This window comes from Beta vulgaris, chromosome 4 (genome assembly GCF_026745355.1).
Source record: "Beta vulgaris subsp. vulgaris cultivar EL10 chromosome 4, EL10.2, whole genome shotgun sequence".
NCBI classification, from domain to species: domain Eukaryota; kingdom Viridiplantae; phylum Streptophyta; class Magnoliopsida; order Caryophyllales; family Amaranthaceae; genus Beta; species Beta vulgaris.
In genome coordinates this window covers 2,604,981-2,741,790 of record NC_079205.1, presented here as the reverse complement: position 1 = coordinate 2,741,790, position 136,810 = coordinate 2,604,981, and the positions used below count along the sequence as shown (strand labels likewise).

At 37.1% G+C, this 136,810-nt stretch overlaps 10 protein-coding genes across 17 annotated transcripts in view; 7 read left to right on the top strand and 3 right to left on the bottom strand.

Moving 5' to 3' along the window:
• Positions 1 to 19,518: 19,518 nt before the first annotated feature.
• Positions 19,519 to 36,504, top strand: LOC104891718 (uncharacterized). 2 transcript variants are annotated; one of them, XM_048642536.2, is made up of 6 exons: positions 19,519 to 20,568; positions 31,917 to 32,519; positions 32,784 to 33,380; positions 33,560 to 34,086; positions 34,269 to 34,463; positions 35,316 to 36,504. In XM_048642536.2, exons 1-6 carry the CDS (start codon positions 19,866 to 19,868, stop codon positions 35,364 to 35,366), a joined length of 2,676 nt encoding a protein of 891 aa, XP_048498493.1. In that variant the 5' UTR covers positions 19,519 to 19,865; the 3' UTR covers positions 35,367 to 36,504. The 2 variants fall into 2 exon arrangements, with proteins under 2 accessions (XP_048498493.1, XP_010675755.2); XM_010677453.4 differs by having other exon boundaries at positions 19,543 to 20,568; positions 34,269 to 34,808.
• Positions 36,505 to 40,923: 4,419 nt separating this feature from the next.
• LOC104891725 (uncharacterized) lies at positions 40,924 to 45,717 on the top strand. The gene is made up of 16 exons (XM_010677464.4): positions 40,924 to 41,071; positions 41,172 to 41,302; positions 41,849 to 41,957; positions 42,089 to 42,153; positions 42,332 to 42,370; positions 42,801 to 42,897; positions 42,996 to 43,080; positions 43,168 to 43,231; positions 43,306 to 43,382; positions 43,476 to 43,557; positions 43,733 to 43,812; positions 43,898 to 43,982; positions 44,077 to 44,145; positions 44,241 to 44,308; positions 44,406 to 44,454; positions 44,979 to 45,717. Exons 1-16 carry the CDS (start codon positions 41,005 to 41,007, stop codon positions 45,330 to 45,332), a joined length of 1,521 nt encoding a protein of 506 aa, XP_010675766.1. The 5' UTR covers positions 40,924 to 41,004; the 3' UTR covers positions 45,333 to 45,717.
• Positions 45,718 to 46,068: 351 nt separating this feature from the next.
• On the bottom strand, positions 46,069 to 52,538 carry LOC104891726 (mitogen-activated protein kinase kinase 3). The gene is made up of 10 exons (XM_010677465.4): positions 52,342 to 52,538; positions 50,991 to 51,190; positions 50,654 to 50,908; positions 49,833 to 50,051; positions 49,576 to 49,713; positions 49,261 to 49,428; positions 48,784 to 48,897; positions 47,788 to 47,895; positions 47,296 to 47,390; positions 46,069 to 46,649 (listed from the first exon to the last, which is right to left on the bottom strand). The coding sequence occupies exons 2-10, from the start codon at positions 51,090 to 51,092 to the stop codon at positions 46,280 to 46,282; spliced, it is 1,569 nt and encodes a 522-aa protein (XP_010675767.1). The 5' UTR covers positions 51,093 to 51,190; positions 52,342 to 52,538; the 3' UTR covers positions 46,069 to 46,279.
• Positions 52,539 to 56,856: 4,318 nt separating this feature from the next.
• On the top strand, positions 56,857 to 70,863 carry LOC104891727 (peptidyl-prolyl cis-trans isomerase PASTICCINO1). 4 transcript variants are annotated; one of them, XM_010677467.3, is made up of 20 exons: positions 56,857 to 57,210; positions 57,320 to 57,404; positions 57,506 to 57,575; positions 60,608 to 60,705; positions 61,636 to 61,758; positions 62,113 to 62,145; positions 63,400 to 63,458; positions 64,058 to 64,142; positions 64,263 to 64,421; positions 65,152 to 65,209; positions 66,360 to 66,508; positions 67,664 to 67,761; positions 67,937 to 68,006; positions 68,458 to 68,517; positions 68,989 to 69,045; positions 69,325 to 69,393; positions 69,522 to 69,599; positions 70,015 to 70,116; positions 70,198 to 70,269; positions 70,343 to 70,863. In XM_010677467.3, the coding sequence occupies exons 1-20, from the start codon at positions 57,134 to 57,136 to the stop codon at positions 70,682 to 70,684; spliced, it is 1,944 nt and encodes a 647-aa protein (XP_010675769.1). In that variant the 5' UTR covers positions 56,857 to 57,133; the 3' UTR covers positions 70,685 to 70,863. The 4 variants fall into 4 exon arrangements, with proteins under 4 accessions (XP_010675769.1, XP_048498492.1, XP_057249823.1 ...); XM_048642535.2 differs by lacking the exons at positions 56,857 to 57,210; positions 60,608 to 60,705 and having other exon boundaries at positions 57,390 to 57,404; XM_057393840.1 differs by lacking the exons at positions 56,857 to 57,210; positions 57,320 to 57,404; positions 60,608 to 60,705 and having other exon boundaries at positions 57,555 to 57,575; positions 61,636 to 61,777.
• Positions 70,864 to 83,314: 12,451 nt separating this feature from the next.
• LOC104891728 (glucan endo-1,3-beta-glucosidase 13) lies at positions 83,315 to 86,060 on the top strand. Its single transcript, XM_010677470.4, has 4 exons — positions 83,315 to 83,485; positions 83,760 to 84,491; positions 85,158 to 85,718; positions 85,811 to 86,060. Exons 1-4 carry the CDS (start codon positions 83,422 to 83,424, stop codon positions 85,843 to 85,845), a joined length of 1,392 nt encoding a protein of 463 aa, XP_010675772.1. The 5' UTR covers positions 83,315 to 83,421; the 3' UTR covers positions 85,846 to 86,060.
• Positions 86,061 to 86,932: 872 nt separating this feature from the next.
• Positions 86,933 to 90,718, bottom strand: LOC104891937 (uncharacterized). The gene has a single exon (XM_010677725.2). The coding sequence runs from the start codon at positions 90,716 to 90,718 to the stop codon at positions 86,933 to 86,935; it is 3,786 nt and encodes a 1,261-aa protein (XP_010676027.1).
• A 3,669-nt stretch (positions 90,719 to 94,387) lies between these two features.
• LOC104891729 (uncharacterized) lies at positions 94,388 to 100,535 on the top strand. 4 transcript variants are annotated; one of them, XM_057393838.1, is made up of 7 exons: positions 94,388 to 94,643; positions 94,746 to 94,784; positions 94,857 to 94,874; positions 95,807 to 95,911; positions 96,838 to 96,910; positions 97,322 to 97,360; positions 100,197 to 100,535. In XM_057393838.1, the coding sequence occupies exons 4-7, from the start codon at positions 95,827 to 95,829 to the stop codon at positions 100,216 to 100,218; spliced, it is 219 nt and encodes a 72-aa protein (XP_057249821.1). In that variant the 5' UTR covers positions 94,388 to 94,643; positions 94,746 to 94,784; positions 94,857 to 94,874; positions 95,807 to 95,826; the 3' UTR covers positions 100,219 to 100,535. The 4 variants fall into 4 exon arrangements, with proteins under 4 accessions (XP_057249821.1, XP_010675776.1, XP_010675773.1 ...); XM_010677471.4 differs by having other exon boundaries at positions 94,396 to 94,643; positions 94,768 to 94,874; XM_010677473.4 differs by having other exon boundaries at positions 94,396 to 94,643; positions 94,746 to 94,874.
• Positions 100,536 to 109,557: 9,022 nt separating this feature from the next.
• On the top strand, positions 109,558 to 111,442 carry LOC104891730 (ethylene-responsive transcription factor 3). Its single transcript, XM_010677475.4, has one exon. It carries the CDS (start codon positions 110,065 to 110,067, stop codon positions 110,791 to 110,793), a length of 729 nt encoding a protein of 242 aa, XP_010675777.1. The 5' UTR covers positions 109,558 to 110,064; the 3' UTR covers positions 110,794 to 111,442.
• Positions 111,443 to 119,668: 8,226 nt separating this feature from the next.
• Positions 119,669 to 121,210, top strand: LOC125496826 (uncharacterized). Its single transcript, XM_057393746.1, has 3 exons — positions 119,669 to 119,722; positions 120,531 to 120,818; positions 120,899 to 121,210. The coding sequence occupies exons 1-3, from the start codon at positions 119,669 to 119,671 to the stop codon at positions 121,208 to 121,210; spliced, it is 654 nt and encodes a 217-aa protein (XP_057249729.1).
• A 15,153-nt stretch (positions 121,211 to 136,363) lies between these two features.
• Positions 136,364 to 136,810, bottom strand: part of LOC125496261 (uncharacterized) — an 810-nt gene continuing 363 nt past the window's right edge. Inside the window, exon 2 of the mRNA XM_057393745.1 lies at positions 136,364 to 136,810. This exon is cut by the window's right edge and continues 153 nt beyond it. Coding sequence (XP_057249728.1) covers positions 136,364 to 136,810 — 447 coding nt within the window.

Here is a 136,810-nt window from a genome sequence, read left to right as displayed (position 1 = left end):
AACACTTTCCATTTCACTACTCTTCTCCGTCTCATGTTCCATTCACCCCTATTTTCCTTCCTACAGAAACATCTGCATCTCCTCTTGCTTATGATGACATTCCATATGTTTTTCATTCTTCTCTACCACCACAAAATGATCCTTCCTTATCTCTCATCACTTCTCCCTCATCATCTGTACATGACATCTCACCCCTATTTCACCATCTTCTATTTCTCCATCCACAGATGACTCTCTTTATGTTCCTTCTACTGTCATTTCTTACCCACATTCCTCTTCATCCACTGCTCCACCTCCTATACATCCTCCTTCTCCTTAAAGATCTACTAGACCCACTAAACTCCCATCTCATCTTCAAAATTACACTTTTTCCATGCCCCATATACATCTTCTTCTACCAACTTATCATTTCATTGGTGTAATCTAGTACAATATTATTCTCTCCCTAATTCTCATTATGCCTTTATATCTCGATTTTCATCTATAATTGAACCAAGTTCTTATATTGAAGCTGCCAAAGATCCTAACTGGGTTCAAGCCATGGATAAGGAAATTACTGCTCTTGCTACTAATAAAACATGGGATGTTGTACCTCTACCTACTCGGAAAAAGCCAATTGGCTGCAAGTGGGTATATAAAATTAAATTAAAAGCAGATGGCACCCTAGAAAGATATAATGCCAGGTTGGTTGCCAAAGGCTACACATAGCAGTATGGAGCTAATTTTCAGGAGACTTTTTCACCTATTGTAAAGATGGCTACAGTCAGGCCTTTAATTGCCTTAGCAGCTTCAAAGCATTGGACTCTATGGCAGTTAGATGTTAACAATGCGTTCTTACATGGAAACCTTCATGAAGAAATCAGCATGAAAATGCCTGAAGGTATTCCTAATCCTAGTAATCATGTTTGTCTCCTTAGGAAATCTCTTTATGGATTAAAACAGGCTAGTAGTCAATGGTTTGCAAAGCTGGTGAGTGAGCTTCAATTACAAGGCTTTACTCAATCCAAGAACGATTATTCATTGTTTCTCAAGAAGCATCACTCTCATCTCACAGTAGCTGCTATCTAGGTGGATGATGTTATACTTACTGGCACAGACTCTTCGTCTATTGATGCTCTCAAACATCATTTTGACAAGGCGTTTAGCATCAAAGACTTGGGTAAAGTAAGTTATTTTCTTGGAATGGAAATAAGTTATTCTTCTCATGGAATCACTCTTACCCAACATAAATTCACCAAGGAATTACTAGCTGCAGCTGGTATTACATTTCCTAAACAAGTAGCTACTCCTCTTCCACTACACCTCAAACTTAATTCTACAGAAGGTGAATCTTTATCTGATGCTGCTCTCTACAGGTGCCTAGTTGGTAAACTGAATTTTCTTACCAATACTAGACCTGACCTCAATTACATAGTTCAGACCTTGAGTCAATATATGCATGCCCCTACTGTACTCCACTACGAAGCCTTAATGCATGATCTTAACTATGTTGGTTGCACTGCTGGCCAAGGCATTCTTCTCCAAGCTTCTGCCTCTCTTAGTCTACAAGCTTTTTCAGACAGTGACTGGGGTGCTTGCTCAAATACTAGAAAATCTATCTCAGGCTACCTACTTCTCTTTGGCCAATCTTCCATTAGTTGGAAGAGTAAAAAGCATAGTATTGTCTCTAGATCATCATATGAGGCAGAGTACATGGCTCTTGCATCTGCAGCATCAGAAGTCACATGGATGGTTAGGCTTCTTGAGGAACTAGGTGTTGTTGATCTACAATCCATCACACTTTATTGTGACAATCAAAGTGCATTACACATAGCTAGGAATCCTGTATTTCATGAAAGGACAAAACATATTGACATTGATTGACATTTCACAAGAGATAAGGTGCTAAAGGGTCTCATTCAGCTGGTTATTGTCCTACGGGTGATCAATTAGCTGATGTCTTCACCAAGATACTTCCCTCCTCTCAGTTTCAGACTTTATTGTCCAAGCTTGGCATGCTCAAATCGTCACTGCCTAGCTTGAGGGGGGGGGGGTAATGGTAATAATGATGAAATAAGCCGAGGTCTTAAGCTTTCAAATATTCTGTTGTAAATTAGTTATTCTGTTATAACAGAATAACTAATCTCTCTCTTACAACACGTGGATTTTATCCTACTATTACTACAGCTATAAATACTAATCAGCTGATTGTATTTCATATTCATTCAAAAATAATAAAGTGAAGCATACTGCTCATTCTCTACTTTATCTATTCTATGAGTTGTTTACTTTCTTCAGTTTCAAACTGAAAGTGTTAACATTTCACTTTAACTTGCTTCACTCAAAGCTTCTCTTATACATGATCTCACTCAAAATTCATTACCTCAAAACCAAAATTATTACAATAAACATTATACTTAGTGGAATAGAGTAACAAGGCAAAGGAATAAATGGCTTACAAGAGAATGAAGGTACTAACACTTTAATCAGTTAAAACTAACTTAATTACTTGGTCAGAAATAAATTGAAACTTAATTACCTTGTATATTTATAACAATCATCATGGGAAACATGGGATTAAATATTAGTGGTTTAACCATTTTTCCATGAAGTTCCTTAACTTGAGGAACATGTTCCATATCTTTCCACAAATATCATGTTCAATTAGAACGTGTGTAAATCAGTAAATGACTCCCTATATTTCAGGAGTTACTTGTGCATTATATTCTCAATTTTGGTTTTTCTTTAAAGGCTATTTTAGTTAATAAAACTAAAATAAATCCTTTTAACAAATAATATTAAAAAAATTCCTTTTAAATAAAATAAAAAGGCTTTTATTTTAGAATAAAGATATAAGTCTTTTCCTCAAAATCATAATTTTAAAAATAAAAACGTTAACTAGTTGATCTTTCCTTAATTTTAGCCTTTATAATCTCAACTGACACCTTTTAACCGTTGCCCAATACGGAGTATATTACATGACAAGTTCCGTTCATTGTACCCTAGTTCCTTTTAACTCAGATTTAATTATACCAGCATGTATGTTCCTTACAAGGATACAGATAGATATTATTTGTTACTAAAAAACCATTGTTCCTTATCAAAACTTACTCGTTCCTTACACAAGAACTCAAAGATTAGATTGAATGTAATCTCAGTCCCCGAGCTTGTTTGTTAGGGATGAGCTTTCTTGATGCATGAACCTGTTGGTCTTGCTAGACTTTAGAAGTGTTCAACGAGCTGGGCCCCATTTTCAGCCCTCATCCAGCCCGTTTATAAAAGGGTTGGTTTCAAAATGGGCCGGGTGAGAAATGGTTATATTAAAAATGAAAAAGGTTGGGTTTTAAATGGGTTCTAATAAAAATAAAAGGGTTGGGTTTAATCTTTCTATCTCCTCGTTCTCCTTTGATTACCGTTTTATATCCTGTGTTTTTTCTCCCAAACTAAACCCTAAAAACTTTTCCTCCTAAATTTCCCCAAATCGTAAATCCTAAAATTCTCTCTCCTCTCTACTAATGTTCTGTTATATCTACATCTATATCTGTTTTAATCATTTTTCTCTCTCCTGGTACGATCAAAGTTGAGCGGCAATCAGTGTTGATTTTAACATTTTTCTTTCATAAGTGAACATTGATTGATTTACTTATGGGCCTCCTTTTCTTCCCTCTATTGCTGCTAAATTTTTGCTGCTGGAATAGCAAAGAATTTATTTTGGGAATATGCGGTTTTTTTGTTAGTTTTCTTACATCATCTTTTTCTGCCTACGTAGTGTTTTTTTTTGTTGTGCAATTTTAATTTATGTTCTATATGTTTTTGTAATTAATTGAATGCTCGAGAAATTGCACAAGAACAATAACAAGGGAGGGGGTTATGACTTATGGTACAATGGTACTTATTTTACTATACTAAATTATAGAAGGAAGATGATGGAAGCAAAAAATTGAAAAGAATTTTATAATACTTCCTCCGTTTTTTTTAGATGTTACACTTTCAAAAATTGTGGATCCCTAGGCAAAAATTGGAGTAATTAGGAGAGGATTAACATGGGGTTTAAGGGAAGGGATGAGAGAGAAAAGAGGACCCCAACTTGGTTCCCCACCACCACCCCAGCAGCCTAGAGAACTCCCACAACCACCCCACCCCAGCCACCCGAAAATCCCAGCCACCCAAAACCCCACCCCACTCGCCGAAATCCCCACCCACCCACCCGAAAACCCCACCCAGCCACCGAAAAGCCCACCCCACCCGGCGAAATCCCTACCCACCCACCCGAAAACCTGATATGTCACATTTATATATAGTTTTTAGATGCATTTTCATTGATCATTTAGGTGCATAATGGCATGAATTACGTAAATTGTGCTCTACTACTCCCCGTTTGCGTGTTTCGATGATTTTCAGGTTATTTTGATGCAAATTGATTATGATTATCTAAGATCGAGCCTATTAATCATTGAAGATGAAGATATCTTGCACAAGGATCACAATGCATCCATTCGGGACAATTTCGAGTTAGAATGAAGCGAAGAGTTAATAAAAGAAGTGCCAAAACTGACACCTGTTCACTATTTTGATCATAACTTTTGATATAAAATTGATAATCAAGAAATTCCAGTTGGGTTGGAAACTAGACTTCAAGGGATTTCCAATGATAGGTCACACGCCCCAATCCAACATCTAGTTTGAGAGATACAGCCTTCACAAGTTGACGCAAAATTACTATTTCTCCGCCCGGTCGACCGGGCGGTTTTGCCCGACCGGGCGAAATTATTTTTTCACCAAAATGCAAGGAATTTTAGCCCGGTCAACCGGGCGATCAAATGGGAAAATTCGCTTACGCGCCCGGCCGGGCGGACTCGCCCGATTGACCGGGCGGATTTGCTTTTTTGTCGCAAGTTGTGAATCACCATCGCCCGACCGGGCGGATTCTCAGGACACGGCTTTTCGGTTTTTTTAGCCGGTTTTGTAAGAAGTATAAATTGGTTTTTAATATTTTCGAGGAGACCATCTGATTTTCTACGTTTTTAGAGCAAAATACTTAGTTTATTCTCTCTAGTTTTGTTGAACTTTTACATTGGAAGATTATATAGATCGTCGATTTCCTTTTTCATTGTTCTTCAATCATTCGGTATTCTTCTTTACTTTCTTTAATTTAATGAATTCTTTTACTTTGATCATGTTTATTGAGTTCTTTATTATAATGAGTGAGTAGTCTATTTCTAGGGTTTAGAGAGGGAAGCCATGTTTATACCTTTTTTATTATAGTTTGATGTTCTTCAATAATTGGATTGAACTAGAATAATTCCTGTTGATTTGTTATACTTTTTTGATTCATGTAATTGCGCAATATCATGAGTTATGTTTAGCTAATAAGAATTAGAATCGAAAGATCATATTTATTAGAGGCTTATTACAATAGGTAGATTTGATTATGTTGAGCGACCGTACTGGCGTATGTTAATCTAGGAGTTGTTAATGCCTGACCAAGGATTAACGAAATACTTCATTTATTCGAACCTCAATCGAAGTGTTGTTGAACTATATTATATTGATTAAACTGGTATAAGCATGGTGGACCCATCGATTGCCCTAGGCTTTTAATTATTTGATAAATTTCCATTTTTCTGCGTTCTAGTTTACTCTAGCTTAGTTATAAATTCCTCAATTATTTTCCTCTCTGGAAGTAGTTAGATAATTGAACATAAATCTGTAGAACTCCTCTCCCTGTGGATCAACCCGTATTTGCCAGTTTCTGCTAAACAGACATCGTGCACTTGCGGTATATTTTAAAACCCATCAAAACCCCACCGCACTGCCGAATTCCCCACCCATCCACCCGAAAACCCCAACCACGCGCCGAAAACCCACCCCAGCCTCGCGAAACCCCACCTCTACCGCCGAAAATGGAGGACATGTGGTTTTGCGCGAAGAAATTGTGTGGTTTTCGGTGGGTGGGGATGGTGGGGAAGGTTTTCGTGGGTGGGGGTCGGATTTTCGGGTGGGTGGGTGGGGTTTTGGGTGGCTGTGTGGGATTTTCGGGTGTGTGGGTGGTGATTTCGGGAGGGTGGTGGGATTTTCGGGTGGGTGGGTGGCGATTTCGGGTGGGTGGTGAGGTGGTGGTGGGAGTTCGCTGGGCTTCTGTGGTGGTGGGTAAGGAGGCTGCGAGGTGGGGGAAGGGATGGGGCAGCTTAGGTGGTGGGGGAGGGGTGGTGGAAGAGAAGGGAGGAGGTTTAATTAATCTACATTAGTATATAATAAAGTTAAATTAAGTTAGTTTAATTTTGATTAATCCTTATAAGTAAGGGTAAGTGAGTAATTTTACAGCATAAAACTTTCCAATTTAGGAAATAAAAAAAGTGTAACATCTATTTAGAAACATGCAATTTAAGGAAAGTGTAACATCTAAAAAAACGGAGGAAGTATCAAGATTATAATGGGCCGGGCCGAGCTGGGCTTAAAGGACCTTGATCCAGCCCGACATGTTTATTTTATGCAATGAGCCTGACCGAGCCCGGCCCAGCCCAAGTAAGTGAGGCCCGGCTCGGCCCGAACCCGGCCCGTTGAGCACCTCTACTAGACTTGTATGATATCTTGTTACTCTCTTTGGCCCTGAGCCCTAATAAAATCGAGCCAGAAACCACTAACTTCTCTCTAAAAAATAGAGAGCCTCTCTCTCTAGAATAGAGAGCTGATAGAAACCTTCACAATCCCTTACCTTTCAGTTTTAACCATAAAATCTTTCTAAACAAACACTACAAAACAATGAACCCACACTACACGCAAAACATCAACTTCCATATGCCTCCAGCAAGGGAAGATCGTAGCCTAAGAAGGGTGGGAATCCAGATAGAAACTCAAGAACAAGACACCTCTCAGGAAGACTATATTCTTTACAACACAGTTCTAGGAAAGGTAAAAGACCTAAGGGACTTCACAGAGGCTCAAGTGGGCAACTGGGTGACCAACCATTGGACTACCCACGACATCATTCAGATTAGCAAAGTAGGAAAAATCTTTTTCTTCCAATGCTCTGATGTTAGGGATAGATCAAACCTTTTGAACCTAGGGTCAGCAAACTTTCAAGGAGCCTTAGTTCTTTTTTCAAAATGCTCACCTCAAAACTCTTTTAGATCACATAACTTTTCCAGAATCCTGATTTGGATAAAAGTTGAAGGACTACCTATGCTGTACAACAAAGCTAATATTGCTAGAAGAGCCTTGGACAGAATAGGAGATGTTCTACACTTTGATAATGCTTCTACCAACCCTGGTTTCAAAGACTTCCTTAGGGCGAAAGTTATGATACCAATAAACAACCCACTAGTCCCAGGTTTTTACCTCAATAGACAAGAAGGACCAAGATAATGGGTCGACTTTAGGTATGAAGGTGTTTTCGTTTTTTGTACGAAGTGTGGTAGAATTAGCCATAGACACCCTAGGTGTAGACTTCCCATGGCAATTGCCCAACGCCATTTCGAAATGGTTTTGGAAGACATAGGACAAAGGGTAGATGTTCCAATAGTCTCCCAGGTTTTCATACCACTCTTCACGAATAAACTAATAGGTCTGAAAAGGGTGGAGAGAAATAGAACTTCCAATGTCAACCTCCTAGACTATTCATGGGACAGGGATCTAGAGGGTGATGGTCTCTCAGAGCAAACTCTCCCAGATGATGAAGGAGACGAAGGTAGTTCCGATTCAAGCGAGTCTTCAGATTCGGATAATAACCATGACCCAGACCCAAACACTCACTCTACCCCCAGGAACCACAACCTAACAGATAAACAAAACCCCCTTCACAGGAACGAAAGTACACCCTCAAACAACAATCATGTTCAGCCACATAGGAAAAGGAGAAGTAACCACTCTGGTAGTTCTGCATGCAACAAAAGGAACAGATCAGTTAACATTTGTCCCGAAGAAAACTACTTAGTTTGTCCATTAGGATTAAACTACATCTGCCATTATACTTCAGTTGCTAACCCACAAAAAATGTTCAACATACCTCGATCAAAAATCTCCTCCAAAGATAAGCACACCCTCAAACACAAAAAAATCCCCTTCAACAAACGGTCAATAGCACTGTACAAAACAAGGAATAATTGTCCCAAGCCTCATTCATTGCCGCTCAACCACCCCTACCATAATTATCTCCCTAAACCTACCAAAAGGGTAAATGAAGCATTAATGTCTAAGAAGCTGAAAAGGAAAAAGAAACAAGGAGTTAAGAGAGGTTCGCGATTTCCTTGTCAAACCAAAGCCACTCAAGACACGAGTTCAGGAGAGTTAATTCCCATTTCAACTTTGCCAGCCCTTATTATGGATTACAAAAATACCCCCCCTTCTCATGCAAAGGATAAAAGAGTCATTCATTATAACTCTCTCACTAGATACTCTGACTGGTACTTCAAACTGAGAAGCTTTGGGTTATACCTACTGGCATCTTTTCTAAAGAGGGAAAATCCTTCTGCAAAATCTTCCACTCCAGTGTTCACTCTCCTACTGCCACTTTTCTATTTATACCTATCCCACCTCACTTATCCACTACCACACGGCCAAATATTCCCAAAAACAAGAAAAACAACAAAAATGGCTTCTCAAAGCAAGGTCCGCCCTTTTACCTCCCCCTCCTTCACAGAACCCCCTTCGCAGGACCACAACCTCGCTTTTTTCCCTCCTTATGAAGAAGTCAACCTTGCTGATCTCTTCACACACGTGCAAATTGACGACAATGACAGAATCTACATTCCACTAACCCTCTTAATGACCACTTCATCCCTTTTGGCTCTCTAACATACTTAGAGACCAACAACATTTTCTTCTCTCCTCTGTCGGGAGAAATGCCTGTGGATGATGATGAAATCCTTTTTAAAAACCCACCAAATTCCCCAGAAGCTGACCCTTGTCCCCTTTCCACTGAAGTTTTCAACCCCCTCAACATAAAAAATTTCCAAAATCATGATACAGGGTCAACAGGCCCAGAGTTGGTGGTTAGTGGGCCAACTTTGGTGAGCCCTGTCTTTGGGCCCAAAGGGATAAACGCGCAAGAGAATGTTTCCACTGTGCAAAACTTAGAAGAGTCCGGAAGCCTAGCCCACTTGGAAATTCTGAGCCCAATAGGGGAAACACAAAGAAGGGTTACTATGGCAGCGAGTCTATCATTTTCAGATTGGGACGAATTGGGCCAAATAATGAAAAAAGACCAAGCAAAAAACCAAGCCTACACCTCAATTGGATCCTCCTCCCAATTAGGCCCTGACCCAGCTTTCACACTAAAAACCCTTGACTCCATCTTCTCTTCAACAACCTCCTCTTCAGATTCTCATTCTATTACTCAAACTCCTCCTAATACTCCAAACTCTCAAAGCTCTTTCTCCTCTGCCCTCTCTGAATTCCCCCTACAAGAGTGGGACTTTGCTATTGACTCTATAGACATAAGCCTTCAACTCCCAACGCCTGTTTATCCTAAACTGGTTAACGATCTGGATTCTACGGACCCAAAGCCCATAAAGCGAAGAAGAAAGAGGGAATGAAGATCAGCAGGTTTTCTTTCTCAGCACCTCCACGACTTTGAAAGAGATGCAATCAGAGCTACTACAACAGCTTTTGATCTAAACCTCCCCCCGAAAGAAGACCAAGCTACCCCTACTGCTACTGGAGCGAAGAGACTGAAAATTCAAAAGAACACGAAAGGCAAGGGCATTCTGAAATTTGGCCTTAGTGATGATGACACTCGCGACCTAGGAGGATCAGGAGGTGAAAGCTCTACAGCATGCAAGAAGAAAACCAAGGTAGAGAGAAACAAGACAAAGAAATACAAAGGTGCGGCAGACCAACAGCCTTCACCTAAAGGATGAGTGTCATGAACTGGAATTGCAGGGGGTTATTCAATAATAATCTCCACTCATTAGGGTTCTTCCTTAATATTATTAGCACTTTCAACTTAGATTTTGTTTTTCTTTCGGAAACTAAAGCCCATGTCTCTTTTCTAGAGCCGTTTTTCAATAGGTTGGGGCTACAAGGGTGTACGGGGATGAATTCTGTGAACAGCAAAGGGGGTTTGTTCCTTTGCTGGTCCAGAAGGGTAGCTGTTTCTATCATGGTAGTTGATGTTAACTTTATCTGTTGTAAAACATCTGATATGGCTGGGAATGAATATTTTATGTTGTTTGTTTAGGGTTCGCCTTACCTCCCCCATAGAGACTCAACATGGAATCACATAACAGACCTTATCTCCAAAAATCCAGGAAGATGGATTCTCATAGGAGATTTCAACCAAGTTAAAAACCATGATCAAAAACTGGGTGGCTCGGACATTTTAAGAGGAGCCAATAATTTCAGGGAATGGAAATTACACAACCAACTCATTGATATTCCCTTTCATGGGGTAAACTTCACATGGACAAACAATAGGAAGGAAAAAGAAGCTATTTACGAGCGTTTGGATAAGGCCTTTTGTAATCTTCAATGGCGAGACAATTTCCCACAAGCTGAAGTTTGGAATCTACCTATCTTAATCTCGGATCATAGCCCCATCATTCTCCACCCTTCAGGGGCCTCTTCTGATAAGAAGAAAAGACCGTACCGACTCGACGCATGGAGCCTCAACCATGAAGAAGTAAACAGTATCATTGAGAAATAATGGTCTTTCCAGCACCAAGGCTCCTCAGCCTTCATCCTCCAAAGGAAAATCCAAAATTCACTAAGAGAAATTAGAAAATGGTGCCTTAATTACAAGAACTCCAATAGAATAGATTGGAGAGATATCAATGACAGACTAACGAAGCATCAGTCACAAATACAGTCTCTCAATCAAGCTGACGAGGATCAAAATATGCGCCGAGAGATCACTGAAGAACTCCAAGAGAAAACAACATACTGGAGGCAAAGAGCTAAGTCCCGTTGGGATGATCATGGGGACAAGACTTCAAAATTCTTCTATAGGTGTGTCAAGGGGAAAAAGTTGAGGAATGGGATAAGAGCTATTAAAGATGATTCGGGTAACTGGATATTAGATAAATCCTCAATTCACAAGCACTTTGTAGAAAACTTTGAACAACTTTTTTGGAAGAAGCCCAACACTAGTGAGCCTATCTCCCCAAACGATCCTTTCCTCTCCTGCCTCCCGACCCTTTCTGAAGATCACATATCCTATTTAAACCTCCCCTTCTCAAACCAAGAAATTAAAGCAGCATGCTTTAGTTCCAAGTAGGGATGGCAGTGGGTAATGGACCCTACCTGGATCCGTGGATCCAGATCCGTTTTTAGCGGATCTGGATCCTCAAAATTTGGACCCGACGGATCCGGGTAGGATCTGGATCCTTGTGTTTGAAAACGGATCTGGACCGGGTTAAAAAAAATTATCCGGATCCGTTTACCCGTTTTTTTTAAAGTTAAAATAAAAATATTAAATTAAAATATAAAATATAAAACTAAACCCTAAATTTACTAAAACCGTTTCATTTTCACTCAGTCATTTCTCACGCTACTGCTGCAGTCACGTCTCACGCTCTCACACTTAATCTCACAACGCGCCACAACAGTCAAACCACCGCGCCAGAGCAGCGAGTTCGCCAGGTATGCCCTCGTTTTTGTCTAAATTTTCGTCGGAACCCTAGTTTCCTTGACATCGGCACATTGCAGTCGATGTTTTGCGAGTTCGTTTTTATGTTGTCATTCACTCCTTTCTTACTTCGTGAGTCTCGTTTGTATGCTGTTATTCCCCCCCCCCCCCTTTTTAATCTCTCTACTTTGATTATAGTATTGAAATTTTGTTGTCTTTATTAATGGGTGGTAATTTGGTAAATAGTAATTACATGTGTAAACATAGAGAAAGATAGGCTGTGATGCTCGAATTTGATGGTTTATATGTTGAATTTGATGGTTTATATGCTGAACTCTTACTTCGTGGTAATTTGATGGTAATTACATGTGTCTTAGGATATAATTTTTTTACTGGTAAAAAATCATTTAGTTTTTTGTTTATATTTGTAAATAATTTTTTACTAATTATTTGGTTGGTTATTGTGTTATTTTTTTCCTATGCTTTAGGTTGATGATGTTAGTAGTGATGAAGAATAGCCCTCTTGAAGTCTTGGATTTTTGGTAGATAGACCAATTGAAGAATGAAAGATGTAAAATTGCAAAGTACAAACTATGTTTTAATTGTTTGTAGGAATTGTAGACTTTGTAATATCATTGAAATTTGTTAAACTCTTAATGTTATTTATTTTGGATTTGAATCTTAATGTAAGTGGATGCTTGTATCGACAAATGACTTTGTTATTAAAGTTTCGTTAATCTATTTTAATGTTAGGATGAAAATTAGGTTTGTTTTAAGAAAAATAAGTTAGTATCCGTTTTGGACCCGGATCCGTAGGATCCATCGGATCTGGATCTGGATCCTCAAATTTATTACCCATCGGATCCGGGTAGGATCTGGATCCTTAGTTGAAAAACGGATCTGGATCTGGATCCTATAGGATCCGGTCCAGATCCTACCCGTTGCCATCCCTAGTTCCAAGCCACTCAAATTCCCAGGCCCAGACGGTACACCACCAATTTTCTTTCAAAAAAATTAGTGGGACCGGATGTAATCAGAAGCGTCAATGGTTTCCTTTCCTCAGATTTCTTACTGAAAGAGCAAAATAAAAACTTTATTACCCTCATACCAAAAAAAGACAGACCACAAGAATTCAAAGACTTCAGACCTATTAGCCTTTGCAATACTTCTTACAAAATCATTTCCAAGACGCTTGCCAATAGACTGAAGAATATTCTTGGAGATGTGGTCGACAAATACCAGAATGCCTTCGTGCCAGGCAGACAAATGACGGATAGTTGCCTTATTTCTCATGAAGTCATCAATTGGGTAAGGAACCGAAAGAAAGGGAAAAATTTTGCAGGGATTCTGAAGATTGATCTAAGTAAAGCATATGACAGGATAAAATGGGATTTCGTCGAAGCAATCCTTAGGAAGATGAGGTTCCCAGAAATTTGGATACAATGGATAATGCAATGTGTCACTACAGTCGCCTACTCAATCCTAATCAACGGAGAACCTTCTAAACCCTTCAAACCCACAGTGGGCCTCAGACAAGGTGACCCTCTATCACCCTACATTTTTATTTTGTGTATGGAAGTTCTTTCGAGAAATCTTACCCTAGCTCAAGAGAACAAAAGCCTAGAAGGGTTGAAGGTTGCAAGGAATGCGCCTAAGCTAACCCATCTCCTCTTCGCTGATGATGCCCTCCTCTTTTTTAAGGCCCTGCCTAAAAACTGTTGGGCCTTGAAAGAAATCCTATGGAAGTTCTATGATATCTCGGGAGAAATGGTGAATTTCGATAAGTCCCACGTTATTTTTAGCCCCAATACACCGACGAGGTTCACTAGGTTAATGAGACGCCCACTGGGAGTCGTTAGCAAGACCAAGCTGGGTGAGTACCTTGGTTGTCCCATGGAAGTTGATGGTAGAACTACTTCACACTTCAACTCAATAGTTACAAAAATAGTTGAAAGGATACTTTCTTGGAAGTTTGTCAACCTTTCCCAGGCAGGAAAACTGATTCTTATAAACACAATTTTAACTTCCCTAACCTCCCATATTATATCCATCTACCTCATCCCAAAGAAAATCACAAAAAAATAACCTCGATTCTGTTAAAGTTCTGGTGGTCTTCTAGCTTTGATAAAACCCCGATTTACTGGAGAAAGAGAGAAATTTTGGAAAAACATAAGTCGGAAGGGGGGCTTAGTTTTAGAAACATCGCTGCTACGAATAAAGCCCTCCTCTTCAATCAAGCATGGAGAATTCACAAATCAAAAGACTCCCTCATTCACCAGATTTATCGAGCGAAATACAGGAAAAACCCCCTTCAGCTAATTATGGACAACGAAAAACCAAAGAAAGCTTCCTACGCATTCAACAGCCTGTTTAAAGCTTGCATTTCTTTCAAGGATGGGATGTACAAGAAACTGGGGAATGGGAGAAGCATCAATCTGGCGCAGGACCGCTGGAGTCCAACTCATGACCTCAAACCATCAACTGCGAATAATGGTGAACAACTGGGCTTTGTCGCGGATCTTATCGATGACAAAAAAACGTGGAAGGCCAACAAAATATGGGCTAACTTTACCCCAGATAAAGCTAAACTCATATTTGCAACACACATCCCGAAGGAAGATATAGAGGACTCTATTGAATGGAACCACTCAAAGTCGGGAAGCTACTCAGTCAAAACGGGATATTAGTTACTCAACTAGGAGCATCCAATACGGGATTCTAATCCTAAATTCTGGAATCTCTTATGGAAATCTAAAATTTTTCCCGAAGTGGAAACACTTCTTATGGAAAATCATGGTGAAGGCTTTACCAACGGCGGAGAATCTCATAAAAAGGAAAATCTCTAACGTCTCATCAAACTGCGTTTTCTGCAAGACGCATAAGGAAGATATAACCCACCTCCTCAGAGACTGCCAAATCATCCAAAGAGTTTGGTCTACCACTATGGGAATTTCAATGGCAAACTCTAACCACATCCCTATTCAAGATTGGATAAAAAACTTTCTTAATTTCTTCAGGAAAAAGAAAGATGGAGGACAAGAGATGGCTATTTCCTTTATATCAACATTGTGGAGTATCCGGATCCACAGGAACGACATTATCTTCAAAAACATAAAGCCTAACCCTGGTACAATAGTGGATCTCGCCAAGGAAAACACAAGAAGAGGGAACAACAGCGTGCATAGGCAGGAAAGCAAGGACTGCAACTTGGATAATAGGGAAGAAGAAAACCAAACATCATGGTCTAAAGGCAGGCCAACTACAAGACACGCACAGGTCATAGTGGTTGACGGAGCTTGGAAGAGTGAGAAGAATAGAAATAAATGGCAAACAGCCATAGCTTGGAAGAACATCTCCCAAGTATCAGGAGAAGAGTACGCGCATAGGATTTTCGCAACCTCTCCTCTACAAACTGAAGCTTACGCACTCCTTAAAGCGACTAGAGACATGGAGTGGAAATGTTCGGACATCATATTAAAAATTGACAACCTCGAGGTAATTAGAGCTCTTCACCATAACAGAAACATTGATAAAACCATCACCACAATTGTACAGGAAATAAGGACAATAGCTAATAGAAATAACTTGGCCAATAGGGCTAGGAAAAGATATATATCCACTCCTCTTGTGTAATCTTGTTTTACCCTTTGTAAAAAAATAAAAAAAAAAATCGAGCCCAAACTTATATAAAAAAAAAGTCAGTGACAGACATGTACATCAATCATGATTTCTTAATGCTTAATTACATTTGTTTAAATTAAAATTAAATAATTAGTTTGGGTAGTCATTGGTGGGGCCGAGGGAGAGGGAACAGGTGAACGATGCTAAACGACAAGTCTACATACAAGTATTTGTAAAAAAAGTCAACGGTCCAAAAGACTAGTGGCCTAGCTAGTTGGCAATAGCGTGCACAATTATTAAGTTGTTAACTACTCCCTCCGTCCCTTAATAGAGTGCCCATTTCTTTTTTGGACACTATTCAAAGGTAAAGAAAGCTCTCAAAAAATATTTCTAATATATAAGAAAAAACATAGTCATGTGGGGTCTTGTTTGATTCGTCTCATTACGTACATTAAGAAAATCAAACTTTTATAATTTTTACTAATATGAAATTAAAGATATTAACGATACAAAACGTGCATTGGCAAATGTGCATTGGAGAAATGGGCACTCTATTTAGGGACGGAGGGAGTAGTATTTAGGTCCGGGCGATGCCCCGGATTTTCTCTGTGCTACAATTTATTAGTAGTTAAATAAGTATTCTCATACTTATTTAAAAAAGTCATCTTATTCATTATATGTATTTCAAACGTTTTCTATTCATATGTCATCATTAATTTTGATTAGAAAATCAATAATGGTATGGTAGAGTAATAGTTGGATTTCTTACTTTCATACTTGAGGTTGTGGGTTCGAATCTTTACATAAACAATTCTTCATTTTCTTTACTACTTCCTCCGTTTCTAAATAAGTGCAACACTCCTTGTTTTCACGTTTGCCAATGCATTATTTTAACCATTAATATCTTCAATTATCAATAAATAAAAATTATATAAAGTTGATATTAAAAAAATCCACATTCAGACGAATCTAAGAAGATCCCACATGACTATGTTTTTCCTAAAATGTAAATCACCAAAGCTAATTAAAGTTTAAACTGTGAATAGTAAACACTATGCAAATGTTGCACTTATTTAGAAACAGAGGAAGTATATGAGAAAGACGTGGATATAATGCTATTGGATGAGGGAGGGTGACACGTGGCACATATACGTTACGCCTTTTAATATATTAGTATAGATTTAGGCCTTGTTTGGTTGTATATGAGAAGTCATACTTTCTATAAAGTTATTTTTTCATGTATTTGAAATTTCTAGGAAGTGTGAAATTGTGTTTGGTTGATAATGGGAAGTAGAACTTCCTATGGGAAGCTCTACTTACCTAGGGGGACCTAGGTAAGTAACTTCCTCTATTTTGGAGGAAGTAGAACTTCATAGGAAGTGCGAATTCCCATGGTTTTGCCAACCAAACAACTTCATATACTTCTACTTCTTAGAAATTTGCACTTCCCATGATTTGTTTTGTCAACCAAACAAGGTCTTATTTTATAATCACGCATCAATCAATGTAATTAATGTTTAGATATTACTTAGAATTTTCTCTTTTATGTTCTTAAGTGCAACCCTTAAAATTATATTTTATCATTTTCCTTTATTTATTTTCTGTCTAATGAAAAAAATCTCAATTTGATTAGCTCAAGATTGTTCATTTGTTTGATATGGTTCCAACTTCCAAGTTCTAAGGTATCTTTATAAAGCAATTTGGAGAGAATACTACCTGATCTGGTGGAGATTTTACCTCATAACATCAAGGTTAGAGGTTTGAAGATATTGAAGATAATAATACTTTATTGATTTGGGCTCAAATGATCTTCTATTTCTGTTATGTTCGATATAAAACAACTGAACTGATTGCAACTGAATTGAACCGAACTAAATTGAATTGAGCTGAATTGAATCAAATTATAACTAATAGAAATGATAAATGAAGTTGAACTGAACTGAATTAAATTGAACTGAACTGAACTGATTGCAACTGAACTGAAAATAAATTGGGGGAAACATATCCTAAAAGTATATGTATATATGAGCGTGAAGTTTAATATATATAATTATATTATTACAAAAAAAACTGAGCAACAAGTGATGTTGTGATGACCTAGCGGTATTGACATTATATTCGATCCAAGTGGGGTTTTTTTGTTTTTAATTTTTGCCTTCCTTACCAGGGACTTCAACTTAACTAGTTAAGAAGGGAAAAAGAAAATTATTAAACAATAAATAAGTATTAATTACATTGATTTACGAATGACTGTGTCATAAATTCTTAGATTAATACTTTACTAGAAATGTATTGCTTAATAATGGAAAAAACTTGGTTAACCCACCGGTTAGACTACTCACCCCATAATATAAGGTTGTGGTAATTATGATAGTGGAATCCAACTAAACTTAAATACTAATATTTTAATTATCTATTAGGGTCTGTTCTCTTCGGCATAAAACAGCTGAACTGAACTGAACTTATTGGAACTGAACTGAACTGAACTGAACTTATTGGAGCTGAACTGAACTGAACTGAATTAAATTGAATTAAATTAAATTGAATGTAATAAATATATAAATAATATTTTAAACAATAATAATATGAATATTAAATAATAATTATAATGATAAGTAATAATAATGAACAATAATAATAATAGTATTTTGGATGTTTTTAAATGATAGTTATAAATAAATAAATAATAATAATAATAATAATAATAATAATAATTAATGATAATAATGATAATTAATAATAATTATTTTATATTATTTGTATTAATATATTAATACTTGATGATGATATATAATAACAATAATATCTAAGAAGTAAATTAATATTACTATTTTAATAATTAGATTTAATAATATAAAAATATTTAGTAATAAAAATAATGATTGGGTTGGACCGCGAAAATTACATCATAAACCGTCTTGACGCGATTTGATTGGTTTATGGGCTAAAAAAAGTGGGTTTATTTGTGATTTGACCTAAACCATGTTCATCCTAATAATAATAGTAATGATAATGAGTAAAGCTATAATAAACAAAATAATATATAGAGCAACAATAATAATAATACTTAATAGTAATGATATATATTTAAATAATAATAATAATAATGATAATAATAATGATAATAATGATAATAATAATAATAATAATAATAATAAGAGTAATTAGTAAAATAAATTATACCAACATAATAATAATATTTCACAAAATGGTTATAAAAGAATGGAGCTGAACTGAACTGAACTGATTGGGAGCTGAATTGAACTGAACTGAACTGATTGGAGCTGAACTGAACTGAAAATAAGTTGGGGAGAACAGTCCCTTAATAGGAGGTAATCTACCTGATGGGTTAACCAAGCAATGTCCATTAATAACAACGTTTAACGTTATTAGACAACTTTGAGGAGCAAAATAGGTGGTTGATTTCGTTAATTTTTGGGGTTAAGGAGTGAACTACTACAACACATTTAACAATTTATTCTCTTATCTTTGTCATAAATTAATCTTTGGTCTCGTGTAAGTATATAAATTAGAATTTATGAGGATGTCATACCATTAAAAAGGAAATTTTTCTTTGAATAATCAAAAGTGGGTTTTAACTTTTAATTATCAAAATATGTCCCAAAAAAAAAAAATTCCCTGCGCATCTTCCACGTAGGACGGCACGCGAGAATTTTTTTTTTTCAACTTAAGTAAAACCGCTACTTGAAGTAGCGGTTTACAGAAAAAAAAATTTTTTTTTTGTGTAAGCCGCTACTTCAAGTAGCGGTTTACTGAAATCTCCAACTCCAGAGTTTGATATGTGCTTGCAATATTTTGCCCAAGTAAACCGCTACTTGAGATAGCATTTTATATGTATAAACCGCTACTTAAAGTAGCGGTTTATTTTAAAATAAACCGCTATTGTGAGTAGCGGTTTTCGTGGGCAAAAACAAAAAAACCAGTTTCTCGCGTGCCGTCCTACGTTGACGGTACACAGGAAATTTTTTTTTTGGGGCGTATTTTGGGAATTAAAACCCACTTTTGCATTATTCAAGGAAAAAATTCGATTTATTTTAGCAGAATGATTTAATTACGGACAAAATTAAATTTATACCTTGATGGGTGAAGAAGTACAATGGAGTAACATTGAATAACATCCAATTGGTCTTTCTTTATATGGGTTGCATGACTTGCATCGTTATAATATGATGAGGTTGAGCCTTACCAGCAAAGAACACTAGAACAGTTGATTGTATATTTGTTAATATTTTTCTCAACTCATAGGATTATCTATACATCTGACTAAACTAATGGAATTAGTATATTAATTGAAGCTTGTCTTACATACACTATGTCTGCCGTAAGTGCAATTGTTAAGAGTTAATAGAGGTTGAGGTGGTGTAGTAGTGACATCGCTTCCCAACTCATATCCCTGAAGTCTAGAGATCAAACCTCATGAAACTCATTTGAAGATTTTCGCTAATCCCCTTGAAGTAACTGCGCTTTATCCCTGAAGTCTTCCTCATGAACAATTTCATATATATTATTACGCAATTGACTTTTTGTTTATTTTCGTACCCATCCAATTGGTCCAAAGTCCTCACCTCCTCACCATAGAACAAGCAACCGGCATAGATAAAGGTGGCCTTGAGATTCAAATCATAACTCATAAGTGAGAGTAGTATTATCATCTCTAATTATAAACTAAGACACAATAATCATGAAATCTGCAACAATAATGAGATCTTTAAAAATCAAGAAACCGGAGCAACAAATGGCTGAAGACCTCAAGGATGCAGCAGTGAGTGAAGACGTAGAGTTCTTAAAACAATGTGTTGGTTCCAACAAACCCATCCAATATTACTTGACCCTGTTTCCTATGATTCAACCTGGTGGTGATCGTCATTTTGGCAACATCTTTCACTTCGAAAACAGAGAAGATTTCGTAAAAGGAGCTATATGTAGTTTACCACTTAAGGTCTCACAACAACTTCTTCTTCAACAACGTGATGAAGACATGTTTAATCCTCTTCATAAAGCAGCAGCTATTGGTAGCCCGGAGAAGATTAAGATGTTCTTAGAACTCTTCAAGTCTGTATCATCGTCGTTGTCATCGTCGTCGTCTGGTCATCTGAAACCTTGGTTACAGAAGACTAATAAGGGACATACACCATGCCATGTGGCTCTTATAAATGGTCAAGAGGACTGTGCATTGGAAATATTGGCAATGGATATGGAGTTGCTTTGCAACATAGATAATAATATAGATGAAGACAATGATTGGGAGTGTGGTAGTCTGCTTTACGTTGCTGTAAAAGGTGGGCATAACAATTTTGCTTTGAAGATTTTGAGATCTCCTCATTCTTTTAGTTGTAGTGGCTCCAATGGCTTCAATCCTTTACATCATGTGCCAAGATGCTCAGGTATGCTTTATTTATCGTACGTGGTACACCCAAATCTATTTTAGTCAATTTGAAGTTTTTTTTACGAGTTTCCAACCCTCCCTCTCCCAAGTCCCAACTATATTTCAACAGTGGCACAACAATTGTATGGGAAATCTTCTGAAATTCGATGGTGTTTGACAATTGGCTAATTTACTTGTCTGATTTGATCGTCATAATAGTTTATATTGTTGTTTGAGTATAGGTCATTTATAGATGTGGTTTGTTAAAACTCATTGTTGGTGTCGATTTAAATGCAAAATAAAAGAAACAAGCAAAAGTCAATCTCAAAAAGCTAGTATTCTCTTTGTTTCTATTTGTTTTTCCCATTTTGATGTTTTTCTCTCTCAAAAATATTTCAAATGAGAAAAATAAATAAGAATGGTTGGAGTGGTAACAATTTTTTGATCGAAAAAGATGTTTTTTCAGCTACTCAATAAAGTGAAATTATCACTAGTACTTTTTTCTTGGCTAACGGACCCTAAAAAAATGTTCAAAGCTGATTGAAAAACTACTAAAAAGGTCCTGTTAGTTCTTGTTCATATGTTAGACTATTACACTTCGAGGAATTTAGTTGGGGTTTTTAGGGGCCTGGTCCCCTATAATTTTTTTTTACATATTAGATATAATAGATACTTTAAATCAAATTTATATATATACAAAATCTTATAGCATAATTGGAGATTTGGAACTTCACCCCATTAATTTTTTGGCCCAAAATCAGTATGTGCTCCCTTCGTTTTCACTAGAATTTTTTTGCACGCGATGCGTGCTTGAATTTTTTTCTAAACAAAAACTCGATTTTCTTCGGCATAAGAGTCAAAATTTGAACATTAGACATACAAAGTATAATTGTTTTTTGTTGCAAAATTTGATTGTTTAGTTTATGTCACTTAAGTCTCTCACCATTCTTTTTTTTTTTTACTTTTCAAAGTTAAATTTTATGAACAAAATAGAAATTTTATTGAATTTATTTATGATTTCTAATATTATAATTTTTTAGTTAATTTTCAAATTAAGTACAGTACTTCATAAATTGTAAAGAAAGTGGAAACATTGATTTCAAGTCAATTTTTTCATTGGTTGTAGTATGTAAGTAAATTTTTAAGTTTTTGTAAAGCTTCCTCATTTTAGTGATTTCATAACGCAAATTATGCAATTTTATGATTTTAGTTGACTTGTGAGTGATTGTTATAATTATATTTTTGGTATTTTTATGTGAAGCCCCCTTTGATTTGTAAGTGAATTTGTAATTTAGAATGGGAAGGGGGTAACATAGCCTCTTCATTCGGGGACACCATAGCTCCCCCCCTTCCCTTATATAATAGAGATATATTTTACTTTAATTCTTGAATGATATTTTACCTAAACCTTTTTACCTTGATAATTAATCGCTATTATATATAATAGAAAAAGATAGGTCCAAATATATGTAAAAATTTCATTATATATAGGAAGCACTATAAAAAAGTAAATATTTTTTTTCTTTGTCTAACTTCTAAATTCTGATTTTACTACAAATACACCTCTATTTTTTTATCATGACCCACGATTAATTGTGAATAGTTCTTGAGAATAGTGATTTGTAAGTAAATTTTTATATGTATTGACATTCTAGGTTATTAGTTTTAGTTTGTAGTATGTTAATTTTAAGTTTTAATAAAGTTTCCTGATTATTTGAGTGATTTGCGTGATTTCTATAACGTGAGTTTTTCAATTGTATGAGTGATTTGTAAAGTTTCTTCTTTTAAGTGATTTGTGAGTGAGTGTTGTAAATTAATTTAAGTTTTCTTTGAGTGCCGATTTTGATTTTGACATTCCTTTTGTAATTTAGAAAGGAAAGGGGGGCAATATAGAAATTTTAAAAGAGGACATCATTGCTCCCCATTCCCTTATATAATAGAGATAATGGCTAATGCACACGCTTTGCTCCTCTACATAACTAGCTTTTTATGCACACGATGCGTGCGATGATATTTAATTCTTGAATGATATTTTACATAAACTTTTTTACCTTGATAATTAGTCGCTATTATATAATAGAAAAAAATAGGTCCAAAAATATGTAGAAATTTCATTATATATAGGAAACACTATGAAAAAGTAAATAATTATCAACACCGGACGTAATATTTGGGGCAGAAGATGATAAATTTCTTCCCTTTATTTTAGTAAGGAAAATTAAAGTATTAGCCACCCACCCATTTAATATTATGGCATTTTATGCATGGCTTTCTCTCTCTCCACACTCTTCCATTTTTTTCCCTTGTGGTCTTCATCTTCAAGAGACATTTACTCTCATTTTCACCTTTGATCTTCAACATTAAGTTTCAATTCCCAAATCAACTTTTACCCATGTACACCAAATTTAAACTTTCCTTACTTATCTCTCCTAATATTCCCATAAAACCAAAAGGATGGAAAAAACCTAATCTCCTTTTCTAAATTTGAACATTAAATTCTCCTTATACAGATTTCAATTGTGTTTAATTTGCAAACAACATCAAAGAAATACATGCAACAGTAGATTTTCAAATCAACATCAAAGAACAACATAAAAAGATCAGGCATTTCAAGTCTTAAGCAGCAATAGATCTAATTGGGTCGATTTTCTAACAAAGAAAGGTAATTTCTTAAATTATAGATTTCAGTATCCATGATCCCAAAATTGTAACCGAAAAATATAAACTAACCGAAAAGTATAAACTAATTTCAGTTTTTTTTCTTGTCTAACTTCTAAATTCTGTTTTCACACATTGATATTTAAAAGTTTCATCATTTTAATTTTTGTCATTTTCTAAATTTTAACACTTTGAGCTTTAAGTATATTTGAAATGAAATTTAAAATTTTTCATACACAATTTGGTATTGGAATTTTTTTTAGAAAAACAAATCGTTACTTTTTGCAAATGAATGTAGTTTTTTTCTGAAAATGGATTTTTGCAAAAGTTGTTCGCAAAAAGTTTGATATTGTTTTGGTTTTCAAAATTTATTTCTAAACATGGATTTTTTGCAAAAGTTTTGGGCAAAAAATTTAATATTGGCATTTTTTTTAGAAAAAACTAAATTTGTTTTATATGAAAATGAATTAAATTTAAGTCTGATTGTATAAAAACCCTTCTGAACTCATTGCTATCATCTCCATTTTTTAACTACATAACAGTTGACTAAGTTGCTATTGTTTATTTCAACTAATGTGAAATAATTTTGAAGGATAAAAGAATTATGTATCTTTATGGAAGTTCGCAAATTGCCGATGGCTGAATGTGTGATATCGCCGTCAAAATCTTATGTTTTTCTCAGATTTGTGTTTATAGGTAATTTTTGTGAGTATGTAATTGTGAATGGTTCTTGAGAATAGGGATCTGTAAGTAAATTTTTGTAAATGTTTTTGTATGTATTGATGTTCTAGGTTATTAGTTTTAGTTTGGATGTTAATTTTAAGTTTTAATAAAGTTTCCTGATTATTTGAGTGATTTGCGTGATTTTTATAACGTGATTTTCTCAATTGTATGAGTGATTTATAAAGTTTCTTCTTTTAAGTGATCTATGAGTGTGAGTGTTGTAAATTAATTTTCGATAGTTTTCTTTGAGTGTCGATTTTGATTTTGACATTCTTTTTGTAATTTAGAAAGTGAAAGAGGGTAAAATAGGCATTTCAAAAGACATCATTGCTCCCCCTTCCCTTATATAATAGAGATTTACATATGCTTCTTTAATTATTGACTATGATTTTAGGTAAGAAAAGATATGATCTCGTGAAATCTGATTTAGGCCCTGTTTGACAAATATAATTTAGAGTTTACCTGTTAGAATTTAGAGTTTGTTGTTTGAATTTTAACTTTTTATTCAACATATTTGATTGCTGATTTGACAACCCTTTTTTAAAAAATGTGTTTTGTAATAATTAACTGATTGCTAAAAGTTTATTGTTATTTATTTGTGTGAAATGACATTATAGACATTTTGATACATATGTGTAGTATTAATATTAGAGGCAAAAGGTCATCAAACTTATTTTTACCTAATCCTCTAAAGAAAAAGCTCATATTATGAGCTTTTGTCATTTTGAGAGTTTTTATTCCAAAACTCTCTTTAGAACTCTATTTTACCGAACACCACTTTTAGAGTTTTTGACTAAAAGTGGTCCAAAACTTATTTTTACTCCAAAACTCTAATGGTTACCTACCCCTTAATCTGTGTCATGTTTTCATAATATGCATGAATTTTCTTTCTCTATTTACTTGCTACTTCTAAAAGTTAACTATACTAATCATTGAAGACATAAACCTTGAAATTACAACTAGTCAAACTAAATTTTGTCTTACCTAGAGGGTGTAAGTTCTATTGACTATCAATCTAGAAATAATAGCAAACAATAATAAAACAACAAATAACAAAGCAAGAAAGAACACACAAGAACTTTTACGTGGAAACCCAAGAACTGGGAGAAAAACCACGAATATATACTAGGAATCGGTGAATATTCAAGAAAGATTACAAAAGCACTCCAAGAATTCTCTCTATTGCTTTCTCTCTCTAATATGTGAATAATGAATTTTTGGATACAATAAAATACGTATTAGGGCATCTATTTATACTCCCGCGTCTAAAACGCATTTTCCAGGACCGGGCGGGATTTCACTTTTCTAAAGTTGCTTGCGTGCCCGACCTGCCCGGGCGAGAAGCAAATGAAACAGTTTCGTCAGTTGTTCGTAAAACAGTCATAACTTTCTCGTTTCTCAGCGAAATTGAGCATATGACCTATATATCGTTGGAAAGCTCTTGGAACAAGCTATCACCTCCAATTTGAATCACATCAAAACCATTTATAGATTGAGAGATATGTGCATTCAAATTCAGCCTTATGTCCCAAATGATGTTTTCCCTCTACGCAACCTCATCTCCACACCCATACACCTCCGTGAGCTCCATATGATGCCATATACCCAACAATATCCCACTTGGAGATAGGTATAAGTGAAGAAAACTTCATACCTTCATCATCCTCTCATTCATCTCAACTCCTAATCCACCATCTTCGCTAGCAATCAACGAAGACCGGCTAAGGTCCTGCACAACCTTAGTTTATCACAACTCACACTCTTACTGAGCATATCTGTTGGATTCTTATCACCCAACACTTTCTCCAAACTCAACTCATTCTCCTCCACTAAACTCCTGATGTAGTGAAAGCGCCTACGAATGTGCTTAGTCCTACAATGATACATGGGATTCTTAGCCAAATGCACTGCACTTTGACTATCACTATAAAGTATCACCTTCTCTGGTTTGATGCCCATCTCCTCAAGAAAACCGATCAACCATACCATCTCCTTACCTGCCTCCGACATAGCCACATACTCAGACTTTGTATTAGACAACGAGATGCACTTCTGTAACTTGGACATCCAACTCACTGCAGTACCCGCCACATTAGATACATATCATGACGTGCTTTTGCTTGTATCGGTATCTCCACTGAGATCAGCATCAACATAACCCTCTAGCTTTACTTCATTTTGCCAGAAACAAAGCCCCATACTTGAAGTATCCTTCAAATATCTTAGTAACCACTTTACAGCATCCCAATGTTTCTCACCTGGATTAGAAAAAAACCTACTAACAACTCCCACTGCAAATGCAATTTCTGGCCGTGTGCACACCATGGCATACATCAAACTACCAATAGCTGAAGCATAGGGAACAGTGGCCATCCGCTCCTTTTCTGCTTCTGTAGTTGGTGAATGCTCCCTTGTCAATTTGAGATCACTGGGAAGCGGTGAATTTCTGGGTTTTGCATCTCCTACATTAAACCTCTTCATCACCTTAAGAATATAATCCTCCTAAGACAACTTCAACATACCAGTAGACTTGTCCCTGAAAATCTTCATGCCCAAGATTTGTGTAGATTCACCCAAATCCTTCATCTCAAATACTTGTGACAGCTTTCCCTTCACACCATTTATCACATCCATACTTGTACCAGCAATCAGCATATCATCAACATACAGAAGTAAGTAAACATAGTCATTTCCATACCTCTGAAAGTAACAGCAATGATCACTATCAGCTCTCTTGAACCCACTGCTACACATGAATGTGTCAAACTTTATGTACCACTATATAGGAGCTTGCTTCATTCCATATAAGCTCCTCTTGAGCTTGTACACCCAGTTCTCCTTTCCTTGAACTTTAAAACCATCCGGTTGTTTCATGTAAATCTCCTCGTCCGAATCACATGTAGAAACGCAGTCTTAACATCCATCTGTTCTAAGAACAGATTTTCAGCAGCAACAATAGCCAACAAAATACGAATAGTAGTCAACTTCACAACAGGAGCAAATATTTCATTATAATCAATACCCTCCTTTTGTAGGTCCCCCTTTACTTCCAATCTCGCCTTATGCCTGACACTTCCATCAGGCTCTTTCTTCAATCTAAAGATCCACTTGTTGCTAAGTGATCTCATTCCTGCAGGCAATGCAGACAACTCCCATGTCTGATTCTTTTCCAGGGACTGCATCTCATCTTTCATGGCTAGCTCCCACTTAGATGAATCAGTCGAATTTATTGTTTCGCTGTATGATTTTGGTTCACTTGCATCAGTTAGTAACAAATAATACTTGAGAGACAATTCTCCCTATACTAGAACTGGAGCCTCTTGGTTGTATGACAATTGTACCCTCTGAATTACCAGGCTGTGAGATATCTGAGTCATCAGAATCAGACCCTGCAGGAGTGTGAGCTTCATCTCTATGTTGCTCAACTCGTTCTGGAGCAATGACATCCCTTCCGTCAATGCCACCTATCTCCACAAACTCCTTCTCCTGAACTCCCACTATCTCTGTAATCTCAGATTTATCACTAAATACATCCTTGTACAGCTTAGTCTCATCAAATGTGACATCACAGTGTCTCAAAATCTTTCTACCTTTAGATTCCCAACATCGATATCGATACTTCTCAGAACCATACCCAATAAAATAACATTTAACGGCTTTTGGGTCTAACTTGTCACGTTCCTCAGACTGAACATATGCAACACAACCAAATATTTTTAGAAAAAAAAGATTTACCTCCTTTCCACTCCAAACCTCCTCTAGCAACTTGAACTCCAATGGAACTGATGGTCCTCTATTGATCAAATAAGCTGTTGTACTAACTGAATGTCCCATAAAGTCTTAGGTAGCCCTGCATGCAACCTCATACATCTAACCCTCTCAGTCAGTGTCCTGTTCATTCTCTCTGCAACTCCATTCTATCGAAGTTTCCCTGGAACTGTCCTCTTCAGAATAATACCGTTTTCCTCACAAAGTTCTGTATACTCTGCCAACTCATACTCACCTCCATTATCAGACTTAATGCACTTAATCTTCTTTCCAGTCTGATTCTCGACCTCAGCTTTCCACTTCTTGAAGGTTTCATAAAGCTCAGATTTCTTCTTCATGAAGTAGACCCACACCTTCCTGATGTAGTCATCTATGAAAGTAACAAAATACCGTGAGCCTCCAAGGCATCTGACTGGTGAAGGAGCCCACAAGTCAGTGTGCACTAATTCTAGCTTCTCAATTTTCAACTCTTTCTTAGCTTTTGTAAAAGTCACCTTTAGTCTGCTTGCCATAAACACAACTCTCACAAAATTTCATGTCAACTGATTTCAACCCTGACAACTTGCCACTTGAAGCTAAAATTTTCATCCCCTTCTCACTCATGTGACCAAGTCTAGTATGCCATAACTTGGTCTCATCTACTGTAGCTGCACCAATCATGTTTGTACAACCTGCAATAGTGTATAAGCTTCCCATCTTAGTACCTCTAGCCAAAATCATGGAACCTTTGGAAATCTTCCACTTTCCCTCACAGAACACAGTTTTGTAGCCACATGAGTCCAGTTGACTCACAGAAATCAGATTCTTTGCTAGGCCTGGAATGTACCTAGCATCATGCAGTTTTAAAGTTCCTCCGTTCGTAATCCTGACAACCACATCTCCCTTCCCCATTATATCCAAGGTCTTATCATCAGCAAGATGGACCTTTCCTAACTTCTTTGCCTTGAAGTCTTGAAACAGCTCCCTCATGGGTGAAGAATGAAACGATGCCCTCGAATCTAGGATCCACGACTCTATGGAACTATCAACACTCTAAATCAGAGCATCCTCAACCTCATTCGATGCATAAAATATCGATGAGTTGTCACTATCCTCCTGTTTCTCACTATGGTCAGATTTTCCACCCTTCTTCTTGGGATGTGGACAATCTCTCTTTGGATGACCCTTCTCACCACAATTCCAAACAGGTAAAATTTATTCTACCCTTTGACTTACCTCGTACCCTTGACTTTGATCTCCCCTGTGAACTCTTCCCTTTTCCCTTTTGTTTTCCCCTCCCTCTACCCTCTACCCTCTACACTATATGCTCCAGATGATTCTCCACTCTCCTTCCTTCGAATTCTCTCACTCAAAATCAGATCACGGACAACATCATAAACCAATTTCTCTTTACCAAAGGAATTACTGACAGCAATTACAACAGTTTCCCAAGCAGTATGTAAAGAGGAAAACAAAATTAGGGTTTCACTTCATCCTCAAAGACAATATTTACCGAAGTTAACTGACTTATTATCGAATTAAATTCATTAATATGTTTAGCAGCAGAACTACCATAATTCATCTCTAAATCAAATAAACGACGCATCAGATATACCTTATTCATTGCCGAGGGCTTCTCATACATATCTGACAAGGCTTTGATTAATTCCGCCATTGATTTGATATCCTTGACATTGAACGCCACAGTTCGAGCCAATGTCAACCGCACCACCGCCAGTGCCTGCCTATCGAGTACCTTCCACGTAGCCTCGTCCATGTCAGCCGGCTTTGCAGATAAAGGTTGATACGGATTCTTCTGATATAACATGTCTTCTATTTGCATCTTCCAATATCCAAAAATATGTTCCATCAAACTTCTCAATTCTAACTTTTGCATCCTCCATTGTTAATTATTCTAGATCTAGACGATAAACCAACCTAGCTCTTGATACCACTTGTAAGTTCTATTGACTATCATTCTAGAAATAATAGCAAACAATAATAGAACAACAAATTACAAAGCAAGAAAGAACACACAAGAACTTTTACGCGGAAACCCAAGAACTGGGAGAAAAACCACGAATATGCACTAGGAATCGATGAATATTCAAGAAAGATTACAAAAGCACTCCAAGAACTCTCTATATTGCTTTCTCTATCTCTAATATGTGAATAATGAATTTTTGGATACAATAAAAGACGTATTAGGGCATCTATTTATACTCCCGAGTCTAAAACACATTTTTCGGACTAAACGCCGAACCGCCCGAGAAAAATCCGCCCTACCGGACGGGATTTCACTTTTCCAAAGCTGCTTGCTCACCCGACATAAAGTACCCGGGCGAAATCCGCCCGACCTGCCCGGGCGAGACGCAGACGAAACAGTTTCGTCAGTTCTTCGTAAAACATTCATAACTTTCTTGTTTCTCAGCGGAATTGAGCATATGACCTATCGTTGGAAAGCTCTTGGAACAAGCTATCACCCAATTTGAATCACATCAAAACCATTTATAGATTGAGAGATATGTGCATTCAAAGTCAGCCTTATGTCCCAAATGACGTTTTCCCTCTACGCAACCTCATCTCCACACCCATACACCTCCATGAGCTCCATATAATGCCATATACCCAACAGAGGGTATACTAGGCAATATAGCTAAATTTGTCTTATTGATAGAAGACATGTATTGTATATGAATAATATGATGTGTTTGTCCCGACTCCCGAACAGCTTTAGTTCTTGCTCGCTAGAGAGTAGAGCCTAGATCGTGCACAACTTTCTAATTAAATTAGTTGTTGGTCCAGTAATTTAAGATTTTCTAATGAGGTATTTGTTTATATCTTATTTGTAACTCCGCACATATTCGTACACTATGCATCTCAGGGACAATGTTAGAGTGAATTAGAGCGGATCATTTTGGCCCAGCCTAGCCCGATCCGTCCCGATTCAAATTTTTTTGCTTTGAGTAAGCCAAAAATGACTTTTTAGTCTATTTTTTTGCTCGGCCCAATTTTGGCTCGAAAATCCCGCTAATTTTGGCCTGAAATAGCGGGCTTTGGGCAAAAAAAATCATACGGAATTTTGGCCCCGCCCGACCCGACCAATGGGCAATTTTTTTTGCCGCGGCCTGGCTCATGATCACCTCTAGAGTGAATTATGACAATTCCCTAACAATTCGTTTGGTAATCGTCAATAAATAGTGGTAATGGAAATGAATTTTAAGTGTAATGTTACAAAGGAAGCACCCTTAAAATCTCTAAGGGGAGGCAATTTCAACTCCCAAATTTGTATTTTTTCTCTATGGAGAAGTAATCTCACTTCTAAGATTGTGTTTTCTTCCTCCATAGGGAAGCAATTTTCTTTACCACTTTAGGATAAACTGATATTGCCATGGGACTGAACAGTGATTTTCTTCACAAATTTACATACAAATTCATTCTCATTACCACCATTTATAACCAATTACCAAACGGGTCATAAAATACACGAAAGTTTTGGCATCTGTATTAGCTAGCACATTCTCACAAAAGATTTCCTAACTCCCTATGTGCATGTTTGTCTTTAAACTTGTTTACCACCTGAAACATAAACACTCCAGATTCTGGAACAACGAATATCCCATCTACTTGACCTACTCATAAAGTAAATCCATAAGAGACTAGCATTGATGTACTCCTCTAAATAGCTTCTTAACAGTACATATTTACATGACTACATGTACCCTGTTGCTTACTATAAATGACCAAATAAAATTTAGAGTTTTTTTGCGGGGATATACCAGGGTAATAGGGCATTTTGTAGGGATATACCTCACTGGTGATATACCAACCAAAATTTAAATTTTGTTAAAAGGTACCAAAAACACTATTTTCGACGAGAAAGTCAAATTTCCGGCATTTGATCTGCTTAATTACTCTTTGTATAGTGTATGATATTTAATTGATTCTATTACATTCATTTTCCTCCAACTTTCTCACTGTCACTTGGTGGCTCACTCGCGAATTCCTACCAAGTTAAAGGCCGAAAAATTGACTTTCTCGTGTTTTTGGTACTTTTTAACAAAAAATCAATTTAGGTTGGTATATCCCCACAAAAAAATTTAGTTAGATATATCCACACAAAATGCCCTATTACCCTGGTATATCCCGCAAAAAACACTAAAATTTAAACTATGTTTGTGCAAAAGGTTAATGTAAGATGTTGATCTAGCTCTCATGGAAAACGTACTTTAATTACAGAAGGAGAAGATATTTGTAGACTGCTGCTTGAAAGAGAGCCAAACCTAATCAAACAAATACCTAGAGATGGATTTTCGGTATTCCATTCTTGGGCAAAGGAAGGTAAACTATGGCCATTTGAACGTGTTTTAAAGAGCAACGATATTATCCCAAATGTAAGGAAGATTTTTGTAGACTTGATCTGTGCAACGAGTTCGTTAGAGGGTTTTAACCCTTTACATCTTCTAGCTAAAACTACTGCTAGTACTGGTTTAGATGCAGTCCAAATAGCAAAACTCTTCTTTGATGCTTACAAACACGAAGCAGTAGCTCAAGTGTTGAGCATCTCAAACGATCTATGTCCATGGTTAGCGCAAGATAAGCAAGGAGAGACACCTTTGTCCGAGGCAATAAAGAGTGGAAAAGAAAATTTGGCAATGTATATTTTGTTACAAGATAACAATGCACTTATAAAGTGTCCCGAAAATGCTCTGTTCTTAGCTATCAAGAAGGGGTGTCATGAAGTGGTGGACTTGATTATGGAGATAGTGGATAAGCAACAATGGACTCAACTTCTTACAAATCAGAAGCTCAATGCCTTGCATCTTGCACCATCATGCAAAAGTAAGTTTTGGCTAATGTCTCGATCCTACTCTTTCGAGGACTGATAAATCTATTACAGGTATCGGATAATCCTGCAAAATTTCCTCTAACATGAATAGTGATATCGCTTACTGTATTCATGTTAGAAGGTATTGGGCAGATTGTTATCGACTATTACTTCTTCCTCCTCACTTGGATAAGATATAGTTTGACAATCAAATTTCTACCCTTCACCAAAGCCTTATAGACTAATCCATTTGACAATGAAACTTTGTTTGAATGCAGAAAATTTCTTAAAATGGGTGCTTAAGAAGCATCCAGAGTTACTGCTGGAAGCAGTTCAGGAAGAGGGAACAAAGGTGTTACACAGTTGGGTTAGAATAGGTAATATATGGCCATTGGAATACATTCTAGAGAGCAAATGGAGAAGCAATTTCATCAAATTCATATCATATCCTGATTACAAAGACTGTAACAACCCTCTTCATGTTGCTGTAAGTACCACACATGAAACAGCAGACCAAGTTATTAAACTTCTTATAGAAGCTTACAAAGAAGAAATTACGAATTGGCGATCCTCTCCAGAACCGTCATTACCATGGTTCAATAAGAATAAAGCAAAAGAAGGAGTTCTGAACTTAGCCATAAAAAATCAACGTGAAGAACTTGCATTATATATATTGTCACTGTACAATTCTCATTGGAACTCACTACTTGATATTTACGAGCCAGAGCACAAAATTCTGTTTCTTGCTGTAGAGAAGGAATGTTATCAAGTAGCCAAATTGATATTGGCCAAATTAGATAAGGAAAGGTGGACCAAGTATCTTATGGATTCCTCTGATGGACGGAGTATCTTGCATCTTGCTCCAAATTGCACAGGTGAGATTACACGTACTGTTGTATTGAAGAACGGAGAATGTATATTATTGATAGAGTATAGATCTATTTATGGGACCTCAACTATCAACTTAAGCTTTTGGTTGAATTTTTGGTTGAGTTGGTCCTTTGACAGTTATATAGTTTGCTTATTAATTCCAACATATCAAATGTGAAAGCAGATAAAGAATTTGCGACATGGCTGGTTCATGAAGCATCAGAATTCATCAGCAAAAAAGACAAAAGTGGAAACACACCACTAGATGAAGCCTCTGATGCTGGTGCTGCATGGATTATACAAGCAATGCTAGAAAAGGATCCTTCAGCGTTTAGTAATGCACCGTTGGCTTGGGTTAAAGCGTGTAAGAAAGGTCACATCTCGGCTATTCGTGCCTTCATTGATAATTGTCCAGGAAAATTTGAAGATCATTGTATTAAACATAAGGATTCACCTTTGCATCATATACAAAAGAACCTCTCAAATTTAAGGGAGTCTGAAGAATTTCTTAAGATTCCACGCATGAAGGATCTAATCAATGTTGAAGATTCTCGAGGAGCAACACCTTTGCACCAAGCAATACGAACTCAAAACATATTTTTGACAGAAGCACTACTCAATATGGATAAGATAAGATATAACATCAAGGATGATGAAAATGAAACTGCCAGAGGTTTGCTGGAACAAATATGCAACGAAAAGCAGGAATGGGTATGCTTTATTTCCTTAACTTTTTCTGATTCTTTCAACTTAAACTAGCATTTAATGGTTTGTATTCGAAATTCAAAAAGGAAATAAGATCCTATATAATATTTGCAATAGCCTTAAACTCCTAATTGCTTTTACAATAAACTACAGTATTCAACTAGTCACCTGTTGGCTATTGCATACAGGACCAAATGTGCAAAAATATTGGATTTGATCCAAGGATGAAAACAACATACTTCGAACGCAAGACAAATGTGTTGGATGTGCGAAACACATTATCTGTGGTGGCGGCTTTACTAGCAACCATTACATTCACTGCTGGATTCACTCTTCCTGGTGGATTTGATCAAAACTCAGGAGAAGCAATTCTGACAAAGAAGGTAGCATTTTTAGTGTTTCTGTTATCTGATACATTGGCCATGTGTTGTTCCATGTTGGTGCTCATTTGCCTCATCTGGTCCATGGTCTACGATTCTAATAAGTCGTTGTTCTTGATTGATCGAAGCATGATGTTGCTCATGATAGCGCTTTACTCTACCTTAGTCGCGTTTATGGCTGGAGTTTACGTTGTCACAGCACCCAAGTGTTTGTGGCCGGCCATTGTTATTATTGTTATGTGCTCTCTTATTGGAATTTCAGCAAACAGGACTCTGTTGTATAAAATCCTTAAGTTAATCCCTTCTGCAAATAAGGAGTACGGAGATCCATTTCGTTTGATGGAACTGGTAAGCTCTTTAATTTATCGAATTGTATTAATCCCTCCTAGAGTCCTATGTTTGAATGAATATCTTCCATTTGCATAGCTTATAGTTATAGTAAGGTAAAAGGTTTAAAATTGATATATATGGTATACTCCATTTGCTTCTTCTAGTAGTTTTCATTTAGAACCTTATATTTATTATACTTGTCTGATACTTTTGAGATCTGAATAGTGTTATATCTCAGTTGTACATTGCCTAGTAGCCCTAGTTACCTTAACTTTGATGAGGGATTTTTGAGAGTTATTGTTGAACCCCTTGTTTGTTGTGATACCACATAATAAACTAGACGAGCTTCTCCTACTATTGCTAGTTGGTTTTAATATGGAACCTCCAATGGGCTTGTAAGTGGACCAAACTCTCCTCTTATTGGTAGTGGCACCATTAACAAATTTCGGTGATCAACCATTTCTTTCTTCAATCGAATGTATTATTGATATATGAATTTTTTTTTTACTATATTGGCAAATGCAGGGAAAAAGTTGTCTATGCATGAAGGAAAATAGTTGTCTAAAATGCAACTGAGTAAATTGACCAATTGATGCAAGTCTGGTCTGGAATCTTGAGGCATCCTGGTGAAGGTAGTGCAAGATGAATTTTGATGCAAGGGAAAAACTCCGAAATTGTGTGTAGGTTCGTGAGAAGGATAGGTTGAGTTTAAGGGAAAGTTTGATAAGATTTAAACAAGAATGCAAGAAGGATATGGATCAACAAGCGATTATGTGTATGCTCTTAATTCTTATGGACAAAAATGAAATTTGCCTAAGTTGGGCTTTTTCCATGGAACGTAACTAGTCGGTAGTTGTTGAAAGAAGTGCATGGGTCATGGGAAGCTTGTTTTACTCTGGGCTTTTTTATGGATAGATGACAAAGTAACGCATGTCGTGTGCGTAGTTGTTGTATAGTACTTCATGGGAAGCTTTATTTTGCTCTAGGTATACTTGGATTATGATGAATGAACTCTTGGTAGAAGACCGCGATGAATGAGGGGGGTCTAACCGTCTGAAGAAAGTTGTGGGTACCATCGGTTTATATGATATTGTGTTATTTTGCAAGAATTCATACATTACTCCCTTCGTCTTACATGACTACCTACACTTATTAGAGCATGTAGTTTGAGATGATAAGTTGTTTTATTGTCGATTGTTATTTAAATGAAAGGGTTGGGTAGATGTGAGAAGAGAGGTTGGGTCATACCTTATTAGGGATGACAATGAATCATGAACCCGGCCCAGATCTTAAAATTCAGGGATGTTGGATCCGAGTCGGATCGAATCCAGATTAGCCTAAGTTGATTTTCACGTTGAAGCTGCAAAAACAACTCCTCCACCTTTTGCATCATCGACACTCCCTAACCTCAAAACCCTAATTCCCTTTCTCTCTCCAGCCAGGGGCGGATCTATTAAGTAACAAGGGGTAGCACATGCTACCCCTAAAAAAAATTTAAAAAAAAAATAGGCTGGAAGAAAAAAAAGAAACGGATATATACATAATCGCTAGTAACATATCACTGATCTATTCACTTGGCGCAGTGGTAACATCACTATTTTGAGACACGGAGGTCTCAGGTTCGAATACCCACAATACTTGTGGGTAACATTTTGTTGTTTAACAACCTACTTTAGTTCATTCTCTTTTATTTCTTTTTCTTTTATTTCTTTTTCTTTTATTTCTTTTTCTTTTTTTTTTCTTTTTCTTTAATTTTCTTTATGCCCTAATCTTTTCCATCTTCCACACTTACACTTGTCAATGTGAAAAATATAATACTTCATATTACAACAAACTTTATTCTAGTTATAGTTGCTTTTCATTTTATTATAAAAAAATCACACTCTCGTAAATTTCGAATAAAAAGGTTCAACTTTTATAAATCACATATTACAAAGAGAAACTTCTTGAATTTCTTTTTTTAGAAAATACCCATGTATTTTTCCATTTTCTGTGCAATATTTTGAATATTTTTTTCTTCTCAAAATGTAGCTTTGAATTATTTTTATGGTATATTGTACCCCTATCTTACATCAACGTTAAATTTTTCATTAGTTTCTTATTTTAATTCTTCAGACTTACATTATCAGAGAGAGAAAATTCTTCGACTTTAAAAGGGACGGATATGATAAAGTAGTAGGGTACGTAGAATTTTTAAGGGAAGAACTCTCTCATAATGTAAGTCTAAAGAATATAGTATTATGAACCATATAATAATATAGTATCGTATTTTTAACAGGGTTATAAGTGTAAGTTATTGTGAATTATGTTCTAGTATTATGAACCGTTTTTTATTAGTTATATTATGCTACCCCTGATTGAAAATCCTGGCTCCGCCACTGTCTCCAGCCATCTGCTTAGTGCCACCGGCCACCGGCGCTCTCCTTTACAAACTCCGTGATCACATTATCACACAAAAATCGACAACTGCAAAAGGTGGGGTGTCGTTTTTATAATCATCTTCGTAGTTGAATTGCGTCGATCTGCTATTACGGCGGTGATTATTCGGTTTCTACCGTCTAAGTCTTCGTCAATCTTTGCCCGATCATCCTCGCCGTCGTCGACATACCCGTTACCACCAGCGTGCACAACAACAGTGTATTACTAACTCTTTCCGCACCACTAACTTCCTCGTGTAACTATTCAAATTCTAGTTTTTTTTTTTTGGGGAATTCTCCTTATTTTTGTTAGATTTTTGTTGCGATATTCTTCTGTAATCTTCCTAATTAATACGTATTTACTAGCGTTTTTATGTGAATTTATGATTTTATCGCAGAATTTGTTGAATTGAATTTGCATAATTCAATTTGTTGGTTGAAATTTGTGGTAAAGTTGTTGGACTTAGTTGTAAATATTCAATTGTAGACATATCTGTTTTGGACCTGGGATCCACCGGATCTAGATCTGGGACGGATCTAGATCCAACGTTTAAGGTCAGGTCTGGATCCAGGTTCATACGGTCCCGATTTGTTGCCATCTGTAACACCTGGTCCTCAATAACCAAGTACAAGTTCTTCCGACACATTTTGTTCTCACTCATGCGCACTCTAAGAAATTTTCCAGGAGGTCACCCATCCTGGACTTTTCCCAACCAAGCACGCTTAATTGTGGAGTAACTAAGGAAATAAGCTAATTATAAAAAAAAAAAAAAAAAACTAAGGAAATAAGCTCCCTAAAATAAGATGCATCTTGTTGGAATGAGAAGCCTGTCAAATCTCTTTGAAGCAATCATGAGGGATACTACACCATTTCTATGCCTAGTTGTTAAAAACTAGTATTTTTGGCACAGGCAATGCCTCCGTATCAGTTACAATTGTCAAATATATTATTATTCAGAAATTTTTGTACTTGATTCTATTTTCTTTTCATAATATCTTGTCTAGTGCGAAATTAGAAAAATAAACGTTATGGCATGATAAGTTATTTTAAAAAAAGCTTTTTAGGAATTGAGGATAAAAATAACAATTTCAATAGAATTTGGGTAAGAAAATATTATTACTTAATAAAAAGGATAAAGCTCAAAAAACTTGTCTATACATGTTTTTATAATTACATACAATTATAAGACTTTATTATGTTTTACTTTGAAATATTAAATATTGAAATTGTAGTATATTAGTGGTTAAACTCTCACATTTTATTTCAAAGGTCGTGTGTTTGAATGTATTAGAAGTTTGAGAAGAGTGTCATGTGACATCGTTTCTTTGTTAGGAACGCCTTCTAATATATTTCTATATAGTATATAATCATGTGAGGTCTTATTTGATCCCTCTCAATGAATAGTTTATTAATATTTAATCATTATAATTTTTACTAATACATAATGAAAGGTATTTAAAGTCAAAGATGTACATTGACAAGTTTGGAAATCAAAATAGAAAAAACAAAAGAGAACGGAGATAGTATCTCTTAATTTCATTCTTCCAAAAACTAGCTTTTATCGTAAAAGAATACCAATGTTGTTTTTCTTGTGTTAACCTACATTTTGAACATTTTTTTTTTTTGGTGAACCATACCCGGTTTCCGAAATCCATTTTGGATCCTGACTAATACGGATTCGAGCCGGGTCAGGCCCCAATTGGGGGGAAAGCTCTCCCAACACACTCTGCTGCGTTCCCAGGGCTCGAACTCGAGACCTCTGGTTAAGCTAGAACAACTCCCTTACCAGTTGATTTAAGCATGTGTTGGTACATTTTGAACATTAATTGTACACATTCATGTTATCTGTGTTTTTTTTCTTCGATTTCCACTTCTTCCTCCATCACTTTGAAGCTCCCCTGTTTGGGGTTTAATATGCGATTTAAGTCATTTAACTATCCTTTTTATTGTCCCCTTTTTTTTCTCTCTCTATCTTCATTAATTGTTGTCCTTTCTCTACTCAAATTTATAAAAGGAACAAAGGAAATAAAGATAATAAGTTTTTTTTTGTCAAATAAGACCTAATAGAAGAGTTTTTTTTTTGCGAGGAATGACTAATTTAGATTTTATTTTGGAGGAAAAACCAATTATAATATATAATAAGTTGGAAACTTAACGCCACATTATGAATTTTCGACCAAAATAGAAATTATTCGATTTCGAAGGGAAAAATGAGATGTCAACACCGAAAAGTTGATATTTTGGCCAGAAATTCATAATGCGGTGTTAAGTTTCCCAACTTATGTATTATTATTGGTATTTTCCTGTAAAAAAATTAATTGATCCTTCCATGTAGAAAACCTCTCTTATAAGGTCTTATCTGACAAAAACCCCAAGATAATAATATCTTATTACGTTTCAGATTTAGGTCCAAGTACTCAATACATCGATTACAAAAATAGGTATCCAACTTGTTCCGGTTCCGCCAAGTTGAAAACCAAAAAACGAGTTGATTAACTCGATTCCCATTATTATACATGAAGTCAAAACCGATAGAACAAGTTCGCCAGTTCCAATTCCATACCCGATTATTTCAAATTCGAAATCAGGTATCTATTTAGTTTATTCATCCCTGATGGGCCAACTCCCAACTTCCAACTCCCAACTTGGACATGGCTAAATCACCACATACATAATACATTTCGTCACTTGAATTTCCAGACTTGAGTAACAATCCCATGTTATAGACCTCACTAGGGATAAAAGTTCGTTGTGCAGTTTAAATTAGGGTCTAATCCAATTCGATCTGAACAAAATTTGGATTTCAATTTTTTCAATCCAAATTAAAACCAATTAGGGTTTGAATCTGATCCAATCCAAATGTTCATATAATCTAGATTGGATCCGATCCGAAAATCCGTTTTTTTAAACTTTAGTTTTCCGATGAAATGAATTAAGCACAACAACAGGCCATTAGATTTAGGAAATAAAAAAATTAAGTGATGTTAGTGTTTTAGGGAAAGGGGTTGAAGTGCTATGTATATTGGGCTATGCAGCAACATAATCAAAATGTTGTTTCGAAACGGTTAACCAACTATGAACACTCCTACTCCTCCCGTCCCAATTCAGTTGCTACATTTGCTTTTTCACAGTTTACGAGATGCAATTTCAAACACCAATATCTTGAGTTACATATATGAAAAAATTATGTATTTGGTAAATACAAATTGAGACGAATCAAACAAGATCCAACATGACTTTGTTTTCTCTTATGTATATGGAGTAAAAGATAGTCAAAATTATGACGTGAATAATGCCTACGGTCAAAATATAGCAACTAAATTGGGACGGAGGGATTACTATCTCTATTATATAAGGCAACACATGGGGGACATCAGAAAATAGAAAAAGGAAAAAAAAGTAAAAAGAAAGAAAGAGGATAACTAACTGTTTCATTTGAACGAAAAAAAAGGGGGAAAATAGGACACTTAAACTCAACATCAGTTTTTTTAGAAAATAAAATGTAAAGATAGTTTTTCTATCCAATTAATTATATTTTTTCTACTTTATTTGTTATCACGCGTTCGCACGCATTACGTGCATGTAAGACTATTTTCAGCACAAGTCAAGCAACAACAACTTCGCGGTGAATTGTTGAAAATTTTCAAAAACATTCCCGCTAATTTCCCCTCCAGCGGTCCCGCCACCCATTGTTTTACAAAACATACAAAAAAAAAAAAACCTTTCTCTCTCCTTTCTTCCATTATTTTACATCTCACTTCTCTCAAAAACTCAAATTCTTCCTAAATTCTCATCAATGGAGATCTACAACTCCCACTCAATCCTCCACGACATCAAATCAAGAGAGCTTCATGGGTTTAAAGGTACTACTACTACTTTCATTCTTCATTTCCCAATTTTTTTTTTCTGGGTTTTTAATAATATCTTACATATTCAAATTGCAAAATTTACCCAATTTTTCAGGAAGAAAACGACCGTTTTTCACTTGCAGTACTTCAATAGAAGATCAAAACGACGAGCTTAGCTGCAGTAGAGGTGTTTCTAGTTCACATAATGGCGTTGATACTCCTCCTTTATCTGTCTCATTTGCTAAGGTTAGTTCTAATTTTCTTTTATTTCTACATTTCTTGAATATTTAAGAACTTATTAGTTTATATTATTGAGTTTTCTTTGATTATTTGATAGTGGGTAACTTCTATTTTTTGATTTTTATGAATTGTAGTGTTACTTTTGATTTCTTTTGTAGATAATTAAGATTGTACATTTGATTTTTATAGTGGGTGTGTTTTATTTGGTTCTTTTATTAAGTTTTCATTGATTATCTTATGGTGGGTAAGTTTTATTTTTTGATTTTTAGATAATTAAGATTGCCCACATTCTGGGTTTTACGGAACTTTTTGATTTCTATAGTGGGTGTGTTATATTTGGTTCTTTTATTAAGTTTTCATTGATTATTTTATGGTGGGTAAGTTCTATTTTTTCATTTTATGAATTGTAGTGTTACTTTTGATTTGTTTTGTAGATAATTAAGATTGTTCATATTCTGGGTTTTACGGAGCATTTTGATTTCTACGGTGGGTGTGTTTTATTTGTTCTTTTATGTAATGTAATGTAATATATTCAATTTGGTATTTTTGCAGACAATTAGAACTGCGCATATTCTGGGTGTTACTGATGAAACAGGTTATGTGAATTTGATTGATACTCGATTGAAGCTCAATCATTCAGCAACCCACCAAGAAAATGCAGGTTCTTTGAAAAGAAAATGAAACACTCTTTTTTGTTTGAGTTTATTAATTGATTTTACTGTAGGATTCTTGTAATAAATTCAATTGATGAAGTGGTGAAGTTTAACCTTTATGTTCTTTTCATGAATGCAGAGAAATCGATTGTTTCGAGCTGGCTTGCCCATGATAATTCTGTTTATGACATGTGCTGGATTAAGGTGACCTGATTTTTTTTGTTGGATTTGAATAGTATTACAATAATTCATGAGTTGGCAGCTATTCATAGTTCATAGTTGGATAAGTGGGTTTGTTTGGTCAATTGGTCATATCATTAATATGTTCAAGAAGCTATGTTCATTGGACGAATTTGTAACACAATACAATTGCTCACTGCAGGAGGATACTAGTGTTGTTACGGCGTCAGCTGACCACACTGTAAGCTACTTAAACTTACAACTTCCTTAATTTTAAGATTTAGAAGTACAAGAGACAACAGAAGTGGTAAAGGAGCTAAGATTTTAGCTTACTAGGTGTTAATTTTGGGAAGTTTAAGATGAACACTTCTGTTCTTTTGTCCTTCATGGCAGCCTATTGGAGCATTGATGCATAACATTCAGGTTGCTATCATAAAGAGCTGGATCATTGATTTGTTGTTGTCAAATATCACATTTTAATGTCTGTCTATTAACAACTACTTTAATACTACACACTCCAAACTCTTGGTTTGTGAACTCGCACTACTTGAATGAACTAGAAATTGCCAATTGTTAGAAAATGCATGCAAATGTAAAGCTTGGTGAACAAGAATGAGGAATGGGATGTTATGATTAAAGTTTTCTTATGGGTATATCCTCCTTTCCAACAGATTAAGGTATGGGATGTTGAACGAAAGAAAAGTTATGGAATGTTGAGAGGTCATGCAGGCAGTGTTAAATCTCTCTCTTGCCATCCTACAAATTCCGGTAAGGAAATAACTCTTCTTCCCCTTCTGTCTCAGATGTTTGATGTGTTTAAATGGTGTACATTATCTAATTTTTCTTTGTTTTTGGCCAACAAATAGATCTTTTTGTATCTGGCTCAAGAGATGGGTCCTTTGCACTATGGGATCTGAGGTGTAACCCTCGCCAAGGGAAGGAATGGATACTGTAAGTGCATCAGCCATTAGTTTTTCCGCATCAAAATATCTACTTCAAAAGATGTCATCTGATAGGTAGTTTACTTGCTTGTCAAAGGCCATATGGACAGGTTAATGGAGCTCATATTTCAGCTAAAATGAAGCGGATCATAAAGAAAAAGGTCTGTATAATCTAGTGCAAAACATTCAGTCTTCTTAAAGTTGGATTCCACTTACCAATACATCATGCTTTCAGGGAGTTTCAATGGCTGTAACTTCAGTTCTTTATCTCAAAGACGAAGTCTCTGTTGCCACAGCAGGATCAGTAGACAGGTACTTCAGATAACCACTCAAAATTTGACCTGTCTATAACTCTTCAACATTCTATATTGATTTTGACAGTTTTTGTCATAATTTCCATTCCAGTGTTGTCAAATTCTGGGACACAAGAAATCTTCGAATTCCCATTGCTCAAGCTTGTCCTCTTCGTGAGTCTACAGGAGAGAGGGTGAGTATATTAGCAGTTTAGCACTGTGTTTCTTGGATTCAATCTTAACTCTACAAACTATGAAGATACATCACAATTTCATTCCATCTTTATCAGCAAGACTCGATATTCATCTTGTGCAGCTTCATCCAGCTTTTTCAAAGTCTCACTTTCCATGATTTTGATATGTTTACAGAAAGGGAGACAATATGGTATAACCAGCCTGTCCCAAGATTCTAATGGAGTGTTGCTTTCTGCATCTTGTACAGATAACAGGTAACTATGAGTCTATGAAGCTGAATGTCTGCTTGCACTCTCAAATTTTCCTAGATTTGATTAGTGTATTTCTGTTTTATTTCAGAATATATCTATATAACATGCTCCAACTCGAAAAGGGTCCTATCAGCTCCTTCTCAGGCTGCCGCATTGCATCATTTTTTATAAAGGTAAAGCATCGATCTACTGCATGTTCAAACACACAACCATATACTTCAATGGGGTGATTATTCTCTAATTTGATTTCGATCTGTTTGATTGCAGTCAACCATCAGCCCAGATGCATCTCACATACTGAGTGGATCTTTTGACGGAAATGCTTACATATGGCAGGTTTGAACTCAGTTAACTTAAAAGTCAAAAACTGGTTGACTGTTAAATTGCTTTTGCATAAAGTATTTTGCTAAGCAAACAATTGTTGAAACCAGGTAGACAGTCCTCATGAAGATCCCATTTCATTAGCAGGCCATGAAAAAGAATGCACAGCAGTTGATTGGTATGTCTTTAACATTTAACAGCCGATGCTACTGCTTCATAGCTAAATAGGTAAGTAACAAACAGAAATTCATCCATATCTTCATTTTATGCACCAGGTCTCTACAAGAACCAGGGAAGATTGCTACAGCATCAGATGATTACACAGTAAGCAATGACATGACACTTTATTGATTGACTGAATATGTCCTTGTTCTATATGTAGAGTTGTCTATTCAGGCAAACAAGTTGTGTTTGTGTTTGGTTTCGTTTTGCTATTGAATTCACAATACATATCAAAATGGATCACAATAAGGTTTGGTTGACATTTATCAGTGTAGTGTTAGATTTCGGTTTTGGTTTTTCTGAGAACTGTGAAGGCCACTGTTGGGTTAGAGTTAGCAATTCGGGTAAACAAGGCGTATCTCTTTCAAGTTCAAAGAATATATCAAAAAGTACAGAAAATGTGGGATAACTGAATTATATGATGGATGGATCATGATAGGGTGGGTTAATTAGTGTTAGTGTTGCGGTATTGGGCTTCAGTTTCTATTGGTAACAATGTAACATCGTGCTGTGGTGAATGCGGTTCCCAAGTAACATCGTGTGTCAGATTCAGGTCATGTTATATGGTTGATTAGCACATAGTCAGCTCTATCTGTGCGTCTTAACCCATTCTCTTTGTTTCCCAGGTTCGCTATTGGAATGTCCATGATAGATGTTGCTTATTACCAAGAACAACTAAGGTCAGGAGGAGACTGATGGCAGTTCCTGAAATCAACTCCAAAGAACTTCCCCTGCAGAGGGAAATCCCATGTACTTCAAGTCACAACGAAACAGTAATACAAGATAAAAGCTCAGCCGAGATGATGAGAACACCAGAAACAACCAACCAGTTCTCCATAAATAGGTCACTACAAGGAGTAAACTTAAATGAGGCCTTTGATAGAACTCCAGAATCTGCAGTTAGAAGTCCCTCTTCTGTTCTATCTCCACCATCTTCGATAAAGAAACGGACCATTCGAGATTATTTTGTGGCGTATTAGGCATCTGATTCTGGAAATGTACATATCTTTTCAAAATGTTTATATACTTCTGGTGATTCTTAGACCATCCACAGGCCATTAGCTCTTCTCTTTTTCTCACAATTTTTGCAGTTGAAAAGCTTGATGGTATTGTACTTGGATGGTCTTCATTCTAAAGGGCAAATAATAGGAGTGTAATCTAGTCTACATTTATACACGAGAAGACCATTTTTAAATAGTATGTGCAACAAAGATCTTCATATTAGGAGTCGATGAGCTTAGTTGCTAAGCAGTAAGCACCCCATGGTTTCCGCAAGGTCATAGGATTAAATCCCTACGACCTTAATCCAAAGATTGATACATTTTTCCAATTGATAATTAAAAAACAATATTATTTGATGAGTCATGTAGATGATTTGGTTGTTTTTTTTTTGAGGGGAGATGATTTTGTCGTTTAGTTTGAACCACAATATAAGGTCCATGTAAAATAATGGTGTACGTATAATTTATTCTGTACTCAATGGGGGTGAGATGATAGATGGATGCATGAAGGTTCCCCCAGCCACCCAAATATGGAGACCCAGTGCCCCAACATAACTATGTAAAATAGGAAAAGTTCTTCAACGTGATACTTGATTCGTATGTAAGCGAACCTTTCTCAAGTCTTAGGTTGAAGAATAAGGTCTAAAATTCAAGATTTTGATGAATGAGCATAATAAGATAGTAAACATAGCTGACATGTCAGTATTGTCCTAAATTTTGGAAGTTGAGATATAGATCTTTACTATTGAAGTGGGAAAAATCATATATTATACATGATGTTCAGTAGTTGCAAAATCAGCTGAAACATATCTACATTTTGAAAAGATAAATAATTGATACTACTATCACTGTACAAATTGGAACTACAAATACTATAACTCAGTAGAATGCACTATCCTGATACAAAAGGAAGGCATGAGGCAATTCTAACTGTTTTCTGACATAATGTAAAGCTCTTGATTAGCTATGTAGTAACATCCAATGGCATCTCCTGCTTCAATGATAAATTGCTCCTTAAATGTTCCCATTCGCTTGCTTGATATATCGATATTGAGATCTCTAAAATTTGGCAATCCCTCCACTTGCATACCATCACCACATATCAGGAACTGGTTCCCAACAATGAAAGAGCCAGATACACGGATTGCTACACCCCCTTTACCATGAGCACGACACTGCAGTTTCTCGACAACGTGGATTAGCTTCTCAGGAGGCCATTCGCCTGCTAGTTTTCTCCGCACATCTGACAATGTAGAGAAGATTTCATTTGATCCTACGTATTGCTTCCCAGAAAAACTGGAACAAAGAAAAATGATCTCATTGATCTATGTTTCGTGCTATGAACTGATATTATGGGGAAGGGTAATTTAGGTATTATCTTAATTAGGAGCTTGAGGAATAAGCTAGGTAGTTGTGTTAAGGAAATTACACTATATATAGGGATAATTAAAGAGAGAAAAATATGTTGAAAATTGTTAGGAAAATTGGGTGAGCTCTTAGTAGTTCAATGGGATAGAACAAGCCTCTCGAAAGCTTGTAATTATCCTGTTTATTGCTGTAATTTCAGTTTATTAATCAAATCTTCTATTTCTTCCTTAATCTATGCTATTAATGGTGTCCAAGCTATGTTAATTCATAGCATTTTGTTTTAAACATGAGATAGGTTTCTTCCTCTCCTTTTGGTTTCTAAACTTACAAGTAAGCCGGGTTATTGGGTGGGGTAGGGCGATAAATGGCGGCTAATAAAGGAGCAGGAAGAGAGGAGAGAAAGAAGTGAGGACATCTAACCAACCCCTATGAGATTTTCACAAAATTTTGGTTACTGTTTGGGTCCTTTATTGACCCCATTGGATAAAAGCCTTATTAACTTGATTTACCTTTATACCCACTAACCAGGCCTACTTTTTTTTTTTTTTTAATGAAAGACAATATTTTAACAAACCTGAAAGCAGATCCTTCGTTGTAGAATGACTTCATATGCTGCCACTCCCCATCATCAGGTCCATCAAAAAGCAAGTAATAGTGAATAGTAAGCATCTGCATAAACGACAATTCCTTGGAAATTAAGTGCCACACATGAACTAACTACTGATGAGTAACTACATCTTCTCAAGTAAATTGTGTCAGCTCTCAAGATTATTGTATCATGTAACATCATAATTCAGACACAAGTATAGATAGTATCATTTATCCAAAAGTCCAGGTTAGTAAACCATGGAGTCTTCATTCTTAACTACAACGGGTTGCACCAGAGTTAGTACTAGTAAGATGAGTAAGTTTTACATCTGAGAATAGCATAATGCAACAGTCGATGGATAAGTACGTGTAATTATACCATACTTAAATTCGCCAAAGTATGACTATTAAATTCCTAGAAATTTCTTCCAGTTTATAGCCATCAGATTTGTAGGGTTTAAAAGAGCTAGAAACTTACATCAGCCAGGTCCTTCAACCTTTGCACAGGATCGAAAACACTTTGGACGAAAGCTGCTAAGTCAACATGAGATTCCTCATACTTTGTAATAAATGGGTGTGCAAGAAGCTGCACAAAAGCAAAAAATTATCAGACAATAGTGATTTGTAATTTGGGTAGTTCTTTGAGAAATTAGGGATGGCGGCAAAGCGAATCTGGACCGAATCCTATTGAATTGATTAAAAAAATAGATCCACGTCCAGAACCATATGTAATTTTCGAGTGTTACTTTTTTTCAAAAAGTAAAAAAAAAAATGTTCAGAGAATTAACTTCAGACTATACATCTCTATCCTCAATCAAGAATCAAGATTCATGACATCCATCCTGAGAAATCCACCTATAAAGTCAGAGGACCAAAGTGCAGACCCAATGCCCCACACGTAGTCTTCTTCCATTGCACTGGACAAACTCCAGCACCGAACAAGGGGTTGCTCAATAGGAAAAAAGCTTGATTTCTTTGCTTTCCTTATACAGCTGGGAACCAGGTACGCGAAGCTCTAATTTGAAATATTTTTCTGACATTTGTATTAGAAATCTTTATACATTTAGGATGCATCGTAAACAGGATAAGTGAAATCATATAAAAGAGACTTAGCATAATTTATTATCACATTTTAAGGATGTTAACACACCCATGGATAGGGAGGTAGGCAGCTTAATTGTATGATGAGGATGTAAATTACACAGCATTACAGCTCACTTAGCATTCTTTCTACACTTACCAACTATCTAAATCCCAGCCTTGTCTACTAAGGCCCACTGTAGTCCCAACCTGAAGAATACAATAACTATATTCGTGTGTTATGTACCAACAAAAGGCTGTCAGCAAACATAAGGGATGTCATCCGGCACAGGTTATAAATCATCTAAAGGGAAAACCTGATCCATCCAGCATGTTTCTTAGTTATGTGGCATGAGGCCTTACTCTATTGATGTGTTGAAAACATATAGCTCACCTGCTCGGCTGTGGGCCTTGCCTCTGCATCTTTTTGTAGACAAGCATCAATAAATGAGCAAAACTCTGATGAAAATTTCTCCTTGGATGGTGAGGGAGAGGGATCATCCAAGATCTGCGAAGTTGAGTGACACAAATATTATTAGAACCATGTTTAGGTTGTACATGCTAAAATGAGCATAGAATTCGCAAAGCTAGCCCAACCCAAAAAGGAGTTTTAATTACAGTATTATGACTTGGCAGAATCCTTTTAATCCGAGCAACCCAAAATATGATAGAAGTAGATCTAAACAGAAAATCTTGGATTTGGAACGTGATTTTTCCCACTTGAAAGTTGATACTGACCTCCAGTACACAAAATCCATATGATTGAATTGTTTCAAAAGCACCCAAGTGTAAGACAAGCATATAAGCACCAAAAAAAAGAGAGAAAAGGATCGACAACACTAAAGAGAAGGAAAATACAAATTAAAGTAACCTGGAGCATAAGATTAACAGGTCCATCATTTGCAGTATATGGAAACTCTCCCGTACCACACTCAAATAGTGCAAGACCAAGGCTCCAAATATCAGCAGGATACGAATACGACTCATTACGGATTCTCTCTGGAGACATATATGTAACGGTTCCAATGAAGGTGGCACACTGAAACATAATATCCATAATTATCATTGATAAGTCACACTAATATAAATGTACAAAAATTTAAAAATTTACCAATATAACTCAAATAAGTTCAGTAATGATATGTTAAGCATCATAATTTTATGGTAGGTAGTAACAGGAACTGACCATCGCCATTGAGTTTTCCAGCCCAGCACTTATACCAAAATCTGTTATCTTTGCCTCTCCCTTCAGATTAATAAGCAAATTCGCCGGTTTTATATCTCTGTGTACTAAATGCTGAACCCCATGCAAGTAGCTCAATCCCTTCAAAAAGAGTACAAAATGTAAAAACTAATGTAATACTTCTATAACACAAGCGCACCAGATCACCATAATCATATTAGAATACAGATAAAAACAAAGAGCAAGCAATTAACATTTACATTTAGTAGCTTTCGGACGACAGCAGAAAGAACAGATTCTGGTATAGACTTCTGGATCCGTATGATGTCTGCAAGTGATCCACCATCCATGTACTCCAAAGCAATACTTATTTGTCCAGAGTCGGGAATATAAAATGCCCCATAAAATTCTACAAGACCCTCAGTACAAGGTGCCTCACAAAGTGTCCTTATCTCCGTTAGAAGCTGTTGTCTTTTCTCCTGTGCAACATAAATAAGATCTCTTAAATGAAATGATTCACACTCCAGGAGCAAATGAGACTGCATATAATATTTAGAACAGGAGTACAAAAAATTAATAATAACAATAGGGAATATTTGACATGAACCATCCTAACTATGCCCCCTCTAATTCAAACAATCCGAACTATTGACTGACTCGGAAATCGGAATAGTCCCAATATCGGGATTTGTCTTCCAAAAACAGTCCCATACGACTTATAAACTAGTTTCATTTTGAGAAAAGTTTCTTTTACAGGAATTTTGCTTGTCTCGCCTTTTGGCCACCACCATGTCTCCTTTCTACTTGTTTAACAGGTTATAAGTCATGCCAACCTGCTTTAGAGAGACACCCCAATGTTGGCAGAATATTTCCGAGTGAACCAATAGTTAAGACTGTTTAACGAAGAGGGGGGAGGGGGACAATTGGGCAGTTGGTGTCAAAATTTCCCAATAAAATTTTTTGACCATTGGGTGCTCAAGTGAGTTCAGCATAAAAATGTTTGATTTAAGAGCACACATCAACAAGCCAAAACTAATCATCTAGTAATAAAAGTATAAATTCATATGGAAAGCAAACCGACCTTTTCAAAAATATTGATCTTCTTTAAGGCAAGAATTCTATGTGTGGGTATGTGTATAGCTCTTTGAACAATACTACTTGCACCACTGCCTATAACTCCAAATACCCTCATCTCCCGGGATGCAATTCGATATGTCTTTTCACTAGGACTGTTTTCATCTACAGGAGATGAGGTGCATTTTTGCAATCCTAGCTCATTGAAGTTGTAAACTCCATATGATCTGCTCAACAAGTTAATAGTCCCTCCATCTGACAGCTGAAAAGAGACGACCAGCCAATAAATAGAACATTCTACACATGACAATTCACTCATTGACAATAGGAATAAGTAGGATTACCATGTCAGAATCACCACATTCAAGAGTGTTGCCAGAGGAGAATCCCTTCTCAGCATCGAATAGCGGGGTAAGCTTCTTCTTCAGCTCCTCCAGTGCAGCCATACCAGAATCAACTTCAAAGATCTACTAGCTTAAATTAAAGGTGATGAAGAGGATTTCCTCACAGCATCCTACTTCAGAGCATACTCTAACTCACACACCTACATAAACCAAACATTTTGTGCAATGAGCTCACTCTCAATATATATGAGAACCTTCATTGAGTTGACCAAATATAAGTTGATGAGCCATAAGAGGCAAAGTACACAAGTTAAGAAAGCAAAATAAACGTCGATTAGCAATACTGCTCGAGAGAGCCTACGTGTGCTCCCTTTATCATCCCTTCTTCCCTCCAAACCAACCAAATCAAACTTTGAAGTCATACCAGCAAAAAAAATATCCTTCCAGCAAATCCAAGTAAAGATTGACTCAAATTACTTCTAATTACAGGGATAAGAAGACCTACCTTCTTTCTCCTATAATGCAAAGTAGGTAAAAGTACCCCAAACAAAGATGGTAAATAAGCAATTACTTTACAAGCTACATATAGAACTGGTAACAAATAACTAATTAGAACATGATAAGGCTCTATACTTCTCACCTTACTTTCACATATTTCATTGAAAATTAAGTTAATTTCAAAGCTAATCTCTATTATATAAGGCAACACATGGGGGACACCAAAAAATTAAAAAAAAAAGAAATAAAAGAAGAAGAAAAGAAGATAACTAACTGTTTCATTTGAATGGAAAAGGGGGGAAGTAAGACATTTAAATTGAACATTAGTTTTTTGAGAAAGAAAAATATAAAAACAGTTTTTTACCCAATTAATTTTAATTTTACTTCATTTGTTATCACACATGATTGCACGCATTGCGTGCATGTAAGACTAGTAACTTCATAAGTTAAGTTTAAGGGCCAATAAATTGAGATAAATTAAGTTTAGGGGCATCATTACAGGTTACTCAAGCTCAATTCACAACAACAAATAACTTAACAATTTCTAATAAGTGAAAATCAGGTGATCAAAACGCACCCAAAAGAGACATTCTTTAATGTTATTTTTTTTTATACAATTTCACAACTTCACATATGAAGCACTTCTAAATTAGCACAAAATCATGTGTAACCAAAATACTATAAAGAATCATCCCAATTCACAAATCGAATTACAAATAGTCAGAAATAGAAGTACTAAATATTTACACAATCTAGCAACCAAATAACACAAATCAAACCGGTTAAAAAAACATGCCAAATCATTAAAAAAAAAGATTAGGGAAAAAGGTTGAGAATTGGAAGATGAAAAAACCTGTGATTTTTAGATGAATAAAGGAAGATTGTTGGGTGGGTTTTCAGGGATTGTACAAATTCATCTTGGGTTTCCGCCATTTTCTCTCAATCTACTTTACATCTACAGTTTTCCCACGTTGGAGTTGAGGTTTTGGTGTTCTTTTGCAAGTTACGAGTTTCCTACTGAACTAGGAAACGTTATGCATTCTTAAATGAGGTAGAAAATGAAATTAATTGTGTATAAAAACTGTTTTTATACTTTCTTAGTTTTATAATTCGGTTTTTTCACCGTGTACCCCTGAGATTTCATAAAATTCACCATATACCCCTATGTTTTCAAAAATTCACCAGGTACCCCTATCCAAAAATAAAATTCACCAAACGCCCTTATAACCTAACAACGTTAATTCTCCGTTATGTGTTACGGAGTATGTGATGTTGGCAGCAATCTAAATGTTCTTTTTTTATTCTCAAACTCTGTAGAACTTTCAACTTCTTCTATCCTCTAATATGCAAAACCTACTTCTCTTCTCTACCCTCTTAATCAACTCATCACCATCATCATTACTGAACCCTTAAAATCGAACCCCAAAAATCTTTATTAAATTTTGGTAGTTTATGGGCAACAACAAGTGAAGGTCTTTTCGTGGCTTCTTAAGGGGAAATTTGGAGCCTTTTCAATTAAATTGGAATTTTGCTGCCATTGGAAACATAGTGACCAAGGGTTGTAGATTCAACTGTAAGGTTTGGTGTTATTCCCCTTTTTGTAACATTTTAGTTTTTTCGGTGCAATTGTATAGTTAAGAAGTTTGATTACTGCAATTGGATTAGGTTTTTCAAGTTATTTGTGCGTTATGTTATATTTGCTTGTAAGAATGATGTCCCCCCCCCCCCTTTTTTGTTATACTAAGAGTTCCTGCATGATCTTACAAGTATGTGTTGAATTGGTATATAATAGAATCACAAGCATCTTAGGTAGTTAACACACCAGCATATTGAACTCAAAGCTACTGTCAGACATTGGTAAGGTCGTTTTATGAATTTGTTCTAATTCCAGGGGTATTATGTGAATTATGTTTTGTGACTTAACGGAGTATTAACACCGTTAAGTATGAAGGGCGTTTGGTGAATTTTATTTTTGAATAGGGGTACCTGGTGAATTTTTGAAAACGTAGGGGTATATGGTGAATTTTGTGAAACCTCGGGGGTACACGGTGAAAAAACCGCAAAAATAAGTTAAACTTTTTTTTAAAAAAGCTCTCACATAAAATAGAGAAGTGTTTCACTTATAGTTATAATGGAACTGAGGAAGTGTTTTGTTTTTTCAAAAAACTAATGTTTAGTTTAAGGCTATGTTTAGTTCACCTTATTTTTGCTTATTTCAGATCTAATCAGATCAGATCAGATCATATCAGAAAAAATAAGTTCAGATCAGATCTGTCAGTTTTTAAACTCATTTTTACTATTAAATATCTTTCATTACATATTAGTAAAAATTATAATAATTGAATATTAATAAAGTATTCATTGAGACGAATCAAACAAGACCCCATGATATATTTTTTCTTATATATTGAGAGAAATCTAAAAGATAAGATCTTGTAATCAGATCAGTTCAGAAAAAATAAGTTCAGATCAGATCAGAAAAAATAAGTTCAGATCAGATCAGATAAGTTCAGATCAGAAAATTTCAGGTGAACTAAACATAGCCTAAATGTCTTATTAGTTTGTCTTGTAAGAGACCGCCTACTTTTAAATTAAAATTAGGCAAAGCTAAGCCCAATACTAAAGCCCAATAGTGACTAGGTTAATTTATTTCGGTCACTAGTTTAATCCATTTAGTTACTAGGTCTACTTTTATATTAAAATTAGACCGTCTCTTTTAATAATTTGTGATGTCTTATTTTCCCCCTTTTTTCATTCAAAATAGAACAATTAGTTATCTCTTTTTTTCTTTTTTCTTTTTCTATTTTTTGGTGTCCCCCATGTGTTGTCTTATATAATAGAGATAGATCAAGCAATAATTAAGTTTCATACTAGACAATTACCAAGTACTCCCTTTGTCCCAATTTAGTTGCTACGTTTGCTTTATCACAGTTTACGAGATGCAACTTCAAACACCAATATCTTGAGTTACATATATGAAAAAATTATATATTTGGAAAATATAAATTGAGACGAATCAAACAAGATCCAACATGACTATGTTTTTTCTTATGTATATGGAGTAAAAGATAATCAAAGTTATGACGTGAATAGTGCCTACGGTCAAAATGTAACAACTAAATTGGGACGGAGGGAGTAACTTTTATAAATTTCTAACGAATACTTCAGGGTTGTACTTTATTAAAATATATCCATGTGACCATGTTGACTGTAATTGGATTTTTTTTTATAAGTCGGAGCCCTACTGTATTGGCACCTGGAGACTCATATGGTATAACTAGCCAGGTTTGTAGGCCAGACTCCTTAGAGGGAGGGGTTTGTAAAGAAAACCTTACCCCAAAGAGCTTTTAGTGGGATTTGATTCCATGACCTTGAAGTCATGAACTCATGATGCCAAATTTTTACCACTAGGCTAGCCTTACTTGGTTTGTAATTAGAATATTTGGAATATGAGTTCTACTCGTATTAGATTTATTACATATTTATAATTGTTAAAACTTTTGAATACAAATATGTGGAGACTCAAGTCTTAAGTATTTATATTAAATTGCAAATAGAAACTAGGTGAATTTATTAAGGTATAACTGTTAGTTCTAGTTTAATTATAGAGTTAACTTAATAAATACTAGTATAGATCTATATATCTAGATTAAAAATGAATGAACTGAATTAGACAAATTACTAAAAAAATTATAGCCTTTGTAAGATTATTAAACAATACCATCATATTTCTTTTTTTTAAGGGAACCTCTAAAGAGGAACTAATTTAATAAATCAAAAGCCGCATAACGAATAATGGTGTCGGGAAAAGAGTCAACCCAACACCTATAGCCAAACTCCACATGTTGGAGATGAGCCATCATATGAGCCACCTTATTTCCCGAACGCTTAACAAAAGGCCACACAACTGCATCAAAATAATCAACAAAATCTAGAATATCGTCAATAATCAAATAAAAATCATTAACGCCAGCGGACTTTGACTTGAGAGCCGAAATGACTTGGAAACAATCACTTTCGACAATGAGCTTACGAATACTGCGATTCTTTGCTAACCGACCCCCCTCAAGCATTGCACGAGCTTTTGCAACTCGCATCTCCCACCCCACTTGCTGTTGCAGCACAACGCACCCCATAACCTCGCCATGCTCGTCTCTGCATACTCCCCCAACTCCCACACTGAAATCAGCCACAAGTCCCGCATCAACATTGCATTTCGACCATCCAACCCGCGGTAAACTACATACATCGAAATGAGGGTCCAACATCTTCGAGCCCGCCTTTTGCTTGTGTACCGAGGCTTCTTTGGCTTCTTGCCAAGTCTTCGACGCATAGGAGCACGTGGCAGTACTCATGGCAAAGTTCGATTCCATCAAAGTAGAACAACGGGTTCCCCGCACAACCCAACATCGAGTAAGAAACAAGCAACCTCCTCTTCATTCATCTCTTTAAAACTGTAACTCTACCAATCCGCATATGACGAGCAACCCAACGGAAGATCAAACTCACACCCACATTCCTCCCACACCCCTTGTGCCAACCCACACATGAGGGCATGGAGCCCAGATTCGTTAGCCGCACCACACACACCACAATCCGGGAAAATTGTTTCAACCTCATACTTAAACCAAGTCGGGTTCGGTACTACTTTCAAACAAGCCAACAAAGGAGAAGATTGAGATTATCTAATATTATTTTGTTAGATTTTAACTTTTTATTACAAAATAAACTTATGTGGATTTCATTTTCCACACCTAAAATTATTTACATTTTTAATATTAGTTTGAGAAACCCTTATAAATTGATTATCTAATATGGTGATTTGACGTTATTTAATTATTATAGTAACTTCGTATGCAATACTTTGCTATATAATAGCGTTTCTGTAGTCCTTGTTTTTCGAGAAGCCAACAATGGAGCAGATTGGGTGGTCAATATTGATCACCCTGTGGATAATTCTTTTTCAGTTTTTCTATAGATCTTTGTAATGCTCCAATGTTATCTAATATCCTTGTAAGTTGTAATTGATGCATTAGGAATTCCACTCGAGCGGAAGATCTCATACTTTTTTTTCCTTACATTCATATAAAAAAGAAAAAATAGCATTCCTATATATACTCAGCTCCAAATATACATTAACAATTTGGATTTTGGAGGACAATATTTACAAAGAGATGAGAAACTATTTTCCACCTTAAATTTTCGGTTTATATTTCTTGTCTAACCAAACGGAAAATAGAGAAATTAAGTTTATGAAAAATATTTTCTTTCAAAATAAACGGAATCTTGATCAAAAATAAAATTGTTCTAATTATTTATTCTAACTATCGTGTATTTGTGTTACATTTATTTTAGAACGGACTAGGTTTACCTCCGACATACCAAACATAAAAAATAAGCATCGAGTGTCTTCACACTAGCAGATGAACTTCCGCATCTACTCGAACTGTAACCAATTATCATGCACACTTAATAAATCACTTCAACACTCATCATCACCAAACCTAATTCCAAAATTAATCTACCTAAACTTTCATTTATCGACGCTATTTAAGTGCAAATTTTGGGAAAAGCTTCACCAAAATTGAACATTTCTCGCAAATTACTACCATAATTACGAGCAATTTCTCGATCATTTCAGTAAAATGGCGGTCTCGGAAGTTCCGGATCAGAATTCCATGCTTCCGACGAAGAAGAAGCAGCTTTCTGACGACGATAAAAGGTTCAGGAAATTATTTCACTTGTTTTTTTTTTCTTGCGAATTTTCATATATAAGAATTGTTTAAATTGTGAACAATATTATGATGAAAATTTTGTGTTGAATTCTTCAGGAAAAAGAATCTTGTACCAGGAGGATTGTTGAAAGCTGAGATTAGACCTGGTGGAGGAGATTCTAGACCGTCCGATGGTGATCAGGTTTTTTTTATGATGAAATTTTATCATGATTAACTTATAATTGATTTTCTATAATATTTTGTTGATGAGATGATTGATTATTGCATCAATTATTGTTTTAGATAATCTACCATTGCACTGTTCGTACATTGGAAGGAGTTGTTGTCCGGTCCACCAAAAAGGAATTTGGAGGTCTGTTTTGCACTACTAATGTCTACAGTTTGCTTATTGTGTTATTAATATGTTAGTGAGTGGTTTTAAGTGTTTCGAAAATAGTTCTCGAGATCGCCTTGTGTGTTTTGTTTATCACTGCTGATTGATTTTGGTGTCGGTGAGCAATGCGCTTCTCTGAAGCATTTTTGCTGTTTTGTGAAGAAAATCTTTTTTTTTTAAAGTAAATGTCCTAATTTATAACGATTTTGAACGGTTTTTGGCTTGTGACATTTTCTGATTGTATATTGGACAAGGATTGTTGTATACAACGTCATAAATGTTGTATATGGAATCACAAATTTTGTTTATGAAACCAAAGTACCATCATGGCTAGGGGTGTAAATGATGCGAGTCGAGTTCGAATTTTAGCTAGCTCGACTCGACTCTTTAGCATTTCGAGTCGAGCTCAAGTTGAGTCGAGCTTACTGCGTCCAGTTTTGACCAAGTCCATTTTTGATCTTTAGGTATTTTGTATAGATAATTAGGTATTCGAGCTTCTCACGAGTTTTCGAGAGTATCGAGTTGCTCAACTCGACTCCCCAAAATCTTGAGTCGAGCTCGAGTTCGATTCAAACTCACTCGAGTCGAGCTTTGACCGAGTCGATCTCGAGTAGCTCGTGAGATGTTTCTTCTCATTTACACCCCTAACCATGGCATATTGCCTCTTGGCACCATCACCTACTAGCTATATTGAGATAATTATTGGTTTCTATATACAACATTAATGATCGATCATCCACCTAAACAAATGTTATGAATGAAATTGTTCATAACAGTTATGAACTAGGTATCCCCCTGTGAGGTATTATGCTCCTTCTATTACACTATAACAATGATAAGTAAAATTGTTTTTTCATGTGGGTCTTTCTAGTGATAGCCTCTTGGGAAGTTCTAGAGCAGTTTCTTGTTACCATTTCTTTCTGAGCTAAGCATGAGATTAGCATTTGGTGCTGTTGTCATTTGTGGTATATGTTGCTTTCTGTGGTTTGAGTTGTTTTTGGGAAACTCACAGCAATATGCTGACTTATGCAATGATTTCAAAGTCCTTATTTACTATGTAGACTTGGAAAGTTTAAAAATGTTCAATGCTATCATGGAGAAAGGTGGATCGTAAAGTAGAGAGCAAAGTGAATCAAGCAAACTAGGCTAGTTGTTGGGAAGCTAGGTAACCAATTGATAATTTTTTTTTGACGGCTCCCTTTTATGCTGTTGATCAGCTCAAACGTGTTATTTCTGATAGCTATTGTGATGTTCTCGTTGTAAAGACATTGGTCTCTCCAAAACTGGAATTTGGATCCCATGAAGTTTAGGCATTATTTTTTCTGTGGGAAGCAGTCGAGCAGACATCTTGAAGTTCATAAGTTGATAGAGTGAGCTCATACTGGAACTTAACCCCATTAAGGTTGTGGAAGCAAAGACTTATAAAGAAAGGAGACCAAGGAGTGAAGATATGTCTTGATACTTTTGGGATGTATGGATGATGCAGAACAACACGTGATGATTAAGATATCTGATATCTATCCCCAAAAGAAAACCTTTGTAAGGGGTACCAATAGTATTTTCGTTTTGTTTTTGTTATTTTTTTTCATCGAGAACTAGATAGCCTACATTTCTGCGTGGTGCTGTCCTGAAACATACACTATGTTACATCTTTTGGCAAACTCCTCTTGCTTGGCCTAGTCAGTCTCAATGGATATTCATGCTACTATTGCTACATGTTAGTGTTCTTTCTTATTACGATATTTGAAAGTAAAAGCTATAGTACTTGATAGTGATACTTACATCGTTGCTTCTAGCACTATTCTCTCCATTATAACTTTATCTTCCACTAAGCGTTTCTAACATGTAAATAACAGCTGTGCGGTCAAATTAGTTGCTGACAAGTGACAATGATAACCTTGTACTTCAAGTTCAAGGCTTCTCTTCTATGAGTATCTCTTCTAGTGATTATATGGTCATATCAGTCTCGCACTCCCAGCTTATGTAGAGAATATTATGGAGAAGTGAAACTTCCTTTATTGTGCGCAATTAAGCATCAACTGTACCTACTCATGCTTGTTCTTTTATCATAGGCCTCGCAGTGGAGTTGTGAGTTGTGACAATAGACCAATCATTGTAACTTGCAAGGCCTTTTATGATGAAATATGAACGATTTGTTTCTGCCTGTACAGTGTCTGCCACTTTTTTGTTGTGTTCTCCTGTCTCCGTAAATTACTCGTTGACTCATGAGGATACATTTTTTTGTCTTAATTTAGATTTAGTTTTGAGATGTGCAGCTTATGACTCACAACTTAATCTACGTAAATAGAGCTTAATGGACCTGCAACTTCTTATATGTTCAACAGTGTAAGAGTTCTTTTGCATCTAAGATGTCTCTTGAAGGTATGAAAAGAAAAATGATATATTTATGAGGGAAGGAAAAGAATGTATATGAAATTCAATGCGTCCTTTAAGTAAAACAAGGACTGAAAGGGGGTGAGGGAGCACAACCAAAGGTAAGACAACTAGAATTCATTCCAGTTTCTTTGTCTGATAAAGAGTAATAGAGTATCCTTGGAGAATGGAAAACACTCTTTCAGCAGGCCTAAAGTGATTCCAGTAATGTCTCTTACTCCCAGCATTCTAGAAAAAGTTTTTAGATCCAAAGATATTGTAAAATAATGGTTCAACCAAATTCACCAATTATTGGCTAGGATTGCTGCATGCAGCGAACCAGGAGTTGCTACAACCTAGATTTCTGTCTTTGCATTGGTCTTTTTTCTGGCTTCTCTGTGACTTCCTTTTGTTGAACTCAGTTATGTTTATATAAACCTAGTCAACTATTTAGAATGGGATCCACACTTGGTTTTATTGTTACTCATTCTGTTGTAGAGCGAGTTGTTTGTAGCCTTTCATTCTAGCTATCTTTTTTTTGGGTTGCCTTGATGACTTGGTATTTGAAGACTGAAGCATTCATTTTGAAGTAAATGTAAACCTTGAAGGCATAAAAATTAATATCTCTACTCTAGCAGGTAAGGGAACTCCTGCAAGGCAAATTTTGGGTAAAAGCAAGCTACTACTGGGGTTGCTGGAAGGAATTCCTACAATGCAGAAGGGTGAAATTTCCATGGTATTTTTCTGTTAGGTAGACAAACTGTAATTGCAAAGAAATTTTTTATACAATCTTGACATCATATTCTCTATCCTAGACGATGATGGTAAGTCATGTATTTGCTGGATCATATGCCACAGTGATGATTTTGAGTAGCATGGGTACTTTTTCTAGATCACGTACCCGTACACGATTGACGATACAATACTTTTTCCGTACAGATACACATATCTTTGTCCTAAAATGTCGAAATCTTGCCGTTTTCCGTTCCGCACCCGAATTTGAATCCGTACCGGCCCTGTGCAACTTAGATTTAAAGTTTGTTTTCTGGTTGTCATCTTTTCCGGGTGGGATTTAAGAGAAAAGAAAGGTGTAAAGCAAAGAAAGACGTGGTTTTAGATTGTAGGCAAACGAATACTTGCTGGCTGCAGCAAAGAGAGACAATAGCTAAAGGTGTTGGCTGGTCACTAATTCGTAGTTGCCTCGTCCAGAACTACTACTACACTTCATGTATTGCAAGATTACGTTCCTGATATGCTTGATGGTTCTGGATGTGGCATAGTGATGTCGGTGCAAATCTGCCGTTCACATACATCATCCTTGGGGATTTGGTGGCATCTGATTAGTTGTCACTTGTTAGACATCTTCTTTGTAGAGTGACCCTCTTTTCTGTATTTGACTGCAAGCCTGCTCATGAAGCAAGTTATTATTTATGCCAATCTGCGGTAATAAGCCCTTCTTGATGCACCTTGGCAACTGGCAATTGATTCTGAGACCTAGCTGATCTTTATCCGCATCACAAAATTACTGAAAGTATTCTATATCTAAGCGAGATCTTGTCCTTCTGTTTCTGCAATCTGTATTATGCATGTATTTATGTGATTCTGAATTTATGTTCTCGACTTCTCGTTTTGGGGTTATCATTTTGTAATCATCTGTCCTATGCAGTTCAAGATTAAATCTGAAATGCATTATGGCGAGCCTGATTGTCCAGTTCCAGTGACAGACGATTTTCCAAAAGATGCTGATCTCCACTTTGAGATTGAGCTCATTGATTTTGGCAAAGCAAAGGCAAGATTTTATTTTTCCCGTAAGATGATTTTGTTTTATATTCATTATATACACATATGACACTTGAATTCTTTTGGCAACGACACTTAAGGTCCCCAAATCCCCACATATTCACGCCTTTGTGTTTAATGTCTACTTGGTCATGGCAAAGTTTTCTTGAAAGGAATTTAATGCCATCAATTAAAATGAGATTGTTTGCATGTTGTGGCTTAACATTGATGCTCGTACAAATCATTTTGGTCTTTGTTATTTTTCCCAAGTATCTTGTACTGTCTGGATTATATATATAGTATAATAATCACAGAGAACTTATTTTCCTGGAATCCTGGATCTTTAATCTTGTTTGATTTTCAGGTCATTTCTGATGATCTGGGAGTTGTGAAAAAGGTATGCACATGATCAAATTCTTGTCTAGTATATAGCTCCTTAAATTTACTCTTTTCTGGGTGCTAGGGTTTAGATTGCGCTTTCAAGTTTCATAGAACTGTGGAATTTAAGGTATTAAGCAAGTTTTGTTCTAGAAGAGTAAGAAAGCATGAAAACGAGTGACACTGCAGAGTGCAGAATCGACTTTTTTTTTATTTTGGGGCTCATGATTTTCGATTGTACTAAAGAGTCACTTGTACAGATGCATGTTTACTTTGATCCTTGTCATTTAAGTATTTTAGCAGGTATGCTTGTGCATAATAGTTGTAGTACCCGACAGCCTGTGGTATAGGTAATTGAGTAACTCCGATGTACATAAAAAGAGTTAAAAACCAAAAAACCATCAAGTCGGGTGGCATTCATTATTTTGGTCATGAATAAGAGATGCAGATGATTGCTGTGAAACCCTTGCTCCCAATTGTGCAAGAGTGTGGAAAAGATTTAATTCCTGAAACCCTGCTGGTTTGCCCTCTGACAGTTCTGCTGCTTCCCATACCCTAAAGCAGATCGCCAAAGGAACGAGATCCATCCGTTTCTTTTTTTTGTTTTTTAATGAATATTGAAAGAACCCTGATAAGTTGATGGATCATTTACACGAGTACACCAAATGAAGTTTGATGGCATGAATGTTTTTGCTTGTTGAATCTTCGTTCTCTCTTGATTTACAGTCTCTCCCTTTTCTTCTTCTTCTTTTCTGTATTCCCTATGTTCACAGATTTCCACTTGGCTGTTCCATTTCCATCGCCATGTTTCCTAATCTGTCCATGTTAGTACTTCATGATTATTTGTGAACTGGTCAATTTGAGTCATGTAGAATCCGTGACTGTGATTTGTGAAGGAGTATATACTATATACTGAACATGCGTGGTGGATGTTGTTTGGTTTCCTCTTGGCTTTCCTTCTCAACTTATTCTTTGCTATTGATGTATGCCTTTGGTGGTGTCAATAGTGTTAATACCATTTTCATGGTCTTCATTTCACTAGCGTTGTCCCTCTATGAAGTAGTAGGTTTACATGCTCATGTTTATTTGTTTATAGTAGTAGTCTTTTAGCATGGCAAACATAAGAGAAAAGATCAAAGATAATGTCTCCTTTTCCCCCATTTTCCTCAAAGGATGATGGTTATTAACACAACAAGATGAAGCAGTATGATGTATAAGAGTGGTATTCATCTCGTTTCTTTGAATTCATTTTTACATCCTTTTACATGTACAGATAATCAATGAAGGACAAGGTTGGGAGTCGCCAAGGGCTCCTTATGAAGTAAAAGCTTGGTATATGATTTTTTCCTCGTCAAATATCTTTTTGCTTTGTCCTTTTTTAGTTGGACCCAAATAGATGCTTAACATTCAAAATATGGTTAACTTTTACGACTTTTAAATGGCTCATTTGGTTTTATATGATAATATCCAAGCTAGAAGGATAAAGGAATGAAAAAGAGAGTGAAATTCAAGGGCAGGGTTTCTGGCTAAGTCAGTTTGTTCTTGTCTAGAGGCAGCTAGATGCTGAGTAGACTATGGTGGAAGCAAGAGATGGCAGTTAGGATGATGTCTGATGGACTTGGTGTAACAGATTATATGGTAGTGGCTTAGGAGCCTTGTACCTGGGGGTTTCAGTTCCCGGCAGAGGGATAATCCTTATGTTGGGCTTTCTGCTCAAGCAGTGAAGCATGAACCTAAAACGGGGTTCTTCATTTCCCTTTTCTTTGTCATATTATTAGACATGTGGAAAGAGATTTTTTTTTTTTTGAGGAGTAAATTTACTTGACTAAACTTCTAAATCTTTGTCATTAGGAAACATGCTTGTTCTAAACAGTGAAGTAGTGAACAGTGGTTTTTATAATCTTCTAAGGTGTGTCTATGCTTCTTTTCAGGATATCTGCGAAAACCAATGATGGCAGGTTGCTGTGGAGTCATACTGAGGGAGAACCATTTTTCTTTACTTTTGGAAAGTCAGAGGTTAGTTTGTAACAATTGAATCAGCATGGCATGGTATTGGTTAAGTTACTTTTAGTATTAGCTCTATTTATGGTCTTTATGCAACTGACAGCTGATTCTTTTAAAACTATGAGATGACAGCTGCCTGAAGGGTTTGAGATGGGCGTAGGAACAATGTCAAGGGGAGAGAAAGCCATGATCTATGTGAAAAGTCAATACTTGACTGAATGTTCGGTCCTTCCTCAAATAACAGGTCTGGAAGAAGTTCATTTTGAAGTGGAGCTTGTTCACTTTGTCCAGGTTTTCATCTTTCTATCAGTTAATAAGTATGCATAATTTCATATATGTGCTCATCATTTTATAATAATTTCTTTTTGATGTAAGTGCACACTTTTTTCATGGTGGAATGTAAATGTATCATGTTAGTAATCTGTGTAATCAATTCCATTGATGGCTTTCTCAATGCCATGTAATACAAATGCCTGGGTCAGTTGGTTTGTAGTTAGCACAAAGATCTTCAGTAAGAAGTATTTAGCTCTTCAAGTATTAAGGATCTTTAGTAAGAGGTAGTCAGCTCTCCAAGTGCTAAGTTGATTCTTGTCATCATAGTATAGTGAGGCAGCATTTTATGAGTTGGTTTTTAAGCTCTTCCAGCATGCAGAAAGGCTCCTGAAAAAAAAAGTCAATGTGAAATTCTTTTGGGAGGCTACTGATAGGTTGGTTTTAGGTGTTATCTTATTTTCCGTAATGAGGACTCACAAAGACCTCTTCTGTTGTATCCCTGCTTAGTATTTGCAGTTAGATGGATATAAGTGTGTCCTTATATATATATATATATATATATATATATATATATATATATACTTGTGTGTGTATACCTATGCCATTTAAGCTCAGCCAGCCATTCCTGGTTAGCAGACATTCCATAATACAAGCCTTTTAGTCCCTAGAGGTTGTTTAGTAGTTTATCTACGATACTTGCTTTTGTTATTAGGTTATGAGTTCATATAAATTGTTTCTGTGCTTATAGGTTCGCGATGTGCTTGGTGATGGGCGCCTCATTAAAAGGCGAATTCTTGATGGACGAGGTTCAAATCTGAATTTATATCTCTTAACATCAATATCATTTTGGTTTTTGGATTCTGTTATTTTACCTTGAGCTAATAGGGCCATGTGATTTCTTGAGTCCTTATGATGTCTGCTGATTGTTTTTCTGTCACATGTTCTACTGGTTCCTGTATAAGAATAATGAAGATCGAAAGACGCTACATTGTTCTGAATATTTATGAGTTACTTGCACAGATTCTAGCAGGCTATTGAAGCTCGCAAAATGTGCACTTCAGTTAGTCTTTGAGAACTTCTGCTGCACTTGTGGGGCTGACAAGTTTTATGTTTCTCATATTACACTTCTTTCTCTTGTGGTACAGAATTTTTATGAAATACCAAAAACACTTTACAGCCAGATATAGGAAAAAGATAAAGAAAGCCTTTAAATCACCTGTAGTCCTATATCCCATTTTTAGCATCAGTATTTAACTCTTAAGCGAATTGTTTTTGTGATTTTCTGATAAATATAGGTCTTTACACTAGAAAAAGAAAAAAACGAGCAAATCCACTAGGACACCTTCTAGGAAGGTTTACTGGTGTATATTTCATAGGCAAGGGCCGATACAATTTAATCTCATGGTTAAGCTAAGAAAAACTTCTACAAGTAACCCTTTATAGGATATTTATAGCTAGTGCCTCTGGAGGCTTACTATGGCTCTCAAAATTTCTCTGGTTTCTCTGAATCCAAATTTCCCAGATAACAGATTGTAGTGTTCTGTAGACCAGTATGTGCTTGTTATGGCTTAGGATTATCTGGGCTCGCGAGCGAAGTTACTTTCTGTTCTGTTGACAATTACTTTACCTTTTCTTTTGGGGGGTTTAAATGGCTGTACGATCTATATTTTTGTTCTGCAGTAACTCTGTGATGTTGCTTTTCTTGATTGGCATGCCCCAAGATTTGAATGATTCTCAGTGATATCACGTTTTATTGTGTGTTTGCTTATGAAAATGAGTAAATGATATTTGAGTGTCTTGTTTAAAGTTTTCTGCCCAAGATGCCATATGTCTTGGGATAATGGTATTCTATATGAAAAAGAGGGGTTATCGCAGATATGTTAGTTGTTGATGGTTTTTAGATTCTGTTTCTGAATATTACATATAATTCCCTTTCTTATTCATTCTGATTACTAGGTGAATTTCCCATGGACTGCCCACTTCAAGACAGTCAACTATGTGTCCACTACAAGGGCATGCTTCTGGATGACAAGAAGACAGTCTTCTATGATACAAGAGTTGATAATGATGGTCAGCCTCTAGAGTTCTGTTCTGGTGAAGGGCTTGTGAGTTGTTATCTTTCTGACATTTATTTACGTATTATATTAGATAGTTGAAAAGGAAAGCCATTGTAGAATGTACCTAAATCAGAAATGTTTGCTGTTTTTAACAAGGCGACATCCCTTGCTCCTTGTGATGGCATGAAGCTGCATTTTTCTTAAGTATTCTGCTAGAAGAGTATGTATGTATGTATATGTGGGGCTTTTAATGAGGGTTCAAGAATTCCTATATAGAAATTTGATGATGTTATATATCTCGCCTTTACCATAATTAAACATATAGATTATATTCCTCTTACCCTCTCGTTATTTTGACATCGAAACTTTTCGTGGTCCCTGAGATATGTCTATAGATGTCTTGACTAACATATAAATATTATATTTTGAAAATATGAATCGAAACGAATCTAACTGGATCTCACATGATAATAATTATATATGTATTAGTAAAAAAATATGGCCAAAGTAATACAGTCTACAGATATTGACTTAACAGAAGTCCAATAATGCAATTATTTTTGGAAAGAGTAATACTTAAGTAGGGGGTACTTCTGTCTCTTTTCTTAAATCCATACTTCCTGCATATAAATCCAACACAACACCTAAACAGGGATGAAAAGAGAAGCATTCTGTATAGCATCAACCAAACTACCAAAGTAGAGCAGCTTGGCAGCTGAATGCACAGTAGGAAGAGACTTGGTTTACTTCAACTCTTAATAATAAATTATTTTCAATATGCATATTTGGTTTGTAAATAGTAACTGGGTTACTGCCCTTGTTTGCATTTTGTCATTAGTTGTCAATGTTGCATGTGGACTTATGTTTGTTCAAGTGGTTTGAGAATTAGCCTTTTTGGAATATGACGTGCTTAGTTATATGTCTACTAGTAACAGTCTTCAATCTGCTTCTTATCTTTGCTATATTGTTTCTTCTGGCCCTGGGATTCTGCTTGAATTCAAGTTTGACTGTTCATCTCCTCCCCCCTTACCTTATATGAGGAATAATTAGGAAATTTCGTTTGTCGCTATATTTGTTATTAACAGGTTTATTCATAATCTAGTCCTAGTTACAGTGGAAGGCCCTGTATTTCCACTGGAAGGAAGCTGTATACTTGTCTACTTATGTATAATGTGTTCGGTTCTTTATTCTTTGCCATTGTAGGTACCGGAGGGCTTTGAAATGTCTGTTCGACTAATGCTCCCCGGGGAAGTAGCTCTTGTCTCTTGTCCACCTGATTATGCATATGACAAGTTTCCAAGGTTACTATCTCGTCTTGTTTCCCTCTACCTTGTTACCTTTGAACAATCAATTGAATAAAACTTGGTAATGGATTAGTTTTTTTATTATTATTATTGAATTCATTGACCTCCCTTTAACGTTTATTTTCAATTTTATCAGCTAATTCCCATCTCATCTTGTGGTTTTGTTTTCCAGGCCAGCTAATGTTCCTGAAGGGGCATATGTAGAGTGGGAAATTGAGCTGCTTGGTTTTGAGATGCCAAAGGTACAAAGGGTTTCACTTTCTTGTTATTGAAATTAATGAATACTGCAGTAGATTGGTAAACTATAATGAACTTTTAAGCAAGTGCATGCTGAGCTAGAGTGCCTAACAAGCTTGAAAACCAGCAGAACATTGGACCACACAGTCTTCAATAATCCAGAGTATGATTCTTTTGTGAAACCATAAAAAGGATAGGATAGATTCTATGCGGAGGAATCATGTACATGATGTCACGATTTCATATATGTATATCTTGTCATATTGACATAATGTTTGCATATCATCCTTTGGTTTTACCTTATCACAAAAAATTCTCTAATAGGTCATTAGACTTTAGAAACCTCAGTGGTGCATGAGCATTGATTTTTACTTGATTATATCATGAACAACTAGTGAGCCTTCCACAGGTTTTTTTTGGCTCTTTGGTTGACTTGACACAGGTGTTTCTTTACAGGATTGGACTGGTTTAAGTTTCAGGAGTATTATGGCCGAAGCTGAGAGCATTAGATGCACGGTATCGTACTTGTACTGCTGTATATTTTTTTTATAGGATCACTGTTGCTTTGCCTGAGTTGCTCATTTTGTCATATTCTGTCTCATTATACGCTGTCTGATGTTGCTGGACCTGGCTTATTTTATTCCTACCAAAAGCATTCTTGTTCCCATATGCTCAAGTGTCATTGATCTTCAGGAAGCTGTTAGATTTCACTATATGATCGAAAATTGGTTTTAATTCTGTAACTAGCAAGGGATCAGAGTTTCAGACTTCTACTGTCTACAGATAATTGTCTTTATTTTGTTCTCATATTTTGCTTCTACAATACCAGAATCAAGATCCTGCTTGTCCATTATGTTACCTGTACCAAGCCTTATAAGTGACCTTGCGAAATCATTGAACTTTTTGTGCAGATTTTGTAATTCTTAGTTGGTACAACCTGCTTTATGGAATTGAAAACTGAAACTTCTTATTCATGTCCATTGCCAGGGTAACAGGCTTTTCAAGGAAGGAAAGTACGCATTGGCAAAAGCCAAGTATGAGAAGGCAGGAGTTTCCTTTTTTTAGTGCGACCACCTCTTCTTGTATGAATTTTCAATATGGAGAATAGTCAAGTAGAAGAGTCAACTCTTCACTATGTCTATTGATCATTCTTGAAAGGAACAAGCACGAAATCGTTGCTTGGTAGTTTTGTCAAAAGTTAGATTACTGCTCCATTGCAGGTTATAGATTATAATGCGGTTCTTCCAATCAAAGGTTTTTGTGAATCGAGGCCAGAACAATTATTTTTCACTTAATATACATAACATTTTCCCTCCTTTACAGGTGCTTCGGGACTTTAATCATGTTAATCCTCAGGATGACGAAGAAGGAAAAGAATTTTCGAATACAAGAGTATGTGTCTGAAATAGAATATATTACTTCCTTATTTTGGTAGATTGCCTTTATTTTTACACAACTTCTGTTGACTTTACTGGTATATTCTCTTGGTATATTGTTGACTTATTTGGTCTGTTTGTAAGAATATGTTACACTTAAATGTTGCTGCCTGCTACCTGAAATTGGGGGAGTGCAGAAAGTCCATTGAAATATGCGACAAGGTACGCTGTTATTAGCAATCTCATTGAATATATAAGAATTTGCTGTTTGTCTTCTTTTATTTTGTTATAATTTTTTTTCTGTGGACCTTATTCTCTTCTCCAAGTTTCTTCCTGTAAATATATGATTGGCATGACTTTAAATTTATCAACATGAAGATGTTCCTTCAGAACTACTGCTTCAACTTATAGAATATCATGACCTGTGAACTTTGGTGAATTACTACTTGTTAGTTGTTACCTATCACAACTGCAATCACTTGAGAATGTTTTTCTATTGAGAATGTTTTTCAAATTGCTAAGGAAGCCATAATTCTACAACCTGAGCTGATGAAGTTATGCTATATATAAATGCTGTAGTAAAATAAATTTAGAAATATAACAGTTTATGCAGTGATATGTGTAAAAAACCATGTAGGTATTAGATGCCAACCCTGTTCATGTCAAAGCTTTGTATCGCCGTGGAATGGCCTATATGGAACTTGGAGACTTTCAGGATGCCAAAAATGATTTCGAAAAGGTAATTTTCCTCTTCCCTTTCTATAAATGGCAATGTAACTCCTACAATGTTTTCAAAATGCTTTCTTTTCGATGATGGTAGATGATGAAATTTGACAAATCATCTAAACCTGATGCTAAAGCAGCCTTACAAAAATTGAAGCAAACGCAACAGGTATTTGTCAGACTGTCACTATAATACATATAGGTTTTTGCATATTTACTCAATCTTTTGCACCTTCAAGCAGGAAGTTGCAAGGAAAGCTAAGAAGCAATTTGGAGGATTATTTGACAAAAGACCAGGTGAGATTGCAGAAATCAGCACCGAAAGAACAGAGGAAGTGACCAACGGACATAATGTTGAGAACAGTGATCATGAAGATTCAAGTAAAGATCATGAAGATTCAAGTAAAACAAGAGCGGAGGAAATACTTGTAGCACCTAAGAGGCGTCTTAGGTTGCACTTAATTATTGCTTTAATCTCTATGATATTTATAGGTTTTGTCATATTGTTTCTCATCTATGGCGGAGAGCTGCTCGGAATTGAACCAGATGCAATGCCATTGCATGAAGAAACTGATGAACTGTAGATGATGTTAGGCAGGGGCTTCAAAAATTCTGAGCTATAATAGGATTGCTTTAGGCTATTGTGGATCCATATGGATTTTGGAGTGAACTTGTGAATATCAATGTGAGAAAAATGCATTACAGCCATAACGGAATTTCCTTTGGAGTGTTCTCAGATAAATTTAATTCTTCTGTTTGTTGATATTTCTCTTCCTCCGTTCTTCAGCTCACACAATCAAGCAATATACTTCTTCTGTTTCGTTTTAAATGCAATAAAGGGGTATTATTTGTGAGATGTAAAATATTCATTTGTTGCATTTAAAACGAAACGGAGAAAATACTGATCTTTAGGCATATTGTTGGGGCTAAGAAATGGTATGGAGTACTACTGTAACTTTTGGAGTGGACAAATCATCAATTTGCAAGAACATTTTGGTAATCCTTAGTAGAATGTCCATGGATTAGTCATTTTTTTTTTTTTTTTTTTTTTTTTTGGACATCGGTAAAAATTACAAGAAATAAAACAACATAATCAACTACAGAGTGGCCATGGGAATATGTCCTTGGCGAACATGATTGGCCAGGTCATGCGCCCTCTGGACTTGTTGATGATTAACTTTTAAATTCGACACCATTGGAGTTGATGTCCAAGGAGCGAATGTCATTGAGAGTCCAGCGAATCGAGATAGGTTGTGTGTCTTGATGAAGTAAACTCCGAACAGTACATCAGAATCAGTGTAGATCAAAATTTGCATAATCCTGAGATTGCGCCCAAATCAAGGCCCCCAGACAAGCCCTGCTTCAGCAACCAGTGGTGACTCCGCATAAATGCAGCCTCCTTGCACTTCTGTAGTTTGGTATAACATGCTCAGCAACCCAGGCAATACCGGCCAATAAGAAGATTTCTTCCAGGAACCATCCACTTGTAATGTAATGTGGTACCCGCAGAAGGCTGTCCCAAAATGTGCAAAAAGAAACCCAGGAGGACCTGTGCCAATGCAAACTAGGCAAAGGAATAGGATTAGCCAGAAAGGTGTAGTGCTGCTGAATGCCTTTGTCCTGGAGTGAACGGATTAGAGGCATATCAGGTATATTCCGTTGAAGACCTTATTATTGCGACCTGCCAAATAGCCCAAAAATAGCCACAAACACGGGAAGACGAAGGCCTTATATCCATCCTGCTGGTAGAAATAGTGTATCCATGCAATGAGCCAATCTTTAAAGGCCACAAGGGAGTAGCGTTGAAATGAATACGTAGTTGGCTAGTTTGCCAAGCAGTAGTGGCTAGAGAGAAAATCGGAAGAGGTGTTGGGATGTCTCAGTTCCATGTTGCAGCTTGGACAACTATCTGATATGCCAGACCACGGTAGAAAGGTTAGCTGCTGTTGCTAACCCGTTGTGGAAAATTTCCAGAGGAAAATTTTCCATTTTGGCATGATGCGAACCCCCATAAAATCCGAAAAACTTCGAATTGAGAGGGGAGTCATGCTGTAGATGTCATATGTCGAGAAAGGAATAGTACCAGATTTGGTAGTGTATTGGCCCGATGAGTAAAAGGCCAAATAGAAGATCAACTTGGTTTGTGAGACGAGGAACTTCAAGAGTACGTATATACGAACCGTACTGGAATGAAAAAGGAACTGAAGCGGGAAACATTCCAGCCTTGTTTTGAGGCAGCAGGAGAGAAGCAATGGAGACCGTAGCAGCAGTCGAAGAGAACATTATCCCGAAAGAGGGGAATCTCCCATGAACCCACGCTCCTTTCCAGCAAGGAGGGGGAATTGGAACCAATTTTCCAACGAATTTGTCAAGAGTACTGCTCTGCTTGAATTAAACCTCGCGCACCCCAAGAACATTGACCCCGCATGAACGCAGTGTAGGTCGATGATCCAGTGCCCAGTTGCGATCGGAAAATACCTTACTGATGAGGTCACGGAATTCTATGAATACGCCAAACTTTCTTCATCAGGAGAACGATTGTGCATCGCAATACTACGTAAGCCGAGACCACCAGCACCTTTTTGCAAATGCAAGAGCTCCTTGCTTTTCCAAGCAATTCCTTTACCAGAGCTATTAGACCAGAAGAATCGTGCAGCATCGCATCCAACTTATTAGCTATTGTTGTGGGAATCAAGAATAAGAAGGATGTGAGCTATGGAAGCAATGAGGACAGAGTTGATGAGAATCAATTTCCCAGCTTGCGAAATAGGTGAATGATTCCAAGCAGTTATGCGCTGAGAAATTTATCAAGTAAAAAGGTGAAGTGCTGAGTTTTCTTCCCTTGAATATCCACAGGAGTACCAAGATATGTGCCCAGGATTCTTAGCATCCAATTGCAGGATACGTTTGTATTCATGACCCATGTGCTCGGAAACATTTGGGCTGAATTTAACAAATGACTTTCGTAAACTGAGCATTTGTCCAGAGATACGGCAGAATCGAGCAAGGAGGTTGGACAGTTGCTTACAAGAAGCAGTCGACGCTTTAAAGAAAAGAAGAGCATCGTCAGCAAAAAACAGATGAGAAATAGAAGGGGCGTACCTGTGAGCTCGAACCATCGAATAGTCGAATATCCGTAGCCATGATTATCATGCGGGAAAAGATATCCATACAGAACAAGAACAGATAAGGGGATAGTGGATCACCCTGGCGAAGCCCACAATGGGAAGGAAAGGACTCTGTAACCTGTCCATTAACTAGGATGCGATATGACACTGTAGAGATACATTGACTAATCAACTGAATCCATTGGGCAGGGAAGCCATAGGCTTGAAGAACCTTTAATAGAAACCTCCAGTTAACCCGGTCATATGCCTTATTCATGTCAATTTTGAGCGCCGCCAGATGAACATTACCCCGTCGATGTTTATTAAGAACATTGATTAACTCATGACTGATCAAAATGTTATCATCCATATGCCGTCCTGGAATGAAAGCACTCTGATATTCCGTGATAAGATCAGAAGCAACGGCCGTAACCCGGTTGACCAAGCACTTCGAAACACATTTATAAATCGTTTACATAAGCTAATTGGCCGAAATTGTGTTACCTCCTCAGGATTCTGTCCTTTAGGCAACAAAACAAGCAGCGTCTGTTCCACTCATGCAGTATGAAACCTGTTGTGAAAAAGTGATTGACAGCTTGGAACACCTCATTCCCGAGGGAACCCAGTGAAGTTTGAAAAACTCAGCCGTGGACCCGTCCAATCCAGGAGATTTCCCTGACCAATACCAAGCATGGCCTCATGCACTTCATCCTTAGAGAAAGGCCGAAGGAGCTGTTGTTGTTGTGACAAGGAAAGATGAGGTAGATTTAAGTCACGAAGTACTAAATCAATGGCTTCATCTTGGCCCTGGTCAGAGACAGTAGACCCCTGAGAGGGCCCATACGCAGTTTTAAAATGATGTAAAATAGTATTCACTATGGTAGGACCATCCTCAGTCCACTGGTTATCTGTAGTTCGAAGAAGGTAGATATATGCTGATCGTTGTTTTTGTCGCATCTTATTGTAGAAGAACTTGGTTGGAAGGTCCCCCAGCTGAACAATTTGTCTTTAGACCTTTGCGACCAGTAAGAGTGTGCTAATGCAGAGTATCCAACTCCTGCTGACGTTGGAGCATAAGTATTCCTTGTGGAAGAGTAGAAATATGAGTCGCAGTGGCAGCTAACTTAGTAGAAAGTTCTTCCCAATCAATCCCCAAACAACCTTATGATCCAAACACCATCGCCTAATCTGGGTGCGAAAGATGATAGATGTTTCGTAAACCGGTACATTGTTGACCCAGCTATTGGAATGCGCCATACAGACGAAATCATATTAGGTAATTCAGGGTGTATGAAGCACCAATTTTCAAATGATATGGCCGACGATTAACTTTGTTGGTGGCTCCGTCTGGTAAAAGATAGCTCATGATCGAATGCAGAATAGGAAATTCTTTATATAACCGAGTGGATATCTGTCATTCCAATTGGGGAAACATACACTCGATCAGACGTTCCACGATTAGATCCACGCCATCTTTGTTATTTGTCCAAGTGAACCGAGGCCCAACAAAGGGAACATCTTGTAATTTAAAAGTATGCTTCCAATTGGTGAATTCTTCCCATCCCCTAATAAGGTTGCCCACCCAACTTATCCCCATAATGATCAAGTTGATTGATGTCACCAATAATGAGGAAGTCAGGATATGGCGCTAACACTTGTAACAGTGATCCCAAAGTAAAGGACGAGAGTCCTGACACGGTTCTCCATACAAAAACAAAACGTACCAAATCATTCCATTATTCGCTGAAATTTTACAGAAGACATAGTTACACGTGGAACTAAGTCACATCAACAGCAAAAGGAGCCCATGATACAACAACCAGCCCGCCACTAGAACCTAGAGCATCACACCAACTACAGTACGTGGTTAGTACTACGTAGTAGGGACTGTACATGAGTAAGAGGACATTTGGTTTCTTGCAAAAACAAAAACATGGGCTTAACTGTAGCTAACAATCAGTGTATATACGGAATTATCGGGGCATCACTGGAGTTCAACCCCCGACAATTTAGCGACAGAATGTTCATGGTAATGTTGGTGACTGGTCTGGGTCAGTCACTACCCTAGTTGAGCAGAGACATTTCACCTCAAAGTAAATGTATCCATGTTATCTGTCCCAAACTCGCTGCCAGCACTACGCTTCTTCTTGAAAATCCATGTACCAGCACTCACAGGCGCTGATACTGCAGCTTTCCTTTTTTCGACAAAGTGACGTAATCTCTGGACCAGGTTCCACTTCCAAAAGTCTTGCCATAGATAAATCAGTGAGAACCTTTCGTCGAAGTCTCCCATGCTGGAATCCTACATTAAATCCTCCTTTAGCTTCCCAGTGAGCCAAACGCTGACGCTTACCATTGCGAGACCTGGAACGACCTTCGACGGCCAATCCTTCACTACCCTCAGCTGATTGAGTATGCGTGTAGGCCTGAAAAGGGCGCTTGTGACCCACGAAAAAGCATATGGGCTCGGCATGTAGGCCTCGAGGAGGTGACGAGCCAACACAAGGCCCATCTGAGCTGGAAAATGCCTCCCCTTGAACCGTTTGAGGAGGCGGAATAAGCCGTAGCCACGCACTAGGTCCAGCTTCATCAGGGTCTGGAGGATGAGTTGTAGTCCAGCCTTCATGAATTAACTCTTCAAGCGTCCACCATCAGTAGAAGGAACCCGAAGAGGAGACAGATTACCAAAGTCCGAGCCTCATCATTTGTAGCGCAAAAAGATCCTCCTGAGCAAGTCCGACACGAAAAGTCGTTGGTGGACGCGTGGTAATTCCCAGATGTCGACGAAAAGGAAACCGAGCCCCATTGGCTCGCCCTTCGTCAGTTGGGACTCGAGCGGAAGTTAAAGTAGGATAGGTAGTTCCTATAGGCGTGCCATGTTCTTGGCCCAGTTGTTGGTTGCCCAAATCCTCTAGGCGACCGTAAGCACTATCCTCGGCGGCGAAGCGACGTCCAGATGATTGATGAACCTCTTGGCCACTAGCGGCGGGTGAGAGAATCTGAGTAACACTAGCAGGAGAGCCCCGAGAAAATGACATAGGAGGATTAGTATGATAGTCCGAATCATGAAGTGATGGATTATTGGCGTGAGACGGTAAATTAGCTGGCTCGACCGATGCCTCATGATTTGGCAACTCCACTGGTTCATCATCCGAACTTGAATTCACCATATGAACGACAACATGGCGTTCATCAAAGATATAGGGATCATGGTGAAGACCCACACTAATTAAGTTCACCCGAGCATTGCGATAGATAAACCGATCAGGTAACCCGCGAATAATATTCGTATAAAGAGGAACATTCATAGGGCCAAACATGATATTCATACCATCGTGCTCAAACTCCGTAAAACGACGATGAATGAGATGGTGCGCCTCATATGCAGACATGGGACAACGTCCAGTGTGATGTCCCACACAACCACATTGTTTGCAGAATTTAAACACTCCTTCGTATCGAAAACATACCCAAACTACTTGACCATCATCCAAGGTTAAGAAACAACCAGGTATGAGTGGACGTGATAAATCTACAACTAACCGAGCCCTTAAAAATGCCTCCGAAGGAAGACCAGGACCGGTTTCTTCTATAAGATCCACCAACCCAACATGTGATAAAATTCTAGAAGTCCATTCATGTTCCAAGAACCGCCAAGGTAAGTTATGGATACGAACCCAAAGAGTAGCCAAGCTAAAGTCAATGGTGGAGGGCACTTGATTACCTGAACTAGCACGGAAGGTAATAATTTTACCATCGATGACAGTGGTATTTTGACGGAGAAGCGACGCACTGTCACGGGGATCTTGACATTCGAAAATAAAATACACTCCAACGCGTAGAACTCTTATTGAACCGCGAGTAATCCATTGGTGGTTGACGATATTATTAACAAGGCTAGTGTTTGGAGGGACAAGGTCGAAGAACCGACCGACGACTGAGTGAGTCCACTCAATATTAGGTAGAGGTGGAAGATGAGAGGGGGGTGGCTGACAAGAACACCTATTCTCTTATGTATAGAGCGAACGGGAAGATTGTCACTATTACTAGTTTGAGAACAAGAAAAACTCATTTTTCAGCAATATATAGGTTTTGGAAGGAATTTTACAGTAGATTTTTATTACAGTGACAACGTTGGAACTAAGCGAAACTGATCGAAACAATTTACAGTGGCAGTGGTGCTTTAAACTAAGGAAAAATAAAGATGAAGGTTGAAGAGGATTTTACCGGTGGGAGAAACCGCCAAACGGGACCATGCATCTGAACAGATGGCGGTGAAGTAGAGAATAAAAGCCAGGTGTGAGCTAACGTGAGCTACAGGTGGCAGTTGACTTGAATTCCTTCAGTGAAGGAAACCACAAACCAAGTGGGAGTGGAACTCACTTTTGAAGTGAGAGAAACTCTCGCTTATCTTCTATTAAGAGAGAGAAAGTTGAGATAAGAAAGAAAATTTTTGGATTAGTCATTTAATCTCTAATCTTCAATCTTACTCTTAAGGCACCTATGCAATAAGTATATATTGCAATTTTTTCACGAACATACAAAAAAAAAAAACATCCTAAACATAAAGAGTAAACTTTTCTATGCTCAAATGTTTTGTTTACTAGTAAGGTTATGTTCTAAAACCAATTGGTAATACGAACAATAGCCTATTAGACTTATAAACCAGTCTCCTCTCCCTTACCTCTACTGATGATGGACAATATCTTGCACATACGAGGAAAATCCTCAATAAAAAAGATTGCACCTTCAAACTCACGGTTGGGTAATTTGAGAGAAAATTTTCTAATACTTCATCCCTCCACTCCTAAAGTATCTATTCTGCTAAATCGAGCCGAGTTAACTTGCAAGAGGTTTTTAATATACCTATCTATGTGAACAACCCATGTATGAGAACGTTAGAACACTTTGTTATAATCTTCTTTAACTAATATGCAATATATTTTGGTTAAACTATAACCATTTTTTCTTGTGCAGCAAATCTTTCAAAATGATCGTATTTTCAGATTATAATATTATCATGTAATAATATTAAAAAACGATTAATTTTTTAAAAAAGTTGGACCACACACCCATCACCTCTATTTTTTCTAGGTTATCTTTCAAATAAGACAAACAAAGTCTACGTATTTACAACTATTGTTCTTTGATTAATGTAGATACCTTGTTAATTTAATTATTAGAGCCTTGTTACAAATGATATATAAGACGTTGGATCAAATTTTTATCTACAGTATGGTATTCTATAGCTCCCTATTAGGGGCGAAGTTATGTCGGGACTAAGAAGGCCAAAGCCCCTGTAGCCCCTGTAACTCCAACATAGCTTTGAAGAAAATCGATGGTAATCAATGGTTATATCTTGTTTTATAGGTAGATTGACCTCCTTCAACAATCATGTTTAGAATTCTTTGTAAAACTGGTCTTCCCCCACAACTAAGCTTGGCTTCGCCCCTGCTCCCTATAGAGTATAGAATCCCAAAAACAAGAAGAAAAAAAGAAGCTAGCAATCAGGACAAAGACAACAATTCCATGAAACAAATCACAAGTTCAATAAAGACAACAATTCAATATCAGACATGGCTCCTTATGTCCTAAGAAATAAGGAATAAGGATAGTGTAGGAGATGGATGAAAGTCCAACTCAAACTTCGGTTTCACATGTTATTATTGTTATAGGTTAGCTAAACTACATCGCATTCATTGCATTGCAAAAATGAACTTATCATATATCTCCAATGATAATGATGTTACCCCTACTTTTATCCACGTAGTGTTTTCAATTCTCCAAGTTCCCATTGAACTCAACATATCATATTGCCACAATATGATAGTTGCCCCAACTATTAAACTCTTTCAATAATTATATTAGGTCAACTAAAACGACATCTACTAATTTAAAATACATGCAAATTAAAATTTTGAACGTAATCCCATGGAGGGGGTGTTGGTTTTTTTTTTATAATTAGACTCTCAAATGTATAATAGTACCAACAAGATGGCTAGCGTATTCATTTTTTGAGATTTATTTTGGAGTTTAGATACAGTTTTAACATTCGTCCTCCTTTCGCTACGACTGTGAGGATATGATTCTCAATGTATATGTTTTGTGGACACAACACAACTAGGACTATTCTTAGTTTGTAACCGATAAGTATTGATCGATGACAATCACTTCAATTAGGGAGTTTTCCACATTTTAGCAGTATTATTAAAAGTATACAAATCATATATTATTTCTTCTCCTTCTTAAAAATATATTATTTCTTCCGTTTTTAAATACATGCAACATTTTTAGTATTTTTCAACTCATTACTTACTTTTTTTTTTAAGGGACTCATTGCTTACTTTAAAGAGCTCAAATAAATAAATGAGCAGAAAAGTATTATTAAATGTAATATCTACGGATCCTTTATCTAAAAAAAATGTAATATCGACGGATCCTTTATCTTTAAAAAAAAAATCAATTTGATTGTAGTGTTGCATGGAATATAATGTGGTATATGACGTCAATTAGCCTTATATTTCTCATCTAACCAACAAAAGGTTGGCTACTTTTACGTACTGAAACGCACCAAGTCAATACGGTTGGACAAGAAATTCCAACATATAAAGTCCTTGCACTTTTTCCCTTGTATTTCTCATCTGTACCACCCAATTTTGACATCTAATAGATGGCAAAAACTTCCAAGAATTCGGTTTCATTAAGTTTTCAAGGTAAGATGAAGGGGAATCACTTGAGCAGGATTAGCGGAAATTTTTAAACGAATTTTATAAAGTTTGATCCTAGACTTCAGGGATATGAGGTGAGAAGCGATGCCACTACTCCACCACCTCAACCTCTGTTAACTCTTAACAATTGCCGTAAACTTACAGCAGACATCTTGTATGTAAAACAAGCCTCAATTAATATAGTAATACCATTAGTTTAGTCAGATGTATAGATAATCCTATGAGTTGAGAAAAATATTAACAATATATACAATCAACTGTTCTAGTGTTCTTTGCTTGTAAGGCTCAACTTCATCATATTATAACGATGCAATGCAACCCATATAAAGAAAGACCAATTGGATGTTCTTCAATGTAATTGTACTTGTTTCACCCATCAAGGTATAAATTAAATTTTGTCCGTAATTAAATCATGCTACTAAAGTAAATCCTTTTTAATGGTATGGCATCCTCATAAATTCTAATTTATATACTTACACGAGATCAAAGATTAATTTATGACAAAGATAAGAGAATAATTTGTTAAATGTGTTGTAGTAGTTCACTCCTTTAACCCCAAAAATAAAAGAAAACAACCACCTATTTTGCTATACAAAGTTGTCTAATAACGTTAAACATTGTTATTAAGCAATACATTTCTTATAAAGTATTAATCTAGGAATTTATGACACAGTCATTCAATCAATGTAATTAATACTCCCTCTGTTTTTTTTTATCATTCCTACTTTGACTTTGCACGTTTGCCAATGCACGTTTTAAAACTTAAATATCTTTCATTATATATTAGTAAAAATTATAACGATTGAATATTAATAAAGTACTAATTGAGACGAATCAAACAAGACCCCACATGACTATGTTTTTTCTTATAAATTGAGAACATTTGAGAAGATTCTCTCTATGCATGAATAGTGTCAAGATTCTAAGTGAGAAAGATAAAAAAAAACAGAGGGAGTACTTATTTATTGCTTAATTTTTTCCTTTCTACCTTCTTAGCTAGTTAAGTTGAAAACCCTAGTAAGGAAGGCGAAAATTGAAAACAAAAAACTCCACTTGCAAGAAATGAGACTCGATCCCAAAACCTTTGAGATCGAATGTAATGTCAATACTGTTAGGTCATCACAACATCACATATTGCTCAATTTTTTTTGTAATAATATATATTAAACTTCATGCTCATATAGACGTACACTTTAGGGTCTGTTTTCCCCACTTATTTTCAGTTCAGTTGCAATCAGTTCGATTCGATTAATTTAATTCGATTCAGCTTCAATTATCATTTTTATTAGTTTATTTTAATTTAATTCAATTCGATTGCAATCAGTTCAATTCAATTCAACTGAGTTCAGTTTGGATAGGAGATCATTTGAGCCTAAATCAATAAAGTATTATTATCTTCAATAACTAATAAACAATCTAGTAATAGGCTTATCTAGTTGCCCTAATGCCTTTGAAAATAATTAGTCTATTGTTTTATGTTTTTGAATATTATTTTAGTTAATAAGCATTTTAAAAGCAAACATATTTCATGCTCACATAATCATATTTTGCATGATTACATTTTAAGTCGACCGTTGCATGTAATGACAAATTATGAGCAATGTGATTCTCCCTGTCTATATTACAAGGTCAAGAAAACAGTCTTGCTCTTATCAAGTACTTCTTGGACTTTTCTTCTCTATTCACCCATTTGTGACCCATCACCAATTTTTATAGTAATTAGTAGGTCCATGACGTACAAGTTTTTCTAACGTTTTCTTTTTTCCAGATTTCCTAACGTTCAAGTGTTTAATGGCTCAAAATAAATTTTGACATGGGTCCATATATTTAATATGTCGTCGCCTTTTATTTAGGTCTGTTTTTCCTAACTTATTTTCAGTTCAGTTCTGGACAATACTTTTACTCTCACATACACTATTCATTTCAATTTAGTTCAACTGTTTTATGTCGAAGAGAACGAGTCTTAATTTATTTTTTTAAGAAAACCTTATTTAGTTCTTTTAATTGTTCCAAGTTGGGTATGTGGGAATGGTTTAAGAGAAAATACTGCACATGAAAGCTCTGAGACTTTGTTTTATTTGGAAAATGACGTTGACCATATTAAAATACTTTAGGTTTTTAGTATATTATAGTAGGTTATATTTGATTTTCATAAACAATAAGAATATGGAAGTTTAACAAATAATATCGATTTGTATACTTTTGGAAATATTATAAATAGTATACATTTACAAAGACATTGTTAAAGAATTATTATTACTTCTCTCGTATTTTTAGTTCTTTACAAATTACACTTACACTTTTGTAATTATATTCGAAACTTTGTTCTTACATGAAAGAGTATATACATATATCAATCATGTGAGATATTGTCACATTGCCGTGTCAATAAAATTGAGGTTTCTTCCAAAAAAAAACGGAGGTGGTGTATTAGTTTGTATTTTGAATATAGTATGTATGAAAGCAGGTTATTAAACCAAGTTATATATTATTTTGACTACTATAATAGGAACTCAAAACTGACATTTAGTTGCAAGAGTAATAATAAAAATACAAGTACTTCTCCAACAAAAATAATACTCCTATAATAAAAATACTAGCAAATTATGTACTGTCTTCCAAGCTTCTTGTACTAATCTTAAATTAATATACAAGTGTATACAAAGTCGGCAGATTATCAAAGTTAAGCAAGAGGATCAAGTTGCAAAGATACGTACGGTTTTTTCCTCATAAAAGTTGGAATATTTTTCAATTTTTTGGTTGGAAGTTATACTAGTGTCAATTTAATTAAAGTACTTTCTTTTCATACTATGATTTTGTCATGAAAACAATCAAGTTACTTCTACTTTCTCATAAATGTAAAGAAGAAAATATTTTAGATGTTTTTTAAAAAAGGAAAAAGCTATATGCAGCTTTTAGGGCTACATATAAGAAGCTAAAAATGGAAATAAGTTGCATTAATTGATCATTTATCGCATCGGTCGATGCAAAATTTTTCCATAAATTCACAACTTATTTTCATTTTAAGTAGTGTATTTATGTCTTATATGCAACCCTAAGGGCTTCATATAACATAACTCTAAAAAAATTACAAAGTCAATTCCTAATTATTATTTATTACTCTATGTTCACTATAACAAAGTCAAAAATAACCACAAAAATATTAATAAAATAAAATTAAAATGTCAAAAGCAGGTGAAAGTTGTTGGTTAATACTTAATTAAACACTATTAGTAAAAAAAATTACAACTAACAGTGAGAAAAATATACCTTAGTGGAAGGTAAATTTCTTTGACTAATAAAACAACCCACAACTCCAATACTGCGGCAATTTCTCACAATGGACCCAACATTTACGTCCCCATCTTCCCATAACATCACCACATACACCCACTTTCTTTCCTAACTCTTTCTCTCTATAAAACTAACATCTTCTCCACTTCTTCCTATTCATTTTCTCAATCACTCTTACCTAACAACATTAAAATGTCTCCCTCCATTCTTCCCACCCTCTTATCCTTCCTCCTCCTCTCGGCTTCCGCTCTTGCTGGTGCGTGTATATGTAAATCCAAAATGTACAAATCATCACCCGTTACTAATATATCTATAGTAACGGGTGATGATTCAGTATGGTCCGATATATATATAAATGTGACATATATCTCGGACCATACTAGATGTACAAATCCTCACCCGTTACTATATTAGTAACGGGTGATGATTCATTAAGGTCCGAGATATATACATTTATGTATATATATCTCGGACCATACTACAGGGTACTTTATTATTACGATTGATGATTTTCTGCTTTGTTTTCGCAGCTGATACAGGAAAGATCGGAATAAACTACGGACGAATAGCGAATGATCTTCCGACACCAGTCAAGGTGGTACAACTCCTAAAAACACAAGGCGTATCACGTATAAAGCTCTACGACACTGATTCTGACGTACTAAAAGCTTTCTCAAACTCAGGAATTTCACTCACAGTTGCTCTTCCTAATGAAAATCTCACAGCAGCAGCTGCAAGTCAATCCTTTACTGACACATGGGTTCAAACCAATATAGTACCATTTCATCCGGGTTCAAATCTTGTTGCAATCGCAGTAGGAAACGAAGCGAATGTCGACCCAAATATAACCTCTTACGTTACACCAGCCATGTCTAATGTACATGCTAGTCTACAGAAATATTCTTTAGATGATAAAATTAAGATTTCATCACCAATTTCATTTTCTGCACTACAAAATTCATACCCATCTTCATCTGGGTCGTTTAAACAGGAACTTTTAGAACCTTTTATTAAGCCTATGCTTGAATTTTTGAAGAAAACTTCTTCTTATATGATGGTTAATGCTTACCCATTTTTTGCTTATTCGAGTAATTCAGATGAAATTTCATTGGATTATGCTTTGTTTAAGCCTAATGCTGGTGTTGTGGATTCTGGTAATGGACTTAAGTATGAGAGCTTGTTTGAAGCTCAGTTAGATGCTGTTTATGCTGCTATGGATGCACTTAAATTCAACGACCTCAAAATTGTTGTCACTGAAACAGGTAAATTCCATTTTTCGTCGATTTTTTATTTACTTCCTCCGTATCTAAATAAGTGACACACTTTTTTTTAAAAAGCTCGGAAAACTGTGTCATTTATATAGACACTAGCAATTATTGTTCATTTTTCATTAGAGGGAAAAATTAAACAACATTTTCTTACTAATCATAGAGCATATATATTGTTATAAATTGTGATTAATGAAAATTTGTACTTAGTATTAATATGGGTTATAATATGTTTGATGGAATTTTTAAAATTGTATTGCTAGATTCATCTTGAGTATGCTTTCATAATATTATTTTGTTATGATTTGAATATGTATTTTGTATTAGAGGGTCAAAGTTCAATGTGAAATGTGGTCTGTCTCTTATGATTAGAAACGAGTGACTCTTCAATGATAATTGGATAGAAAAACTGTCTTTACATTTTATTTAGTTTATCTTCCTGTTTCCCATGCATTGCCTTATTATTTTTATTTTTTATCCACATAAGCTACAAAAACAGTTTAGATTATTTTTATTTCTTTTATTGCGTGGTTAGACGTGATGTTATTGGTATTTGTAGTCGTACTATGCTAATTTCTTTAAGTAGGTAACCAAATTCATTTATTTATTGTACTTGTAAAGAAATATGAATTTTATAGTAAATCTTATTTTTGTCCTTAGGTTGGCCATCTCAAGGAGATGAAAATGAAGTTGGTGCAAGTGGCCCAAATGCGGCGGCCTACAACGGTAACTTAGCCAAAAGAGTATTGACTGGTGGTGGGACACCCTTGAGGCCCAATGACCCACTAGATGTTTATTTATTTGCTCTATTCAATGAGAATCAAAAGCCCGGCCCAACAAGTGAGAGAAACTATGGGCTATTTTACCCAAATGAACAAAAAGTCTATAATGTCCCTCTTACGGCGGCCCAAATTGGAGATGCGGCGGTGGCTCCCGCGTCGGCCAACAACGGTAGCAAGGTGGTGGTCCCACCGACAGGTCAAACTTGGTGTGTGGCTAATGAGCAGGCTGGGGAAGAGAAGTTGCAAGATGGGCTTAATTGGGCTTGTGGTGAGGGAAAAGCGGATTGTCGGCCCATCCAGCCTGGTGCCACGTGTTACAATCCTGGTACACTTGTCGCACATGCTTCGTATGCTTTCAATAGTTATTATCAAATGAAGGCACGTTCGACTGGTACGTGTGATTTTGGTGGAGCTGCTCATGTTGTCACCCAATCTCCGCGTAAGTTCATTTGCTCATTTAATTCATTTATTAAATAATTAATATAAAAAAAATGACTAATTGAAAATATAATTTTTTTTTCCATTTTGCAGAATTTGGAAGTTGCAAGTTTCCTACAGGCTATTGATTAGAAGAAAATGATGGTGGCAATTTAATCATAGAGTAGTTTTAGTTGTTCTACACTACTAAATGAGCTGTTAAGTCGTTGGGTTTAGAGGATATAGGTTCATAGTATATTCTTTTACATATATGTTCCTCATTTTTCCTAGACCGATTATTTTAGATATTATTTATTAGTTATTACTATTATAAATGCAGTATATAATGATGGATTTCTTGGTATATATATTTGTCATATTTTTACTTCCTAATAAATTGCATTTATTTACACATTTTCTTTTTCATGTTGAGTTGTTAAGAAATTTGATCATTTTTTTTAATTTATTGCATAAAATTACAAGAATAAGCCCAATTGAAAAAATTCATATAAATTTACAATGAATATGACTATGAGTCTATAACACCATCTTATGTGTTGCAAAATAAAATAAGACACACTCTTATAAAGAGTGGCAATTTTATTTTATTATTTTTAGTTTATTGATTGTAATGAAAAATAAATAAATAATGGTAGGTCGATTTGGCAAGCTATTTTTTACATTGTTATTTTAAGAAGTCAACATGAGATGGCCACGGAGCCTTCACCCTATATTTCTAAAACAGCTTGAAAATAACAATAAAAATTATTATTATTCACTTGAAATTAAAGAGAACATTTGACCAAATTTAGAAATAAAGAAGGTTGGTGAAAGAGGTGGGGTAGCTTAGCGGAGTTCTACTTCTATCCTCAAATTATTTATTTTTTTCCCAGTGCATGTTGAGGAGTTTCTCTAAAAAATTGTGATCACATTACACCTTTTTAAGTCTGTATCTTATGGGCTGCAAAGCCTTGTATTCGAAATTAAAATTGTTATGCCACATGCAGGTTAATATTCTCGTAGATGTTGACCCTTTGACCAATTATATATATTACTTGATAAAAAATAAGGTTGAATAATAGCACAAGAAGGTAACACCGTTCATAGATGGCCCAATTATCTTACTTGATAAAAAGAAAAAGAAGGTTGAATAATAGCATAGGAAGGTAACACTCTACAAACAATATTTTTTTTTTTTTTTTTTTTTGATAAGGAAAAAAGACTTAGGAAGACCCCTTAATCAGGAGGCCAACCTAAAACATCCTTGCGGACGCACATGGAAAGATCAATATCAAAAGGCGGGTAGAAAAGCTGCATCCCATCCAAACCATGACCCCTGTTAGCCAAGAGATCCGCAACTTTGTTAGCTTCCCTAAAGCAATGCTGTACCTGAAAGGATCCAAACAAGGGGAGATTAGCTCTAATATCAAGCACAATATTATTAATTTCCCAAGGAATTTTCCAAATTTTTCTTATAGCGTTAATGACAGCTAGATTATCACCCTCAATGATCAAGTTAGATATATTAAAGGATAAAGCCGCCAAGATACCCTCCTTTAGGGCCCAAGCTTCAGCTTGAAGAACCGAAGTACTATACCCAAGCGACTTAGACCCTGCAACCATTGCCTCACCAGCAACATTTCTAATAACAAAACCCAGAGCTGTTGAATTGGAAGAAAGCTTAGAACCATCAAAATTTAACTTAAAGTAATTCTGAGGAGGGGGGGACCAGAAGGAAGCAGGACCAGACCTAGGAGAACGACTTATAATGGGGCAATGGGAAATAGAAGTAGAAGGATGCCGAGTGTCCGAAGTGAGAGCTTTGGACCAATCCACATAATATTTGGCAATAATGGCACTTGCTTTACGAGATGAAACCACCTCATTATTAAAAATAAGCTTATTCCTGAAAAACCAAATAAACCACCACACAAAGGAGAATTTAGTCACTTCACTTTTACAAGCTAAAGACAGACAAGCTTCTAAAGCGGAACGAAAGGAAGTCAAATCAATGGACGCTAAACACCTATTAGGCAAAGGCCAGTCAAAGGAAGCTTTAAGATGGGAAAAGACATCTAGCGTAAAAGGGCACGCAAAACAAAGATGACCAATAGATTCACTAGCATTTGAACAAAAAACACACTGTTGGGGAAGGAAAACATGACTTCTCTCAAGTCTGACTTTTGTCGGGAGACCATCATTACAAGCCTTCCACAGGAAATTTTTAATTTTTGGAGGAATAATAAGATTCCAAATCCATTTATACTCGACAGTATCCAGCTCAGCACTAATCAGACCTTGAGCCAACAGGGCTCCACTTTTAACAGAATATTCACCATCCGAAGTAAGACCCCAAATCAAGGTATCCTGTTGGGGAGAAGAAGGCAAATAAATAGAGGAAATATGGGAAACTATATTAGGGGGAACCAAAGACAATAGAAGCTGAGTATTCCAGTTTCCATTGGCTGTTAAGCAGTCTTTAACCAAGAAATTAATAGTCTCTGGAGTTGGGGTTATAATAGAGTCCAAAGGGTATTGGAAAGCCCAATTGTCTGACCAAAATCTAACACAAGAACCATCACCAATCTGCCATCGTAAACCTTTTTTAAATAAGTCACGTAAACTTAGCAAGTTACGCCACTGCCAGGAGGCCGATTTCGAAACTTTGATTGTGAATAGAGACCTGTTCTTGAGATAACGTTTACGAACCAAATTAACCCAAAGATTTGTATCATTCTTTACAATCCGCCACAGAAGTTTCATTTGGAGGGCTTGGTTATTAACCTCTGCTTTCCGGAAGCCCAACCCTCCTGCTACTTTAGGCTTGCAAATCTTATCCCAACCAATCAAATTAGGGGATTTCGCATTAGGATCCTTATTCCAGAAGAAGTTACGATAAGTTTTATCCAAACTAGAAAGAATTGAGTTCGGTAACAGAAAGCTCTGCATTTGATAACTGGCTTTCGAAGCCAGATTAGATTTGATTAGAATAGATCTGCCAGCTTGAGAAAGGGCATTAGCCTTCCATTTCGGGAGTTGGCCAACCGTTTTATTAATAACCGAGCTAAAAGTTTCCTTTGTTACTTTGGAATGAATAATTGGACAACCCAAATACTCACCTAAGTCAAAGGTTTCTGACATTTGCAGAATAGAAGCAAAATTGGCTTTATCGTCCTCCGATATATTAGCAGTACATTGGAAGGAAGATTTATGATAATTCACTAACTGACCCGACATGGCACAATATTTATCGAGGATTTGACGAATTACCAGACAGCTATAATTAGTAGCTTTGGCAAAAATCATGGTATCATCCGCAAAAGTTAGAAAGGGCACCTTTACCCCTGATCTGCCAATAGGCACACCTATAGGCTTAGTCGGTCCAGAGGCAGCAGAAGATAACAGTCTAGCAAGCAGTTCCGCACAGAGAATAAATAAAAAAGGGGACAAGGGGTCCCCTTGTCTAATCCCACGAGAAGGAGAGAATTTCTCTCCCGGAATTCCATTCACTAAGACAGAAAAGGAAGTGGAAGTAATACAAGCCTTGACCCAATTCACCCACTGGGCAGCAAAACCCAGCTTTTCAAGAGTAGTGAATATATAATTCCATTCCAACCTATCATAAGCTTTCTCCATATCAAGTTTAATTGCTATCCATCCTGAGGCTCCAGATTTATTTTTAAAAGACTGAAAAACCTCATGAGCGATCAAAATATTATCTTGGATTAACCGGTCTGGAACAAAGGCCCCCTGGAGAGGATGAATAATATGACCCATAACTATTTTAAGTCGAGAAGTCATAATTTTAGAGATAATTTTATATATAGTTGAGCACAGACTTATGGGACGAAAATGGTTGGCTGAGGTTGGATTATCGATTTTTGGGATTAACGCCAAAAAGGTATGATTAATTTCCTTTAAAATTCTACTGGAATGAAAAAAAGCTTGGACCGCTCTAATAACAGAATTCCCAACAAGAGTCCAATATTTCTGGAAGAAGAAAGGAGGAAAACCATCAGGTCCCGGGGACTTATCCGGGGCTAGACTAAATGTAGCACTTTTTATTTCATCACAAGTAACCAGGGAAGTAAGATATGTGTTGTCATCAACCGATATAATCGCCTCTAAGAGACTAAAATCATTAGCACTATTGAAACAGGTCCTACTATCAGAAGTAAAACGTTCCATAAACGCTCTGGTTAACTCTTGTGAAATAATATCAGGATTTGAGATAGTATCATTATCTGCTTTGGATAATTCTTTTATCGCATTGCGATTACGCCTAATCGAAGCATGCGCATGATAGAAGGAGGAATTGGTGTCCCCTAGAAGTAAGTAGTCTACTTTACATTTTTGTTTCCAATACTCATAACTAAAAGAGAGAAGATTAGATCGTTTTTGGAGGAATGTATCTTGTTTACTAAGTAGCAAATGATTTAGCGGCTCTGTAATTAGCAAGAGTTGTAAAGATTGCAACTTCTCATCTACCTTCCGTAATTGCCGAAATATATTACCAAACTGGCTTTGGTTCCAAATTTTAGATTTTTCTTTCAAAAGTTTGCATTTTTGAGTTAGTCGAAACATATGTGAACCTATAAAATGAGTACACCAAGTTTTTTTAACAAGAGTATCATAATCTCTTCTACTACACCACATTTTTTCAAACTTGAAAGGAGGAGCTTTAGCCTTTTGAAAAGGAATATAATTTAACGTTATCTGACAGTGATCTGAGGAAGTAAAAATATTATGACTAATCTTGGCCTGAGGAAATAAACTAAGCCAATCAATAGATGCTACTCCTCTGTCTAAGCGTTCGTGGATATTATCCGCCCCACCTTTCTTTTTTCTCCATGTATAAATTGAACCTGAAAATGGAATTTCAATGCAAGGGAGACTATTAAACAGATTTTGCATATTCAGAAATCTAGCCATAACTGGAGGAGAACCTCCCAATTTGTCTGAGGAATTAGAGATTTCATTAAAATCTCCTAAGATAATGTAAGGCAGTGAGATAGTTTGCATATAGGCAATCAACTCAGACCAAAACTCTTGTTTAAAAGCTTGTTTAGCAGGTGCATAAATAAAAACAAGAACATAGCTAATATTAAGTCGTGTAAAGTTTACTAAGCAAGAAATAAACCTTGAAGCTTTATATAAAACAGAAAATTTAAAGGGTTGGATATTACATTGTTTCCACATTATCCATAATCCACCCGAAAAACCTACAGTTGGAATAAAATCAAAAGAGTGGAAGCCACATTGCTTAATTTGAGTTTGAGTAGGGGGAGATTGAGATTTAACTTCACATAGCATAAGGATTTTAACTTGATTATGTGAACAAAAGTCCCTAGTTTCTACGAGAGCATTTTTTCTAGCACATCCACGTATATTCCAACAAGCAATAGTCATGAACAATCACAAAAAAGGGTTAACTGGCTAACATGATAATGAAAGAGAGGTCTAATTCCTCTTCCTCTTCAGGGCAGATGAAGCATCATCTTCATCCTCCTTGTCTTCAATTCTCCTTTTAATGGACCCGGATTGGGAAGAGAGCTCAACTGGGTGAGTTGCATCAACACCCATCCTACCTAGCTCCTTAATGATTGAATTATCAGAATGAAGAGAATGAAAGGAAGTCTCAGTTAGCGGGTGAAGCCCACTGCCAGAATCATCATCTTGTTCATTAATACAGAAGGTTTCATCATCAGCCATAGTACCAAAATAGCCAGCCTCAGAGGGATTCTCAGTGGGAGTAAGCGCAGAAAACTGATTATCATCAAACAAATCAGATGGACTGAAAACCTGGATAGGAGGGTTAGGCAGAATGAGAGGAGCAAGTCCAGTTGCACCTACAATCTTACCCACAGCAGGTCCAGCAGGAGAAGAGACTAGAGGTTGCAGAAAGGGAGCCTCATCATCAGAGGAATCATCAGAATGTAAGACTTGGGAAATACGCATCTTACCCTTACCTTTACCATGTATCTCGGGCAACTTTTTAGGAACCTGAGGGCCAGTCTTTCCAGCCTCATTGATGATGACCCCTTTAGAGATAGGAGTAGGAAGGAGACCAGCAGCAGATAACTTAGAAGAAGATTTCTGGGATAAAGACTTCGCATTTACATTCTTGCCAAGATGCTTGGGCCTCACATGTACCACATGTGCTGTCTCAGCTGTGGTAGCATGTATTTCCTGCCCCGCAGCCTTGGCAAGAGTGTCATAAAGAGTTTTCTGTTTAGGATTCTTGATAAGTTGGATAGTAATCTCCTTTTTAGGGGAGTTCAACAGAGGGCAAACATCTATAACATGAGCATACTCACCACAAAAAGAACAACCCGAGGAGAAGTCCTCATACCATATCACATAACCATGCACAACATCACCAATCCTGCTAGCTTCTGCAAACTCAAGCAAAGGCCCCTGAATATCAACTCTTACACATGCTCTTGCAAAACGGATTTTGTTTCTTAGCAAGGATCTTTGGTCAAGTTTTATAAGAGCACCAATATCATTAGAAGCAAGCATATTAGCAATTGAATCAAAGTTCAAGAGTTCAGTGGGCAATCTAGGAATCCTTACCCATAAATCAACCCACTTGATCTCTTCTAAATAAGGGTCAAAATTAGATTTCCAGGGAGAAAGCACAAATAAGTCACCTTGTATGTGCCAGGGCCTCTCACTCCAAACAAGAGAGAGATCCTGGGGGTTGGCAAAACGCAGCAATATCCAGCCATTACCCATTTCAAGATAATTCACCTCACCTTTGACAACACGCCAATCAGCCTTCGTTCTTGCAATAATAGTACGCAAATCCAAAGGTGCAGATAGCATCTTGCCAAGTAAACAGGACTTAGTAAGTTCATCAATATCTTTCTGAACCTGGGGAAGGTTATCGAGAATAAGGGCCTCAGGGAAGGGAGGGGGAAAGGGAGGATCAGTTTGGGGGGATGGGGAAATAGCAGAAGTAACTACAGGATGAGAGTCAGCATTCTCATAAGTAGCTTGGGGTTGAGTAGACATACTTGCTAAATTAGGGGTAGGGTTTGAGAGAAGAGCTTCTTTAAATTTACTTGGATTCACCATAATAAATGAGAACGAACTAGCAGAGAAATTAAGGACTAAAAAACAAGAACATGAAAGGCAAGTGAAATTTTGAGGTGAATGGAAAGAAATGACCTGAGAAATCCTTAAATAGGACTTAGGCACCAAGGAATGATGGAGGCCAGCACCTCTTTCTTCAGGTAAGAGAGTGATAAATTCCATCACATTAAATGCACTAGCAGAGAACAGCAGATAATTAACACCAAGAGAAGCACGCTTTCCTTTAACCCAATTAAGGGGATTCGCCAGAGAGAATACAAAGCCACCTAAACCCACTCTAAACTGACAACACTCAAGAGAGAAGCAGAGACACCTCTCACTCACCATTAATGAAGTAGGCCAAACAACCCTATGAAATCCAACAAAAGCAGATAAGAGAGGAGGAAAACCAAATCCTTTAACCCAATTATAGTTAAATTGAGACGCTTTATTAATAAAATCCGGCTGATAACCAGAGAAGATGAAAGGATTTGTAGTTAAGTAGGCTAATTGCCATGATTTCGCTAGTTTATAGCCAGGATCTTTAAATTGATTTGGGGGAAAAGTAGATAGCTCACAATAAATGCTCCAAAAGTAGCTGACAAGAAGCGAAATGGATACAAGTAATCGCTTAAAGGATTTTCGGGAAGCAGAGAAATGATTAACTGGCTTACTTGAGGGAGGAGAAATTGAATTGGGGAAGTTTTTAGGGTTTGTATAGATATCGTGGCCTTGGTTTTCTTTTGGGGCTAGAGGGTCTCTTTCTAGGACTTTCTCTCTCATCTTTTTTGTTCTTTCGTACATGGTATACTCTACAAACAATATGATAAACAACATTGTGTAGTCTATAGATTAAAGAAGAACGGATCAAAGAGAAAAATATTTAGATTAAAAAGAAATAGAGGAACTATATATTATATTTCGCGATACTATTGGATTAGTGGTACTCTTGGGGTCCATATCTTTCATAAAATTAATTGATTCTAGGGTTTGACGGTTTGAGAAGGTTTTCGGACCTTTCCGATCCTCCTTTCAATTTTTGTATTTCTTTGGTATATAAAAGAAAATAAGTTTTGTTCTATCAATTTTAATAGACATAAAAGTTTATTTATTCAACTTATTTTGTCTTATCTTATATGAACTTAACTTATCTTATGTTATTTTTTCTGCTTATTTATTTTATTTGATCTTATAATATCTTAAATAAGTTAAAATAAGTTGAACAAAACAGGACCTTAAATGATCATTTTATCAAATTTAAATGGAAGAAAGTGAATTGGCATTACCCTTTTAGTGATTGATTAAATGTGTTTATACTCATTTTCAACTAATTTGAAAGAAATACAAAGGTGTGAAATCCAACATACTAGTTACAAATTGTTATTTCAAATTGTTACTTCCTTCGGTTTTTTTTTACCTGTAATATTTTCCACTTTTAATAATTTTATATTACTGTTAACATTTCTATTTTTAGCAATATGTTATTTTTTTTTCACTCTCTATTACATGATGAGATTATTTTTTATCTATCAATCTCACTTTTCTTCTTCTTGATCCTTGTCCAAAATCAAACATTAAAAAAAAACTTAAAGAAATTTAATTATAGTTTAATAGTAAAAAAAAAGTGGGACATAGATCTAACATTTAAAATGAAGTACTTCAATGTATTCTAGCAGCCATTGTAGAATTATCAATTCTTAAAAAGAAAGAAACGAAAACATAGAAAAGAAGAAGTGTTTAAACCTAATTCTCTAAATTTGAATCCGAAAATTCTGCTGTGATTACAAGGGAAATTCTAACTTTTTCTACAGATTACAGATTTCATTTCTTTAGAATCTGAAAAGTTAGATTTCGATTTCCGAATTTCCAGGTGAGTTTCTTGAACCTTTAATTCTTTTTGAAAAAGTTAAAATTGAAGATGAATTTTGATTGTTTTGATGTAATTTGAATGTATGGATTATGAATTAATCAGGATTCTAATTGCTTTGTTGAAGCATTTGAAACGCCCATTCACAGTCGTCGTAGCCGACGACGCTTGCACGCTGCGTCCATTCGCCGTCGCCGACCTACCGAAACGCCCATTTCAATTTTCAGTCAGTTTGTAAGTTTTCTTAACCCTAAGTGTTAGTTTAAGTTTTTTTTAAGGTAATATTTACAATTTACATTGTTTGGTTGTGAATTATTGAATTATGATATTTGTGAAATGTTAATTTGTGATTGTGGATTTATGGTTGTTGATTGATTTGTTGTTGGTTTGGAATTTCTAATTAGGAACAAATATGAGTTGATTTATAATTGAAATATATTGAATAGTTTGGTTTGAAGAGGAATACTTTGATATGTAGTTGATTTATAAATATGAGTTGATTGTAATACTATAAGCATTTTGGAATTTTGAATGTAAAATATTTAGTATTAAACAATTTGTGTTGTATTGTTTTTTTTTCTAAATTTTTTTCCGAATACTTGACGGTCGAATTTTTCCCCCCACTTTGAGAATCTTGGCTCCGCCACTGGGTGATTCTAACTTTATTTGAAAGGAAGAGGAGTAAAATACACAACTGATCTGAGAGAAGCCACTTAGCTGACCTCAAGCTTGTTTATCTGAATGGTGAATTTCACCTGCAATCAGTTTTGTACACTTATATTTCAGTGTCAGGAGATTGATGGAAAGGGGAGATGAATTTTTTTTGATATAATGGGATGTGAAATTGTGAATCATAGCTGTAAATATTAATTATTTGTAAATATTAAGTTGGCAGTGGAGCATTGGACTTAGGGATGACAATCACGCTGAGTGATTCCTGGCTGTTTCTTGTGTATTTTAGATGGCCTTTTTTGTTAGTTTCTGATCTGTATTTGGGAGCATGGGTCAAAATGGAATGAGCTTTAGATACAATAGGTTAGATAATCACTGTAACAAGCTGTAATATTTTCTTTTCTGATGGTGCAAACTTCTCTATAGGTTTTGAGTCATCTATAGAAGAAGCATGTATCGGTATTTGGTAGTAACAGTATTTTGGGTTTTTGCAGGTCTTGGTATTCAAGCTACCATGAATTGGGTACAACGCAAGATTTATCTTTACAATGTAACTTTTGGACTCTATATGTTAGATTGGTGGGAGCGTTACCTTTTCAGTATCCTTGATGCTAGTATCATTGAGCTTGAATTTTTTAACTATTTTTGTCATGCATTTTTCTCATCGTGCCAGCTATTAGTAGGAAGACTGGCCATGTTTCTATTTTCGTATACATGCCATTTTGAAGTAACATTTTCATCAGCAACAGCTTGATATGATTTGAACTAGTCCCGATTTGCTATTATTTAACCACTACTACTATTAAGTGTCACTTTGTTGTCGAGGATGAATATCTGCTTTCATTGTTAATTAGTTCAGCTCACGAGAACCACACAAGCTATGATGTCAATACGGTGAAAGAAACTGGAATAAGTGAAGTAGTGTATTGCTGAACACATAGACTTGTTTTCTGTTAATGGGATTGAAGGTGGGTGTTGGATACTTGGATTGCACAAAATAGTTGTTTCATCTTGGTAGTTTGAATATGGTTTTTTTGTGTTGCATGTGACATTAGTCTGTTCATCAAGGTTTGATGAGTTCTTTCAATGGACATTGGAAAGGCGCCTTATGCTATTCAAAATGCTTCTTTAGTTTTTATAGTGATAGCATTGCAAGCATTGCATTGTCTCTGATTTGTATTCATTATGCCAAGAAAGAAATTAGGTGCCTAATTAAATCAGCGTATTGGCTGTGTTCGTATGATTTTATAAGAAAAGGCTTAAAGAGGGTCAAACTTGCTGTTGCAATTTTCAATGGGAATTGAGGGAGTGGGATTCTGGGAACCTAATCATTTAATCTTTTTGCATTTTTTAGCTTATGATGACAAAATTCATGGACAATAGATCAATGCAGCTAGATTCATGTTGGTCACTCTCTTTTTTTGCATGTGGAGTTTGTTAAAAGTGCAAGCTTGGCATCATTCGATTTCATTTTCTTTGTTTCATACACCGATGACTTGTACGTTGAACTCCTTAACTTGAACAGATACACTAATCATTGTCTTAATGTGGTTTATTTTTTACAATGGATCTCGACAATTGTCCGAATTTTGGAAGAGGTAATATTAATTATCCCATGCTTGATTTATCTATTAAAGTCAGTGTATTTATGTTTTTGGGAGCTTTGGTTTAATGGTGAAGTTCTTGATAGAAATCTTTGGAACTTGGTTTTATTTTGTCGTATGTGAACTCATCTTTTGTCTTAGTGTTGACTTAGCCACGAACAGCTGATGAATAGTAAACTGTGAACATTAGACATCATTTTGAAACAACTCTTGTGAGCTAGGTACTGTCACACATCTAAAAACAACTAATTTAGGAAAAGGCATGTCTATAGTAGTGTTGATTTCTATCAAAAGATTTGAATTCTAGTTTCTCTGTGCAGTTTTTTGCTTCTGTTATTAGTATCATATAGTATAAACAGTCAAATTTTGTCACCTAACATACATTCTTTTTGCATCTCTTCACAGTTCTCTTGGCTATGCTCGCTCTCAATCATCAGTGAAAGGGTATGGGTTGCTTTTCTTTTTAAATTTTTTTTCTCTTTCCTTTATGTGGTCTTGGTGTGTTTGTTCTCCTATATGTATTTTGTCCCTTGTCATTATAAAGATCAAATTATTGGACATTTTGAATGATATTTTACCGTACCATGAATATTAGAGTTGATTTTGGAATCCTTTTTGTGGCTGCAATTAGCGTTGTGGTTTTAGTGTCATATAAAGCCTATAAATCTATGCTCCCTGAGTGTTTAGGTGCTTCTTGGAGTCAGAAAGTAGTTTATATGAGTCACTCAAATGACCCTAGTTATCGACAATAGTGTTCCCTCATTTCTCCTCCCAGCAAAATAAAATAAAATCGGGTAACCACTCTTTTTTGGGTCAATTAATTGAACTGTTAAGGTGGTAATGGTTATGGTTTTTGGAAGACGGTTAACTTAGTTATATCCTTGACTTTTGAGCTGTGTAAATAAAAATTTGAAACTCTTAGGACTTGGCTCCACTTGTGTTCTTTAGACTACACCCTTACCTGTGAGGTTATCCCACTCCAGCCATTTTTTCTCTGTACTCTTGACTACTCTCAACCAGCCAGTGACGCACAGACTTGTCACCACCTTTGAGCTCCTTTTCTCCACTCTCAGTGGCTATTATTAAAATTGGATTTGTTACATTTTGGATCGTCAAGGTTGTTTCTCTTCGTGCTCCCTTCAGCAACTTCGTCTGATAGCATTTCGTGTCCCTTCTTAGGGTTGTGCAGGGTTTTTTGTGCATCCTATTGGCATAAGTTCTGGCAAGTCATGATAAGAATGGTTAGATTATGAGTATGCATAACTATAACAATTACGGTTTGTCCTTTGACATGGTATTGAAGCCAGCGTGACAAGAAGGTCACGGGTTCACATCTCACTCACCCTCCTTTCTAAATAGAATATTTAGCGCGAGGTATGAGTGAGGTTTGTGTTGCACCCACACTTTAAGGCTTTAAGCCCAATGGGCTCTTGCGTAAGGGGGTGTGATAGAGTATTAACTATTACTAAGGCTCTAACCTTCAACTTAAGCTTTTGGTTGAGTTGCTCCTTTGACATTTCTAAGTTGAGATGTTCATATTTAAATTTAAATTTAACCCAGTGCTTTGAAGTTTTTTTTTTACTTTATGTTTACTAGTCAACCAACTTTATACTGTAAATCAAATTGTTACTGCGTGGCCAACCTGTATTTTGTTATGTTTACTGAAATTCAAAATTCATACATCTTATAATTACATGAAATGGCCGTGAGCCCATGAGTTATCACATAGTCGGTATTTGTAGGAAGTTAGGATGGGTTTCTATGACATTTACCGATCATTTAGGTGTGTCATAAAATCACAGGTATTAATCAAATTAAATCAACCTATGATCATATTCACCGCCGGAAGACATCCTCCACAAATTTTCAAGCTTAAACACATGTTTTAAGCTAAGTAATGGGACAAATTGTCTTGCGCTCTTAGAATTATCTCCACATTACTAACTTATGTCTTAAGAATCAAGTCTTTCACGCAGTGCTAGATCCAATTCGGTTTTGCTGGTTGCCACAAAATTTTTGAGAAAAAAGGATTCGAGAAAACAAAAGGCAAAACAGCAAAGAGTTACAGATGGTAGTGTGTCCCATTATAACTTAGAGGCAATTTTGGTCAACTGTTTGGGATCAACATGTAAAATTTATGCGTGAACATTATAATAGGCTGCAGGTTGAATAGCTCTCCATCACTTGTTAGCCTATTCCCCCCCCCCCCCCCTCCCCCCTCCTCCCCCTTTTGTTTTCCATATTTCCATTTACTTTTTTCTCTTACCCCCTCCCCCCTTTTGTTCCTCCCCACCCTTATACTCTCTCACTTCTACTCTAGCTCTCTCGAGTCTTAAGTCTCAACTTTTGGGGTTAGGGTTTGAACTTTTTGCTAAAAAGAGGAAATTTATTTATTGAAATGTAAATTTGAAGAAAAGCTAATGTTGCAAGTTGCAACAAATGATATTCGTTAATGATAATAAGTGTAAACAGTAGTTAATTCATTATCACTGCTTTCGTATTTATACCCCATTGTCATGCTGAACTTCTAGTCTTTGTTGTTCTGCATGAATTCTCAAAGTTCAAGTTATTGAATCTCAAGTAATAAATTTCCCATCTTTGTGAGAACCAAGAAACCCGCTTACTGCACTGCTACCCAAGTCATTTTATGCGATAATGTACAAGAGGGAGTTGTTTCCTTTGTCATAAACTAGGTTTTGGATTATTATGCAACTAAATTGTCATATTTTGACTGAGGACGAAAACGAGAAACATTTCAGGGATTTCCTTTGGCTTATTGTTTTGGGGAATTAAACTGTGCTTGAATCCGATCTTAGTTTCCTTTTTAATTGAGACCCAAGTAAGAATGTCCGACTCTCTTCACGTCAACATGGCTTAAGCTTCATCAGGCCACTATGTCGCTCAATAAGACTTTAATAACTTTAATTTTCTAAATAGGGTTGAAATGCAGTTTTTGTTTGAAGCTTATGTAGGATGGCAATTATTTATATCTTATAATTCTGAATTTGTGGTGCTAGGGGGTGTTGCTTTGGTTCCATCTAGTACTGCGTAGGTTATATGTCATGCATTGAGGCTTACTGCCAAATACCCAATTCCTTCGAGAAGTGATATATTTGTCTTTCTGATAGTTTGCTTTTATGTATTTATACGAGTTTTTATCACCTGCTTTAAAGTTGAAGTTTTAAAGACGTTATATTGGAGTGATTTAATTATCAACCTTACATTTGCAGACACAAAAATGGTTTATATTGATATGCTTTTATTTGGCACTTTTGTCCAGGCATCTTTGGGGTGGTGCATAGATACCTTAACCTACAACGGGATCAAGGCCAAAGTTCGGACATGATGTTTGATCTGCTGGAAAAAAAACCGGGTAGATCCCCATCAATGTATCTTTTGTGATAGTTATTTTGAGTCCTTAATTTTGTATTTGTCTATTTTGTAGTTCATTGTTCTGGTTTTTTCAGTTGTAATCATATATTATCGATCCTTGTACTAGTTCCATGTTTGTATTGTATTTGAAAGTGGAACTAGTGTGTCATCATCTTACAATTGCAACCCTCCATCATCAATTCTTTGAAGGAGAAAAGAGATCAATAATACATAACCGAGTTTCTTACTCTTGCTGTTTTTGCATATTCAGCACAGTTAGGAACAGTATTCGGAACTCGCACGTAGTCTTTTTTCATGCTACTGTTTATTATCTCCCCAAAATGCAGAATGCCTTCACTTCATAATAATTCTTGTTGTTCATGAAATATAGTACATTTTGTGATTTTTGAGCTTTGTTCTCTTGTTGATCTGAATTTGCATAGGTTGTTTATGATGTGGGCTTATAGGCTATAGCTAGTATATGGTAATGCAAAAATGAAGAGTGTAAATTTTTGTTGCATATCCAAAAGGTATTGATCAATAGGGCCTTGTACATAAGCTGTCCTATTGTTTTCATTAGAAAACTAAAAGGTATGCACAGGGGCTTATTAATTGAGTGTGGCGAATGTTATAGACAATTATTAAACCTAACCTCTTTATCTAATGTTAGCGCCCGTTCGTTATCTTTTTTGTTTTCAATTTTTTTGAAAATTAAAAATCAAAAACTGAAAATCAGATTAAGTGGTTTTCACTTTTTAATTCAGTTTTCAAAATTATCATGTTTTCAGTAAATTTGACTAATTTTTTATTTATTATAAGATATATATATCATATGACTTTGGAAAAAAAACCAAAAAATAAAAAATTACAGTAATATCGAGCGGGTCCTTAATTAGAATTTTCTGTTTCGTTTCTTCCTCGTAGCCTCTGTTACCCACCATCTCATTGCAATCAATTAATCAATCAAATCGTGGCCCAAAGCATTCCATGCTATTTAGGCTTCATCTATAATATACTTTATATTGTTATTTATTTTGGACAATGGGTACTTTTATATTTGTAGTGTAGGTATATTACTTTCTTTTCCGTGGTTTTAGTTCAACTTTTACACTTACGTTGCCAATTCAAATGTTATTATTAGTGATAATTATAAAAGTTGCCATTTCCATTTTCATGGCAAGCCGTTTGGCCAAAGCTCATGGGTATGGTGATGTGATTTTTGAATCTGACTTTCTGGTAGCAACGAATAGGTTAACGAAAGCAGCAATTTTCTTCTCAGATTTGGATGCAATACTTGGGGACATTCTTTCTATGTGTAATGCATTTTCTTCTGTTTCTTTTTCTCATGTTAAAAGAGATGAGAATACTGTTTCCCATAACCTTGCTAGAGTTATGCCTTTTGGTGTTGAACAATGTTGGGAGTATCACTGTCCTAGTATTGTAACACCTTATGTACTTATGGACACTTTGTCCCTTTGATTAATGCACTTCTCTTTCCCCTCAAAAAAAAAAAGTTGCCATTATGAAATGAGACAAATTAAATGTTTTATACAATGATATTTGTTTTTATATATTACTAAAAATACAAAGTCAAAATGAGTTATGTGAATTGTTTAAAAGTTAAAGTCCAATACCTTAAAAAAGGCCGAGGGAATTTGTGTTCTAGCTACCCATTTAAGTAAGAAATTCTACCTCTAAAAAAAGTAAGAAATTGAAAAGAAATCTAATACATGTATATATTGAACACTTATTCTATTGATTATAGGCTTTGTATACTAAATCTTCCTTTATTTTTAATAATTACTCACTTTCCATTCCATTTGTTGCAAGAAGAATTACTTTGTTTTTCCTATTTTGGTAAAAGCTACTACTATATAGTAATATTTTACTCATACTTGCCCCATATTTTTACAATCTCTCTTAAATATAGAAAAGAAATCATGTGCAGTGGACCCAAATTTTTTACAATCACCCTCCTTTTACATGAAACTATGTTCCTATAGTGAGCAGTTCTTCAAGACTTCAAATTGGAATCATATACTACAACAGTTTATCAGGAGCTACCAAGGATATCTTGGCCTAGTGATTAAGATTGAGGTATTGTAAACGGTAGGTCACAAGTTCTAATCCCCCTCCCCTTCTTTGTACTGGCTTCGTAGCTCATATGGATTAAAAAAACAATTTATCAGGAGCCACTACGTTATATGCTAGCATGATTTAGTTCTCTTAATCATATACTATCTTCGTCTCACAATCCATGTACTATTTTTCTCTTTTAAATGTTTCATAATACATGTTTCATTTTTTCTTTTGGATGTTTTTACATGCACTCTCTCTCTCATCTGTTTCTTATAATCTTGCACTTTATCTCTCATTTCTCCTTTGACAATGTTCATCATGTTGGGATATAATGGTCATGTTTGACAATTAGCGGATAGCTAATTGTATAGTTGATAACTTCTAGCTGATTGTATAAGTTGATTTGACTAGCCAAGTATTGTATTAGGTGTTTGTATAAAAGTATTTCGTAAATAGATTATTGCTACATAATTGTGTAAATTGAGCAATAAAGATATGTGTATAATCTATTGTTGTACTTTTTAATGTTTATTAATGTACCTTTCAAAAACTGTAGGACATAAATGTAAGTCGCTCACTCATTCCAAAACCTATGATGTCAAAACATCTCCCTCAACTTTTTCGAGCAGAGTTTTTTGGGCCCAATCAGCTAATTGAAACCTCTCTTTACCAAACACTCAAATTGAGGATTGACTAATCAAATCCTTTAATATAAGTTCAAACCTCTATTTTTACCCCAAACCTCTATTTACCAAACAAGACCAACATGTTGGTTTCAGGCGTATGTGCACAATTAAAACTAAGAACAATATAGTATACAACTATAAGTCTATAACCATGAGTCCATAATCTTATCTATTTTATTTTATTTTTTTGAAAAAGTTAAAATATACTCCCTTCGTTTCAAAATATAAGGTACACACGATTTTCGAGGTCGAACTTTGACCATTAATTACTCTCAATTTACGTGGATAAAAAATTTAAAAATTTAATGTTATCATAGTATTTTTCATGACAATTAGACCTGGGATAATGGCGGGTCGGTCAAGCCCGAGCCCATGAGTGGCGGGTCAGGCTTGAAATTTCCAAATTTTCTCCACGGGCTTGTGCCACCTGTGGGCTTGGCCTTTTTTGTATTTTTGACAGTTTTAGGCTAAAAAACAAAGGAAATGAGCGTTCGGCCCGCGGACTCGTGTCGGTGCGGGCCTGGAATAAAATTTCTTGACCGTAACAAACCCACGTAGTGAACGCCGGGCACGGGCCGTGTGCTAGTCCGGTCCATGCCCACCTCTAAATCCAACTGTATAATTTTTGTAATTTTCATTTATCATATTATGAGAGATATTTGTGATCAAAACAAATTTTCACAAAACGTAAATGCCATATATTTGAAATGAATGGAGTAACGAATAACTTTTTAAAATTCCAAGGTAGTCATAGTAGTCCAAAATGAATTAAAAGTAAAAAAATACAAGTTCAAAATATTACAAACCACTAACTTTACATGGTTATATTCACCATATCCACCAAATCATCAAAAACAAAAAACAAAAAAAAAACTCAATTTTTTCCCCTTATAAACGCGTTGAATAAGTTGTACTACAATACTTTCTTCAATAGAAGAATTAAGTAATTAACCATACAACAAGAAATGAAAAAAAGAATAACAAGTGAAAAGTAGTTGTCATTTATTTAATTTCTTATGACCATATGTATTTGAAAGGCCATACCTTACCACTTACCTCAATCGATGATCAGAACCCAAATCTGTTCCATACAGCACAGAGCTACAGCACAGCAGTGTGAAAATGACCCAACCATAAACAAACCAAAAGAAAGCTCATCCACGCACCACCACCACGCACACGCAAAATACCAACTGACCATAAAATCATATAATCCTTGCTTTGTAATTAATGAAAATCGTAGCACACACCCTTAAACTAAGGTGTATTCACGTCATTTGATTCCCCCAATACCAAGGGTATTATTGTCATTTTGTAGTTTGTGTACACGAGGTTTAGTAATATTATTTCACTTTGAAAGTTTGAATACATCAAGTTTGGAAATTCTCACTTTGAATAAGCTTTTTACAAATCTGTTTTACTTTGGTGATATAAGCTATATACAGTCCTTAGGACTGCATATAAGAAGCTAAAAATGAAAATAAGTTGCATTAATAGATCATTTATTACATCGGTTGATGCAAAAAATTTCCATAAATTCATAACTTATTTCCATTCTAAGTAGTGTAATTATGTTTTATATACAACCCTAAGGGCTGCATATAACATAACCCTAAATTATAATACTAGAGTTTTGTTTTTTGTCGATTTGGTGTGTGACACAATTTGGTGGTGATCGAGTACAAATTTTATCATACACCTTAATGTATTATGAGAATGGTATACCTAATATTATTTGTTTGCTCATTAAATTCTATTAAAAATGAGAGTTTCAAATGAATCACCTTCACCAGCTACTAATCTAGCAGCCTGATCGATTGGACCTATACCAGATGCCTTATGGCACAACTCTTTATACCTCCTCTAGAGACATTGTCTCTTTACCAATAATACAAGACTGTACAAAATTCTCATATGACAATGGTAAATACACAAGCAGAATTAAAGCAGCTTCCTCATCCTCCACCTCAACATCAATATTACGCAATTCTAACAAAATTGCATTTAATTGATCTAGGTGATCCGTAAGAGGTGTACATTCATTCATGCGCAGACTGGACATACGTTACTTCGAAAGCAACTTGTTGAGATTGTCATATACAAACTCTCCAACTTCAACCACATATCAGATGCGGTTTCCTTCTCCGCGACTTCATATTATGTCGTCACCAAACACAACATAAACGTTGAATGTGTCTTCTCCTCCAGAACGGTCATCTTTGCAGTAACTAAATATGTTGACTTCTTTGCCAACGGCGCCAAGAACCCTTGTTGCTTCAGTTTAGCCCACTTCTTGATTTGCCACAGACTGAAATTATTTCTCCCAGTGAATTTACAATTTTCATACTCATCCTGAACATCTTTATCACTCTTATATCGAAAAACCAAAGCTCTTGATACCAGTTTGTTATAACGGATGTGACAAAGAACAAATAATGAATGCAGAAAATAACAAAGAACACACAAATTTAACGTGGTTCACCAACGGATTGTTGGTTACGTCCATTGACAAAGAGAGGAAAGACTTATTGCTCTTGAGGAAAACCAAAATTACATATGTGATTAATGTTCTAATCGGCAAATACTCCTGACAAAATAACTTATTCACCAAATACCCCAACTTTTTTCAAAATTCACCAGATACCCCTGACCTTTTAAAAAAATTCACCAGATACCCCCGACCTTTTACAAAATTACTCAAAATGCCCTTAATGACTAACGGTGGTTAACTTTGTCAGTCATTAACCCTAAAACCCTTAAAAATCATAAGTCAACCCAACTCTCACTCTCCCTAACCCACCCACCAGCCCCCTTCCCCGCTACTCCCCCCTCCCAAAGCCACCCCTTCCCCCTCCCATGCAGCCCCCCTCCCTCTGGTGATGCTTTTGGTTTGAGGCGGACAACGGGGAGCTGTCGAATAAGGGGTCGATTACTTGAGGAAATCTCAAACGTTAGAAAAGAAGTCGCTGCCACACCAGATCTCAAATTTTTCGAAAGAGAAGGGGGGATAGTGAAGAAGGGTTCACTGGAATCTTCGAAAGAAAAGGGGGAAGGGGTGCTGCGTGGGAGGGGGTGGCTGCGGGAAGGGGGGAGGCGCGGTTGTGGCTATGAGGGAAAGGGAGGTACGACAACAACTGTGAGGGAGGGGGTTGTGTGGGAGGGAGATCGGGAGCTGCGTGGGAGGGGGAGGGAGGGGGCTGGTGGGACTGAGTTGTTGGGGGGTGGTGGGCTGGGGGCTGGGGTTATTGGGGGGTGGTGGGCTAGGGAAGAGTGTGGGTTAGGGTTATTTAGGCTGATTTAGGGCTAATTTTATTGTATTAATTAGGACTAATTAGATTGACTTAGGGGTAATTAGGTTGATTTAGGGAAAACTTGTAAATAAACGCTAATGGAGGACTAACATCCGTCAACAAAAGGGTATCTGGTGAATTTTGAAAAAAGTGGGGGTATTTGGCGAATACTTTTTTTTGTTAGGGGTATTTGGTGAAATAACTGTAATAACAAATTAGGTTAAAAGCCTATTTATAACTCAACTCTAAATCGCCATCCCACGTCAAAACAGAATCCGTCCGATCGGTCGCGCAAACGAAAACAATGGTTTTTTGTTCGATCACCCGAGTCACTCGAAACCCTTGTTTTTCGCCGATTCAAGGCACTGATCTTACAAAATATAATTTAGTCTTGGGTGTATCATACACATGGTACATCCGGGTGTATGGTAGATAAACTCGATAATCGAATCTAACATGTTGAGCTTTTGTTGTAAGTTTGGTTATGTTTGATATTTCTTCACGGTTGAATATAGGTATGTATGTTGGGGTTTAATTAATTATGACAATGGTATTTTGGTCAGTGGGGTCGATTTATACATCCTAATTCTACATTAGCAATTAAATTCATCAAGAAACAAAGTCAATCTGTATAGTAAAATTGTTTTTAAGAAAAATATGAATATAATCACCTTTGTTATGGATAAGAAGGCATTTGTATTTATGATTCATTTTGGATTCTTCTATCTCCTATTATATATAGAGAGAGAGAATTTAAAAGTTTAAATTCCTCGAATTCAACTATATGTTGGTGTTCCTCCTACTAGTATGCTAAATTTATTATTTTTCTCGTTATCATACACTCGGTTTGTACCGTGAGCATAGTACATAAAATACTATTTTTTCTCATTACTCATTTGAAATCATCAAAACGAGCAAAATGTACTGAAAATAAGAGTTCGAAATAAGCAAATGAACAAAAATTAATCTTGGGTACCATGCACATAGTATATTCGGGATGTATGATGAATAAACTTGATGATCGGGTCTAACATATCGAGTTTTTTTGTCGGTTTGCTCATGTCCTTATATCTTCCTAACTGAATATAGGTATGTTTGTTGGGATTTAATTGATCAAATCAATGGTATTTGGGTCAAGTGGGGTCGATTTATAACCTTCTAAATAAATCTACATTAGCAATTAATTTCATTAAGAAAAATAAAGCCAATTTGTATGATAACATTGTTTTTAAGGAAAAATATGATAATTCAACCTAATAATCACCTTTAGGTGGATAAGAAGACATTTGTATTTATGATTCATTTTGAATTCTTCTTTATATGATCTACATCTATATATAGAATTAAAAAATTTAAAACTATCAAGTTCGACTACGTGTTGGTGTTTCTCCTACTAGTATGCGAAATTCCTTATTCTTCTCGTCCTCTTTTTCCTTTTCCCCAATACTTACCCCATATGTTTTTTTATCTTCCATTTTCGTTCATGCTTTACTCCATCTCCTAATTAATTTTGTTCCATCTATCCCCTTTTATTGATTCATTACACGTAAAAGGACTTTATTCATTAGGGAAAGGAATGATAGAATCAAAATCAATATCAATCCTATATTTTTACGAATTTGTTGACATTATAATATTTTTTGGTCATTCAAATACTCCCTCCGTCCTTTAATAGAGTGCCCATTTCTTTTTTGGACACTATTCAAAGGTAAAGAAAGCCCTCAAAAAATATTTCTAATATATAAGAAAAAACATAGTCATGTGGGGTCTTGTTTGATTCATCTCATTACGTACATTAAGAAAATGAAACTTTTATAATTTTTACTAATATAAAATTAAAGATATTAACGATACAAAACGTGCATTGGAGAAATGGGCACTCTATTAAGGGACGGAGGGAGTAATTATTGATCAAACAATGCAAAACAAATCAAACTAAGGGTTATCTCACCTATATAATCTTCCCACTTTCTCAATTATAAAATTTAATTTTAATACGTAATTCAAAATCTATGAGTGTGAGTAACTTTCGAGATATAAGTTGTTGCAAAAGAGAAAATAATAAAAAAAACATGTGTTAGAGAGACTGAACGAGATCATCAACTACAAAAACACAAAGTGTGTGCTTAATTTATGTTATAATTTTCTCTCTAATCTCAACCATTTGTTCCCCCCCCATATATACTAGTATACTACTAATCCCACAAAATCTTCAACATACGTCTCTTTCATAATGTGTGTTTGACTTGCTTTAGTTTGATTTTCACACTATGTTACTTTGACCTAAATGGTACTTTACAATGGAAATGAAACACTTATCTATCTGATGTACAAATCTATCTTTCCAATGTAAGTACTATAAATATTTAGAGCAAATGAAAATTTCCTTAATTCGCGTACAAAATGAAAAACAAACACTACAAATTCAGACGAAGGGAGTTGTTTGGACCCAATTAAGCAACAAACCAATTAAGGCATGAAGGACCCCTCCCCCAATATCCTGCACAAGTGTCAACGGTGGATCCCACCATCAAGTTGACCTAATTAAAAGGCTAAAAATTCATCAAAGGGCTGAAAAGGTGATTTTGCCGTTAACCTTAGGAAAGCCCACTCAATCAATGATCCCCAGCTAGAGATTTCCAAACACTATAAATACCAGTTGTCTCATCAATGAACATGTATTGAATTCTCACATAACAAATCAGAGCATCTATCTCTAGACTTTCTCTTTCTACCTCGATCATCAACTGACTTGAGCGTCGGAGGGACGATCCCCGAATAACCTCCGAAACAGTCTAACATTGTTTTGCAAGATTTCGATGTACACACAACCAAATCAGGTCAACACTCTTGGAGCTTACTCCTACTCAACACGCATTAGCATTCTTCATTTCTAGACAGAAACAAGAGTATTTTTCTAATATTTTTTTTTAAAAAAAATAATAGTCAAAGTTATTTATTGACAAAAATATAAAGTCAAGACCCCAATAAACTTTGATTACAAAATTAAGTACTTCTATATCAATGAGAAATAATTACTAATTTACTACCCAAGTTTGGGTAATTCACACACTAAAATCACACCTCAAAACAAACCCACCCATCATCTTCTAGTCAAAAATTCAATAAATCAATAACACGCATACCTTCATTTCGCGTTAAAAAAAAAACACGCCTTATTTCATTAATTCACTCCACCATACAAACAAACCCACCACTACAAATATAAAAAGGTGAGAACCAAAAAATCAAATATTCAAAAAACGACGAAACAATCGAGACACACCCCCACACACACATACACAAAAAAAAAAAAAAAACTAGTCTTCTTCGTCGACCTCGTCGGTATAGTAGTAGTAATAGTAGTCGGTTTGTGGGGGCAACCAAAGGGTACCAATTTCAAGAAAAAAAAGTTAAAAAAAAAAAAAAACTTCCTCATTTCCTCTTCCTCAGAAAAAAGGAGAGAGAAAATATGCCTTCCATCTTCCTACCCACACATTCTTAGAGAGAGAAAACTCAAAAAAAAACTAGTGAGAGAAAATCTCTGTAAATCTCACCTTCTTCTTCCTCCTCCATCAATATAATATATGATGATGAAGTTTTAATTTCATTCTATCATAACAAAAAAAAAAATACCCATTATCCAGAATCAAAAATCAAATCTACATATTTTCTCTTTGTTTCTGTGAAAACTACGCAAGAATCGTCAAGAGGAAGAAGAATGAGGCGAGGAGGAAGATCATCAACTGTGAAAACAACAACAAATCAAGCACAAAATGGATCTACACCACCATTAGATCCATCATCAACAAACATGATAATCAACACAACAAACATAAAATTCAGAGGAGTTCGTAAAAGACCATGGGGTAGATTTGCAGCAGAAATTCGTGATCCATGGAAAAAAACTCGTGTATGGTTAGGAACATTTGATTCCGCTGAAGATGCTGCTCGTGCTTACGATAAAGCTGCTCGTCAATTACGTGGTCCAAAAGCTAAAACTAATTTCTCTCTCTCTCCTCAAAACGACAACGTTTTACTCACTTCTCCACCATTTTACCATCAAAACGACGCCGTTTTAGTCGACCATGATGAAATTATTGTTGCTGAGATGATTCAACGTCCAGCTTCAAGTGGTATGAGTAGTACTGTTGAATCTTCACATGCGATTAAAATTAATCATCATCATAATCATCATCGGAAAGAGCACGTGACTAGTCACGTGCCGATGGATTGTAGAAGTGATTGTGATTCTTCATCGTCGGTGATTGATGACGTGGACGGTTGCGATGATGATAATATTGGGTGTTCTTCTTCTGTTTTAGCCGTTGGATTAACGAGGAATCATCAGCAACCGCCATTATCGTTTGATCTTAATCTTCCTCCGCCACCGGAGAATGGTGGTTTTTTTGGGTTTGATGATTTTCCGACGACTGCTCTTTGTCTTTAACAACGGTAAAGAAAAAACATCGAATAATAATTTGATGATAACGACGAATATTATTAATTCAAGTTAAAAAGTTTAAGTTTTAAGGTTTTAAGTTTTTCTCTCTTATCTATTTTATGTTCTTTGGAAATTTTATGCTGGAAGAACAAGAAAAACAAAAAAAAACAAAAATTTAAATGATGGGTATGGAAAATTAGATGAAGATCATATATTATTATATGATGAATTGATGATATATGATTTGATGGATGGATGGATGTTATATGATATTAAGTTGGGAGAAAAGTGACTTGTAGTTTTTTTTTTTTTATTTTTTTTTTTTATGATTTTATGATTTTCCCCCTTTTGATTTAGGGGGGAGAAAAAGGGATTATGTGAGATCTGAGGATTTCATGAATTGATGGTAATATGAAATTTGGTGGGTTGGGAAATTAGATTTGTATTACTATTTAGAAAAGAAAGAAGATCTGATCTGATGAAGATGATGTTGAAGGGGGGAAATTGGTTGATTTAGGTCTGGATTTTAGAGATTAATGGTGATAATTTTTCTTCCCTTTTTACCCACCCTTTGTTGTTGTTGTTCATCATCACTTGTATTGTAGAGAAGAAAAGGAAATTTCTATGAGAAATGAGAAAAGAAATGAATTTCTTATTTTGATGGTGTTTTGATTTTTCATATGTTAGATTCATGTACATTTGGTTGATTTATGTCTTGTTATCTTCATCAAATGTGGAATGCATTTTGCATTTGGGTATTGCACTTGTTGTTGTTGTTGGTGTTGAAGGATGAGATGAATATGGTTCGTTTTAGTGCATCATATTCATGTCGTTCTATCGTTATGGCGAATAGGTTGTCTGTGTTGTTTTGTTCATACGGTTTCGATCTTCTTTGAGAATGTTAATTTGTGTTGCTTTGATGATTAGATCAATGTACACAGGGTGTATGTATGTTGATTAGTTTAGGGCCTGTTCCGTATCGTTGCCATTTTCTAGGTTTTAAGATTCTTAGACTTGGTAGATTGTATAGTAACTTTGAATTAGTCATACTTATGCTAAACCTATTCGTTTTTAGAGCCGGAAATGAAAGGAACTTAAATCTATGCTTCTAAGAAGCTGAAACTGGAAATGAACACAAACTTTGTTATATGATGTATTCTATTATGTTTCTATTCCTGACATTTTTGTTCTTGCTGGTTGAGTTTCTGACTTTTGATATCTTAATTACATGTTAAGACGATTCTAACAAGGTTGCACCTAATAATGCTTTTTCTTATATACTGGTGAAATTTGATTGTCAAAACATAGCTCGGGCTAGAAGACATCCGATATGTAGAACAAAAAGAAACGGAGGGAGTATCTCGGTGTTAGTAGTTGATTAAGATTTAAGACTTTGAAGATGCCCTAAATTAAACATGAACTTTGAGATGATAGAAAATTGGATGCTTGTGTTTTGGGGCTTCCTTTTGCCCTTATCTTTCTTTCAGCATTTGGGTGCAATTCTATCATCTTTGCTTTGTTGTTGTTCTTATCTTTTTTTTTTTTCTTTTATGTGAAAATTCTCAAGTAGGTTTTGGCAGACTTTATCAGATGTGCTATGATTATCAGCCAAATTCTTTTGCTTGTAGGAGTGGAGATCAATAATCATGTCACTCTCTTTACAGGAATCTTTTTTTTTCAGATTTTTTTTATATTTCACATCATTTGATTCAAACTTCTCTTTATCATCTGTTGTACTGAATTGATTCCAATGTCTCTTCATTTTAAGTACCCTTTTATTTATTATGTTAATGTGGTTATTTTTGTTCTTAAATTGTTGTCGAATACTTGGTTACGCATTTGACATGCACTAGGATCGTCTTTGGCGCTCCCTAGAAAAAATAAGGGGTATTTTGGAGAGGAAAAAAATACGAGAAAGATTCGGTTAACCTTTGTCTGTGTATTCGGCGAACTAGGGAGCTTTTCGGTTGACCTTCGTCTATGTATTCGACGAACTAGGGATCTTTTCGGTTGATCTTCGTCTATGTATTCGGCGAACTAGGGATCTTTTCGGTTGACCTTCGTCTATGTATTCGGCGAACTAGGGATCTTTTCGGTTGACCTTCGTCTGTGTGTTCGGTTAACTAGTGAGCTTTTCGGTTAACCTTCCGTCTATTTATTCGGTGAACTAGGGAGCTTTTCGGTTAACCTTCGTCTATATATTCGGCAAACTAGGGAGCTTTTCGATAACCCTCGAAAAAAATCGAGTTTTTTTGGGGGGTAGAGGAAGGATTTTGATATGCAAGTGAAAGATTCATTTAACCATCATCCTCTATGCATTTTGGTGTGAATGCCAATGTGCCATTATGATTTTGATGGTGCAATATGTGTGTGGGTGGGAAGTGGGAACTAACTACTAAGGAAGGTGAGAGATGGTAACTTTGGTTAGGCAAAGTTGTTGTATTGTATGAATGTTAGATTTTTATATCAATTCTAGGCCTACCTAAATGTGTTACAAGACAATATCTTAACCTAAAAAGCTTATTATTTTGGTATGTATATTTGTCATCCACCACCTTTTCTTGGTTTGGTTGTTGATTTTTTCTTTTTTTCCTTTTGAAAGACAGGTTGTTGATTTTTAGTTTTATATGTACAAATTTAGTAGCTGGAATTTTGGTACTATTTCTTATACTTTAGGTGTCATAATATATTTTGTCAATGCACGCCTTCTTCCTTTTAATATGATAATAATAAGGAAAAAGCTTAGTGATTGTCATCATCATCTTTTTGTATTGCAAATTGCAAAATCTAAGGAATTCTTGAGTTAATTTGGCTATATATGCTTCTTATAGTCTTAAAGTTTTAATCAATGTTTTTGCTTGTTGATTTTTTTTCTTCTTACAATCAATGTTCTTTGTATGGTATAATTTGGACCATATACTACCTCTGTATTTTTTTAGTTGCACCATTTGCTTTTTCACATTTGCCGAGACGATTCTTTGAACGTTAATATCTCTTATTCGGTGTAAGTAAAAATTATAAAAAATTTGATATTTGGAATCCTCGCATTGAGATGAATCTAACAAGACCCACTTGACTATATTTTTTCTTATATAATAATGTGAGATAGCTTAACAAAGTTGGGTGATGAATAGTGTCACAAAACCAAATGGTGCAACTAAAAAAATACGGAGGTAGTATATACCTTGAAAGGTACTTAAGATGTTGTCAAGATTTAGTTGAATTTATCTCTTTGAAGTATAAATTCTGAAGAGCACTTTGAGTGCACATTATGCCGTTGATATGTTTTGCTTGGATATTATGCAATTTGGTGACCCTTTCTTTTTGTTTTTGTTTTCTAAGCTACTCCAATATACTTCCCTCGGTTTCTATTAGTTAATTCGTTTCTTTTGCACAAAGTATTAGGAGAAATAATGTTGTGGGACACAGAAAGAAAGAGAAATTATTATATTATGTTAAAGTTGAATGTACGTTTGATGAAAAGTCAGTGGTTTCATTTCAAAAATAGAAACAAAAGAAATGGGTAAACTAATAAGAGACGTTCCAAAGAGAAATATGAATAAATTAATAAAGATCGGAGGTAGTACTTCTGTTCAAGAGGAGTCCTTTGTTTCTACCAAAAGAGATCTTTTCAATCGGGTTTGATTGATTTGCATGAGATTTCATATGTTCGGGCATTTGTCCTTACCAATCTTAGTCCTCGAAAAAAAAATTGTTATTGCAGTGGTTATGTAAATGAAATGTAGTAAAAATAATTAAATATTATCACCGATACATTCGATTGTCAACATTAACAAAATTTTCCAAAGATCTAGTGAAATAATATATCATATACTTCTTCTATTTTGTTTTAAATGTAGTAACAGGGTATTATTTATGAGATATAAAATATTCATTTGTTGTATTTAAAACGAAACGGAGGAAATACGTAATTGATAATTTGAGAGAAGGCAAAGAAGCAATTGTGCGTGGTAGTGCATGGTGATTGAATATGACGATAAACTTTGTGATTTTTGTTGTTCATGAAGAATTTGAGGGTCAGTTTGTATGGAGAAATACTCTTAAATCTTGATGTTAGAACTAAAATGGCTGAAAGGAAAAAGAAAAGAAAAGAGTTGATAAAGCATAAAAATTCTTTCTAATGTGAGGCAGAATGAATCAATATTGCCAGATATATTTTCATGCCTTAGAAAACATGACTTGACAACTATTGAAAAAAAAGGAAGCAATAGCATGACTTGACACTGTAATAGGTCTCATGCATTATTAGAGATGATGTATCAAAAACATGATTTAATTTTCAAATAATGGATACATTGCCAGACATAAATGATTATATCATGAGACAGGCTAATTAATGTTAACTACAATTATAAATTATAACAGTACTATTCAATTAAAATTTTTAAAAAAAAACTTATTTTTGCTTGTAGTAGCTTATACAAGCAATTTTAGAAAGATGATAAGTAGGATAAAAAAAACACTTTGATTAAATAATTCAAATTTTTTAATGAATTACTATTTCGAATTTCAGCGCATTATTTAGGGTTTTAATTCTCATTACAACAATAACTTAGGAATTTTCTCTTTCGTGGTGGTAGACTGATAGTAGTCTTTACGCTTGTTGTCCTGTGGACTGTTAAATCTTGTACTCAGCCTCTGAATTGATGTGTTTTACATATTAGTAGCCTAGAAGAGGTTGTTATTTAAGCCAATTATCTCTCTTGATCAAAAAGGAAAAGAAAAAAAAACTTAAAATACTAAACAACCTTGAAGATGAGAGGTTTAAAGATTTTGTGCCAATATCTTTAGTATGTTAAATGAGCTAGTATCTAGTGGTAATGTGGTATGAGTTCTTCCTTGGCTTTAGGCTACAATATGTAGCATATTATGAATGTTAACTAGTTGTTGGACTTAGGTGATGCCTTAAGTTATATTTGAATGTTAAATTTCAAGATTGACGTTAAATGTTTTTTTTTCTTTTCATTAGATCATTTGTACTTCAGTTGTGCCTAGGGCTGGCAATGATGCGAGTCGAGCTCGAATTTGACTAAACTCGATTCGAACTCGAAAACTCATGCTCGACTCGACTCGAAAACTCGCGAGTTTAAACTTTTCAAGCTCGAACTCGAAACCTAAACTCGAACTCGAACTCGTTTCAAGCTCGAATTCGAACTCGTTTCAAGCTTTTTGGTCATTTGATAGGTCATTTTATACACTTTATTTCATTTTTTTAAAAGAAAAGTACAAGTATTTTTATAGAAAAAAATAAAGTTAAAATTTCTTTAAAAATTAAAAGTATATATATATATATAATATATATATAATATATATATATATATATATATATATAATATATATATATATATATATTATATATATATATATATATAATTTTATCGAGTATCTCACGAGTTTCTCGAGTCGAGTATTGAGTTGCTCAACTCGACTCGTTAACCTGTTGAGTCGAGTTCGAGCACGAGTCGAGCTTTGACCGAGCCGAGTTCGAGTAGCTCGCGAGCTGTCTCAACTCATTGTCAGTCCTAATTGTGCCTCATCTTTCAATTGATTGTTGACTGGTGATCGCTAACTTCATATGTTGGACATTGAATTACATAAATTAATTTACATATTCCAAATATTGCTAATCATGAGGATTGGAATGATGAGTTGACGTATTCTATTACTGATTGTGTACTCTCTTATTTCCATTTTATCAGTTCCGCCTTTTCATATATATAATAAGGAAGCTTGTTATTAGTACATAACTTTACGACTTCATTAGAAAGTAAAATTATAGCTTGGTGGTTGAATACCCACCCTCTAAACAAGTAGTTGGAGTTCGAACCCTCATACATACTACATGTTATGATAATATATATAAATAGTCGACCACTTGATAATCGTGACTTTGGATTCGTAGATTGAACTAACAACAAAATTAATCAAACTTAAAATAAATATGATGTGAATAGAACTTGATCCGACCTGCACAACGATTCTTTTTTCCCTTTATTTAAGATGAACACATGACAAGTTCATTTAGATAAACTAATAGATTATAAAAAATTCAAAATAGATTAGAGGAAGCCATGGATATGCTTCCAAGGCAAGTTAGCATAAACTTAACGTAGTGACTTCCATTTGTGTTAGAAAGAAAAAAAGCACAAGATTGATTTTGATGAGAAATTAACATACTGTAACTGATTTGTATTATTATTGAAATTTGAACATAATATGAGGATAAGATGGGAAACAAGTGGAATGCACATCTCTAGCCAACTTTGACCTGCAAAAGGCCTACTTTTATTTCTTTAATAATATTCTTTGGTTGGTTGAACGAATTATGTATTGATTTGAGGCTTCTGCCCCCCCTAAAACCCAATCTGGATTCGAAAGCAACACGCTTCCCAATACCAGCCATTAGTTTATGTTTTCCTCTCTTCTTCTTTCTTTTCTTTCCCTCTTCATTATTCCCATCAACATTCAAAAATCAAAATTGCCTTTAGGTTAAATAAGGCCTTGGCCAATTCATTTCTTGTGTTGTAGATAGACATGGGCATGGGACGGGCTGGATTTTGAGAATCGCCGGACCGGATTATGTCGGACGGGTTTGAAATTTTCAAATTTTTGTTTATGGGTCTGCGAATCGGGATCATGCCTCCTGCTGGCTTGATTCGTGTTTTAGGTTTTTGACAATTTTAGACTAAAAAACAAAAAAAATGGGAATTCGGCCCGTGGGTTGGTCCATGGACTATATAGGCGAATTCTTGCCGGAATGGGTCGGAAATAATATTTCTTGACCATGAAAGGCCCACGTTGCGGACAACGTACAGGGCCGGGACCACAAGCGTGCTGGCCCGGCCCATGCTCGCTCTAATTGTAAAGTTTCCTTGTTTCAACTTCAAATAATAAATGCTATTAATTATAAATTTTATGTAATTTATTTATCACATAGTGGGTGTGTTCTATTCAACTTATTTAGGTTATCTGACTTATTAGAACTATCTAAACTTACTAAACCTTATTAGTGTTGTTAAACCTTATCTGAACTTATTTGACTTTTTTTGTGTGAGAGCCTCAGACCTTATTTTTACTGAACTAAACTTATTAGACCTTTAGTCTTTGTTAGACCTAATCCAGACTTTTTTTTCTTGATAGCAACTGAAAATAAGGTGAATTGAACAAGCCCAGTATTTTCTGATATAAATTTTGGCATAAAAATATAGGGCTACCCTAATGTGTTAGGCTTAGTTATATATGATCATACTCGGGTCCACGATCAATACTATGACATGCCATTCTCTACCTCCCACCAAAACAAAAACCAAATATATAGGAAAAAATACCCTCTCATAATGATCTTAACCTAATTTCAAAGACCTTATTATTTATATCATATCAAATTAGCTCAGATCGAAATAATAAGTTCATATTAAACTTGACTAGGAAAGAAAACTCTGATCATATATGGAAAACAAGTTCTTGCTAGATGAAATTTACCAAATTAATTTGAACTTATTGGACTTTATCCATTCTTTTTTTTTTCACATAAAAAAAAAATATATTCTTCTAAAATGGAAACAATGCACCATAAACAAAACAGAATTAAGTTCAGATTTGAATATAACCGAAGGTCAAATTAGATCAAATAGAAGAAAATAAATTGGTTGAACTATTAATAAACCTAAGAATTCTACGATGCGAAAAACATGTATTACCTTTGAATTTAATTGCTTAAGTTAATGAACAAGTGTTTTTTTTTTTTCTCTTTCTGAGAGGAAGTTGTTTATGCCAAATTCTGATCAGGCAGAACTTAGCTGAGGATCTACAGCTAATGGAGATGCAATAACAAGGGATGCTAGCTACGAAATTAAAAGAGGATGCAAAGAGAAAACAGAGACACCAAGAAATGGTGACGCGGAAAACCCCAAGAGGAGGGTAAAAACCGCGGGTGGAATTGAGTCCACCAATCCACTATGTAGGAAAATTACAACTTATAGCTAGCAGCTAGCAGCTTGTAGCTTATACTAAATACACTTGTTGATATTTGTGAAAGTAAATGGAAGTGTTCTAATGTAAGCAATGTTTATGAACTGCCTTTCCCCCAATACTTCTACTCCTATTTATATCCATACATTTATTGTAACGTTGCTTTACATGTTTACGTTGCATAACTAATCTCCTAATATGGTGCCATGATCTCCTAATATCAAGGAGTATCTCCACTTCTGCTTAATGACTTTGTCAACCCTATTTTGTAGGCGAACAGCATTATTTGACTTGATCTTGATCAGTATCCAATGCTCTTTGAATCAAATTTATTCAACTCCCTTCGTTTCTGCTTGCTGTAGCTGCTACCTGATAACTTCTAGCTGGGACGGATCTATATCCTGCAGATTCAGCTTAGCAAGATTTTTAGGACATAACAATTGCCCCTAACTTGTGATGCCAACCTAGGCGCAACTGAGTTAAAATCGCAAGTTACCAATCAAAAACAAACTGTTAGCAAAAGGACTTAAGATTTAAACAAACTTGTATTTCAAAATTTTATCTCTTAATCTGAGGAATTAAAACGTGTGAAGATAATAACTTTTACTCTAGAAGATAAATCCCTTTAATCCGCTGAAAAGATAATTTTCTTGGGAAAAGAAAAAATTCATCAGATTAATGATTACTTATCAACAGCTAAAAGATAATTTTCACGCATCAATAAATTTTTATCCGTTAGCCCAAACTACCGTTGAGCTACCAGTATTTAAAGGACTCCTCCTCTTTCCTGAACTTCACTTTATTTCTAGCGACTTCGTCTCCTTCTCAGGTAAAGCTTCTTTCTCTTTCTTTCTTCCTCAAGAATCTGTAGATTTTTTCTTCCTTTCTAATGGGTAGAGCCATAGATGACGTTGCTTCGTCTGTCACTGAGAGAGATATCGAGGTGCTTAAGTCCTGGGGGGCTTCCCTGAAAATGCTCAGATTATCCTCCCTACTCCCACATGCAGGCCCGAAACCTGCCCTGAAGATTACATTTGTTATTACGAGCACCCTTTTTACCTAGGATACAATTACACCTTTTCCCCCCTCACTAGATCTTTCATGGAAGTTTTGCACCTTTCTCCTGGCCAGCTGATGCCAGCTTTTTGGAAAACCTGCCTAACCTTAGAAGCCCTAACTAAGACATGGCATAATCCTTTCTCTCTAAACGAACTACTGACTGCCTATAGTGTTAGAAAATCGGGTAAGGGTTTCATCACTTTTAGGGCTAAGGCTCCCTTCCCCCCATTAATAGAAGGTACAATTGCATCAGACTCTATTTGGAAAACTAGGTATTTTTTTTAGTGAAAGATTCGCTGGGCGAAGCTGGGGCCCTCTAGTTGGGGGTTGGTCTACTAAAGGTACCTAACTGTTCCATTTGTGCTTTGTTTCTAAAAATGAATTAACTAGGTTCTTACCTTTTTCTCTTGCAGGTCTTGGCCCTATTATCTCCCAGATTCCTGAACAAGCTGAAGGTTACCTGAATTGCTCAAGTTTCCTGTTGAGGAACGCACCTTCGCAGCTCCTACCGAGGTTCTACCCTTAGATTCCAGAGCATCTTCTCGCACTAACTCGATGTCGACAGGTAATTTTGATTTTTGGTGCAGATTATACTTTGCTCACAACTCTTAGATATTAGGCCAACTAATTTTTCTCATTCATGCAGCTCCAGCAAGATCCAGTAACTTATCCGACGAGGATGCAATGGACAGGTCAAGAATAGGAAGAGATCAGCTGCTTCTTCTGGGCAGTCTCAGATTGAAAGGGTTCCTCGCAAGAACCTACGCTCATCCTCCATCCCAACCACCATTGACATCACGACTGATTCTCCTAGGGATGAGGTCCTTGTGAGCTTTCCTGCTGACTTTCTAGCTGAAGAAGGTCTAGAAGGTGGGATCTGGCCTGCAGCTGACAAGCTCGTATTCCCAGCTGCACAAAAGAGGTTAAAGGGACAGGACCCTGAGGTCATCCTGAACCATGCTGTCCAGCTATCCCTACAGGTTAGTAACATCTTTTGACCTACTTTAAATCAAGAAAATGATTAATGCTGCTTATACTTATGATTTTTATGCTTCGCCAGCTTTCCCAGAGTTGCATAGCTGCCAGGGACAGCTTGCGGACTGTTGCTACCCTTCAGGATAAGGTGGCTCGTCTGCAAAAGGACAATTTGAGCCACCAAGCTAAGCTGGAGAGGGAGAAACAGTCCCGGCTGGATGCTGAGAGCAAGTTAGCTGCTGAACAAAAATTGATGGAGAAAGAGAGGCTGGAAAAAGATGAGAAGATAGCTGAGGCGGAGAAGGAAAATGCACGCCTGGCTGCAGCTGTAAGAGAAGCTGAGGAGAGGGCTTTAGACACCAAGCTGAAGCAAAAATTATCGAAACTGCGAAGCTAGCTTTCCTGATTAAGTTCAAGAAGCTAGATGACAAGGGTGTCAATTTCTACATTGACAGATTCCTCAAGCTGGATTCTATGACCGCTCTGGAAGCTTTAGCTACAGGTGGCAAAACAAATGATGGAGAAGTCTACAGCTGAATCCCTCCTTCTCTCAACCAGCCAGAAGGTGTTTCTTGGTGACAAGGACAAGGTTGCTGGCGATGACGCCAGCGTGATCTCTTAATTTCTTCATACTTTCTATCAGCTTTTCTTTTGGAACAATTTAGTTTTAATTAGCTTGGATACTTTTACCATTGCCTATGGGGGCAATGTGTTTTTGTAAGAACATATTTCTTTCAGCAATTTAATCGTTTGAACTTATGTCTTTGCCTTTTGATCTTAGCTATTGATACTTTGATGAGTACTTAAGTTACATGCATGCTTTTGTTCTTAGATATTAGAACAACATATTTACCTGGGGTAAGCGTTGTTCAACTTAGGTTGGGCCCGTTTCTTGGTGCTACGACCACTCAGCTAAGTTTGGGTGAACTAACCCTTAGCTGCTTGATGCGGTGCTACGACCTTGTAGCTGGATCTCGAAATTCCAGCTACCCACCTGGGTGCTGCAACCCCTTGCGTTTACCTGCGTATGAAGTGGACTTTAGATGGCTTGCTGCTACGAGCATAAAATACTTAAGTCGTTAGACAAATTAAGTGGTTGTTTACCTGGTGGACCAATGCTTTGTGCAAAGCAGTGGTTGCCTTTAAAGATTCTGGCGTCTTTGGCCCGATAGTAACCTGGTAGGTGCCCCAGGTTAGAAATGATATAGCTTAAGGTGAGAAGCGTTCCAGCTTCTAGGTATGCTTTTCCATCTTTAGTAGTTAGACGATAAGCTCCTTTTCCAACTACTTGATCGATTAGATAGGGGCCTTCCCAGCTGATCCCTAATTTACCAGCATTGACTTCTTGGGTATTCTGAAAAACTTTCCTTAGAACCCAATCTCCTACCTTGAATACTTTAGCTTTGACATTCTTGTTGAAGCTACGAGCCACTATTTGTGTTGTGCAGCCATTCGTACTAATGCATTATCTCGCAATTCTTCGATGGAATCTAGGTCGTAGCTAAGCTCTTTGTCGTTGGCTTCAGGAGTATCAATCCATATCTAGCTGGGACAGCTACTTCCGCAGGTAGACCGCCTCGCATCCATACACAAGTGAAAAAGGAGTTCTTCCTGTGGCGCCTCTTGGTGTTGTTCTGTTTGCCCACAGCACCTTAGGTAGCTCTTCTACCCATCTTCCCTTCTTAGCTTTTAGGCGCCTCTTATGCCATTGATAATTACTTTATTGCTGGACTCAGCTTGTCCGTTAGCTTGCGGATATCTAGGTGTGGAAGTTATCAAGCTGATGTTCCATTCGTGACAGAATTGCCTTGTCTTGTCACTTATGAATTGTGATCCGTTATCACAAATGATTTCGCTGGGTACTCCGAATCTGCAGATAATGTTAGTATGCAAAAAGGATATTACTTCTTTATCTCTCACCTGCTGGAATGCCCCAGCTTCGATCCATTTAGAGAAGTAGTCCGTGAGTGCTAACATGAAAACTTTTTGCCCTGGAGCTACAGGCAATTTCCCCACAATGTCCATGCCCCACCTCATGAAAGGCCAGGGTGTTAAGGTGGGGTGCAATATCTCAGCTGGCTGATGTGTCATGCCTGCGTGTTTTTGGCAGCTTTCGCATTTTTGCACATACTTCTTAGCATCAGCACGCATGGTTGGCCAATAATACCCGTATGCTAGGATTTTGTTTGATAAGCTTCTTCCAGCTGCATGAGACCCACATTCCTTCCATGGAACTCCTTGAGGTGGGCTCCCATTGGTCTTTGTCTAAGCACCTTTGTAATAGATCGTAGCTGGCGCAAGCTCTTTTGAATAGAGTGCCGGAAATAACATGATATCTTGTGGCTTTCATTCGCAGCTTCCTAGCTTCCAGCTTATCTTCTGGCAAGATGCCCCTCTCCGAAAATCGATGATTGGCTGGGTCCAGCTGGTGCTTCCTGCCTGGTTGTCATCTGATTGCACCATGTTTACCTCTTTGCTGATAGCTGGCTCAGCTAGGTGGGCTATAGGTATTGATTTGAAATCGCATTTTCTGAGTGCTGATCCGAGGTTAGCTAGGGCGTTTGCCTTGGTATTCTGGTCCCTTGGGATCTGTTTTATGCTGAACTCTTCGAATAACTTGGCTTTGTCTTTGGCTAGCTCTAGGTAAGAGGCCATTTTAGAATCTTTAGCTGCGTACTCTCCATTTACCTGGCTTACTATTAGCAACGAATCACTGAAGACACGCAAACTGTTAGCTTTTAAATCATGTGCTAGTGTCATACCTGCTATTAAGGCCTCATATTCAGCTTCATTGTTGGTAGCTTTAAAATCGCAGCAGATAGCGCGTACTATCATGTCCCCTTGTGGCGACTTTAGCACTATACCTAGACCTGCTCCTCTGAAGTTTGAAGATCCATCTACATACAGCTGCCATGAGCCTGATTTACCTACTTTGTTAACATGGCGCACTTCTTCTTCAGCGGTAGCAGCTAAGTCAGGGCTAAAGTCTGCCACAAAGTCAGCTAGGGCTTGCGATTTTATAGCTGTCCTGGGTAGATACCTAATGTCATGTGCACTCAGGGATATGGCCCATTTGGCCATTCTCCCTGAATGCTCAGGTTTTCGTAATACTGCTTTGATGGGGTAATTAGTCATAACATGAATGGGGTGAGACTCAAAATAGTGCCTCAACTTACGAGATGCCATATATAAAGCTAACACTAACTTTTCAAGTGATGTGTACCTGGTTTCAGCATCCAGCAAGGATTTGCTAACGTAATAAACTGGGAGTTGTTGATTTTCAGCTTCCCTGGCTAGTACCGCACTTACCGCTTTGCTGCTAACAGCTAGATACAGCTGGAGAGTCTCTCCTGTGGATGGCTTTGATAGAGGGGAGGTTGAGCCAGGTAGGCCTTCAGATCCTGCAATGCAGCTTCATGCTCATCTGTCCATTGAATCCTTTATTCTTTTTTAGCACGTTGTAAAACAAGTGGCACTTGTCGGATGATCTGGATATGAATCTGTTCAGTGCAGCTACCCTTCCTGTCAGCTTCTGGACCTCTTTCAGGTTTCGCGTGTGACTGATGTTGATTAGTGCTTGCACTTGGCTGGGATTGGCTTCTATTCCTCGCTGGGTGACTATGTAGCCCAAAAACTTGCCTGCTGGGACACCAAGGAACACTTGCTAGGATTGAGCTTCATCCCATACTTCTTTAAGACTCAAAGGTTTCTTGCAGGTGGTCCACATGATCCTCTGCTTTCTTTGTTTTGACCAGCATGTCATCTATAAGACTTCCATCGTGTCCCCCAGCTGCTTCTCGAACATCTTGTTGACTAGCCGCTGGTAGGTGGCACCCGCATTTTTTAGCCCAAAGGGCATTACCTTGTAACAATAGATGCCTCTTTCAGTCATGAAGGCGGTCTTTTCTTGGTCTGCAGGATCCATTAGTATCTGATTGTAACCTGAGTACGCATCTAGGAATGTAGCCTTTCATGGCCAGCTGTAGCGTCCACTAATGCATCAATATGTGGCAGCGGGAATGGATCTTTGGGCACGCCTTATTGAGATCTGTAAAATCGATGCACACCCGCCATTTGCCATTTTTCTTTCCAACAACCACCACGTTAGCTAGCCAATCGGGATATTTGACTTCTCGGATTTTGCCAGCTTTGAGTAGCTTGTCCACCTCCTCGTTGACTATCATGTTTCTTTCTGGAGCAAACTTCCTTCTTTTCTGCTTCACGGGCTTTGAGTTGGGATCGACGTTTAGCTTATGGGTGATGATGTCAGGCTCAATGCCTACCATGTCTTCATGGCTCCATGCAAAACAGCTTACATTTTTCTTTAAGAATTCAATAATCGCTGCTTTCCTCAGCTGGAGGGATGCCCCAATCTGCACGGTCTGCTCTGGCTTTGCTGGGTCCAACGCCACTTCATCTACATCTTGATCTGTTGGCTTGGCTGGCGCTGGACCTTGCTGTAATTGCTAGATAGATTCCTTTTTTGCTTTTAGAGATATGCTATAGCATTCCCTAGCCAGCTTGCGATCGCCCCTGATTTCTTGTACTCCCCACTTGGTAGGGAATTAATAGTCTGGTGATAGGTGGAAGGTACAGCTCGCATTTTGTGGATCCATGGTGTCCCCATTATGATGTTGTATGCTGAGGGACAATCTACCACATTGAACCTGGTTTGGAGGTTGACTCCTTTTGCATAGGTGGGCAATACGATTTCTCCGAGCGTTGTAGCTGGCTCGCCATTGAACCCGAACAGAACGGTTGCTTTCCTGAGGATATCAGCTTCCTGCAGCCCCATGCTTTCTAGAGCACTTTTGAAAATGATATTAGCTGAGCTGCCATTGTCTATCAGGACTCGCTTCATGAGGCAATTGCTGACGGTGAGAGACACGACGAGGCCGTCATGATTATCAGCTTCTTCATCTCCATCTTCTTCGTCGAAGCTGATGGTCATGCTTCTGAGCTTTTTCTCTTCAGCACTCCTCAGCGGGCTAGGTGCATTTTGGAACCTTCTCGAGCAAACTCTTGGCTGCAGAGTATGTTAGTCCACATATTTCTGAACCTCCAGAGATAGAATTGATTACCTTATCGTGCAGGGGCTCAGGTGGCGGAGAGGCTGTTGCTGGCTGGGGCCAGCTTTATCTTCTTGCTGCCCCTTCTTCCCCATCAAGTGCTCGAGATAGCCCTTCTTGAGCAGCCATGCCACCTCCTTTTTGAGAGCATTGCATTCTTCTGTTCGATGGCCATGGTCGCCATGGTAGCTACACCACTTGGTGGTGTCCTTCTCGCTGCTGGTCTGTCGCTTTTGCGAGGCCACCTAACGTGGTTCCCAGCTTTTCTAGTGCGTTTACTACGCCTCCTGCATCCACGTTAAAACAGTAGGAAGCAATGGAAGGGTAATCGTTGTTAGATGATTACCTGTGGCCTTGCTGGCTACGTTATTACTTTCGCGCTTCTGATATGGTTGATGGCGCCAATCAGTCTTCTTCTGGTTCTGGGATTTCCGATCATAGCTAGGCTCGCTTACGTACCTGGACGCCTCGTCCTCCTCGACACGTATCTCAGCCATAGCTCTGGCCCTGACCTCTTCGAATGTGCCACATGGGTACCTGGTCAATTCATAATACAATCTAGATTTATAGGTTAGTCCTCTCCTGAATGCTTCGATAGCTGTGGGAACATCCAGGTTCTTGACAGAGATCATTTCCTTGTTGAATCGATCTAGGTACTGCCTCACAGCTTCATTGGCTTTCTGGGTGATGCGGTACAAGTCGCCGGTGTGCTTCTCTAGGATTCTGCTGCTTGCAAACTGCATATAAAACTTGTTAATTAAAGCAGCAAAATTTTGAATGCTACCTGGCTTAAGACTTATCAGCCATTGTAAAGCGGTCCAGATAGGGTGGCCCCGAAGGACTTGCACATGGTGGCTTCTAGCAGATGCTCAGGAATGGACAGAGTCCACATCTTCTGTTTATATTGAGCCACATGGTCATAGGGATCCGCAGCTCCATCATACAGCTTGTGAGGCTGGGTCACGTTGATCTTTTTGGGAATCCTGGCTCTTGCGATTTCTTCCACGAAGGGGGATTGGGCGTAGCCATCAGGAGATTCTTCAGCCAAGGGGTAGGTGCTCCAGGTAGCTTCGTCAGCATGCGAAGTATTTTCCTGTTCTGAGATTCTAGGAGCGCCATTTTCCTGGCTGTGGGATCAGCTTCATCTGCTTCATCGTCGGATCTAGCTGCTCCATCTTCACCTTCGCTGGCCTCGGAATCTTCGAGATTAAGCGCTTTAGGAATTATGTTCCGGATACGCTGTTTGGGTGTTTTGTTACTTTTGACAGAGTCCAACTCTTTCCTGAGGCTGTCAATGGCTGCTGGGCCTCAGATTGAGTGCGGTGAAGGTCTTCCTGAGCCTTCAGCAAGCCGCTTTCATTGCCTCAGCAGAATCGTCAGCCATTTCAAAGTTGGGTTGAAGTGTTTCTTTTGGGATTTGTTATGAGAGTTTAGCTGTAGAGCCCCACGGTGGGCGCCAAACTGTTTATGCCAAATTCTGATCAGGCAGAACTTAGCTGAGGATCTACAGCTAATGGAGATGCAATAACAAGGGATGCTAGCTACGAAATTAAAAGAGGATGCAAAGAGAAAACAGAGACACCAAGAAATGGTGACGCGGAAAACCCCAAGAGGAGGGTAAAAACCGCGGGTGGAATTGAGTCCACCAATCCACTATGTAGGAAATTACAACTTATAGCTAGCAGCTAGCAGCTTGTAGCTTATACTAAATACACTTGTTGATATTTGTGAAAGTAAATGGAAGTGTTCTAATGTAAGCAATGTTTATGAACTGCCTTTCCCCAATACTTCTACTCCTATTTATATCCATACATTTATTGTAACGTTGCTTTACATGTTTACGTTGCATAACTAATCTCCTAATATGGTGCCATGATCTCCTAATATCAAGGAGTATCTCCACTTCTGCTTAATGACTTTGTCAACCCTATTTTGTAGGCGCAACAACATTATTTGACTTGATCTTGATCAGTATCCAATGCTCTTTGAATCAAATTTATTCAACTCCCTTCGTTTCTGCTTGCTGTAGCTGCTACCTGATAACTTCTAGCTGGGACGGATCTATATCCTGCAGATTCAGCTTAGCAAGATTTTTAGGACATAACAGAAGTCAATGAACAAGTTCGAAGTATATGAATTAGAATTGATAGCGCATGGCTTGATTTAAGTATTCAACTTGACTTTCAGCTAAGCATATGGACCACAGTGGAGCATGGCTTTCATTCATTTGATGAGTCATGAGTGGATGGACAACATAAGCAGAAACTTCTTTTATGTCTAAACTTACAAGGTTTATTAAATTACTCATAAATAGGATTGAAAGTCTAGTAAGTCTTGAATTGTCCATCTTTTTTTCGCACTTCTTCTATAGCCCTGTTTGACATCAACGTTTTAGATAGCGGGTAGAGGTTGTGTTAGGAAATAGGGTGTTGTAGTTTGTTTAATGCGGAACAGAAAATTAATGAAATAATAAAGGTGAGAAAATAATAAAGATGAACAAACAAAGAACACAAGGATTTACGTGGTTCAGTCAAATTTGACCTACATCCACATGTGGGGGAAAAAATCAGAAAGAGCAATACAAGGAGTCCTAAATCTAGAGGCTAAAAGTGTTTCATAAGTTGTGTTGATGATAATGAACACTAGGAAGCCCTCTTATAATATAAGAAACCCCGTACAAACCCTAAAAGATAACTTTAAAACGAAAAACATATCGAAAAACACGTTCAGCGCTTAAAACCGCGCACCGCCCGACCGGATCGGGCGAAATCCGCCCGGTCGGGCCGGGGACGAAACAGCTTCATCAGTTCTTCGTAAAACAGTTATAACTTTCTCGTTTTTCATCGAAATTGGGCATATGACCTATCGTTGGAAAGCTCTTTGAACAAGCTATCACCTGCAATTTGAATCACATCAAAATCTTTTATAGATTGAGAGATATGTGCATTCAAAGTTAGCCTTATGCCATTCACAAGATTTCAAGTCATAATTAACAGGTTGAACAAGTCAAAAAGTTACTTAAGGAAAATTAGGACTATTTGGTGAGGTAGCGACTATGGTAGTGGGTAGAGATTAGGGTAGATCATGGATAGCTTTTGTGAAATGTTGTTATAGTAGGTAACGTTTGAAGCATATAAGCTAGCGTTGGATTAAAATTAGTAAGTCTTTTAGTGTCCATCTCTTTTTCGCACTTCCTCTATGTCGTAAGTCCAAACATCCAATATTTCAAATTCATATTTGTGTATTTAATAAAGGGTTAAATGCAAAGATTGAGGTGGCGGAGTAGTTGCATCACTCCTCACCTCGCAATCCTAAAGTTTAGAAATCAAACCTCATGAAACACATTGAGAATTTCCCTTATTTTTAAGTGAGCACCTTCATCATCTTACCTTAGATAAAAATAAAATAAGGGTTAGAAACAATTTTTCTGTTTCGAATTTACAGAATTAAGTCTAGTAAAGCTTCCATTGTCCATCTCTATTTCGCACTTCCTCTATGTACGTATGTCCAAACATCCAATATTTCAATTTCATATATCTAATAAGGGTCAGATACAATTTTTTTAATTTCAATTTGTATTCTCTATTCAATTAATTACCTTCTCATTAGTTTTGTCTTCTTCCATTGCTATGCCGAATCTAGAAATGAATATTTGGAACGAAAAGGAAATTTTTTATTATGTTATTTATTTTACAATAAAAATTAACATGGAAGTAGAATTTACAATAATTAAGAAAGGAAGTCAACACTCGTAACAATTCATAAATTCATCTACTTATTTGATAGTAACACTATATATATATATATATATTATATATATTATTATATATATATATATATATATATATATATATATATATATATGAGCTACGAAGGCAATACAAAATACAAACAAAGGGAGATTTGCATATGTGACCTATCGTTCACACCACCTCAATGTTAACCATTAGGCCAAGATATCCTTGATTAGAGTAACATTATATATTGTTTGGGCTTATTTCCTGGTACAAGCTTACCAAGGATAATCCAGCCCATTAAATGCCTTAGAGCCTCCAGTGGGCCCCACCCGTGATGGTGCATTCCAGCTGTCAGTGCCCCCAGCTGGCCTACAGTTGGGATATCCAAGCACTATAAATACTCAACCCCCTCATCAATGAGAAGGTATTGAATTCTTACCTAACAAACCAGAGCATCTCTCTCTAGACTTTATCTCTCTAAGCTTGATCACTGACTTGAGCGTCGGAGAGGCGATCCCGGAACAACCCCCGGGGCAGTCTAACCGTTACTTTTGCAGGATTCCGGCGTACGGACTTTGACTCAGGACATTCGAATCTGACCCGGTACTCCCTAAGCAAAGGAATCGAACCCTTAATTTCTAGACAGAAACAGTTTGGCGCCGTCTGTGGGGATAGTACAAAAAGTTACTTCGCCACCACTCACTCAGATTTATTCATCAGCTACTCAGCTCAGAACGCCAATTGACCATGGCACCAACCAAAAAACTCGCGGCAAGCCAGCCTCCGAGCAGGTCTCTCGGCCAGAGAGAGGCCACTCGCCCGCCATAATCGGGATCCCCAATCCCCGACCGGAGCGAGGCCATTCGCCTGCGCATAACCGAGAGGCCGAGCGGACTCCCTCACCGGCTCGGAGGTCACCTACCGTCCAAACTTTGGACCCTCGGTCAGTATCCCAGCATATCCAGCATGTGGAGCCTCAGCCGCTCTTTGCGTCTGACCTGGCCCTTATCACGGCTCAGCTCCAGGAGACATTCCAAAAGGGTATGATGGACATGATGGCCATGCTTCAGCAGAGGCAACCACAACAAGTCGTCCCTCAATCAGCATGAACCCAGGGAGCGCACGGTCGTCCGCTCTCAGAGGGACAACTCTCGTTCTAATCGAGACCCAGCCTAGCCGGCCACGGTCCGATGCGAGAGACCCGAGCCACCGGGAAAGGGAAAAGTCCGGCGACAGGGTCGGCCCGTCAGCATGCAGAGACCCATGTATCTAAATCCCCAAGGGGGGTGCGGGTCGGAAACCCCAAGATGCCCGGAATTCCTTAACAACAAGAAGCGCCTCAGCCAAGGCTATGACGCTCGGGATTCCTCAGGAAGAAAGCAAATGACCGAGAGGGCCAAGGGGACTCGGCTCATTCTCAGCCCCTAGGCTAGCTGGAGGAGGGCTCAAGTTCCTGATCCCTTCAGTCAGGAAATCCTAGGGACCCAACCTCCGGGTAAAATTAAAACCCCCTGATCGAGCCATTTGCGGGCCTAACCGACCCAGATGACCATATGGCTAGTTACAAGGCTCAAATGAGCGTGCAGACAAGCTGCGAGGCCACTTGGTGCCGCTTCTTCCCTACCACCCTTAGAGGGTTGGCTCTGAATTGGTTCCAAGAACTGCCGGCGGGGGTCATCACTGACTTCGCCATATTGGAGCACCTCTTCATCCATCAGTTCGTAGCGGGAAAGAGGCAAAGAAAAACCAGCCTTCACCTCATGGGGGTGAAGCAAGACAAGAATGAATCCTTGTCGGACTACATCAAGAGGTTCAACGAAGAGTCTCTCAAAATAACCGACCTACAGGACGCTGTAGCCTTCGCTGCCCTCATGTCCGGCCTCCAACCGGGTCGGCTCAGATGGTCATTAGCCGAGAATGAAGTCAAAACTTACTCGGAAGCCATGGCTCGGGCTCAAAGATTCATCCAAGCAACGGATATCTGCCGTTACTCGGACGAGGTTGGCAAGAAAAGGAAGGATGAAGGGAATCACGCGGGTCAGCCTAAGCATCAAAGAACAGGGGGCCGAGGGGATCGGCTCACTGATAATGGCAACGACCCCCGATTCAATAAAAACGGAAGGAAATCTACTTTGGCATCCGGGACAAAAATTGGCTTCCCAGGCCAACGCCCATCCGGACGTCATCGTCTCGGAGGGACAAAAGTTTGTGGTGTGACTACCACAAGGAATGTGGTCACACCACCAATGACTGTCGGGAGCTCAAGAAATCCTTGAACGGTCTGGCCGACCAGGGCAAGCTCAACCACTACCTCAAGCGTTCGAGCGAGGAAAAGGGAAAGCAAAAGGTGGGTCAGTCGAACAGTGGGGACACCGAAGGCTTCATTGGTGTCATCGCTGGAGGATTTGCGTCGGGAGGCCTAACCGGCCGAGCGCGCAAGGCTCACCTCCAGAACCTTAAACATCAGGTGCTTGATGTTCAGCTCCCCCGAGCAAGCTGCCCCGTCATGACATTTGGGGAACCTAGTCGGACGTTGCGGTTCCGCACGACGACCCCCTTGTCATCGAGCTCAAGGTAGCGAATACAAAGGTGAAGAGGGTATTGGTGGATAGCGGCTCATCCGCTGATATAATCACCCTTGACTGCCTCAAAAAGCTGAAGTACACCGAACGGGATGTTACCCCATGGCTCAGCCGCTCATAGGCTTCGGGGGCAACTCTGTCCACCGGTCGGATCAATAAATTACCCACTCGGATGGGTGAAAAGGGTAAGGGGAGAAGCCTACCGATCGACTTCTTGGTGGTAGACATCCCTTTGCCTTACAACATAATAATGGGGAGGCCCATGCTAAACAAGGCCAAGGCCGCCATCTCCACCTACCAGCTCCTCTTGCAGTTTGAGACTGATGACGGGAAGGTAGGAAAAATTCAAGGCGACCAACAGGCCGCAAGAGAGTGCTATGTGAATAGCCTCAAAAATACCGACGTCCAAAAGGACTCGGACAACGACGTCCAAAAGGACTCGAAAAAAAGAAATATGAAGGGGGTCAGCCCTCAACGAGCCTCGGGGTGTACATAACTGAAAACCCCAAGCAATAGAACGTCCTCAACCAGCCGAAGAGGACGAAGAAGTCGCGATCGGCCAGGACCCCGGTCGGACTGTCAGGGTAGGCAAGGCCATGGACCCGCAAACAAGGCAAGATATCATCCAAGTGCTCACGGAGTACCAAGATGTCTTTGCCTATGAGGCCACAGAAATGCCGGGGCTCGACCCGAAAATCATGTGCCATGAGCTTAACATCAAAGAGGGGTTCAGACCTATCAAGCAGAAGCTCAGGCACCAAGGTCCCGAAAGAAATGCCGCGGCAGCAGCAGAAGTCAAGAAGCTGCTCGAGGCGGGTTTCATAGAAGAGTGTCAATACTCGGAATGGCTAGCCAATGTGGTTTTGGTCAAAAAGCCGAGTGGGGCATGGCGAATGTGTGTCGACTTCACCGACTTAAACAAAGCCTGCCCAAAAGACAATCACCCTTTGCCAAAGATCGATAGGCTGGTCGATTCAACGGCAGGGCACGCCCTTCTCAGCTTCATGGATGCAAATGCCGGCTATCATCAAATTCCCATGGCCGAGAAGGATAGGGTTCATACGCGTTCATCACTCCTCAGGGTGTCTACTGCTACAAAATGATGCCATTCGGCCTCAAAAATGCCGGGGCGACATATCAGCGTACCGTAACAAAATCTTCAGCGACCAATTGGGTCGGAACATTGAGGTATATGTTGACGATATGATAGTCAAAAGCAAGGCCCAGTCGGATCACCTGCAGATCTGAAAGAAACGCTGAGCACCCTAAGGAAATACCGAATGATGCTCAACCCTAAAAAATGCGTCTTCGGAGTTAAAGGGGGAAAGTGCCTCGGATTTCTAGTAGATGAGAGAGGTATAGAGGCCAACCCGGACAAAATCAAAGCGGTCTTAGAAATGAAATCGCCTCGGAATGTTCGGGAAGTACAGCGCCTAACCGGCTGCTTAGCGGCACTCGGTCGGTTCCTCTCCCGGTCGGCCGATAAAAGCTTCTGTTCTTCAAGGCCCTGAAGCGAAAAGAGTTCGCATGGGATGACGAAGCCGAGCAAGCCTTCGCTGACCTCAAGAATCACTTGGCATCTTTGCCCAAATTAATCTCCCCCTTGCCGGGGGAACCCCTGTTTATCTACTTGGCTGTCTCGGACTACGCTCTTAGCGCCGTCCTGATAGCCGAGCGAGAAGGAAAGCAACACCGTGTACTTCATCAGCCACGCCTATAGGGGGGCCGAGGCGAATACAGCGATGTTGAGAAAATGGTCTTTGCCTTGGTATGGCACCGGAAGCTCAAGCCCTATTTTCAAGCACACCCCATCAAAGTCCTAACCGGACAACCACTCCGGAAGCTTATTGAAAATAGAAATCACTCGAGTCGGATGAGTGATTGGGCAGACCAGTTAGCAGATTTTGGGCTCGAGTTCGAGCCCCGAAGAGCCATCAAGGCCCAAGCACTCGCTGACTTCATCACTGAATGCGCAACTCGACCCCCGGTCGGTCGCAAGAGGAGTGGGATTGTTGTTGATGGGTCATCCACAAAGAGTGGTGTGGAGCCGGATTGGTCATCAAACCTCCGGTCGGAGAAAAAATTGAATATGCTGTTAAGTTCGAATTTCTCGGATCTAACAATGAAGCCGAGATGAGGCTCTCATCCTCGGAATCAGCTATGCATCCTAGCTGGGGCAACCTCAATCATAGCCAAGTCCGACTCACAACTCATAGTGGGTCAGATTTCCGGAGACTATGAGGCCAAGGAAGAACATGAGGATGTACTTGGCCAAAGCCCGAGCTGTCATTGCAAGGTTGTCCGGATTCCGGATCACCCACATTCCTCGCTCGGAAAATCAGCAGGCTGATGCACTGGCTCGGATGGCTAGTTCTGCTGAGGGGTCGGCCCCCAGAACCATTACTTGGGAATGTTGAAGGAACCTAGCATAAATGCTAAAGAGCAGCTCGTACTCAATCGATCCTCAAACTGGATGGGTGAAATTGTGGAGTACTTGCGAGACGGGACCTTACCCAGTGATCCTAAAGAAGCCGACCGGATTAAGCATAAGTCTGGTTGGTTCCTTTGGCATGAAAGGCAGCTCTATAAAAAGTCTTTCACTCATCCCCTCCTCAAATGTATAACTCCCGAGGAAGGAAATTATGTCCTCCGAGAAATACACCAAGGAGCCTGCGGAAGCCATCAAGGGGGTCGGACTATAGCCGGAAAGGCGCTAAGAGCAGGGTACTATTGGCCTACCTTAAAGGCTGATGCCTCGGACTTAGTCCGACGGTGTCCCTCCTGCCAGATTCACTCGGACATACCGAGGGCGCCGCCACTCCCCTCACCACCATTCAAGCAGTCCTGCCTTTCGACAAGTGGGGCATGGACCTGCTCGGACCTTTTCCCCCGGCTTCTGGGCAAAGGAAGTTCCTAATTGTGGCAATTGATTATTTCACCAAGTGGACCGAAGCCGAGCCACTGGCGTCAATTACTGACAAGCAGGTTCAGTTGTTCATATGGAGGAAATCATTACCCGGTTCGGAATTCCAAGAGCCTTGGTATCAGACAATGGCCGACAGTTCAACAGTGGGCCGACTCGAGATATTGTCCCGGTTCGGCATTCAAACAAGGTTTCGGCGTCTCCGCCCCTCACGACCAAGGGCAAGCCGAGTCGGCTAATAAAATTGTCCTAAGGGTATCAAGAATCCCTTGATGCCGCTAAAGGGGCATGGGTAGACGACCTACCTGGAGTACTCTGGTCGGCTCGAACAACGGTAAAGGAAGCCACGGGGCACTCCCCTTTCGGCTTGGTCTATGGAAGCGAGGCTGTCCTTCCGGTCGAGGTGGGAATTCCTTCCCCTCGGATGACATTCTATGAGTTCGACCAAAATGAAGAAGAAAAGCCCATCAACTTAGACCTATTGCCAGAAACCCGAGGCAATGCTTTGCTACAAGCCATCCGGTACAAGCAAAGAATCACAAGGCATTTTAACCGCGAGTAAGTCGAGCCAATCAGTCTAGGCGACTGGGTCGTCCGAAAGGTCGAAGCCACTGGACTTTCCCATCTCAAAGGGAAGTTGGGGGCAAATTGGGACGGCCCTTACAAGGTTACAGAAATCATCAAGCCAGGGACATTCCGACTCGAATCTCCCGAAGGGGTCCCCTGGCTCGGCCTTGGAACCTAGACAATCTCAAAAGATTCTATGTGTAACTTTTTTTCGTTACTTGCACTAGGGGCATGATGTAAGGCCAGCAGTACTTGTCGGTTAGCAAACAAATCAAATTGTAACTCGGACTTAACCAGTCCATGTATCAAGTCGGTTTTATACCCCAGAAATGAAAGAGACTTAACCAGTCTATTTTTGAACAAAAAGGCAAGCAAAACTTAACCAGTTTATTGTCTATTGAATGTTGTAATATTGCAAATAACGAAAAATATGCGACAAATGACGAGTTGCAAAATAGTAGTTGTATTCCAATTGATAAAAGTTGTAAAATACAACCAAAAGTTTACAAAAGCAAAGGGCCGACAAGGCCAAAGCTAAGAAAATAAAAATCCTAAGGAAGCTAAGTAGAAGGACCAGTGGCAGGTTGCTCGGCGGCAGGTTGCTCTGGTGGAGGTGGCTCGGTGCTCCAGCATCTTCCTCTTCATCATCAGAGTCAGAGTCGCTGTCCGAGCTCATCTCTTCAGCCATCCTGGCCTTAATCTCCGCTGCGTCGGCATCGGCCAGCTCCTGGTAGCGAGACCAGACTGAATTCCATCGGCCCCGGGACAGGAATCAGCAAAGGCTCTTTTAAGCCTAGCAAGCGCCTCGTCCTCGCCACTCTTATGGGAAGATTGGCCCACGTCGGCGCAGAAATCGGTACAGTCATCCGACTTCTGCCAAGCTTGGAACCACTCCTCCCGAGAGCGAGAAACGGCCGCTTGGGCCTCTTTCAGTTGAGCCTCGGCCGCGGAGAGTTTAAGTTTGACCTCCGCCAGTTCCTTCTCAGCTTGAGCCTGCTTGGTTTCGGCCGTGACCTTGGCCGCCTCAGCATTCTCCTTAGCCAGGGAAAGATTGGCCCTCTCTTCCTTCCACTCTGTCTGCTCCTTCTGCCAGGCCTCCTCGCCCTTCCGGATCTTCTC

Bases quoted from the DNA above. Each gene is read 5' to 3' on its own strand.
- LOC104891718 (XM_010677453.4), top strand. From the start codon at position 19,866: ATGAAATCTGCAACAATAATGAGATCTTTAAAAATCAAGAAACCGGAG. The intron at 20,569-31,916 runs GTATGCTTTATT...CTTTAATTACAG, and splicing joins TCATGTGCCAAGATGCTCAG to AAGGAGAAGATATTTGTAGA. The intron at 34,087-34,268 runs GTATGCTTTATT...TATTGCATACAG, and splicing joins GCAACGAAAAGCAGGAATGG to GACCAAATGTGCAAAAATAT.
- LOC104891725 (XM_010677464.4), top strand. From the start codon at position 41,005: ATGGAGATCTACAACTCCCACTCAATCCTCCACGACATCAAATCAAGA. The intron at 43,813-43,897 runs GTAACTATGAGT...GTTTTATTTCAG, and splicing joins GCATCTTGTACAGATAACAG to AATATATCTATATAACATGC. The intron at 44,455-44,978 runs GTAAGCAATGAC...TTTGTTTCCCAG, and splicing joins CAGCATCAGATGATTACACA to GTTCGCTATTGGAATGTCCA.
- LOC104891726 (XM_010677465.4), bottom strand. From the start codon at position 51,092: ATGGCTGCACTGGAGGAGCTGAAGAAGAAGCTTACCCCGCTATTCGAT. The intron at 50,909-50,990 runs GTAATCCTACTT...GTCTCTTTTCAG, and splicing joins AATGTGGTGATTCTGACATG to CTGTCAGATGGAGGGACTAT. The intron at 50,052-50,653 runs GTCGGTTTGCTT...TATGTTGCACAG, and splicing joins AGATCAATATTTTTGAAAAG to GAGAAAAGACAACAGCTTCT.
- LOC104891727 (XM_010677467.3), top strand. From the start codon at position 57,134: ATGGCGGTCTCGGAAGTTCCGGATCAGAATTCCATGCTTCCGACGAAG. The intron at 64,143-64,262 runs GTTAGTTTGTAA...ATGAGATGACAG, and splicing joins TTACTTTTGGAAAGTCAGAG to CTGCCTGAAGGGTTTGAGAT. The intron at 68,518-68,988 runs GTATCGTACTTG...GTCCATTGCCAG, and splicing joins CTGAGAGCATTAGATGCACG to GGTAACAGGCTTTTCAAGGA.
- LOC104891728 (XM_010677470.4), top strand. From the start codon at position 83,422: ATGTCTCCCTCCATTCTTCCCACCCTCTTATCCTTCCTCCTCCTCTCG. The intron at 84,492-85,157 runs GTAAATTCCATT...TTTTGTCCTTAG, and splicing joins AATTGTTGTCACTGAAACAG to GTTGGCCATCTCAAGGAGAT. The intron at 85,719-85,810 runs GTAAGTTCATTT...TCCATTTTGCAG, and splicing joins TGTTGTCACCCAATCTCCGC to AATTTGGAAGTTGCAAGTTT.
- LOC104891937 (XM_010677725.2), bottom strand. From the start codon at position 90,718: ATGCAAACTATCTCACTGCCTTACATTATCTTAGGAGATTTTAATGAA.
- LOC104891729 (XM_057393838.1), top strand. From the start codon at position 95,827: ATGAATTGGGTACAACGCAAGATTTATCTTTACAATGTAACTTTTGGA. The intron at 95,912-96,837 runs GTATCCTTGATG...TAACTTGAACAG, and splicing joins GTGGGAGCGTTACCTTTTCA to ATACACTAATCATTGTCTTA. The intron at 97,361-100,196 runs GTATGGGTTGCT...ACTTTTGTCCAG, and splicing joins TCTCAATCATCAGTGAAAGG to GCATCTTTGGGGTGGTGCAT.
- LOC104891730 (XM_010677475.4), top strand. From the start codon at position 110,065: ATGAGGCGAGGAGGAAGATCATCAACTGTGAAAACAACAACAAATCAA.
- LOC125496826 (XM_057393746.1), top strand. From the start codon at position 119,669: ATGGGTAGAGCCATAGATGACGTTGCTTCGTCTGTCACTGAGAGAGAT. The intron at 119,723-120,530 runs GTGCTTAAGTCC...TGCAATGGACAG, and splicing joins TCACTGAGAGAGATATCGAG to GTCAAGAATAGGAAGAGATC. The intron at 120,819-120,898 runs GTTAGTAACATC...ATGCTTCGCCAG, and splicing joins CTGTCCAGCTATCCCTACAG to CTTTCCCAGAGTTGCATAGC.